General features: G+C 42.1%; 4 protein-coding genes and 1 long non-coding RNA gene across 12 annotated transcripts; 4 read left to right on the top strand and 1 right to left on the bottom strand.

Moving 5' to 3' along the window:
• Positions 1-31,861: 31,861 nt before the first annotated feature.
• smpd4 (sphingomyelin phosphodiesterase 4) lies at positions 31,862-76,866 on the top strand. 6 transcript variants are annotated; one of them, XM_088005919.1, is made up of 20 exons: positions 31,862-32,009; positions 32,297-32,356; positions 32,692-32,778; positions 37,510-37,646; positions 37,710-37,785; positions 41,199-41,307; positions 41,448-41,500; positions 44,250-44,401; positions 44,733-44,865; positions 46,010-46,075; positions 47,776-47,865; positions 50,295-50,443; positions 53,459-53,549; positions 54,431-54,528; positions 54,596-54,759; positions 58,747-58,952; positions 59,027-59,257; positions 59,332-59,463; positions 75,601-75,729; positions 76,100-76,866. In XM_088005919.1, exons 2-20 carry the CDS (start codon positions 32,318-32,320, stop codon positions 76,418-76,420), a joined length of 2,463 nt encoding a protein of 820 aa, XP_087862045.1. In that variant the 5' UTR covers positions 31,862-32,009; positions 32,297-32,317; the 3' UTR covers positions 76,421-76,866. The 6 variants fall into 6 exon arrangements, with proteins under 6 accessions (XP_087862045.1, XP_087862043.1, XP_087862044.1 ...); XM_088005917.1 differs by having other exon boundaries at positions 47,776-47,913; XM_088005918.1 differs by having other exon boundaries at positions 46,010-46,081.
• Positions 59,470-75,334, top strand: LOC148159830 (uncharacterized). 3 transcript variants are annotated; one of them, XR_015762925.1, is made up of 6 exons: positions 59,470-66,223; positions 69,828-69,897; positions 70,289-70,360; positions 73,153-73,224; positions 74,386-74,447; positions 75,081-75,334. It is a non-coding gene; the product is annotated as an uncharacterized LOC148159830 (long non-coding RNA). The 3 variants fall into 3 exon arrangements; XR_015762924.1 differs by having other exon boundaries at positions 73,153-74,447; XR_015762923.1 differs by having other exon boundaries at positions 73,153-75,334.
• Positions 76,867-78,827: 1,961 nt separating the features above from the next.
• On the top strand, positions 78,828-95,429 carry ergic3 (ERGIC and golgi 3). Its single transcript, XM_014977838.2, has 13 exons — positions 78,828-79,033; positions 82,200-82,270; positions 83,712-83,799; positions 83,867-83,986; positions 85,186-85,282; positions 85,383-85,548; positions 86,721-86,778; positions 89,788-89,819; positions 89,935-90,031; positions 93,252-93,316; positions 93,399-93,535; positions 93,758-93,813; positions 93,885-95,429. Exons 1-13 carry the CDS (start codon positions 78,946-78,948, stop codon positions 93,962-93,964), a joined length of 1,155 nt encoding a protein of 384 aa, XP_014833324.1. The 5' UTR covers positions 78,828-78,945; the 3' UTR covers positions 93,965-95,429.
• romo1 (reactive oxygen species modulator 1) lies at positions 90,174-92,671 on the bottom strand. Its single transcript, XM_014977840.2, has 3 exons — positions 92,514-92,671; positions 90,801-90,931; positions 90,174-90,393 (listed from the first exon to the last, which is right to left on the bottom strand). The coding sequence occupies exons 2-3, from the start codon at positions 90,929-90,931 to the stop codon at positions 90,285-90,287; spliced, it is 240 nt and encodes a 79-aa protein (XP_014833326.1). The 5' UTR covers positions 92,514-92,671; the 3' UTR covers positions 90,174-90,284.
• Positions 95,430-138,127: 42,698 nt separating the features above from the next.
• On the top strand, positions 138,128-142,080 carry mych (myelocytomatosis oncogene homolog). Its single transcript, XM_014970806.2, has 3 exons — positions 138,128-138,367; positions 139,137-139,683; positions 140,920-142,080. Exons 2-3 carry the CDS (start codon positions 139,152-139,154, stop codon positions 141,441-141,443), a joined length of 1,056 nt encoding a protein of 351 aa, XP_014826292.1. The 5' UTR covers positions 138,128-138,367; positions 139,137-139,151; the 3' UTR covers positions 141,444-142,080.
• Positions 142,081-144,179: the final 2,099 nt, after the last annotated feature.

Raw genomic sequence — 144,179 nt, 5'->3', positions numbered from 1 at the left:
CTCCGTGCCTAAACCTAAAACAAACCTAATTTATTTTTATTATGGACCGTTTTCCAGTTTTTTTGGGAAGCCTTACCTTCCAGTATTCTCCCTCAACCTAACCTCTCAGGATTTCAGTCACAGCTAAACTTGTTAGAAAAGGCCCTTAAAGTACAGTTTGCTTCGTGACCTTTGACCTCGCTCCACCTAACCCCAATCTGATTAGGGACCCCTAAACAACAACCTCGATGCTCCTTGCCTTTCCCCATTCATTTTGAGCGGTGCGCTTTTTCAGATCAATGGGAGTCTATGGGAGCGACGGCGGGGGAACGTGCCACGCCGGTCAGAATTCCCGGGCATCTGGCACCCCACCCGCAGACTCTCTGTGCCGAGTTTCGCCCGCCTGAGGCTCACCGTTTCGGAGCTATTTCGAGTGCTCAAATGAGCAACTGGGTTTTCTTCCTATATCCTGCTCTGAGCGGTTAGGGAAGAGGCTCCAGCTAGGGAAGAGGCTCCTGCTTTCTCCTATTCCCTGATTTGGCCTGAAATGCAGCGACCGACTCCATCTAGTGGCGGAAAAATTGAAGTGCGCATAACCACTTCTCACCTTTCCCCTCACCAGAAATGATCCCGTGCCACCAAATGTCACCCGATGCTCGACCGGCGCCATCCGGAGGAGGAATAAATGAACTGCACAAAGACTTTCACCTGACATTTAACTGATGGGTAATTTTACTCCTTTTTTAAAATGATAATTATCTTCTCCCCTTTGAACGGCCTTCTCCCCGTTTCTTTAACTTAAATCTTGCTCTCCGTGCCTAAACCTAAAACAAACCTAATTTATTTTTATTATGGACCATTTCACTGTTTTTTTTTGGAAGCCTTACCGTCCAATATTTTCCCTCAACCTAACCTCTCAGGATTTCAGTCAAAGCTAGGGGGGAGGCTCGATTTTTTTTTCCCTATTCCCTGATTTGGCACAGCCCTAACGCCACGGATCCCTAACGCCTAACCCCACGGATCCCTAACGCCTAACCCGTTTCCGACTGATCCTCCGTCGGCCCACGCAGGCTAAACCCTGAGTCGGGCGAAGAAGCCGTCGCGGCACACGCGTCCGGAACCCGTGCGAACCCCACCGCAGACCTGGCTTCGGCATCCGTAGCACGTTCGCTTCACGAGTTATTCTCATTTTGACTGATCTGACTTGGCTGTAGCCCTCTATCCTAGTGTCTTGTGAGTTAGGAAAGACGCTGAAGCTTTCCTATTCCCTGATTTGGCACATGTGATGGCAGTTACTGACTCCATCTAGTGGACGGAAAATTGAAGTGCGCATAACCACTTCTCACCTCACCAGAACTGATCCAGCACAACCAAATGTCACCCGATCCTCCACCGGCGCCATCCGGAGGAGGAATAAATGAACTGCACAAAGACTTTCACCTGACATTGAATTGATGGGTAATTTTACTCCTTTTTTAAAACGATAATTATCTTCTCCCCTTTAAACGGCCTTCTCCCCGTTTCTTTAACTTAAATCTTGCTCTCCGTGCCTAAACCTAAAACAAACCTAATTTATTTTTATTATGGACCGTTTTCCAGTTTTTTTGGGAAGCCTTACCTTCCAGTATTCTCCCTCAACCTAACCTCTCAGGATTTCAGTCAAAGCTAGGGGGGAGGCTCGATTTTTTTTTCCCTATTCCCTGATTTGGCACAGCCCTAACGCCACGGATCCCTAACGCCTAACCCCACGGATCCCTAACGCCTAACCCGTTTCCGACTGATCCTCCGTCGGCCCACGCAGGCTAAACCCTGAGTCGGGCGAAGAAGCCGTCGCGGCACACGCGTCCGGAACCCGTGCGAACCCCACCGCAGACCTGGCTTCGGCATCCGTAGCACGTTCGCTTCACGAGTTATTCTCATTTTGACTGATCTGACTTGGCTGTAGCCCTCTATCCTAGTGTCTTGTGAGTTAGGAAAGACGCTGAAGCTTTCCTATTCCCTGATTTGGCACATGTGATGGCAGTTACTGACTCCATCTAGTGGACGGAAAATTGAAGTGCGCATAACCACTTCTCACCTCACCAGAACTGATCCAGCACAACCAAATGTCACCCGATCCTCCACCGGCGCCATCCGGAGGAGGAATAAATGAACTGCACAAAGACTTTCACCTGACATTGAATTGATGGGTAATTTTACTCCTTTTTTAAAACGATAATTATCTTCTCCCCTTTAAACGGCCTTCTCCCCGTTTCTTTAACTTAAATCTTGCTCTCCGTGCCTAAACCTAAAACAAACCTAATTTATTTTTATTATGGACCGTTTTCCAGTTTTTTTGGGAAGCCTTACCTTCCAGTATTCTCCCTCAACCTAACCTCTCAGGATTTCAGTCACAGCTAAACTTGTTAGAAAAGGCCCTTAAAGTACAGTTTGCTTCGTGACCTTTGACCTCGCTCCACCTAACCCCAATCTGATTAGGGACCCCTAAACAACAACCTCGATGCTCCTTGCCTTTCCCCATTCATTTTGAGCGGTGCGCTTTTTCAGATCAATGGGAGTCTATGGGAGCGACGGCGGGGGAACGTGCCACGCCGGTCAGAATTCCCGGGCATCTGGCACCCCACCCGCAGACTCTCTGTGCCGAGTTTCGCCCGCCTGAGGCTCACCGTTTCGGAGCTATTTCGAGTGCTCAAATGAGCAACTGGGTTTTCTTCCTATATCCTGCTCTGAGCGGTTAGGGAAGAGGCTCCAGCTAGGGAAGAGGCTCCTGCTTTCTCCTATTCCCTGATTTGGCCTGAAATGCAGCGACCGACTCCATCTAGTGGCGGAAAAATTGAAGTGCGCATAACCACTTCTCACCTCACCAGAAATGATCCCGTGCCACCAAATGTCACCCGATGCTCGACCGGCGCCATCCGGAGGAGGAATAAATGAACTGCACAAAGACTTTCACCTGACATTTAACTGATCGGTAATTTTACTCCTTTTTTAAAATGATAATTATCTTCTCCCCTTTGAACGGCCTTCTCCCCGTTTCTTTAACTTAAATCTTGCTCTCCGTGCCTAAACCTAAAACAAACCTAATTTATTTTTATTATGGACCGTTTCACTGTTTTTTTTTGGAAGCCTTACCGTCCAATATTTTCCCTCAACCTAACCTCTCAGGATTTCAGTCAAAGCTAGGGGGGAGGCTCGATTTTTTTTTCCCTATTCCCTGATTTGGCACAGCCCTAACGCCACGGATCCCTAACGCCTAACCCCACGGATCCCTAACGCCTAACCCGTTTCCGACTGATCCTCCGTCGGCCCACGCAGGCTAAACCCTGAGTCGGGCGAAGAAGCCGTCGCGGCACACGCGTCCGGAACCCGTGCGAACCCCACCGCAGACCTGGCTTCGGCATCCGTAGCACGTTCGCTTCACGAGTTATTCTCATTTTGACTGATCTGACTTGGCTGTAGTCCTCTATCCTAGTGTCTTGTGAGTTAGGAAAGACGCTGAAGCTTTCCTATTCCCTGATTTGGCCTGAAATGCAGCGACCGACTCCATCTAGTGGCGGAAAAATTGAAGTGCGCATAACCGCTTCTCACCTCACCAGAAATGATCCCGTGCCACCAAATGTCACCCGATGCTCGACCGGCGCCATCCGGAGGAGGAATAAATGAACTGCACAAAGACTTTCACCTGACATTTAACTGATGGGTAATTTTACTCCTTTTTTAAAATGATAATTATCTTCTCCCCTTTGAACGGCCTTCTCCCCGTTTCTTTAACTTAAATCTTGCTCTCCGTGCCTAAACCTAAAACAAACCTAATTTATTTTTATTATGGACCGTTTCACTGTTTTTTTTTGGAAGCCTTACCGTCCAATATTTTCCCTCAACCTAACCTCTCAGGATTTCAGTCAAAGCTAGGGGGGAGGCTCGATTTTTTTTTCCCTATTCCCTGATTTGGCACAGCCCTAACGCCACGGATCCCTAACGCCTAACCCCACGGATCCCTAACGCCTAACCCGTTTCCGACTGATCCTCCGTCGGCCCACGCAGGCTAAACCCTGAGTCGGGCGAAGAAGCCGTCGCGGCACACGCGTCCGGAACCCGTGCGAACCCCACCGCAGACCTGGCTTCGGCATCCGTAGCACGTTCGCTTCACGAGTTATTCTCATTTTGACTGATCTGACTTGGCTGTAGCCCTCTATCCTAACCCTAGTGTCTTGTGAGTTAGGAAAGACGCTGAAGCTTTCCTATTCCCCGATTTGGCACATGTGATGGCAGTTACTGACTCCATCTAGTGGACGGAAAATTGAAGTGCGCATAACCACTTCTCACCTCACCAGAACTGATCCAGCACAACCAAATGTCACCCGATCCTCCACCGGCGCCATCCGGAGGAGGAATAAATGAACTGCACAAAGACTTTCACCTGACATTGAATTGATGGGTAATTTTACTCCTTTTTTAAAACGATAATTATCTTCTCCCCTTTAAACGGCCTTCTCCCCGTTTCTTTAACTTAAATCTTGCTCTCCGTGCCTAAACCTAAAACAAACCTAATTTATTTTTATTATGGACCGTTTTCCAGTTTTTTTGGGAAGCCTTACCTTCCAGTATTCTCCCTCAACCTAACCTCTCAGGATTTCAGTCACAGCTAAACTTGTTAGAAAAGGCCCTTAAAGTACAGTTTGCTTCGTGACCTTTGACCTCGCTCCACCTAACCCCAATCTGATTAGGGACCCCTAAACAACAACCTCGATGCTCCTTGCCTTTCCCCATTCATTTTGAGCGGTGCGCTTTTTCAGATCAATGGGAGTCTATGGGAGCGACGGCGGGGGAACGTGCCACGCCGGTCAGAATTCCCGGGCATCTGGCACCCCACCCGCAGACTCTCTGTGCCGAGTTTCGCCCGCCTGAGGCTCACCGTTTCGGAGCTATTTCGAGTGCTCAAATGAGCAACTGGGTTTTCTTCCTATATCCTGCTCTGAGCGGTTAGGGAAGAGGCTCCAGCTAGGGAAGAGGCTCCTGCTTTCTCCTATTCCCTGATTTGGCCTGAAATGCAGCGACCGACTCCATCTAGTGGCGGAAAAATTGAAGTGCGCATAACCACTTCTCACCTCACCAGAAATGATCCCGTGCCACCAAATGTCACCCGATGCTCGACCGGCGCCATCCGGAGGAGGAATAAATGAACTGCACAAAGACTTTCACCTGACATTTAACTGATCGGTAATTTTACTCCTTTTTTAAAATGATAATTATCTTCTCCCCTTTGAACGGCCTTCTCCCCGTTTCTTTAACTTAAATCTTGCTCTCCGTGCCTAAACCTAAAACAAACCTAATTTATTTTTATTATGGACCGTTTCACTGTTTTTTTTTGGAAGCCTTACCGTCCAATATTTTCCCTCAACCTAACCTCTCAGGATTTCAGTCAAAGCTAGGGGGGAGGCTCGATTTTTTTTTCCCTATTCCCTGATTTGGCACAGCCCTAACGCCACGGATCCCTAACGCCTAACCCCACGGATCCCTAACGCCTAACCCGTTTCCGACTGATCCTCCGTCGGCCCACGCAGGCTAAACCCTGAGTCGGGCGAAGAAGCCGTCGCGGCACACGCGTCCGGAACCCGTGCGAACCCCACCGCAGACCTGGCTTCGGCATCCGTAGCACGTTCGCTTCACGAGTTATTCTCATTTTGACTGATCTGACTTGGCTGTAGTCCTCTATCCTAGTGTCTTGTGAGTTAGGAAAGACGCTGAAGCTTTCCTATTCCCTGATTTGGCCTGAAATGCAGCGACCGACTCCATCTAGTGGCGGAAAAATTGAAGTGCGCATAACCGCTTCTCACCTCACCAGAAATGATCCCGTGCCACCAAATGTCACCCGATGCTCGACCGGCGCCATCCGGAGGAGGAATAAATGAACTGCACAAAGACTTTCACCTGACATTTAACTGATGGGTAATTTTACTCCTTTTTTAAAATGATAATTATCTTCTCCCCTTTGAACGGCCTTCTCCCCGTTTCTTTAACTTAAATCTTGCTCTCCGTGCCTAAACCTAAAACAAACCTAATTTATTTTTATTATGGACCGTTTCACTGTTTTTTTTTGGAAGCCTTACCGTCCAATATTTTCCCTCAACCTAACCTCTCAGGATTTCAGTCAAAGCTAGGGGGGAGGCTCGATTTTTTTTTCCCTATTCCCTGATTTGGCACAGCCCTAACGCCACGGATCCCTAACGCCTAACCCCACGGATCCCTAACGCCTAACCCGTTTCCGACTGATCCTCCGTCGGCCCACGCAGGCTAAACCCTGAGTCGGGCGAAGAAGCCGTCGCGGCACACGCGTCCGGAACCCGTGCGAACCCCACCGCAGACCTGGCTTCGGCATCCGTAGCACGTTCGCTTCACGAGTTATTCTCATTTTGACTGATCTGACTTGGCTGTAGCCCTCTATCCTAGTGTCTTGTGAGTTAGGAAAGACGCTGAAGCTTTCCTATTCCCCGATTTGGCACATGTGATGGCAGTTACTGACTCCATCTAGTGGACGGAAAATTGAAGTGCGCATAACCACTTCTCACCTCACCAGAACTGATCCAGCACAACCAAATGTCACCCGATCCTCCACCGGCGCCATCCGGAGGAGGAATAAATGAACTGCACAAAGACTTTCACCTGACATTGAATTGATGGGTAATTTTACTCCTTTTTTAAAACGATAATTATCTTCTCCCCTTTAAACGGCCTTCTCCCCGTTTCTTTAACTTAAATCTTGCTCTCCGTGCCTAAACCTAAAACAAACCTAATTTATTTTTATTATGGACCGTTTTCCAGTTTTTTTGGGAAGCCTTACCTTCCAGTATTCTCCCTCAACCTAACCTCTCAGGATTTCAGTCACAGCTAAACTTGTTAGAAAAGGCCCTTAAAGTACAGTTTGCTTCGTGACCTTTGACCTCGCTCCACCTAACCCCAATCTGATTAGGGACCCCTAAACAACAACCTCGATGCTCCTTGCCTTTCCCCATTCATTTTGAGCGGTGCGCTTTTTCAGATCAATGGGAGTCTATGGGAGCGACGGCGGGGGAACGTGCCACGCCGGTCAGAATTCCCGGGCATCTGGCACCCCACCCGCAGACTCTCTGTGCCGAGTTTCGCCCGCCTGAGGCTCACCGTTTCGGAGCTATTTCGAGTGCTCAAATGAGCAACTGGGTTTTCTTCCTATATCCTGCTCTGAGCGGTTAGGGAAGAGGCTCCAGCTAGGGAAGAGGCTCCTGCTTTCTCCTATTCCCTGATTTGGCCTGAAATGCAGCGACCGACTCCATCTAGTGGCGGAAAAATTGAAGTGCGCATAACCACTTCTCACCTCACCAGAAATGATCCCGTGCCACCAAATGTCACCCGATGCTCGACCGGCGCCATCCGGAGGAGGAATAAATGAACTGCACAAAGACTTTCACCTGACATTTAACTGATCGGTAATTTTACTCCTTTTTTAAAATGATAATTATCTTCTCCCCTTTGAACGGCCTTCTCCCCGTTTCTTTAACTTAAATCTTGCTCTCCGTGCCTAAACCTAAAACAAACCTAATTTATTTTTATTATGGACCGTTTCACTGTTTTTTTTTGGAAGCCTTACCGTCCAATATTTTCCCTCAACCTAACCTCTCAGGATTTCAGTCAAAGCTAGGGGGGAGGCTCGATTTTTTTTTCCCTATTCCCTGATTTGGCACAGCCCTAACGCCACGGATCCCTAACGCCTAACCCCACGGATCCCTAACGCCTAACCCGTTTCCGACTGATCCTCCGTCGGCCCACGCAGGCTAAACCCTGAGTCGGGCGAAGAAGCCGTCGCGGCACACGCGTCCGGAACCCGTGCGAACCCCACCGCAGACCTGGCTTCGGCATCCGTAGCACGTTCGCTTCACGAGTTATTCTCATTTTGACTGATCTGACTTGGCTGTAGTCCTCTATCCTAGTGTCTTGTGAGTTAGGAAAGACGCTGAAGCTTTCCTATTCCCTGATTTGGCCTGAAATGCAGCGACCGACTCCATCTAGTGGCGGAAAAATTGAAGTGCGCATAACCGCTTCTCACCTCACCAGAAATGATCCCGTGCCACCAAATGTCACCCGATGCTCGACCGGCGCCATCCGGAGGAGGAATAAATGAACTGCACAAAGACTTTCACCTGACATTTAACTGATGGGTAATTTTACTCCTTTTTTAAAATGATAATTATCTTCTCCCCTTTGAACGGCCTTCTCCCCGTTTCTTTAACTTAAATCTTGCTCTCCGTGCCTAAACCTAAAACAAACCTAATTTATTTTTATTATGGACCGTTTCACTGTTTTTTTTTGGAAGCCTTACCGTCCAATATTTTCCCTCAACCTAACCTCTCAGGATTTCAGTCAAAGCTAGGGGGGAGGCTCGATTTTTTTTTCCCTATTCCCTGATTTGGCACAGCCCTAACGCCACGGATCCCTAACGCCTAACCCCACGGATCCCTAACGCCTAACCCGTTTCCGACTGATCCTCCGTCGGCCCACGCAGGCTAAACCCTGAGTCGGGCGAAGAAGCCGTCGCGGCACACGCGTCCGGAACCCGTGCGAACCCCACCGCAGACCTGGCTTCGGCATCCGTAGCACGTTCGCTTCACGAGTTATTCTCATTTTGACTGATCTGACTTGGCTGTAGCCCTCTATCCTAGTGTCTTGTGAGTTAGGAAAGACGCTGAAGCTTTCCTATTCCCCGATTTGGCACATGTGATGGCAGTTACTGACTCCATCTAGTGGACGGAAAATTGAAGTGCGCATAACCACTTCTCACCTCACCAGAACTGATCCAGCACAACCAAATGTCACCCGATCCTCCACCGGCGCCATCCGGAGGAGGAATAAATGAACTGCACAAAGACTTTCACCTGACATTGAATTGATGGGTAATTTTACTCCTTTTTTAAAACGATAATTATCTTCTCCCCTTTAAACGGCCTTCTCCCCGTTTCTTTAACTTAAATCTTGCTCTCCGTGCCTAAACCTAAAACAAACCTAATTTATTTTTATTATGGACCGTTTTCCAGTTTTTTTGGGAAGCCTTACCTTCCAGTATTCTCCCTCAACCTAACCTCTCAGGATTTCAGTCACAGCTAAACTTGTTAGAAAAGGCCCTTAAAGTACAGTTTGCTTCGTGACCTTTGACCTCGCTCCACCTAACCCCAATCTGATTAGGGACCCCTAAACAACAACCTCGATGCTCCTTGCCTTTCCCCATTCATTTTGAGCGGTGCGCTTTTTCAGATCAATGGGAGTCTATGGGAGCGACGGCGGGGGAACGTGCCACGCCGGTCAGAATTCCCGGGCATCTGGCACCCCACCCGCAGACTCTCTGTGCCGAGTTTCGCCCGCCTGAGGCTCACCGTTTCGGAGCTATTTCGAGTGCTCAAATGAGCAACTGGGTTTTCTTCCTATATCCTGCTCTGAGCGGTTAGGGAAGAGGCTCCTGCTTTCTCATATTCCCTGATTTGGCCTGAAATGCAGCGACCGACTCCATCTAGTGGCGGAAAAATTGAAGTGCGCATAACCACTTCTCACCTCACCAGAAATGATCCCGTGCCACAGAAAAGGCCATTAAAGTACAGTTTGCTTCGTCACCTTTGACCTTCGGCTCCCTCGTGGCGGGTCTATAGATAGCTTCCCCGAGCACAAGCACAAAAGTCACCACACGAAGCACAAGTCCCCTTCCGCCGAATGGCTGAACCATTCCAGCAAATGGCTGAACCCCTTACCCGGGATCGGAGCACCGAACCCGGGCAGAGGCTCAGCCGTTCGGCGGGAGCCCTGGGAGGGGCCCCTCCACCCTCTGTATGTCCTCACTGCTAATATCAGTCCATGAATACTTTTCTTTTCTAAACGGTGGAAAACATTCACAAATACTAACGTCCGGACTCTACCTACACCCCTCCCTCCCTCCCTCCCTCCCCCCCCCCAAAAAAAAACAATGTAGGTAGGAGGTGGAGGAGGCCGTTTGGCAGCACCAGCTCGTGATGCCGGATGTATGACATCCGGCAGCACCCCCTTCGGCTCCCTCGTGGCGGGCCTACAGCTCCTCGACCGAAGGAGCTGACATATCTTAGCATATGTTTTTGTTCTAAAAACATATGCTAAGATAAAAAAACAGTTCATCATCAAGAAAAAGAACAGTAGAATCTTTCCCCCAGTAGCAAATCACCCACAGCCACTACAGCTAAAGCGCTCCCCTTTTATTCCCGGGACACTCCCCTACCTAACCCCCTCGAATTTGCCCCTCCTACCCGCCCGTGACCTCTGGAGCTTGACCTTTCGGCCTGCAGACCCGCGACATCCGGCAGCACACCCTTCGGCTCCCTCGTGGCGGCCCTATAGCTCCTTAACCAAAGGCTTCCGGATGGCAAAAGCGCTCCCCTTTTATTCCCGGGACCCTCCCCGACCGGCCCAAACGCCAACCGCCCCACACCTGAGCTCCAAAACATTTTTTTGGCCACCGTAACACTTGCAGACATAGGGCAGCACCACCCCATGATGACTTATGGCTGCAACCACCCACCCCACAGGGTGACGGATCGACCCCCGAACCCCTCCGAGCGCCCGGTCAAAGGGCCGACGGAAAAAAGTCAAGGCAGAGTTAAAAACAAAACAAAAAGTTCAGCTAGAAGAACTCGTACACAATTCCTGTGAAACTGACAGCTGGACTGGAAGCCCTGTTGTACCCTGCCCCCGTCACACACTCGCAGACATAGGGCAGCACCACCCCATGCCGACTTATGGCGAACCGCATCGCCGGATCCACACAAAGCACAAGCACAAAGTAGTTAGCCACCACCAAGCACAACTCCCCCCCCCTTCCGCCGAATGGCTGAACCGTTCCAGCAAATGACTGGAACCCTCTACCCGGGATCGGAGCACCGAACCCGGGCAGAGGCACAGACGCTCTGCGGGAGCCCTGGACGTCTCCTTATGGCTCGTGCCTCTGGTGAGGCAGCCATCCGGGAGCACCACCCCATGATTCCGTATGTCAAGAGGCCCTCCATAACACACAACCAGCCTCAAACGTTTTCTTGGTGCTAAATGCTAACAGCAGAAATTCTCTGTTGATCATATATTCAGACTTCATTCTTTAAAATATAGATGTTTAGTAGTTTCAATTTTAATGGAATAAACATATAATTATCATACTAAAAGCTACGGAAGCACGTGTCATACGTGCTTCCGTGTGACACTCGCAGACATCCGGCAGCACACCCTTCGGCTCCCTCGTGGCGGCCCTATAGCTCCTCGACCAAAGGCTTCCGGATGGCAAAAGCGCTCCCCTTTTATTCCCGGGAACCTCCCCCACCGGCCCAAACGCCACCCGCCCCGGACCTGAGCTCCGACAGATTTTTTCAGGGCCCAACACACTAGCAGACATAGGGCAGCACCACCCCATGCCGACTTATGGCGACCCGGTTCTACAGTACCGGGCCGCTCCAGGCGCCGCCGGACCCCGGGCTTTTGTAACCGGGATCCCGCCCGACCTCCGCTCCGAACCCCGCGTCGCTGGGACCTCCGGGGACCCCGATCCCGACCCTGCGATCCTTCGGGGTTCCCCATAAGTTCTCGACACAGCTCTCTTCAGGGTAACGCTTCCCGCGGGGTCCCTGCCCGAGGGGAACCGTCGCCCGACCGGCTAAAGTCATTCCTCAGGGCAAAGGTGACCCCCCCCCAGATCGCTTCCGACCCCCCCACACCTCCATCCCGCCTTTGGAAACGCTTTCCCCATTCGCCTGACTCCACATGTCCGGAATGAGCCCAAACGGCATCACCCCCGAACTCAGAGAAACCCTCTCCACCGTCGAACACCTGGACACTTCCAAAACCAACCCTCTATGTGCACATAGATCTGTTAATTCTGCTCAAAATGAGCAGAACGTCTCTCAACATGTCTGGATGAAACGGGGCGTTTAAAATGTCTTCATGATACTGATCTCTCCATAGAGAGAATTAAATTAAATCTTAAACACTAGGGAACTGTTAGAACAAAACAACAAGAATCAACCTTAAATATGGAAAAAAAAATTAGAGACTCTAAATCCAAACTTCACTCATGACTCCAACGAGACCTTTCTATCTTAGGATGAATAAACTTATGAAAATAGAAAGTTTATCAAGCTTAATTTATTCAACTCGTGCTCTCCCAAAATGAAAGACGGTTCAAACAGGTTCAAAGCACGCCAAGAAATGAGTTCAACGGAAGTGTAATTCCACTTTGACATGTTATGAAATGTAAAAAAAGTTAATTCAGCTGTTTTAAAAGTAGCTGCACATACAATGTAATAATTTATTACAATGATTATCTTATTTATAATAGATACAAATATATAATGACATATTAATATATAATATATTTATCATTATTACAATAATAAATTTTATAATAATTTGATGCAGCTGCTGATTATGATCAACGCCTAATTGCCAGCTGCAGAAGATTTGCATAGGGAGGAATGTCAGGTTAAAAGGAAGATCTTTTTTTCTTTATTTTAAAAATGTAAAATGTGGCTCAGGTAGTCTTGTAGTTAGTTTCTGCGTTGTACAATTTGCTCTGACTTTTTGAACACAGCATCTGAAACCACAAGAAGATCCTGTAGTTTAGTGGTTTTCATTCGCACACGCCACCCTGGGATTTGAACCCCGAGCATCACGTGGTAGCCATCCATTGCAAGTGGGGAAACTTAAACCACTCGACCATTGGAGCCATGGACGTTTTTTGCATTATAGCTGGCAGTAAAACAGTGGGATGGTGGATGGTGGAGATCCTGCTGCGGGATGGCTGCAGTGGGCTAGCTAGCCTTGCTAGCTCTTTTATACGTGTGAAAAAAAGAATTGGCTCCAGCAGTGGCGCGATTAGTCTTCTGATATACAGCAACGCAATGACCAACCAGTTGCCGGTGAACTGCTCCAACCACCTGCTGAAGCAGAGGTTGCGGTTGTGCTTTTGTCCTACACATGGATCCTGTAATTTAGCGGTTTGCATCGCCCATGCCGCCTTGGGGTTTGAACCCCTACAATCATGTGGTAGCCATACATTGCAAGTGGGGAACCTTAAACCACTCGACTACCTGAGCCATGGATGTTTTTTATGTTTTAGCTGGCAGTAGGACGGTTCTGCTTGCATCCGTGCTTCCAAAGGAGCGAAAAGAAATCACCAGACCTGCGCGCTTACAAAAAAAGGGAAAAATAACAACAAAGCATAAAAACACACTCTAAAATATATAAAAAAAAACTATTTACAAAAATAACAAAATTAACTATTTACAAAAACAAAAATAAATCATAAAGATTCTTTAACAAAAACATAGTTATTTACAAACAAGACTAAAAAACACACTATTTACAAGAAAAGAAAAAAGAATTACAAAAAAGGGAAAAATAAAAACAAAGCATAAAAACACACTCATATATATATATATATATATATATATATATAAACTATTTAGAAAAATAACAAAATGAACTATTTACAAAATAATAAATTGAAATCAAACACAGGCAGCTCCTCATCTGAGTCACTGCTGCTTCTCAGATCCTCATGTCTCCAGGGTTGTAGGAGTAATACTCTACATTTAAGTGCAGACCTTATTATCGGGGATACTTCGTTGTTGGTGGTGTTGCTGTCGTTATTGCAGACGCTGCTGTTGCTGATGCTGTTGTTGCTGATGCTCTCCAACGGTGAAGGCACTTCCTGAGGCTGTGCAGGATCTGTAGATGGGTTAATAACGCACTGTACCCGTGCCGTGCCCTTAAATGTACCCGGGTACATTTAAGGGCACGGCACTTTAAATTGTATTCCATCTACTTCGATTGATGGAAGTAGATCAATGGCGTACTTCGACAGAACGCCAAGCTGTTCTGTTGGAAGTAGCAGCAGCGTACTCACCTCCTCACCCTGTCCGGCAGCTTTCCTATTCCCTGAGGTTAGTGGTGACTACGTCTGAGAACGGACCTTTGAATCTGAGGTCGGAGGGAGGGTCGAGGATTAGGACCTGGTCCAACTTGGACATTTTAGTTGAGGGGGGATGCACTTAGTTGTCGGTATGGTGACACATGTAAAAAATAACATTTATTTCGTTTGCCGTTAAAGCACAGTGGGCTTCGTGACCTTTGACCTCTCGCCGGCCCCGTCGGAGCTATTTCGAGTGCTCAAATGAGCAACTGGGTTTTCTTCCTATATCCTGCTCTGAGCGGTTAGGGAAGAGGCTCCAGCTTTCTCCTATTCCCTGGTTTGGCCTGAAATGCGGCGACCGACTCCATCTAGTGGCGGAAAAAAAAAACAATGTAGGTAGGAGGTGGAGGAAGCCATATGGAAGCACCACCTCGTGCTTCCGAGTGTCCGGAGGAGGGTTCGGTTTCACTCAATTACAGCTTGGGTTGTCAATCACGTGGCTCCTTTAGCTTGGTGGAACAGCGAAAAGCGTCACTTCATTCGCCAGGTAGCGATTTATTGCACGTGTCTCCTGCAGTCTGGCGATTTGGTTGGGAATCGCGCGTGGCTCCTTTAGCTTGGTGGAACAGCAAAGAGCGTGACCTCATTCGCCAGGCAGCCATTTATTCCACGTGTCTCCTGCAGTCTGGCGATTTAGTTTCTTGGTTCCCGGAAATGAGGAAGAAGAAGCAGGAGAAGGAAAAGGACGAGGAAGAGGAGGAGGAAGAGAAGCTACTGACGAGGCTAAATTGTCGATCTCTGAATTACTTGCTACGAGGTGCCGACGGCTACGTCGGGAAAAAGGTTACCCGCGTGGCTCGAGTGCTCTCGTGGTTCAAGGTGGCCCGCTTACAGTGGATGGCGGCCACGTGTTTGTCCCCCGACGGACATCAGAGTCCAACGTCTGGCCTCGTACCGCAAGGAAGCGGCGTTGGTACTGCTGCTGCTCTTGGCACGTACTGCCAAACGGCACCGCGGGTACTTCTTCTTCAGCCTCAACCTGTTGCTCCGAGCGGAGCGCAATTCGCCCCACGACTGTTCGGGGATCCCGGTGGGTGGATTGCAGCCGCGTGGTTGGGGTTCGAATGCCAGGGTGGAATCGGCCAACCGCTCAAAGCACTCCGCCAAGCTACAGGATCCAGTTCGTGGTCGTGTACTGCGCTGAGGAGCTCCAGCTCCCGCTTCAGCTGGTGCCGGATGCGAGTAGCCCGTAATTGTTCGGGGACTCCGGCCTCGAGCGTGGCCGCCGCAAGACTGATTGAGCCAACGCCGCCGGAGCCGCTTTTCACGTTTGAAGACGAGCGGAACAAAGGGGAAACCTGAGACCGTCCGTATCCGCCGCTTGTGCCGCCTTGTTTTCTCCTTCTCCCTCTCCCTTTTCCCGAACCGCCAAACTGCAGGATCCGCGCACCGAGCGGCTGCGTCAAGCGAAGGGTGCCGTTGGCACGTCTTCCCTCCTGTTGGGGTCGAGAGGGAAAGCTCACGCTCTGCTTCAGACTCACGCTCTGCTTCGGGCGATGCGACCACAAGACTAACCGAGCCCCCACGCACGGGCGAAACCGCACGCACACACCCCCAACCACCCAACCCCCCCCCCCCGGGAAGCTGAAGCTAAACGTGCGTCTCCGTAGCTCGCTCCGCTTTCTCCTTCTTCACCTCTCTTTTCCCCCGACCGCTAAAGTGCAGGATCCACCGAGTCACTGCGGCGAAGCGAAGGGCGCCGTTCCCACTGCCGTTTCTGTTCTGTACCAGAAAAAGCCACGCGCGGATAATTCCTCGTCCAGGAACTGACCCGTAGCTCAGGCTCAGCTTCAGGGGACGTGACCGCAAGACTAACCGAGTCCACCCTTTTCCCGAACTGCTAAAGTACAGGATGCAGCGAGTGCCTGCCAGACGCAAAGGGCACCCCCCCCCCGGCAAGGCAGCCGTTTGGGAGCACCACCCCATGATTCCCTATGTCCGGACCGGTTGTGCACCGCCGCGAAAAGCACCACCGCCCACGGGTACTTCTTCTTCATCTGTAAGGCTGGGACCTGCCCTCGGGACGGTACGGGACGGGGGGGGCACCGAACCCGGGCAGAGGCTCGGCCATCCGGTGGGACCCCTGGACGCCTCGTTACGGCCCGTTCCTCTGGTCATAAGCCCTGTGCGCAAAAATAACCCTCTTAAAAGTGGTTGAAATCTTGAACAGACTGCTGGAACCACCACTTTTTAAATCTGGAAGCAAATCTTGACTTTCTCTGCTGGCTTAATCAACGATAAGACAGGAATTGCACTGATGAAAGATTATTTAATGAAAAACAGCAAGTTTGAACAAAAATAACAAGAAAGAAAAAAATACAAAAACAAGTGAAAAATCAAAATAAAGCAGAAAGCCATATAGCCGTTTATATAAAATATATATAAAATTGAACTATTTACAAAAATAATAAATTGTAATCAAAAACAGCAAGTTTGAACAAAAATAACAAGAAAAAAATACAAAAACAAGTGAAAAATCAAAATAAAGCAGAAAGCCATATAGCCGTTTATATAAAATATATATAAAATTGAACTATTTACAAAAATAATAAATTGTAATCAAAAACAGCAAGTTTGAACAAAAATAACAAGAAAAAAATACAAAAACAAGTGAAAAATCAAAATAAAGCAGAAAGCCATATAGCCGTTTATTTAAAATATATAAAAATTGAACTATTTACAAAAATAATAAATTGAAATCAAACACAGGCAGCTCCTCATCTGAGTCACTGCTGCTTCTCAGATCCTCATGTCTCCAGGGTTGTAGGAGTAATACTCTACATTTAAGTGCAGACCTTATTATCGGGGATACTTCGTTGTTGGTGGGGTTGCTGTCGTTATTGCAGACGCTGCTGTTGCTGATGCTGTTGTTGTTGATGCTCTCCAACGGTGAAGGCACTTCCTGAGGCTGTGCAGGATCTGTAGATGGGTTAATAACGGAATATCTGATCTTAAATCTTGATTATTTCTGCCGGTGTCAGCCAAGGAACACAAAGAGTGGAATTGCAATAAATAATAATAAAAGATTCTTTAGGGGGGGAACACATTTATCCAAACACAAGACCAACACACTAACTATTTACAAGGGGGAAAAAAAAACTTACAAAAACAAGGGAAATATAAAAACACACTCTAACATATATAAATAACTATTTACAAAAATAACAAAAGGGAACTATTTACAAAAACAAAAATAAAGCATCAAGATTATTTAACAAAAAGATAGTTATTTACAAAAAACACTAAAAAACAAACTATTTACAAGAAAGGAAACCTACAAAAAAAAGGGAAAAATAAAAACAAAGCATAAAAACACACTCTAAAATATATATATAAAAAAAACTATTTACAAAAATAACAAAATTAACTATTTACAAAAACAAAAAATTAAGTATTGGGGAAAAAAACCCACATAGCAATAAAAAAAAATAACTATTTACAAAAGACAGCTGAGGAGGGGGCTCAGCTCTGCCCCCTCCTCAGACTAATTAATAAATTATTTAATAATTCCCGGGACAGCCCGCTGTGCCGGTTGTCCCGGACATACATTAAGAAAATGCCTACATTTTTTAGCATCCTCCTTTGGGTGGCAGACGCGTACCCTCTGGTCCGGAGGTACGCCGGGTAGCTGGAGGACAAAAGTTAAATGTTGTCATTTGCACTTTAAATTGTATTCCATCTACTTCGATTGATGGAACTAGATCAATGGCGTACTTCGACAGAACGCCAAGCTGTTCTGTTGGAAGTAGCAGCGGCGTACACACCTCCTCACCCTGTCCGGCAGCTTTCCTATTCCCTGAGGTTAGTGGTGACTACGTCAGAGAACGGACCTTTCAATCTGAGGTCGGAGGGAGGGTCGAGGATTAGGACCTGGTCCAACTTGGACATTTTAGTTGAGGGGGGATGCACTTAGTTGTCGGTATGGTGACACATGTAAAAAATAACATTTATTTCGTTTGCCATTAAAGCACAGTGGGCTTCGTGACCTTTGACCTCTCGCCGGCCCCGTCGGAGCTGTTTCGAGTGCTCAAATGAGCAACTGGGTTTTCTTCCTATATCCCCTGCTCTGAGCGGTTAGGGAAGAGGCTCCAGCTGGCCTGAAATGCAGCGACCGACTCCATCTAGTGGCGGAAAAATTGAAGTGCGCATAACCGCTTCTCACCTCACCAGAAATGATCCCGTGCCACCAAATGTCACCCGATGCTCGACCGGCGCCATCCGGAGGAGGAATAAATGAACTGCACAAAGACTTTCACCTGACATTTAACTGATGGGTAATTTTACTCCTTTTTTAAAATGATAATTATCTTCTCCCCTTTGAACGGCCTTCTCCCCGTTTCTTTAACTTAAATCTTGCTCTCCGTGCCTAAACCTAAAACAAACCTAATTTATTTTTATTATGGACCGTTTCACTGTTTTTTTTTGGAAGCCTTACCGTCCAATATTTTCCCTCAACCTAACCTCTCAGGATTTCAGTCAAAGCTAGGGGGGAGGCTCGATTTTTTTTTCCCTATTCCCTGATTTGGCACAGCCCTAACGCCACGGATCCCTAACGCCTAACCCCACGGATCCCTAACGCCTAACCCGTTTCCGACTGATCCTCCGTCGGCCCACGCAGGCTAAACCCTGAGTCGGGCGAAGAAGCCGTCGCGGCACACGCGTCCGGAACCCGTGCGAACCCCACCGCAGACCTGGCTTCGGCATCCGTAGCACGTTCGCTTCACGAGTTATTCTCATTTTGACTGATCTGACTTGGCTGTAGTCCTCTATCCTAGTGTCTTGTGAGTTAGGAAAGACGCTGAAGCTTTCCTATTCCCTGATTTGGCCTGAAATGCAGCGACCGACTCCATCTAGTGGCGGAAAAATTGAAGTGCGCATAACCGCTTCTCACCTCACCAGAAATGATCCCGTGCCACCAAATGTCACCCGATGCTCGACCGGCGCCATCCGGAGGAGGAATAAATGAACTGCACAAAGACTTTCACCTGACATTTAACTGATCGGTAATTTTACTCCTTTTTTAAAATGATAATTATCTTCTCCCCTTTGAACGGCCTTCTCCCCGTTTCTTTAACTTAAATCTTGCTCTCCGTGCCTAAACCTAAAACAAACCTAATTTATTTTTATTATGGACCGTTTCACTGTTTTTTTTTGGAAGCCTTACCGTCCAATATTTTCCCTCAACCTAACCTCTCAGGATTTCAGTCAAAGCTAGGGGGGAGGCTCGATTTTTTTTTCCCTATTCCCTGATTTGGCACAGCCCTAACGCCACGGATCCCTAACGCCTAACCCGTTTCCGACTGATCCTCCGTCGGCCCACGCAGGCTAAACCCTGAGTCGGGCGAAGAAGCCGTCGCGGCACACGCGTCCGGAACCCGTGCGAACCCCACCGCAGACCTGGCTTCGGCATCCGTAGCACGTTCGCTTCACGAGTTATTCTCATTTTGACTGATCTGACTTGGCTGTAGCCCTCTATCCTAGTGTCTTGTGAGTTAGGAAAGACGCTGAAGCTTTCCTATTCCCTGATTTGGCACATGTGATGGCAGTTACCGACTCCATCTAGTGGACGGAAAATTGAAGTGCGCATAACCACTTCTCACCTCACCAGAACTGATCCAGCACAACCAAATGTCACCCGATCCTCCACCGGCGCCATCCGGAGGAGGAATAAATGAACTGCACAAAGACTTTCACCTGACATTGAATTGATGGGTAATTTTACTCCTTTTTTAAAACGATAATTATCTTCTCCCCTTTAAACGGCCTTCTCCCCGTTTCTTTAACTTAAATCTTGCTCTCCGTGCCTAAACCTAAAACAAACCTAATTTATTTTTATTATGGACCGTTTTCCAGTTTTTTTGGGAAGCCTTACCTTCCAGTATTCTCCCTCAACCTAACCTCTCAGGATTTCAGTCACAGCTAAACTTGTTAGAAAAGGCCCTTAAAGTACAGTTTGCTTCGTGACCTTTGACCTCGCTCCACCTAACCCCAATCTGATTAGGGACCCCTAAACAACAACCTCGATGCTCCTTGCCTTTCCCCATTCATTTTGAGCGGTGCGCTTTTTCAGATCAATGGGAGTCTATGGGAGCGACGGCGGGGGAACGTGCCACGCCGGTCAGAATTCCCGGGCATCTGGCACCCCACCCGCAGACTCTCTGTGCCGAGTTTCGCCCGCCTGAGGCTCACCGTTTCGGAGCTATTTCGAGTGCTCAAATGAGCAACTGGGTTTTCTTCCTATATCCTGCTCTGAGCGGTTAGGGAAGAGGCTCCAGCTAGGGAAGAGGCTCCTGCTTTCTCCTATTCCCTGATTTGGCCTGAAATGCAGCGACCGACTCCATCTAGTGGCGGAAAAATTGAAGTGCGCATAACCGCTTCTCACCTCACCAGAAATGATCCCGTGCCACCAAATGTCACCCGATGCTCGACCGGCGCCATCCGGAGGAGGAATAAATGAACTGCACAAAGACTTTCACCTGACATTTAACTGATGGGTAATTTTACTCCTTTTTTAAAATGATAATTATCTTCTCCCCTTTGAACGGCCTTCTCCCCGTTTCTTTAACTTAAATCTTGCTCTCCGTGCCTAAACCTAAAACAAACCTAATTTATTTTTATTATGGACCGTTTCACTGTTTTTTTTGGAAGCCTTACCGTCCAATATTTTCCCTCAACCTAACCTCTCAGGATTTCAGTCAAAGCTAGGGGGGAGGCTCGATTTTTTTTCCCTATTCCCTGATTTGGCACAGCCCTAACGCCACGGATCCCTAACGCCTAACCCCACGGATCCCTAACGCCTAACCCGTTTCCGACTGATCCTCCGTCGGCCCACGCAGGCTAAACCCTGAGTCGGGCGAAGAAGCCGTCGCGGCACACGCGTCCGGAACCCGTGCGAACCCCACCGCAGACCTGGCTTCGGCATCCGTAGCACGTTCGCTTCACGAGTTATTCTCATTTTGACTGATCTGACTTGGCTGTAGCCCTCTATCCTAGTGTCTTGTGAGTTAGGAAAGACGCTGAAGCTTTCCTATTCCCTGATTTGGCACATGTGATGGCAGTTACCGACTCCATCTAGTGGACGGAAAATTGAAGTGCGCATAACCACTTCTCACCTCACCAGAACTGATCCAGCACAACCAAATGTCACCCGATCCTCCACCGGCGCCATCCGGAGGAGGAATAAATGAACTGCACAAAGACTTTCACCTGACATTGAATTGATGGGTAATTTTACTCCTTTTTTAAAACGATAATTATCTTCTCCCCTTTAAACGGCCTTCTCCCCGTTTCTTTAACTTAAATCTTGCTCTCCGTGCCTAAACCTAAAACAAACCTAATTTATTTTTATTATGGACCGTTTTCCAGTTTTTTTGGGAAGCCTTACCTTCCAGTATTCTCCCTCAACCTAACCTCTCAGGATTTCAGTCACAGCTAAACTTGTTAGAAAAGGCCCTTAAAGTACAGTTTGCTTCGTGACCTTTGACCTCGCTCCACCTAACCCCAATCTGATTAGGGACCCCTAAACAACAACCTCGATGCTCCTTGCCTTTCCCCATTCATTTTGAGCGGTGCGCTTTTTCAGATCAATGGGAGTCTATGGGAGCGACGGCGGGGGAACGTGCCACGCCGGTCAGAATTCCCGGGCATCTGGCACCCCACCCGCAGACTCTCTGTGCCGAGTTTCGCCCGCCTGAGGCTCACCGTTTCGGAGCTATTTCGAGTGCTCAAATGAGCAACTGGGTTTTCTTCCTATATCCTGCTCTGAGCGGTTAGGGAAGAGGCTCCAGCTAGGGAAGAGGCTCCTGCTTTCTCCTATTCCCTGATTTGGCCTGAAATGCAGCGACCGACTCCATCTAGTGGCGGAAAAATTGAAGTGCGCATAACCACTTCTCACCTTTCCCCTCACCAGAAATGATCCCGTGCCACCAAATGTCACCCGATGCTCGACCGGCGCCATCCGGAGGAGGAATAAATGAACTGCACAAAGACTTTCACCTGACATTTAACTGATGGGTAATTTTACTCCTTTTTTAAAATGATAATTATCTTCTCCCCTTTGAACGGCCTTCTCCCCGTTTCTTTAACTTAAATCTTGCTCTCCGTGCCTAAACCTAAAACAAACCTAATTTATTTTTATTATGGACCGTTTCACTGTTTTTTTTTGGAAGCCTTACCGTCCAATATTTTCCCTCAACCTAACCTCTCAGGATTTCAGTCAAAGCTAGGGGGGAGGCTCGATTTTTTTTTCCCTATTCCCTGATTTGGCACAGCCCTAACGCCACGGATCCCTAACGCCTAACCCCACGGATCCCTAACGCCTAACCCGTTTCCGACTGATCCTCCGTCGGCCCACGCAGGCTAAACCCTGAGTCGGGCGAAGAAGCCGTCGCGGCACACGCGTCCGGAACCCGTGCGAACCCCACCGCAGACCTGGCTTCGGCATCCGTAGCACGTTCGCTTCACGAGTTATTCTCATTTTGACTGATCTGACTTGGCTGTAGCCCTCTATCCTTACCCTAACCCTAACCCTACCCCTACCCTACCCTAACCCTAACCCTAACCCTAACCCTAACCCTAACCCTAACCCTAACCCTAACCCTAACCCTAACCCTAACCCTAAAAACCCCTAAGTTCTAAAAACCCCTAAGTTCTAAAAACCCCTAAGTTCTAAAAACCCCTAAGTTCTAAAAACCCCTAAGTTCTAAAAACCCCTAAGTTCTAAAAACCCCTAAGTTCTAAAAACCCCTAAGTTCTAAAAACCCCTAAGTTCTAAAAACCCCTAAGTTCTAAAAACCCCTAAGTTCTAAAAACCCCTAAGTTCTAAAAACCCCTAAGTTCTAAAAACCCCTAAGTTCTAAAAACCCCTAAGTTCTAAAAACCCCTAAGTTCTAAAAACCCCTAAGTTCTAAAAACCCCTAAGTTCTAAAAACCCCTAAGTTCTAAAAACCCCTAAGTTCTAAAAACCCCTAAGTTCTAAAAACCCCTAAGTTCTAAAAACCCCTAAGTTCTAAAAACCCCTAAGTTCTAAAAACCCCTAAGTTCTAAAAACCCCTAAGTTCTAAAAACCCCTAAGTTCTAAAAACCCCTAAGTTCTAAAAACCCCTAAGTTCTAAAAACCCCTAAGTTCTAAAAACCCCTAAGTTCTAAAAACCCCTAAGTTAGGTTTTCCCCAGTTGGACTATTCCTTAAAAATAGTGAAATACATTCATATCATTATTTTTGCATTCACATATTTCAATGTTGTCAATGATAATGTGAAAATTCAGTCTTAGTGTGAAGATTTAGGGTAGATTAAGATTTAAGATTTACATGACACAAAAAGTTCACTGATCCTCCATTTCCCCATGTCTTAAAGCCATTAGCTGACATTTTATCAAATTAAAGGGATGAAGTACAAATTTATGTGGAACTTGTTCTCCTGACTTCACATCTACAGTTTGTGAGATGATTTTACTGCCATATGTTAGTAGTATAGTAAAACAAACTACAGGTTACAGCAAACATTGCTGATGACTGACCCCAAAGTTCACATGAAAGCATCTGATCTGAACTACATTCTGGTAAAAAGATTACATTTTATTTAACTTTTTTTAGTTATGTAAAAAACTACACTGCTCAAAAAAATAAAGGGAACACTCAAATAACACATCCTAGATCTGAATGAATGAAATATTCTCATTGAATACTTTGTTCTGTACAAAGTTGAATGTGCTGACAACAAAATCACACAAAAATCATGAATGGAAATGAAAATTTATTAACCAATGGAAGCCTGGATTTGGAGCCACACACAAAATTAAAGTGAAATGTTCCCTTTATATTTTTAGCAGTATAGCAAGTTTTTGATGGAACATCTTACAAAATTTAACTACATTTTAATAATCATTTACTATGCTTCTTAAATTTATTTACCAATATGTGGATAAGTACTTAGTTAAATTTTGTTGAAGATGGAGATATTACACATTTTTACTACCTGTTGCTTGTTATCTCATCTACCAAGGTAAGTTAATGTCATGTGTAAAATTGAAACCATAAAGAAAACAGTCACTATTCAACTTAAAAATCATTAAGAATTTTACTTTAAAAAATTAAGTGCATTAAATAACAGCTCAACATAATCAGAAACCAAAGCCAAAAAATATAATGAGCAAAATACAAAAATCTGAAGATCCACCTTTAGAAACCACTGCATGGTAGTTAAGAGTGTTCCACCCCAGTGATCTGACTAGCTGTTTGCTAAATAACTTTATAAAGGTGTGTTTCTACTTTTTGGTGCATTCTAATCCAGTTTAGAGGTGGTCTGAAAAAGCCCGTAATGACGTGCTGCTGTTTGCACACCAGAGACCATGCAGGTGTTACCAAGGCCAAGGACGAATTCATTGCCATCTAATCCTCCCTGCATTTTCCCAAGGCGGGAAGAATAGACCTGTTCATTTTCATAAAGAAACATTTTACTGAATAAAATATTACCAAAGTATATCAGCTATCCAAGTTTTTCATTTGAAATTGCCTAAAACTGGTACCTGAACCAAAAAGTGCTCTCCTGACTGCTGAAATGCCCCAGTGCATCAATAAGCAGATTTTGATTATAAAAATTAGCACATGGTTAATAGAATATTTTCAAACTTTTATAAGACAGATATGAGCAGTTTCAATAACAAAACACCTGTTACACTATTTTCTGATTAGTTTTCTACTTTGGTTATAATGAACATGTTTAGAGGAATATATAAAATACTCTTAATGTGATCTACTAAAAAGTTAATGATCAAATTAATTTTAATGAAATTGGGATGATTATAAGTGTTCTGCTGATTAAGTTATACATTGATTAACCCTCTTACAACAAACCTGTTGGGACCGACAGGATTCGGCTTGTGTTCTTCCCATTACTGTAATTTCTGAACAGTTCAACATATCAAAAAAAAATTCCAGAAGTGCAGAAAAGCTTAGACATTGCCCTTTCAGGGCATATATGATACATTATAATAGCAACCCGGGAAAGTTTGATATAAGCTTGACCAATCAAATGAAAGATTCTCAGTTGTGTCATTTGTCACCCAACCTACTCTGTACCATAATTCCTGAATGGTTGGTTGCATTCATAAATTAGAAAGTTCATAAAATAAGCTTTCCAACGGTGTATCACGTGCATGTTGCAGCAGATAGAGTAAATATTTCCATTACGGAATTTCGTATTGTATCAATGGAGTAGCAGTGCAAGAGAGAAAACGGCAGAGGACGAGTTGAAATGAGGCATAAAATTATGGAAATTTCTAAAAGAAAATCCACCAGACTTCCCAGAAGGCTGATATCTGAAGGCAGTGAACATGAGACATAACCAGTGAACCAGGTTGTGTAAAATATTTGTACAAGCTAATGTTAGTCATATGAAAGCTACAGTTATTGGCTAACTGTTAGCTCCATCTTGATTCCTGCATAATTTGTGCAATAACTATTTATGTTGAAAATAAAATCAACATAAAAAACAAAAATAATGTCCTATGTAATTTTTTAACTTAAAGTGATTTTGGCAAAAAGAAAAAAAAATTCTGCCAAAAGATTAATTGTGAGAAAAATAAATCAGCCTAGTGAGGAATTGATTACCTGTCCAGTGAGCTGTCTAGTGTGTCCCCTGCCTCTTGCTCTTGACCACTGGAGATGGGTACCAGCACCCTCTCAACCTGAAGTATTACAGATAAAGTATGGATGGATCCAGAGTGGGATTCTGTCTGCAGCTGGAGAGAAACTGCTTTAGAGCCTACCACAAGAAATGAAAACGCCTGACATAATTTGATTTTAAAAAAACGGGCATAAAAACTTGTACATTGGAGGCCAGGCTTCAGTTTTCTCTGCATTTATGTAATATAGTTGAAAATTTAAATTGTTCATCTTAAATTGTTTGCCCCCGTCATCAGAAAGTTTTTGTTCAGTAATAAACTTGAAAATTTAAATTCTGATTTTTTTCTCTTTAAACTCTTCAATTTTTCAATAGACAGAAATGTTTAATACTGAAAGCTGAGGAGCAAAAACTCAGACTCATTGCACATTTTGAGAATTTTACAGCCATAAAAAAGGGATTTTACTTTTTAGGGACCCATGTCTTCCCATACCTGTTAATAGTACTTTGAATGGGCCACATTGCTGAAAGAGTCAACTACTGTGCATCATTATGTTTCTGAACTCAGAAATAATGCTAATGTGAACAGAAACTAAAGGTTTTGGATTTCATTAATTGTGAGAATGTTTCTGAAAATTAAACTGAGTGCCCTCATATGTGGACAATTTTTCTCAACTACATCATGTAAAACAAATTTTATATTTGGGCTGATTGGGACCTAGTGATTGCAAAAATCAATGGCTTTAATAATAAAGGAGCTCAGGTCTTAGGAGGTTAAGGCTGTTTAGCAGACCTTTAAGCTGAAGATTTCCTGAAATTAACATTCATTCCTTTTGCAGTTAGAAAGAGTGGAGCTGTAAGATTGAAGACAAAATACCAGTTGGTGTGCATGTTGTATGTGTGAGGCTATTCCTCATAGAAGACTGGACTGCATTTAAGACTCCTGAGTCCTAGAGTCACCTTTCCCACGTGCTGTTCCTATAGGCGGAACCTGGGAAGGCTGATACATACCACGCCCCTGGTTTCAAAAACACGCTATCCGTTAACACCGCAAGGTGGAACTAGCATGCCCAGGAAGCAGAAGCGTTCTCCGTTGATTCTCTTTTGGTCTGGGTTGAGTGCTGACGATCTGCTTGGTGGGGACCTAACTCACCTTTGTCAAGCTAGCTAACATGAACTGTGCACCAGCAGATTTTCACCATGTTGTTACTGCTCCCTATGCCACAGTGCCACCTAGAGGAATAAACAAATGCAGCCATAGCAAAGTGTCACCACCCAGTCAACCTTCCAAGGAAGGAGAACCTGGACCAGCCACACCAAGCTGCTGGCTTCCACATACCTGCTGGGATTCATCACCCCTGCATGAGTAAAGAGTCATTCTAGTGCCATCATACACCGCAAGACCTCTAGAATGATCAGTATTATGTGAGCCAAAGAGGGTACATGACCACATTAACTTACCCAAAACTGCCACCATGGGATGCATCTTCTATGATCAGCAGGCAGCAGTTCAACTAAATGCATCCCATTCTGAGTCATGGTGCCGATTTTCTACATGTTTCCAAGTTCATTCTAAGTCATCCAGTTCCACAGTTGAGCTCATTCTGATCACAACAGTATATGGTTTGTTAAGGTTTGCAGCAAAAACAGTTGAACTATGATCTACAATTTGAAGCCCCACCATGCAATGCATTATGGGAAATGCTGAAATGCTGACATACATTTTAAAGCCCATTTCTGATGTTCAGAATGGCATTTAGAAACATTTTTGGCACACAGCAGAAGCTCAGAGATGAGATTTGAATCTGAGCTGTGATTTCTGTCTTAAAAACTGAGTTTGAAGACAAATGAAATCAAATAAAACATGATTAAAAGAGTAGACACTTAAAACCAAAGTCCAGTCTTCAGAGCAACAAATCTTTCATCCAACAGAGGATCAGAGATGGCATTTTAAAAGTGAAGTGTGATTTATTTCCAAAACAGAGTTCAAAAAGAAATAAAAATTGAATAAAATCTGGCTAAGTTGAAGTAAGAGGCAATTGAAGTTAGGTTAAACCCCAGCCCTATAGGAAATTCCTAGCCAGACTGAGTAGGCAGAAAAATGAATTGGAGTCTTTAGCTCAGACCACCAAACATGGTGGGCACCTGCAGAGGGTTGGAGGGAGCATAGAAAACCAAGTCTGGTCAAAAGAGCACTTATAATTTTGGAGATGCTTTGAATGAGCAATTCTTTAAATGAATGGAGGTCAATGGCAGGTGTGTCAAGGGAAGGAGCCACACTGACCAAACTTGGAGGGTATGTAAGGCCCCTTCCACATAGTTTCTGTGCCAAGATTGTCCCCCCTACAATTTTTTATTTATTTTGTTTGCTCTAGTGTGCAAATGGGTTTCATCCTATATCCCTAATCCTCCACTAGATGGCTGCATAGGACTGTCATTGAAAATGAAACTCTCCAAAGAAGCCCAACCCAGATCAAAACCTAATGAAATGAAAGAGACCGACAAATATTAATAATTTAAAAATGCCATTTATTGTATAACAAATTACAAATTTTATTATATTACAACACTGTGCATGACATTAAGTATAAAAAGATATCAATGTATATATATTAAATAATGTTATTGTAATACACTGTAAGGCCAATCACAGCCCATCTATTTGTAGAAGTATTTTTAATTTCTGTTTTCATGTATTTGTATATATTTTCAAAGTGTATCGCTCCATGTTAGCAGGGGGAGTGCCTTAAAACCCTTTCACTCACCCCTCCGCCCTCTCTCTCCTCCAGCATGCACATGGCACGCCTTCAAGGATGCATCTGTCTTTTTCTGTTTGTTTATAATCTTGATTGAGACACAAAATACATAATATTAGAAAAACAGGATAGAGATGGCAACAAACATTGAGGCAGTAAATCAGCCTAGTATTACATAAGTACATTAAAGAGAACATAAAGTGCAAATTTTAATAGCTTTAGGGTAGTATGGTATTTAATTTAATTTTTGGTAAAGTATTTAGGGTAGTATTTAGTATTGGTGAAATTTCCAAGAGTTTTGATATATTATTTGACCTCATTACCAAAAATGGAAAGAAGTGTTTTTTATTAGTGTAACAGCGTTTATGCATATGTATATAATAAGATTAACTAGAAAATTCCTGAAGAAATTTAAAGCTCATTGCTTTGGACCTAGCATTTTAGCCACAGCTCACACAGCTAGATTTGCCCCTGGAAGTATCAGAAGCTGTCATGCTTGACATGGGCGCATGCGTGACACAGAGCGCAATAAAAGAAATGCTTGCCAGGCCCATCACCATAGTGCTATAGCTAACAAGGTTCTCCACTACACTACAATTGCTGAACCTCATGCACAGTGAAATTCAGTCCGAGACTGATGACTATAAGCTTCGCACATGTGGTTCTCACGGACGGTCCAAAATAAAAACATGAAGACAGTGGGTAATGGTTTATTTAAAAAAAAAATCAATCTTCATACTAAGGATTTTAATTCACACTCAAAATTTCAGAGAAATAATAATTTTATGTAAGCAAAATATGAATAGTAACAGGAAATATGTATTCTTCCCACAATGCATTGGGAGACCTCTCTCTGCCCCTGTTAGTGAGACCATAGACCAGTGGTTCTTAACCTTTTTTGAGGTACCGAACCCACCAGTTTCATATGCGCATTCACTGAACCCTTCTGTAGTGATAAATAGAAGGTGATGCCCACTCCCCCCTCCCCCCAAATTCAAGAAATAGGGGTGACCCAACTAGAGTCTAGTTGGGTCACCCCATGATCACTAAGTCTTCTTAAAAGGTAGAGTCTCTGAGAACAGTTCTTCAAAATATAGTCAGTGTTTTCAGCAAAGCCGAGCTGACTGTCCAGGAACGAGCCAAATTTGCCACAGTTTCAACAGGTTGGCCATCGAGAGAAACTGGAACCACTTTAAGGTTTTGTTTAGATCATTTAATTAGCTCTACATTCTTAAGAGAATGAAAAATTTATAATAAATAATAAAGACTTTTCGGTATTCTGATTTAGTAATGTAATTATATTAGTTGTGTTACCACCCCCACGCCACTAGAGGCAGTACCAACCCCGAAAAGATGCGACTAAGGAGCAGATTTAGAAGTACTCCGAAAACTACAGAATTTGGTAAAAACGGTCAGTTTTGCTGAAGTAATTAAAGACACAAGTTCAAATTCATGCTGAGAGTGGAGCTCCGTCAATCAGTGCTCCTCCGCAGCTCTGATTGGCTCAGCAATGTAACGTGATCCTCTGCAGCAAGTGATGGCAAAGCGGGGCGTCATCACGACTTTACACAGGTGTGTCTTTACCTCCGCGGCAGAGGCTCCGCAGAACCACTAAGACAGACTCATCGAACCCCTGGGGTTCGATCGAACCCAGGTTAAGAACCACTGCCATAAACATAATATAAGAGTAGACCCCGCATTGGCTGCTCCGGCGCAGGAAATACGGCGGCCATCTTGGAGCGGTCGTCCCTCCTACTTTGCTCAACCAAAACAGCAGAAGATGCCTCAGCACTGAGGGATATTGTTGCTCGGATCGATGACTATTGATGTGAGGGCTCCACAGACAACATTTCACAAGTAAGATGGACATATTATTGTGTATATATTGTGATTATAATATTACTTTACTGTATTTATGTCCACCGGCGAGATACCAGCTAATATTAGCTACAGTGCTTGGTGTAATACGGGTTCAGCCCCGCTATGAAGGCTAACTGAGATTCTGTTAATCTAAAAAAATTAATTATTCTCTAACATTGACTTAGATTATCTGACACAAGGGCCTATATTAGAAATGAAACAATATAACACATATTATAAAACTTATATTATGTGTTATAACATTCACCAGCAAAGTTTACACAGGTGGTAAAGACTATTATTTATATTCTTTCACTCTGTCAAAGTAAGATACATCCTAAATCTTCCGTTTTTGTTTTGAAAGTTTCCTAAAGACACGATGTGAGGAAGAAGAGGGAGAAATCTATAAAGAGAGACGGATTCACTGCAGGATGAATCTCACCGGATTTTGGACTCAATATCAGCTGCTGAATCTCTGAAGCTGGAACTCGTTGGCTGAAAACACACACACACACACACACACACACACACACACACATATATATATATATATATATCTGTATACATACACATACATATAAACATCCAATATATATTATTCATTATTAATCATTATTTATTTGTGTTTGTATATTTATATAAATATGTATTGATATTACTAAATAATTTATTAAATAAATTATGAATGGCTGTGTGCTTTGTAATATGCTCTTCATACATCGATATCAGAATATTCCATTCCTATTCTATTGTTATAGCCACTAAGCATATTAAATATGCTGAACTATGTATTAAAAACATACTTAAATAATACAATTGTTTATAAATGTAGCTTTGATAGATGTTTGAATATGGTTTCCAGTAGCAAAAAAGTGTGTTATGATCGATTAAATGCGCTGATACGTCATTGTGCTGCTAAACACATAACGCTGAGTGGAGTGGTGGACCGCTCCAAGATGGCCGCCCTAAATCTCGTCAGCGACAATAGAGAGCGGTCCATGAGGGTCTATCCTTATATTATGTCTATGCTTTTCATGTCTGACGGTGTTGACAAAAACTAGGGACAAATTTCAACAGAGTTGGGAAATATCTAAAAATTATTTTTAATTCAATTTATCGATACTTTTATAATTATTTATATGACTACTTATATTTAATTGTCATAATATATAATTTTAGTATTTCTTTAATTGTTTTAAACTATTATAATGTGTTGAGTTCAGCTCCGGGACAAGGGATTTTACAGGCATCATCCACCAACTACAATGTTTAAAATAAAATAAAAAAAATTCAGCAAATACAAGAAAAATATACATTGTTGTGCTCACATGACCCAGGTTAGTTTAGTCTGATATTTTAAAAAATTATATTTTGTGTATATTTTATTCAAATTTGGTGCTTTATCCATAGGACCTGTTTTGTCCCTATTCTCAAGAATCACTGGTATACATACATGTGTTTACGAGTGTGTATGGGTGTGAATTTGCACGCTCATACAAACAAACCATTGAGGTGTCATATTAAATTCCCTCTGAATATCATTGATGACCACATTCCAGTCCGGTAGGTGGCGGTAAATGCATCTTAAGTAGGTTGCTATCCCCCTATAAAATACAAAAGAAGAAGAATGTCATTCTCTGTACTTCCAGCAGATGGCGGGAGCGGCCTACAGCATGTAATCGGCTCCTGTGAGCTTAACGGAGAAGAAGGCTACCCGCTTCTGGTGAACTTATGGAAACGCGGTTCGTGTAAAGCCCACTCGAACTTTAATTTTTTCCTGTGGACAGAGGTGAGGAAGACGCCATTAACAGATTGAATTATTCCAGGTAGTTTCCGGTGTTTCATAATGAACTTCCGTCCAGCTTATAGCAGCTGTTGTCAGTTTAAACGGCTGTAGCTAACCACCGTTAGCTGACTCAGGGTGTTCGGCCTCCCCCTCTCTGCAGTTCAATAGTTTATAACTCCTCCTTGTTTCCAGAGCGGTTTGCTTTCTGACAGAACCGATTAAAATAGTTAACGAAAATGTTTCTGATCAGTTAGCATCAGGATAAAAACTTGCCTGTGTTTGTTTTGCAGCTCCAGGTGGAGCTGAGGAACATGAGCAGCCCAAGCTTACAGCAGCCCAGCTTCCTGCTGGTGAGTCGCATCTAACATCAGCAAACCGCTATTGAATTTGATCATAAGTTTCAGCTGCTGAACATCTCCATGATGACCTAACACTCTGTTACTGTCTCTGATTCCCAGCAAAGCAGTCATTAATCAGCAGCAAAAATAACGGGGACCTTGTGATAGTTTAGTGGAAGGAAGAACTGTGGTGAAATAAGATGCTGGGATAACCTCTGCCTTGAGATTGTCAACAAATGTCCTTTTAAGAGTTTTTGGGTGATTCACAAGGACTCCTATATTCTTATTCTTTAAATAGTTGTGCTAATTTTCTTCCTGTTTTTATGTTTGTTACCGTGTTGTTTCAGGCAAACCTCAAAGCAGACGCCACCACCAAACCTCTGATTCAGCGATGCCAGGACCTGCTGAAGATCATAGACGAGTATCCCGCTAAGGTACTTCAATGTGTTTACTTAGAGATGCACAAAATATCAACATCACCCCGATACATGAAACTGGGCCGATTTTAGCAACCAATGTTTCTTTCCATCTTATTGATTACTATATCTGAAGGTAATGTGATGATAATAGTGATGCACCAAAGGATTGTGGATGTTTATCAGTAACAGCAATATTAATTTAAATATTGACCCAAATTTTCATATTGGTACACACTAATTTTATTTGATAAACCAACCTGAAATATTTTACAGTTATAAAACGAATTTCTGGCGTTCTTCATTTTAGTTTAGATTTTTTTACAAGTGAGAATCTGACAAGTGTGGAAGTCTCTTTAAACTCTCGGATGGGTTAAAAAACAATTTCCTTAATCGGTGCCAATTTCCTTAATTTTATGAAATCGGTGATCGGCCGATACTTGCTGATCTCATCTTGTTGAACACAGGTCTAAAAATCAAACAACTTCTTCTTCTGCTCTGCAGTGACAGGTTAGACCATTAGCCCCGCCCACCAGGTAATGTCTGCACATTTGCAGTTGACTATTGCTGGGTTTCAGATGACATAGTACCAGGGGTGAAAGTAGTTTTAAATTCTTGGGGGTACTATGACAAAAAAAAAAACAACCAACAAACCTATATATAAAAATCCCTTCTCACCCTCTGCGGGTGGTCTCTCTCTCTCTCTCTCTCTCTCTCTCTCTCTCTCTCTCTCTCTCTCTCTATCATCCTCTGAGCTCGGGTCCTCTACCAGAGGCCTGGGAGCTTCAGGTTCTCCTCCAGTATCTTGGCTGTGCCTAGAACTGCACATTTCTGGACTGAGATGTCTGATGTTGTTCCTGGGATCTGTTTGAGCCACTGCTCCAGTTTGGGGGTGACTGCCCCGAGGGCCCCGATGACCACAGGCACCACTGTGGTCTTCACCTTCCAGGCCTTCTCCAGTTCCTCTCTGAGGCCCTGGTATTTCTCCAGTTTCTCCTTTTTCCTGATGTTGTGGTCACTTGGTATTGCTACATCCACCACAACGGCTTTCCTCTGTTCTTTATCCACCACCACAATGTCCGGTTGGTTCTCCATTACCATCTTGTCTGTCTGGATCTGGAAGTCCCACAGGATCTTAGCTCGGTCATTCTCCACCACCTTTGGGGGTGTTCCCCACTTTGATCTCGGGGCTTCCAGTCCATATTCTGCACAGATGTTCCTGTACACTATGCCCGCCACTTGGTTATGTCGTTCCATGTACGCTTTCCCTGCCAGCATCTGGCACCCTGCTGTTATGTGCTGGACTGTCTCAGGGGCCTCCTTGCACAACCTACACCTTGGGTCTTGCCTGGTGTGGTAGATCTGAGCCTCTATTGCTCTGGTGTTTAGGGCCTGTTCCTGGGCGGCCAGGATGAGGGCCTCTGTGCTGTCCTTGAGTCCAGCTTTCTCCAGCCATTGGTAGGATTTCCTGATATCAGCCACTTCAGTTATTTGTCGGTGGTACATCCCATGTAGGGGCTTGTCTTCCCATGATGGTTCCTCCAGCACCTCGTCCTCTGTTCCCCATTGCCTGAGACATTCGCTGAGCACATCGTCCGTTGAGGCTTTGTCCTTGATGTATTTATGGATCTTGGATGTTTCATCCTGGACAGTGGCTCTCACACTCACTAGTCCTCTGCCTCATTCCTTACGGCTTGTGTACAGTCTCAGGGTGCTGGATTTGGGGTGGAACCCTCCATGCATGGTTAGTAGCTTCCGAGTCTTAACGTCCGTGGCCTTCATCTCTTCCATTGGCCAGCTAATTATTCCGGCAGGGTATCTGATTACTGGTAAGGCATAGCTGTTTATTGCACGGATCTTGTTCTTGCCATTGAGCTGGCTTCTCAGGACTTGCCTTATTCGTTGGAGGTATTTGGCTGTGGCTCCTTTCCTTGTGACCTCATCGATGTTGCCATTTGCTTGTGGTATTCCCAGGTACTTGTAGCTGTGCTCTATGTCTGCTATCGTTCCCTCTGGGAGTGAGACCCCTTCTGTGCGGACGACCTTCCCTCTCTTTGTAACCATCCGGACACACTTCTCTAGTCCGAATGACATCCCAATGTCAGTGCTGTAGATCCTGGTGGTGTGGATCAGTGAGTCGATGTCTCGCTCGCTCTTGGCGTACAGCTTGATGTCATCCATGTAGAGGAGGTGACTGATTGTGGCCCCGTTCTTGAGTCGGTATCCGTAGCCAGTCTTGTTGATGATTTGGCTGAGGGGGTTCAGGCCTATGCAGAACAGCAGTGGGGACAGAGCATCTCCTTGGTATATGCCACATTTGATGGACACTTGTGCAAGTGGTTTGCAGTTGGCTTCAAGGGTGGTTTTCCACAGCCCCATCGTGTTTGCAATGAAGGCTCTTAGAGTCCTATTGATGTACATCTCTAAGCATTCAATGATCCAGGTATGTGGCACTGAGTCATAGGCTTTCTTGTAATCAATCCAAGCGGTGCACAGGTTGGTGTGTCGGGTTTTGCAGTCTCGGGCGACTGTGTGGTCTACAAGGAGTTGGTGTTTGGCTCCTCTGCTATTTATGCCGATGCCCTTCTGTGCCGTGCTCATGTATTTATCCATGTGCCCGCTTATCTTAGCTGCTATGATGCCTGACATGAGCTTCCATGTTGTAGAGAGACAGGTTATCGGCCGATAGTTGGATGGGACTGAACCCTTTGATGGATCCTTCTGGATCAGGATTGTGCGCCCTTCAGTTAACCATTCAGGGTGAGTCCCATTTTGTAGCAGCTGGTTCAGTTGTGTTTTAGATTGTTCTTGAAAAACTAATCAGCCACGGCTGATTAGTGGGAGAACTCATGGCTGCACAGTGAACCCATTGATTCTTTACAGCCGCTCCTCTCTTGCAGGTTCTGCGAACCCCCGCTAAATCTTTTAGGGGTACGCAGTACCCGACTGTACCCTCCTACTTTCACCCCTGCATAGTACCGACGTCAGGCATTGCAGTTGAGGGTCAGGAAGTAAATCTGTTGATCCAGCTTCAAACTGTCTAAAGTCTGAGTCCTTTACAGTTGTTACCATTAGAAAAGAGGAAAGATAAACATTGTTTTCGTGTTTTGAAGGTAGTTGGTCACAAGGCAGTTGACTTTAAAAAACTTACTGAAAAAAGAGGAGAAAAGTGGATCAACGATCTACAGCTAAGAGCAGGAGGTGCGGAAACTAACAACGGCAGAATTTGCAGCCACTTTCTAACAGGAAACAGTCGCATCGTTTAAATTGTATTTTCAGATGTTTTATTGGACAGTTACTTAGAAAGACAAGCGTTCATATGCAAGGTCATAGTGAGTATTTCCCCACACTCTCTCTCTCAGCCACCAACCATGTTTTTAATGGGGTTTCTGTAGATCGGAGCGAATAGTTGATCTACATTGGACCTGAATCCAGCAGCGACTCAACATTAATGTTCAAATCCAGCATGAATTTGGGTTTACAGAAGCTAAATAAATTATTTACCAGGAGATTCAAGCTCATAAAATAACAAGTTAGTTCGTTGTTAGCGATAGCATTACTATCATAAAATTACTTAAATAGCACAACTCACTACTCACCCAGCAGAAACAAGTCAACTTTTGATCCTAAATGAGACCCAACCTGAAACTAAATGATTGGTTCTTCAGGCTTTTTAAAACTTTCTTCTGGCTCATCATAAAATATGAGCTCTGCAGCTCCAGGTAGTTAGTGATGTGGATCGACTCAATGTGGGTAAACCCTCAAGATTATAAGAGAAATCTTTTTTTTACCGAGATAATACGGATCATATCCCAAATATACGAGTATTTTCAAGATACCTCATCATTACCAGCCCATTTAGGGCGTTAGCAACTCGCAGTGATCCATTTCGCTGTGGTTTGAACCAGAGGAATCCACTTTCTGAACCCCATCTTAATTTTGTGCGTCATCTGGGTCTGAAACCTACCAATAGTCATTCCACTGTTGTCAACTCAGCAACTTTCTTGCTGTATTTCGCAACATTTCAGATAAAAAAGATCTGTAGAGGCCAAAATCAGAATTGCCAGCTCAAGCTTTTCAAAGATCTGGAATTATAACAGAAAGATTAGATGGAAAAATGTTGAGCATCTTGTGAAGTTATACTTTGATGTTGGATTTACAAATAAGGAAATAATCTTTTAACACATTAGGATTAAATTATCATTTGCGGGAGTTTGAAACGATTGAGCAAACAAATTTTTCAAGGAAAGAACCAGTTGGACTGAGCTGCTCATGTCATTTGTTGATAACTCAAGAAGCTCTTTTCTAATTAAAATTAGAGTTTTAAGATGTTCCAGTAAAATTTCCCCTTTATTATGGTAATATTAAGACTATTTTCTATTGATTAAAGAAAACTTCTCTTGTCCTGATACTTTGTCGTAAAACTCACAGAATGAATGAATGAATGAAATAAAATGAATGAATGAAATAAAATCCACTTTTAGGAAGTATTTTATTTGTAATTTCTTTTTTAGAAAATAAAGCAAGAAAAAAATTAATAAATTTCATTTTTAAGCCATGTCATCCTAATGCAGCATTTTAATAACAACTGAAGGTGACATAATTGTTTGATTGGGCTATAAAATGGACCAAACCTAACCCCCCTTTAAACAGGCTGCCAGAGAGCACAGCTGGATTTTGAATCATATTTACTTCGTTCCAAACGTCTCAGTTCCTGCGTGTGTGAAGTAATTTTGGGATGTTTTGCAGGAGCTGCACCTGATCTTCCCCTGGCTGGTGGAGAACGTGTTTGGAAGTCTGGACGGCGTCATCTCCGGCTGGAACCTGCGCCTGGTGCACTCGCGCAGCAACGAGTTCAACCTGGTTCTGGACTTCCTGAGTCCAAGGTAGAACCGGTTCTGACGTCCTTTCAGAATAAAACAAGGGTTTCTCACTCCTCTGTGTTTCAGTGGCCCGATGATGAAGCTGGTGTACAAACTTCAGGCAGAAGAATACAAATACGAAGTTCCTGTCAACTATCTCCCGGTACGACAGAGTTTTCATCAAATTGCTGATGGTGGAAGAGTTGGAGTTTTTTCTTATTTCAGGCTGAAACACCGAAATCTAGGCTGTAAAATAAAATCAAACTAGAGCCGATTTCCATTTTAATCAAATTGTTTCTTTTCCAAAAAAGACAATTTTCTCAAGAAGTCACTTTTATTTCTATCATCCCTCCTGTGAGTTTGACACTGGAGTAAAAGGGCCTACAATAATTTTTATTTAATTACAAGACTGTAGTCATAGTATTAGCAGAATAACTTTACATTCTTACCAGAAAAAATGTCTTAAGATTAAGAGAAAAAAATCTTTGATAGTTACGATCCGACACTCAGCCCGTGTGGATCAAAGTTGTTTCCTCAATTATTTCAAAGTTCTGCTACTGATAATTTCATTTAGGTTTTAAAAAATGTATTCATTCATCAATAAGTTGCCCATACTTCAAAACACCACAACAATTTAAACAACTTGACTGAAAAGGTGCAGGCAGCAGGACAAGGCTCATATTTATACCACATCAAATTAAACTAAATTACCACTTAACAAATAAATACAATACACAAAAAACCAAAACCTAATTCTTCTTGTATATAAATCACTAAACAGAAACATAAAAGGAAAGAAAACAACACAATTTGAAGTTAATTACCCTAATAATCATCAAATATTACCAGTTTCTTCAAAATCTGTAATGAATTACATTCTCATAAGTGAAAGCTTTCATCGTTCCATAATTTAATTCCAACGACAGCAAAATATATTTGTATCTAATTTTTTAGCTTGTTTTGTAAATTCACAAATGTGTCTTAAATTATATCATCATGGCAGCGGCCATCTTGTTCTCTGCTACGCTGAGAGCAAGATGCTAATGTGCTAAAAGTATTTGCATATTATTTGTAAAACTTATAGCAAAGTATCACTAGGCCTGTCACAGTAACAAGTTTTCCTAGATGATTAATTATTCCAGTAATTATTGCGATAAATGATGATATTCTTATTTTGAAATAATTTTCAAGCCGTATATTGATGATGGCATAACATTTACCTTCTCAAAGACCAATAAATTTAAAACACAAAAACCATAAAAATAAAGTGGAAATAAAAATTACAAAATTGTTAATATTTAAAATATTAATCATAAGAATAGAAATTGAGAAAAGTCTAAGTATAAATTCACTAGATGATCAACTTTCTTCACTTTTAATTTTTTATTTTTGTTACTATTATTTTCCTAATGTTACAATTTTATGTTCTCATTATTTTGACTGTTTTGTTATATGACTGTATTATTACTAGGGATGTGCCGATCAGGTTTTTTCCTGCCGATACCGATACCGATCACCCATGAGGGCCGATACACCGATACCGATCACCGATACCAATCACATAATTATTTTTTTTTTTTTTTAATCATAGCCACTACCGGTTACATTATGTGGAAAAAGGAACCATGAATTCACCTTAATTTAGACAAAAACTTGTTTTTAATAACTTTTTCCAAGAAAAAAACAAAACGGGCATTATGCAAATTGTACTGCTATAGTAATACCATCTTTAACAGACTGATAACATATGAAGGCTCTGAAGAGGCTAAATAATGCAGAGCCAAATTAAAACCTCTCAACATTGCCAAGAAGTTCAAGTATAAAACTTAACATTCAAAGGCAAAAACAGGTTCCATTACAATAAACAATCCAGAATTACTGAATGAAAACTTCCTGTTAGCATGGCGGCTAGCTGGTTACTGCTAGCTCTGATTGGCTGTTTCTGGCTGAGCAGAGTAATTATGCAGATCAGGGAGGAGATTCAGAGATTATCTGTCTCATGTTAGGACAGCAAAGTTTTAATACGTGTGTAAAATGTATTTTTTAAGTTAGATGCTGCAGCTTTAAGCAGGTTCGGTGTGAGAGTCACCACCAGGTGGAGCAGAAGCGAAGCTCCGTCTGTCAGATATTACTACCTGTAGCGTAGCAGCGGTTCAACAGGAGAGCAGAACCAGAGTCTGACATCGCAGCTCGAAGACTTAAATAATTTTGCGGGTTATTTGTTTAGCTTTCTGACCGTCATGCTAATCCGGGTGAGTGTTTGTAGCTGTGCGCTGCTTTACCTGCTGTCTGATCCTCCGTATGTCTGATTTACTGCAGTGAGCCTCGATGTAGCCAAACTCCGTCATTGATTTTATGCCATATTAGCTTCGTTGTGTTGATGCATTTTGACCTGCTTCAATTTTCCGCCGCAACACGCAAACTTCCCCTTTCACTCAGTGCGTTATAGTTCCACATCGCTTAGGATTTGTTGCTGCGTTTGTGCAGAGTGAAGGAAAGAGGAGACCAGCTGCACAGGCAGGCTGGAAATGAGATGCAGGTGATCGGCAACAAGAGCCAATGATCGCCGATCACCGATCATGCACTTTTTTACGAAAATCGGCCCGATTATGATCGGTGACCGATCGATTGGCACACTCTAATTATTACAATATTATAACTTTATTATAATGAAAAAAAATGCACTTACCAAACAAAATGGCCGCCCTGGCGATGACGACACTCTGAACTATGGAAACAGAAGGAAAAACTTTCCATATTTTCCAAAAGACAAAACTTCAAAAACCTGAAATTTGTTTGATAAAATTGATTTATTGCCATGCCAGAATCAGTGCAGCATTTTCCCAAATGTTTTTCTTTATACACACAATGTTTTAATTTAGATTAGCATAATGTGGTTTATAAACACAGGGGCGCCTGCAGGATATTATCGGACGCTACGCGCAAAACTATCATCACGCCTGATCCACATGAACACAGACACATCCTCAATGCGCATAAACGAGACAAACCTAACCCTAATTGATGCACACGGACACCATGCGCATGGTGGATCAAACCGCAGGTCTGATACAAATATTACTATAAAAATAACATATAAATTCTAAAAATAATGTTACACTAAATAATAAAGACAGGAAAGCAAAGCCGACCCGTTTGTGGAGGAGGAAGCTGGTTTATGTGAGACTTCCAGAGGTGGATGTGTGGCAACGTTTCCTTCATCTCTTCTCTTTCTGACAAGAGAAGGAGAATCTCTTTACTTTATGCAGTGTAGATATTCAGCAAAAAGATCTTAACAGTTAAATCCGATAAACTGGATTTAACTGTTCAGCTCTCCCAGTCTAGCGTGACTCTGAAGCGTGGAAGATGTCGCGTTCTGCCAATGGAGAATCGATGGGTGTCCCATCAGCGGGTCAGTTCAAAAACAACAACAACTCGTTAATATCTTTTTTTAATACTCTGATTAAAATCTCAAGGTGCACATAGTGTTCACTGCCGTACAGCTGCAGGCGCGCCTGTATGCAAACATGCTGTGGTTGATATGAGCATAATGTTTTTGGTAATGTGTGTGTTCAGGGTCCAGTGAAGGCCTGCATCCAGGAGGGCGTTCTGCCCGACTGTCCTCTGTTCCACAACAAGCTGCAGTTCCCGCTGCCGGGCGTCCTGACGCTGAACGTCGCTCTCAGTATCCTTACAGGAGCTGCTGAGGGTTTCCTGCTCATCCTCACATTAACTTCAGTTTTCAAACTCTTGCTATTGTTCTTAGTGATCATCAGAGAGGAAATTACTTCCTGGAAAATTAATTTATTCCTCAACTCTCTGCAGATCCTTTTGAGTTCTTCATGTTTAATTTGGCCTACTGCCTCATCGCTCCCAGGGTGAGTTTACATCACTGCGCTGATGAACTCGGAGCTTTTATCCTGTTTCAGACGTTTGATTTCATTTAAAACTGAATAACATCTAAATCCATGTAGTCATTAGCGCTGCAAGTAATGATCATTTTATTAATTGATTAATGTATGAAGACATGCAGTAAAAGGTCATCATCCGGGTCAGGTGAGGCGTCTTTATGTGCTTAACTGCTGCGCCACCGCAGCAACCAGGAGCTTTTCTCAAGTTGAAGGGTTTTTATTTGCTACAAATGATGAAAAGTTAACTAAAAGAATTATGATGTTGACTTTGTGGAAACAAAATGTGTATTTTTTAATTTAAAACCAAATTACATTGTTTGAATCTTCTAATGTATTCCTAATCTAGTATAAAATAAGGGTGTGTGGTTAAATGAAAAATTTGCAGAATATGTTTAATTGATTAATGGATAGAATAACCGACTACTAAAATAATCGTTAGTTGTAGACCAAATAGAGACAATCTGTTATAGAGATTGTGTAAAAAGATCTTCTAAATTTTACGCTAACATTATTTGACGTCTCTTCCTGATGCTGGGGGTGAAATCTGTTATGGGCAGACAGTGGGTTACTGGTGGTGGCAGCATCATGCTTTGGAGTTATTTTTCTTCATCTGGGATCTTGGTGTATTGGAGGGAGTCGCAGTTGATGTTGGCTGAAACCCTGCAGGTTTCTGACTGGAGATGAACAGAGCGAGGAGCTTTTCTCCGTCCTAAGCCAGAATAGTTACGTTTTATAATCAACCAATCAATCATGTTTATCTGTGTAGCGCATTTCAGAAACAAGGCAACTCAAGATTCTTTCCTTCTAGGCCAGTCGCGATAAACAATAAATTAATTAATCGACCTCATTTTAATTATCGGCTTTATCGTCTCTTCCTGCCTTTTTTTTCTTTCTGTTGATGACACTGAATGAAAAAGGGCTCAGCTCCGGTCTCTCCACTGACCCTCCCTTCCTCATTTCCTTAGTGTAATGTCCAGCTCGCACCACACGAGTTGTCGGTCTATTTTCAAAACCTGAGACACATCAGCCAGAAATCCTGAGTATAACGGTTCAATCGGGTTCGTCGTGGCGTGTGGCCACCTGGGCACAAAATAATGGCTACAAGTTCAGTTAACTAATTTTAAAATCGGGCATTAATCAATGCTTTACTAGAATCTACCTGTGACGCATGTGGCTAGAGTCAGCTAAAGTCCTGACTGAATGAAAATCATTATAACCTATTTATGTCACGTTAACGAAGAACAGCTGAAAACTTACCGGGTTCATCAACTGCGATAGCAATTTGGCTCCAACTCCTCTCCTTGTCATTTATATATTTGCACAAAATGCAAATATAGAAATTAATATTTGAATGTGGAAACATTCAAATATTAATGTTTCCACATATCTCCAATGTCCGCTGGACTTCCTGTCACGCTGTGTCAGCTGTTTGGGATTCCCCTCATAATTTCCCCTCCGAAAGCAGGAGGAGAATCCTGCTTTCTGATTGGCTACCTGTCACATTCAGTGTTAAGCTCCGGGGAAAAACCCGATTTAGATCAGAGCTGCCACGATGATCTACATCACACTGCAGGATGATCGGTTACGAAATCAGCAGCCAATCTTAGATTGGCCAACAATCTAAGATTGTCGTAATTGGAAAATAGGGGCAAAAAATCATGTAGTATGAACCCTAGCATCAGGTAGTCGGATGTGCCCGTCTTCTCTATTTAAATCTAGTGATTACTGAGGGCAGTATAGTATACAGACTTCATAATCTGCACTCTTTTGGTTGAATGCAGTATTTATTTTCACTTTGGCTTTATGTTGTTTAGTTTTTATTCAAGTACGTTTTTTTGTTAATGGAGACTGAGAATCCATTTTATTTTTGTTTTTCTTTGTTTTGTTAATTTAGTTTATCAGTTCCAGTGTTGTGTTCTTTAGAAAATAAAGTGTATATATCTATGGCAGGAAATCGCAGGCATTAGTCATTTCCATTAAACCAGTGTCAACTGGTCTTGAAACAATATTATCGTTTATCGCAATAATTTTTTTAGACAATTAATTGCTCAGCAAAATTTGTTATCGTGACAGGCCTACTTCCATTATAAAAACACAAAAATATAAAGTCATTGCACATCAGATTATTGATCATTGTTTAATTTGCTATGGTTCAAAGCAGCTCTAACCAGCTGGGTTTAGGCTTGAAGGCGCTCAGTGTTTCAGCTGTTTTTCAGTTTTCTGGAAATTTGTTCTGGAACCTGAATGTTGCTTCTCCCTGTTTGGTTCAGAACCAGAACCAGCAGGTTGATCCAGCAGCAGCAGATCTTTAATCTATTCACTGATTTACAAACTACCAGCAGTTTAAAGTCTCAGTGAAGGGATGTAGAACCGGGTGGCATAGATCTGGGTGATGTAGAACTAGATGGTGTAGAACTAGATGGTGTAGGACCGGTTGGTGTAGAACTAGATGGCGTAGAACCGGGTGGCGTAGAACCGGGTGGCGTAGATCTGGGTGATGTAGAACTAGATGGTGTAGAACCAGGTGGTGTAGAACCGGGCGGCGTAGAACCGGGTGGTGTCTCTACCCTCCTGGTTCTAGTCAGATCTCCAGCTGCAGCTTCTGGTCTGTCAGTCTGACCTGCTGCAGGAATCAAACCACTAAATCCTGGATGAGTTTCTCTGGATTATTTATTGATTTCCAATATAATCGATTGTCTTGGTGTTGTGATTCCAGAACTGCCTTCAGCCGCAGCTCTGCAGCTCCACAGACAGCGCATACTTCGTGCTGGTCGACCTGTACCTCAAGTACTTCCTGCCCATCGAAGGAAATGTTCCTGCGTCTCCGTTCACCGACTCCAGAGGTTCTGTCGCGGCTCCGTCACCACGGTAACTGTTAAACAGTTTTTAACACCTGAGTTCATTTATAGAGTAATCTTAGAAACAACAGGTGTTAAACTGAACACGTCAGGGAGGAGAATTAATGGTAATGATGACAGTTTCCCGAAGAGGAAAATGTACGAACTGGTAAAGAAGGAATAAATAAAGTAAATGAAGTGATGAATTCTATGATGATGATTATGTGGGAGGCCACTTATGTTGGGTTTATTTCATATTCTGGCTAAAGGAAAAATCTCAGCAGCTCTACATCCAGTAACGGTGAACAAAAGCTGATGGATTCTTGATAAGTACTTTAAATATTTGGTAAATTTTCTCTCAGAGCTTCCAGTGTGTCGTTTGCGGGTTACGGCGTCCACAGCCCGAGCCTCCTGAAGCACCACATCTTCCACCAGCCGTCGGTGAACGCAGACCCTGCAGCGCAGGAGATCTGGAGGTCCGAGACGCTGCTGCAGGTGAGAATCGATTCTGCTGGTCCGAGATGCTGCGTCCGCACACGGGTCTCACGCTCTTCCTCCGCGCCCTGAATATTTCAGAGATCAACTAATCTGTTGATTATTATGATGATTATTTGATAAATCAGACAAAAAAATCACATTCTGCAGATTTTTTCTTTAAGCCTTTAATAAACAATATTAGAATACATTAAGAGTTGCACATAAACATAAATAAATTCTTCTTTTAAATAAGGAAACAAACATTTTATGGTCTAAAAGTCAATATCATCAATTTTTTTGTGAACTTTTGATCATTTGTAGCAAACAATGAAACATCCAACATGAGAAAAGCTCAGGTTTTCTGCTGAACATCAGTGTAGAAATGGTTATTGATTAACTGATTAATATCTGGTAGCGAAGGTGTTAAACGTGTATTTTGTTCAGAATGTGAACCAGGTGGTGCTGAGGGTAGAAAAGATTTAGAGGCAAAGGGTTTCTTCTCCAATAATTGATTAGTCATGATTAATCGTTTCAGCCAAAGTTCACAGATGAAGAGACTTTAATGTTTCCTCAAATTAAACACTCAGTGAGGACGAAAACATGGTTGGAAAACATTTTTCAGAAATCATTATTCATCAGCGATTTTGGCATTAATAAACTTAATTCAGCTCCAGTATTCACATTCGATTGTGATTCCTGACCAGAATTGATTCTCTGATGTAAACCGGCTGCAGAAAGTGAACCAAGCCTAACTTTTCTCACCACATTTAACTGCATTACAGTAATACAACTGTTCAGTTATTAAGCAGACACCTGTTAGAATAACAAGCAGTTGTTCTAGACTTTATGATTTTGTCTGAAAATTTATGAATCTTTCGGATCTAAAGTCTCTTCAAGCTAAAAGCTTTCATGCTGGAAAAATTAAAATCTCCAGAATTCTGCTGCATTCAAATGTTCTGTCCTGACAGAAACTACTGCTGAAACTTTGTGGCAGTGAAAGAAAACATTTTATTTTCTGCTAAACTTTATGCTCACAAACAACCCAGTGTGGCTTCAGCAGTCCTCCAGAAAGAGAGGCAGGATGGAGCAACCGGGACCGATCTGAGGTCGGATCAGTTTCTGGATGATTTTCCCTCTAAAGTTCTGCGTTTTGTGTCTTCAGATGTTTGTAGAGATCTGGCTCCATCATTACTCCCTGGACTTGTACCAGAAGCTGCAGTCTCCTCAGGTAAAGGTAAGGCGCTTTCCCTCGCCTCCCTGCATCCTGCACTGCAACGCTGCATACTGGCCGTCGATTGGCTGATTCTGACCTGCTGATGTTAAAATAATTCAACTAAAAAGCTGCAGAGAAGATCCTGCCTGTCCTCTGCGTTCACACCCTGAGCCGGACCGGGTCGGATTGGGTCTTCGGGCCGGCGCAGCAGAAACCTCTGCTTCAGATCATTTAGCGGTTTAAAGCTGCAGCTACTGCGGTCAGGAGTTGGGCATGTTCCTGTCGCTTGTCTTCCTCTGCATGCTGCATGCTGCATGGCACCTGAAATCCAGGAAGGAACTTCAGCCTGAAGTCGGTTCTGATCCAGGCGGCCTCAGCTGAACCAATCACTACAAAACTGAACTCATCAAATTGCTGAGTGGAGAAAAGAGCAGGACAGACGATAAAGAATCTGAAAACACAGGGTTTCTGCTGGTTCTGGAGGTTTTCCTGCTTGGCTGCACCGATGGATCGCTTCGGCTGATCTTATCCACCACGAAGGTCTGAAATCAGCCACTGCCTCCGGTTACATTTTGCAGTAAAGATAAAAATCCTTCTTTTCCTGTGAATCTGTTCAGACTTGATGCTGGAGTTCCTCTCAACAACACGCATGGCGACCTGGACGGGAATCAATCCCCACCGTCACGTTTCCTCTCGGAGCAGAAACTGGCTGCTGGTTTCCAGTTTAAAAATGAAGCCAAATAAACATTTTAATGGCGACTCTGCTGCTCTGAAAGTTCGGCTGCTGCTCTGCTGCAGCTCTGTTTCGTATTTCAGAGGAAATTATCTGTTACTGCTCCGTTCAGAGGAAACTTCATCTGCTTGGAGCGGCTGGAAGGTTCTGGACCATTTTCACTGTTCACCCAACCCAGAACCTTCCAGCTGGAGTCGGATGCTGAAGTTGCACTGCAAAAACACAAAATGTGACCAAGTATTTTAGTTTTTAGCACAAATGTTTTATTACACATGAAATACAACAAAACTAAGTTACAATACGTTTTCAGCAAGATGTAAGAACTTGTTAAGTCAAAAACTCTGATATTCATGGAAACGTTCTGGTTCCACTGGCAGATTATTTCACTGGTAAAGACATTTTTCCAAGTTACAAGTGAAATAATCTGCTAGTGGAACTAGAATGTTTTAAAATTGATATTTAGAAATTATTTGCTGAAAACAAGCTGTACTGAGATATTTGCACTAGAAACTAGACCAAAAATATTTGGTCAGATTTTGTTTTTGCACAGTGAAGCTGGTTTTATTCTGATTGGAGGATTTTCTATAAAAACTGGAAGCAGATGACCTTCAGGAGCTGTGAAGGTCGTCTGTCCGTCTCCATCACAGGGAAGACGGAGGTCCAGTGCCGGTCCTCAGGCTGGAATCCGACTGGTCGGGTTGTGTAGGACCGGTCCGGATCGCGGTGCCACCTGTAGGACTGGAGCGGGTTCTGGTAGAACCGGATCTGGACTCTTCTGTTTTTTCTCCTTTAACAGACGAATCGTTTTGTTCCTACAGTCAATATTTTCTTCTTTTTGTCTCCTGTTGTGTTTTTTCCTCCTGAATATTTTCGGCCAAATGTTTCTTTGTGGTTGCTCTCCTTCTGGTGCCCCCCCTCCCCTTCTGTCCCCCCCCCCCGTGTCCCCCCCCCCCCTGTCCCCCACCCTCCTTCGGGTGAACAGCTGGCGCTGCTGCAGTACCGCCTCAGTATGTCCAGCATGCCGTGCCAACCCCTCGCCCCTCCTGGCTCTGGGACCCTCCACACCTACCAAGTACTTTTACCTTTTCACTCAGCAGCGCCCCCCTGGGGCCTCCTGGAGGTAAAGCTTCGGTCCAGGATCCTTCTCTGGTTAGCATGTGTTAGCTGCTGCTGCTGCATGAGGGGAAGCGGCTCGCAGCCCGCCACGCTTTAATGCCGACGCATAGCTTCTGCCGATGGCAGGGCCGAAACGATTAATCTGATTCATCAATTAGTGAAGTAATCATCAACTAATTTAGGGACTGATTAATCTTTAAACTGGAGTAAACAGACTCTAAACAAGGCCATTTGACAAAAGAAAACAATCAGAGCAGAAATTAAACCAAAACTGGTCATAAAAATGTAAACGTCTGTTCTAGAACTGCTCTAGTTCAGTTTTAGCTGGGTCACATTCTGAAAAATAATCTCCTGTTAACCACGTCTTGCTATCCAAAAAGGTGATTAACAGGTAATCAATAAGTAGTCTCCAGATCAGCTTTACGCTGTGAAGGATTTTTAGCTGCACCGTTCCATAAAGACCTGCTGCTGTTGCATTTTAAGTTGCTCCTATTAATGATAGCTGGAAATGTATTTAATATATTCAAGCTATTTTGACTTGTCAGTTTTAATTGTTTCCAAATTGTATATTATCAAATGGCGATAAAATAGTTATTCCATATAATTGCCTCAAAATGTGACCATATGAATAATAATCTGCAGCAACTGATGCAATGAGAGCAAAAATCCAACAAGCTTTTTTTTTTTTTTTTGTGCATTTTGCAGTGTCACATTAGGAAAAGTTGATGAAAATGGAAGACAGTTTCCTTAATTTTACAGAAAGGTTTTATGCTGTGGGTTTTGGCTTTTCTAAAAGAGTCGATGCACCAAGGATGGAAAGATGCTCTGACTTGGCGAACGCCGCCATCTACTGGACGGTCTGAGCCTTACCACGAGCAGCAAACTGGGAGATGTCAAAGTTCAAATCTCCAACTCATGTCATTGGTCCAACCTACACTTCCTGCTTCTTCCAGCCATGCGTAGGGTCAACATTTGATGACATCACGCTGTGCGTAGCCTGGGTGGTTGACTCCAAATCAGCAGATGGAAACACACATAATTTGCATTTTCTTCGATGTTTTAAAAGTTTGCTTGAAATTCGCATGGCAAGGAGTCAGAAATGTAGCTAAAGATTCTTCAGAAAATCAGCTCTGTTTATCTGAAAATATTTGAATTTTTAAAACAATCACATCATGCTTCCGTTTCCTGAAACTTCAGTAAAAATGCAGATTTTGGGTCCAAGTTCAGGCCATGCGTATTTCAAAGAACCCGGTCAACATTGGCCGGGTTCTTCATCAACCATAAAGATCAGAATTAATCAAATTTACACAAAAATGTCAGAATTTGCAGAGAAATGTAAAGATGGCACCATAAAAACCAATTCAGACAGTTTAGCTGCAAACAAAATCTATTTGGGGTTTAGTTACTCTTTAATGACATCAATATGTCTTTATGTTTTTGTGATACTGTAGACGAAAAAACACAAAATCTTACAAAGTACTTTCTGTCTCGTTTCTGGTGCAAATATGTTAGTTTACTTAAAATAAGGCAAAATAACTCACAGGTAACTTCAGCAAGATGTAGGAGCTTATTTTAAGTCAGTAATTATTTCACCAAAAAGTTCTAGTACAACTGACAAATAATTTCACTGGTAAAATTTGTTTCCCATGTTACAAGCAAAATAATCTAGTGGAACTAGAACGTTTTGGTGAAGGAATTACTAACTTTTAACAGGCTCCTATATTTTGCTGAAAAGTTACCTGTAAGTTAGTTTTGCCTTATTTTGACATGTATGCTGCATAAATGAGACTAAAATACTTGGTAAGGTTTTGTGTTTTTGCAGTGCAGTGAGTATGAGCGAGCCTTTATCTCGCCGTCCGGTCCAACTTCATGGTTTGTGCAGAGAAGGATCCTCGACAGCAGGCGCAGTCCTGCAGCAGAGCTTTGGATCTTTGGGCGCATTGCTTGCATTGATGCATGGCCGTTTCTCTGACTTCCTGCTGTCACTGTAAAGCGCATGTAATGCCAGTAACAACAACCATCTTTGCATGAGTTCATGTGTTTGTAATTGGCTGCAGATGGGATGGCTGATTGCTGCGGAAGATCCAGTGTTGCATCATGCTGCTGTAGCAGGAAGTGAGGTCACACTGCTCATCCTGTTGGACTTTGATTAAATTAAAACAACACCATCGACAGATTCTTAGAATACATCTGAAACAAACATCAGAAACCAAATAAAAACTAAATGTTCTGTTATTAAAACACGTTCTGATCCAGAGTCGGAGAGTCTTGAGGGTTTGAGGCATGTGGCCTCACTTTAGGGCGGGGCCTGCTGTGATTGGCTGCTTTGTGGAGCTGGTGGAGATGATTGGTGGTGTGGATCGCTGTGACTGGCTGTGTTTCCAGGAGCCCTTCAATCCGTCAGAGGAGCACGTGTTGGTGGTGCGCCTGCTGGTGAAACATCTGCACGCCTTCTCCAGCAGCCTGAAGCCGGAGCCGCCGCCCTCGCCAGCCCACTCCCCCCCCCACACCAGCCCGCTGGAGGAGTTCAAGAGGTCAGCAGCTTTAAAAGTCCCTGGTAGCCATGTTTACTCAGGGTGCAAACTTAAAGTCAGAATATCTCCTAAATTCATGCATCTAAAATAGTGTTTCTCAACGGGGCGGTATCGTTGAACTGTGCTACGAATGAAGTGGCACAGTTCAGTCGTTTTCTAAACCAATGTTCATCTCAAAATATAACTTGATTGAAAAAAATAAACCTTCTGTGTTAAAGCAATTTCCATCTAAAAGTCCCATTTACATTATTGTGCACTGATGAGGATGCACATGCTGAATCAGTTCTCTCCATAATGAGACAATTTAATATCAGTCAGATGGGAGGCCTAGGGGGCGTTCAGAGGACAGCAGGGGGCGCTGGGATTCCTCTGGGGGGCGTTTGGTCGAAGGTAAACTTTACACCTTATATGCAGAACAATACCAGTTTAGACTTTGAGCAACTTGGTAAAACTGTATTGTGTAACATTAAATCATGCCTGGCTGCAACTGTATCGATGGCAGCTCTTCTTCTGTTCAGTGTTTGTAGCTTCTTGGCGCAGGTCCGCTCCTGCTACTGGTAGCTTCACCGCATCAGTTCAGCGTTACAGCCTGTGATTCACTTGTCTGGTGTCTGATTTTGAAATATTTTATGTTTTATTGAGGATTTCTTTACACCTGTTTTGACAGTGCTGTGATCATGTAAAAGCAATGCATTAAAAAGTGTTTTAATGTTCGTCTGGATGCTGCACTCTTCCATGGGAGGACAACAGAAAATTGCTCTTATAAACATGTTACGATACCCTCACTGTGTATCCCTCAGAAAAACGAGCCCATTTAAATAAAGACATCCCTCCATGGCTGATACCACGATAGGGAGCATTACTTTTATAGAGTTAACATCGGTTCTGTAAGTGATCTGGTATGAAACGGCGCCACAGCACTTTTGAATGTCAATCATCAGAATACTGGGATTTTTTCTGTTATTTTAAAAAGCTTATGTCGGTCTGCTTTTTTCCGTCGATACGCTTCCTGACCGCTCCGCACCTTATGGGGAAAAAAAAAACGACGCGCACATCGCGCAAAACTCTGAAACAGGAGAAGCGGGACATAAAACGGAGCGACGAACTAGATGTGAATTCTGGCATAAAAACAGAGAATCCGACGCTGAACAGGGAAAAATCAACACATGATGTGAAACATGACGATTAGGAGGCGCAGCAGGTGATGAGTGAAGATTAATGATGGTGAGCGAAAATAAAAGATAAAATAAATCTAACAGGAAAGAAACGAAAGTGGACATAGCAATAAACCAAGAGAGGATAATATTAATCAAAGGAAACTAAATGGAAATGAATGAAGAACAAAATGCAAGAATAAACTAAGAAACTAAAGTAAATACAGAGGAATAAACTGGTATGGCAAGACCTTTAGAGCAATAAGTAATACAGAGACTGTATGGCAAGAATAAACAGACACTATTTCCAGATAAAAGGTTAAATAATATAGTTGAAGTGCCATGGGTTTGTTGAGACCACATCTAGTACTGAGAATAAATATATCTTACAGACCATAGCAGCAAATAACTGATCACTTATTTATGTTTTAATTAGATTTTATATATGTATTTCTTCAATATTATTTTTCTTGTCAGTGTTAATGTCATGAGGCTGATGACTCCATGACACTTTCAGTTTGACTCATTAGGATTTGATGAAGAACCAGATTTGTTCTTTGTAATTTCTGTCCAGTAAAACTATTAAACTATAATCAATAGACAGGTCTATATAAAGATATGATCCATGTTTCTGGCTCATATTTGTATGGCATTAAAAGGAACTTTAGTTTTTCCACTGAAAGCTCTGGTTTGCACAGTAAATGCCATGTGGGTGAAGTTTTATGGCTGATACTCTGATGTCCCATTCTCCTGAAGGCAGCACAGAGCTGCACCACCAGAAGAGAAGAAGAGCTGTGATTAACGTAGTTACAGTTCTATCCATGTTTTAATGCTGCAGAGCTCAGCCGGTTTGCAAATAGATCAAAGTTTGAACTGGCATGTTTATCACTTCCAGCTCTTCTTGGAGTCAATAAAGAGCTCGCTACTGCTGGTGTTTAGTCAGATTTAATGAACTCTTCTTATAACTTTGTGTCTCTGACACAACACCACCGTCGAACTAAAAATACAACATAAATGTAAATGAGACGGTGTCACGAATACAATGACATAAATAAATGATACAAGACATATAAACATACCTCGCTGGCTGACTGTTCTTTTGAGGTAGAAATGAGCAAAAAAAAGAATTCTTAAACTTAAATTAGTTTCAACAACTAATTAATATCTTGCCTTCATAGCATGTTCTTCTTTCCTTTTTGTCCCAGCGAACATTCTGGATTTATACTTCCAACTTTAGCTTTTCAAAATAAAAGTCACAATAACAAAAAATGTGCCTAATACAAAATAAAACATACAAACTAAAACTATGGCAGTAAAAATGTTGAAAATCTTTTATCTGCTCATTTTCAGAATCAGAAGAATTTTATTGTCATTGTCAGAAAGACAAAAAAATGGCAGTTTCAATTACAACCATCCATTACTCAACAACATGAGGGGGGGATAGTTGGCTGAGGCCTCGCGGCCCGACAGGCGCCGCCCTGTGCAATATTTATCAACTAACATCAGAAAATGGCAAAGAACAAGAATATATTTTCCACTCTGATTGGCTGCTGTTAGGCCTACCGATTTCATTGCATTTTTCATAAACACCTGTGAAAATAATTTCTATTGCCATGGCTTTTTTGTTCTCTGGGAAATTATTTTTGACGATAAAAACAGAAACAAGCATAAATATCAAATGAGATAATATAATCTGACTTGAAACTATTGTTTTCATCTCCCAAGTGTTTTGCTGGAAAACTTTGAAAACCTCCTGAGAATTGTTTGAATTTTGTTGTGTGAAAAGTGAACGAATAATTTGGCGAAATATTGAGATGCATGTTTGATGCGTGTTTCTGTGTGTTTTGCTGCGCTGCTGCAGGGTGGTGGTGCAGCGCTTCGTGCAGCAGAAGCTCTACCTGTTCCTGCAGCATTGCTTCGGACACTGGCCGCTGGACGCCTCCTTCAGAGCTGTATGTTACCTTAGGATGAACCGCAGCGTTTAGTTTATTACTAACAATATAACATGAAATTACCAACCAACAATTGAAATCCAGTTAGGCTGAAATTAAAATATGTTTATTCGTTCACTGAAGGTCTGAGATTAATTTAGTACAGGAAAAAGCTCAAAGAACTAGAAAATTGAGAAAAAAGTCAATATTTTCAGTATTTTTTTCACTCATTTCAGTGAAACTCGTAAATTATATTGATTTAAAAATCCTTGAGTGAGATATTCCGTTTTTATTTCCTGCATTCTGACGATTCAGAGAATAAAACCCCAAAATTCAGCATCTCATAAAATAACACCACATTAGTACTTTATTTTAAATGAAAATGTTCTGATAACTAACTGGGCTCATCCATGTGGCGCAGCACAGGGGACAGCTCATCTTCCTCTTGACAATACTCCATAGATTCTCTCCGGGGTTCTGGCCCGCCCCGTTCCTGGGGTCACCATGGTGATTGAAGCAGCTCTTGGATCAGTACCCAGTCCCGTTGGAAAAAGAAACCAACTTCTAGATGTTTCCAGCTCATAGCTGTTGGCGTGAAAAACTCTAAATGTTCTGCTAGACGGCTGGTGGTGCTGGTGAACCTTTTCCTTCCACTAAACTTTCCATGACTACGTTAGAGTAATATTCTAATCTTCTGAGAAACTGAATCTATTTTTCAGAGGGTTTTTATTCTCTGAACAAAAGTCATTGAAATGAGAGGAAATAAAGACCTGAAGTCAGTAATGGGTTTGTTTTTTCAATGAGACTAAAACTGCTTCACTTTTTCTCAATATTTTAATGTTTAATGATTTCTTGTCGTATTTCACTGAGGTAGAAATGTAATGACGATAAATCTCGTTCAGGTGTTGGAGACGTGGCTCAGTTACATTCAGCCTTGGAGATACACAGGAGAGAAGCCCAATGCCCAACCCGACCAGAACAGAACCGTGCCGGACAAATGGTGAGTGGACCCACCTGGCATTTCTGGTTGGCGCCGGTTCTGTTTGCTGACCAGACCTCTGCCGCAGGGAGCCGTTTGTCCATGAGAACCTGCTGCTCTATACCAAGCTGTTCCAGGGCTTCCTGAACCGGGCCACGCGGACCGACCTGGTCAACGCCAAGAACGCCCTGATGGTGTTCCGGGCTGCCAAGGTTCTGGCCCAGCCCAACCTGGCAGACATGATCCAGAGAGGTGAGGCCCAATGTAGTGCAGTGAGTCTGATCGGGGCGCATACATCTATAACTAGAATTTAAATCTCAGTCGCTCTCTGCTCTCACTCAGCCTGATCTCGGCTCAACCGACCGGCAGCTGATTGGTCGCTGTCTTCCAGTCAGATTATTCCTGGGAAATACTGCCATGAAAGCACCAAATACTGCAGCAAACGTCCAAAATTAGGAGCAAAGCAGGAGAATAAAATACACACGTGAATTTTGTCGCCGTGAGTTAAGCAATACAGATAATAGTTTTTAATATTACTGTAAAGTTTTGGAGAGCAAGATGAACTCTGAAGATTTTTTCTCATCTTTAAGCTATTTCTACAAACTGGATTCCAAAAAAGTTGGGACACTAAACAAATTGTGAATAAAAACTGAATGCAATGATGTGGAGGTGCCAACATCTACTATTTTATTCACAATAGAACACAAATCACAGATCAAAAGTTTAAACTGAGAATGTATCATTTTAAGGGAAAATGTTTCAAAATTTCATGACATCAACAAATCCCAAAAGTTGGACACGGCCATTTTTACCACTCTGTGGCATCTCCCCTTCTTCTTACAACACTCAGACGTCTGGGGACAGAGGAGACCAGTTTCTCGAGTTTAGAAATAGGAATGCTCTGCATTCATGTCTGATACAGGCCTCTAACTGTTCAATCGTCTTGGGCCTCTTTGTGGCACCTTCCTCTTTATGATGCACCAAATGTTCTCTATAGGTGAAGATCTGGACTGCAGGCCATGTCAGTACCCGGATCCTTCTCCTACCATGATATTGTGATTGCTGCAGAATGTGGTCTGGCATTATGTTGAAGAATGCAGGGTCTTCCCTGGAAGAGACGTCTAGATGGGAGCACATGTTCTAGAACCTGAACATAGCTCTCTGCTTTAATGGGGCCTTTCCAGACATGCAAGCTGCCCAGGCCACCAGCTCTCATGCAACCCCAGACCATCAGTGATGCAGCTTCTGAACGTTGATAACAACTTGGGTTATCCTTGTCCTCTCTGGTCCGGATGACATGGCGTCCCAGTGTTCATAAAGAACTTCAAATCGTGACTCATCTGACCACAGAACAGTCGTCCATTTTGCCTCGCTCCATTTTAAATGACTCCTGGCCCAGTGCAAACGGCTGAGCTTGTGGAGCTTAGAAATGGCTTCCTCTTTGCACTGCAGAGTTTCAGCTGGCAGCGGCGGATGGCACGGTGGATTGTGTTCACTGGCGATGCTTTCTGGGAGTATTCCTGAGCCCAGGCTGTTATTTCCTTGACATTCCTGTTTGAGGTGCAGTGATGTTTAAGGGCCCGGAGATCACGAGCATCCAGTAGTTTTACAGCCTTGACCCTTACGCACAGCGATTGTTCCAGATTCTCTGAATCTTTTGATGATGTTATGCACAGTTGATGATAACTTTGCTATTTTACGCTGGGTAACACCATTCTGGTATTGCTGCACTATCTTTCTGCGCAACAGTGGTGGAATCGGTGATCCTCTCACCATCTTGGCTTCAGAGACACTGACACTGTAAGAAGCTCATTTTATACCTGATCATGTTGTCAATTGACCTAATTAGTGTTAAATGGTCTTCCAGCTGTTTGTTACTTTTTCCAGCCACTTATTGCTACTTGTCCCAACTTTTTTGGGATTTATAGACAATGTGAAATTTTGAATCAACATATTTTTCCTTTAAAATGTTACATTTACGCAGATTAAACTTTTGATCTGCCATCTATGTTCTATTACGAATAAAATAGTGCATTTGGCATCTCCACATCATTGCATTCAGTTTTATTCACAATTTATTTAGTGTCCCAACTTTTTTGGAATCCGGTTTGTATATTCTTGGATTTTATCCAATCGTCTCCTGGTATTTTTTAACAAAGAAACATGTTTCTCTATTGAATTTTAATATTTTTCACATTGTTTCAGATTGTAAGGGTTATGCTGTATTCAAGAGTCTGTGTAATTTACATTGTCGGCACGTCTGTCGGTGTCGAATTCAAAAGGAAAACTTTTTCCGTCAAAGTTTGGTTTTTGTTCAGGTGAGGCGCAGCGCTCCGAATCTCATTATGACGTCACAGTTCCGATCCTGTTAGCTGGTTCCTCCAGGTTCACAGACATCCTTACACACACGGCTACAAGCACAAACTTCCTGAATGCACCGCCTTCGCGGGCATGTTGTCTCCAGATGTTGCTTATATGTGTCAAGGTTTCCTGATGCTGATATTTAACTAATCTAATGAAAATGGCAGCGCCTCCTCTCTCTTTTGGGTTAGGGTTATTGTCATTTTGTTGTGATTCTGTGCAAAAATAAAATAAAGCACTCCGATTCTTAAGAAATGCAGAATTAGCCAACCCAAGCATGTTTGCATTTCTTAACTAAATATTCTTTCAGTGAATTAAAAATTCAAGTGATTATTTTATTCTTCTGCTTTGCTCCTAATTCTGGACGTTTGCTGCAGATTTACCAAGCGAGCGTTTGAGATTTAAATTCTAAATATTGTGTGTTAACATAGATGTATGCGCCCAGATCAGCCTCACTGCGCTCCACCATAGACCACCATAAACTTGCGCCTGTCACGATAAACGATAAATGAATGAATCGCACGACAAATGAAAATTATCGACCTCGTTTTAATTTGTCGGCTTTATCGTCTCTTCCTGCCCTTTTCTCTTTCTGTTGATGACACTGAATGAAAACGGGCTCAACTCGGTCCTCTCCACTGACTCCCCTCCTCGTTTCCTAAATGCTCAGCTCACATTACATGATCTTAGAACTGTCGGCCGACCGTCGGCCCGTTTTCAAAACCTGAGAGACGCACTAGCCGACGACAAACCGTAAGTATAACGGGTTCGATTGGGTTCAACCGGGTTCAATCGTGCTGTATGTCCAGCCACACAGCAAGAGCTACACCACACGAACCGATTTCTCTCACCGACATTCAGATTTCAGACAGAAGATCCCGTAAAAACCAACTATATCACACGCGAATTTAAAGTAAACGAACGCGGCTGAATGCATAGCCTTATCATTATTACCTGTTTATGTCACGTTAACGATGAACAGCTGAGAAGTTACTGGGTTCATCAGCTGCAGTAGCAAGTTCACTCCAACCCTGTCCTGGTCATTTCTGTGGGTATTCCTCATGAAATGTTGAATAAACATTAATGTTGTTTCCACATATCATCTCCATGTCTGCTGGACTCTGGCTGCTGTGTCAGCTGTTTGGGATTCCCCTCCATGTTTCCCCTTCAGAAAGGCGAGGGGAATCCGCGCTTTCTGATTGGCTGCCTGTCACATTCAGCAGGCTGCCTTCTCGCTCCCAGTCGGGGAAAACCCACAGGCTGCAGCGATAAACTGGCCAAGACAATCCAGCATGTTGAATATGCCTGATTTAGATCGGAGCGGTTCTACCGACTGGACCCGACCAGTCGGAACACAGTACAGGAGGATCGTTGGACCTTCTGACATTGTCCTGAGGGGAAAATCGGGGCAAAGTAGTGTGAACTGGGCTACAGGTCGGAGTGAACTATTGGATCAGGTGGTCGATGTGCCCATATTCTCCATGTAAATCTAATGATTATTGAAGGATGAATATAGTAGACAGACTTCATAATCTGGGCTCTTTTGGTTGAATGTAGTTTTTACTTCCACTTTGGTTTTATGTTTAGTTTTTATTCAAGTGCTTTTTTTGTTAACAGAGACTGAGAGTCCATTTTGTTTTTGGTTGTTTATTTAGCTTACCAGTTCCAGTGTTTAGTTTTCTTTTGAAAATAAAGTGCATCTATTTTTGGCAGGACATCTCCTGCATTATTATGTCATTACTATAACATCAGTTTAAAATGGTCTTCAAACAATATTATCGTTTATCGCAATAATTTTTGAGACAATCGCTCAGCAAAATGTGTTATTGTGACAGGCCTAATCAGGCATCTCTTTGTGTTTCTGCTTTTCCTCTCCAGGTGAGCAGCTGTTTCTGGAACCGGAGCAAGTCCTGCCCCACCGGCAGCCCCGCGGGTACCTGACGCCGGGCCAGGGGGGCAGCTACCTGTCACCACGGCAACGGATGGTGACTGACACGGCGTTCAAAGTGAAGAGCCACGTGTATTCCCTGGAAGGACAGGACTGCCAGTACAAGCAGATGTTTGGCTCCGAGGTCCGAGGAGCGGTGAGTTACCGGCAGCTCCACTTCAGTCTGTTTGGTCTGGCACGTCGCGAACCGTGTCACCGCTCGCCCTGCAGGTCATGAGGTTGATCCAGATCATCGCGCAGGCCCGCCACACGGCCAAGCGGATCTCGGATCAGTCCAGCGAGGCGGCGGCTGGCGGCTCCTTCCTGTCCTGGTTTGGACTCGCCTCCTCTGACCTCAGCAACGCGTTTCCCGGCGCCGAGCCCGAGGACAGCGGCGAGTACCTGAAGAAGACCCACGAGTTCCTGGACCGGGCCCTGGAGAACCTGTGTCATATCTTTAAGGTCCGGTGCAGTTGCCAATCCCTCAGTAGAACCGGGTCGCAGCAGCGCCTCATGTCTCTGTCTATGCATTGCAGCTGAACCATAACCAGCTTGCCCAACTTGTTGCCAACCTGGGCGCCGCGCAGGACGACGGGCGCGCAAACAAGCTGCCGGACTGCGTCCAGGGCGAGAATGGGCCGGTTCTGACGGACCTGGGCCGGAGGCAGGTTGGTGACCGACCCGGCAACAAGAGGCTGGAAGCCAAAGTTTGGTTCATGCTGTAAAAAATAATTTATTAATGTTGGAGGTTCTTTAGTTTGAACTGGGGAACCATCCAGAACCAGAACCCGGGTCAGTCGGCTGTTTACCCTGAACAATAAATGGGCTCCTTGCATGTCAGCTTCCGCGTTCGGGGAAAAGCGGCTCGGTCGTTTCCGGTCTATTGAAAATGGCATTTTACACCAGGTGCTGCAGGGTTTGGCTGAGGTAACAATTAATGATGTACAAAGATCCGAAGCCCCAACAAGTCAGCTGGAGAAAGGTTTTAAGATGTTCGCCTCGTTATACATTCACGGACACGAAGGTGAGTTTTACTTTAGGGTTAACTTTGTGGCGAACATTAACGTTAGCTTATGCTAGTAGGCAATATTCTCAGACATTTTTCTTGTAAAAATGTGATATTTAAGTATCTAAACACTTTTAATCCATTCTAACGGACAATGTATTTATCTTATTTTCAAGTATATTATGTGTGTTTATTGTCGTTAGTGTCACAGACTAACGGGGTTCGGTTCCGGTTCGGGCTTTTTACTTCCGAAGCCTGACGAAGCTCAACAAGCCTCATAGCTTAACAGTAGCGCAGCTCTGGTGTCAGAGATCTGGTTCAGCTGTTCAGGTTCAAAGTTGCTGCTTTTAGAAAAATATGACCGTGTTGCTTCATGTCTCCGTGTTATTTCGTTTTATTTGCATGTTTCTTGTTCAGAGCTCAGATAGGACGGTGTTTACAGCAGGATGTACAGGCGGATCAGTTGCTCGGCTGTCTGGCTCTGGTTCTCATAAACTCTTTCAGGCCGAATACAGAAGTGACTCCATGGACGTAACTCAGGAGGCCCCTTTATTCACCATCCGTCTCCTCCGGTAGTTTTAAGAAGCTGATCCGGAGTGAAGGCTGCAATGTTTGCTGTGCAGCGTTAGCTTTAACTGATAGCGACGAATATTTACAAGCCACCATCTTCTTATTTTATTATCGCTCTGCAGTCCATGAAAACTTACAAAGCTCATTATATAAAGAAGACATATAGAAGTCTTTTATAGCTACAGCTGAATTATCCCTTAAATAATTTAGCTACTAATGGAAAAACAAACATTTGTGGCTTTGTTTTTGATACAGTAAGGACAATTTTTCCAAATGTGTTGTCAGGACCATTTTCTCCTGCTGGTGCTGTTAAAAAAAGAATAAGTTATGAATTGAGTTTATGTTTAGGGATAAGCTATAGAAAATAATGAAAGATTAGAATGTTCTTATTGTCATTATACAGAAGCACAACATTTTAACTTCAGGACAGCCTTCCAAAGAAAGACAAACAGCATAAGACATGGGAAGACGGGTTCCTGAGGCTGCAGCCGTCATGGGAGGCGGTGAAAAAAGTCGCATCTCACATTTGGTCCAAAAAAATGAACAAAAAGCAACATTTAGACAAAGGAGGGGCAGCAAAGGCAGTTTACAGCCGACGGGACGGACACACAGAACCGGCCCTTCCAGAACATTTAATCATCAAATCAATCAAGTTTATCTGCACAGCACATTTCAGCAACAAGGCAATTCAAGGTTCTTTACATCATAAAAACAAAAATGCAAAGCCATAGAAACATAGTCGGCGTTAGCCGACGTTTCACATCTGAGTGTTGATCAATAATTATGTTTCTAAGCAGCTGGCTTTTTGGTCCAGATTTAAAGGAGCTCTGTTTTATGACCTTAATGTGGAACAAAATGAGTTTGACCCCTTCAACAAAACATAAAAACGGCTAAATCGTCTTGACTCTCTTATGTCAGCTCAGACACTCATTTGATTTACTTTCAGTAGTTTGAAACAATGTCAGGTTTTACAGATTAATTCTGGTCTGGCAGGCATGATGCTGCCATGACTAAATCAGGGTGAAGTGAGCGTAAATAACTTTACTGATGTCAGCAATGATGGCTGGCGTCCCGCGCTGTGAATCCTGGGAGATGCAGTTTGTCCCTGTAGTACAGGGGGGTCCAGAGTGGGTCCTGGGGGCCCGGCATCCTGCATGTTTTATTCTCTCCCTGGTTTTACACACCTGCATCAAATGATGGCCCATCAGAGGCCTAAGCAGAACCCTGACCTGATAGGAGGTTGTTATTACCACCATGCAGGATGCCGGGCCCCCAGGACCCACTTTGGACCCCCCTGCTGTAGTAGAATGGAAGTCCGGCCAGCTTTAACATCCCTGTGTGTGTGTGTGTGTGTGTGTGCGTTGGTATATGTGGTTTAGCAGGACATTTCGTCAGAATACACGCAACACTAGCAGGACATTTTGAATTAACGGGACAGGGGCGGTGTCCTGCTAATTTTGACAAAAATCTAAAAGCGTAGAAAGGTTTCTATTGGTCCAATAACCCCAAAAATGCAAAAAAAACGAGATGTCCGTTTAATACACATAAACCAGATTTTGTGTGTAATTTGTGTATCGCCACAGTGTCCCCGGTGGCAACTCTGTGTAATAGCAGGACCTTATGAATATTCACACAAGCTCTTGTTCTGATTGGTTGTCTGCCGGAAGGTCCCGCTAATTACTACAGTGTCTTTCTAATTCACGTCGCTGTTTACACACATGAATTGTGTGTAAATTGCCAACTCTTACACTGGGGATGAGTTGGAAATATGATTACTCTGTGCTATAAGACTGAATATTTTATAAAGGTTAGTTGGATGCCTAAACCCAACCTTTTGTCCAACCTTACATTGGACAAAAGGTGTATGTGGCACCTAAAAATATACAGAAATTAATATATATTTTTGATCAAATATTTTTTATTTAAAATATTATGAATAATACGTGTGTGGAATAAGTGTGTGGATTAAAATAAATATAAACCATAAGAGAGCCATTTTTTTCACCAAACTACTGCTAACAGTTTGTTGATTCTGGTCTGCTCTGCATCCTCAGAACCAGAACCAAGCATTTTGAAGCAGAACTTAGCTTCAGTGCACCATAAATCTTGAATAAACTTACAGAAAACTGCAAAACAGCTGAATTCCTTTAAATCAAGGCAACACCCCCCCACCTACACCCCCAAAAAAACAACAATTTACAGTTGTTTCTAAATCTTAATCATTGGTACATGTATCAATATAATTAATGTATATGATTTTAATTTTGATTTTACTTTGAATTTAATTTCTATGTTTTTCTTTTTTTACGGTAAATGTATGTTAATTTTATCACTTTTTAGTCCTTTGATGTAAAGCACTTTGAACTGCCTTGCAGCTGAAATGTGCTATACAAATAAAATTGACTTGACAGCAGTTTTCAGATCTTGCCAAAGATTCTCCACTGAGTTTATGTCTAGACTTTGACTTTGCCATTCTAACACAGAAATATGTTTTTATTTATACCATTCCATTGTAGATCTGGCTTTATGTTTAGGGTAATTGTCCTGCTGGAAGGTGAACCTCTGCCCCAGCCTCAAGTCTTTTGCAGACTCCAGGTTCAGGAGTGTTCAGGTTTTCTTCCAAGATTTCCCTGTATTTGGCTCAATCCATCTTACAATCAACTCTAACAATCTTCCCTGTCCCTGAAGAAAAGAAGCACCCTCAGAGCATGATGCTGCCACCACCATTTTTGTCAGTGGGGAAGGTGTGTTCAGAGTTATGTGCAGTGTTTGTTCTCCACTACAAATAGTGCTCTGCATTTTTCCCAGAAAGTTAAATTTTGGTCTTGTCTTATCGTTTTTGCTGTATCCCAATATGGCTTCTGGCAAACTGCAAATGGGACTTCTTATAGTTTTCTTTATACAATGGCTTTTCTATTGCCACTCTTCCATAAAACCACATTTTTGCAGAGCATGACTAATAGTTATACTATACTGCATTTCAGAAATATCTCTGCATTTCATCCAGAGCCACCATGAACCTCTTGGCTGTATCTCTGATCAGTGCTCTTCTTGTTCAGCCTGTAAGTTTAGGTGGATGGCCTTTTCTTGGTAGGTTCACAGCTGTGTGATTTGCTCTTTCCATTTCCAGATGATTCGTGGAACAGTACTCTGTGAGATGGCCTAAGCCTGCTTTAAGCTTCTCCACAACTTTATCCCTGACCTGTCTGGTGTGTTCCGTGGACTTCATGATGCTGTTTGTTCCCCAATATTCTCTTAGCCAACTTTTGAGGCAGTCATAGAGGAGTTGAATTTTTTTACCATTTGCAGTCATCAGGCAACTTCTGAAGGCAATTGGCTGCATTCAGGGAAAGGGGGCTGAACACTTTTGCACACCGCACTTTTTAGCTTTTATTTGTAAAAACTGTTATGAATCATGTTTAGTTTTGTTTCTACTTCACAAGTATATACCACTTTGTGTTTGTCTTTCCCATAAAATTCTGTGAAAATATATTTCCAGTTGTGACAAAACTGGAAATTCAAGTTCAAGGGCTATGGATACTTTAGAAAGCCACTGTACAAATAGTAAGGCAAGTCCAATGACAGAACCACAACCGCCACAACCAAGTACCCAGTATAGTGTGAAGAAACATCTGAAGGGAATATAACCTTGAACACACCTCGTTAAAATGGGAAATGCCACACAAAGTGGTAGAAAACGAACAAGCTAAGATCCTGTGGGCCTTCCATATACAGGAAGACAAAATGGGAAAAGCAAACCAACTGAACATGGTGATCATTGAGCAGCAGAGCAAAGCAGTTGTTATGATGTAGCTATCCTGAATGAACAGAAGGTACAGAAAAAAACTAGAGAAATACCAAAGGCTAAAAAACCCCATCATCCTCCTAGAACTTGAGTGGTTGACTTATTTTGGGCTGTCTAGTCCACAATACTAAATTTTGCTCTAGATGGGGTCTGGTGTCCACATGTTAGGCCATTATTTTATGACTTGGTGGTGGTGGAAGATTATAACACATTACAGGTTAGACTCAAGATGTTCAGTGTTTCTTTTGTTGTGTAAGTTTACAAAAGTTAGCAACTGCATATATTTACCATGGTGCTAAACATGGTGATTTAAAATGAATAAGTATTTTTCTGAGAAAAATGTTGTCCACATATCATGTAAAACAATAATTCTTTGTTTTTGGAATCATTAGGTCCCAATCAGCCCATAGATGAATTAATAATGCACTCCATGTGAGAGTTTGGGTCTTAGGAGATTACAAAAAATGTGGAAGGTGAAAGCAACAGTAGTGCTTGTGGTCACTGAAACCCTTGGGGTAATGACCCCTAAACTGGAAGACTGGCTCAAACAAATACCTGGAGATAGATCAGACCTCTTGATACAGAGAAGCACACCTTTGGGAACTGCTAATATACTGTGAAGACCAAGGATCAATGAAGTATTTTTGAATTTGAAAGAAGGGATAACCAGTCATGGAGTAATACAGAATTAGAAATATAAAAATAAAAATCGTTTATTTAAAAAATATTTAAAGTGCCAAAAATATCATGATTATTTATGTTACTGTTAAGACAAAAATTTAAAGATTGATATTTTGTCGTTATCTCAATGTCTCTACTCTGCATACATGCAGATTGTCTAGGTAGTCTAAATTGTCTATTGGCAGGTACATCAGCCAATCTTTTTCTGCAGGTGTTGTGTCTGCCATTAGACAACAGTTTTTGTTTTTATGATATAAAGTGTTTTGAACTGCCCTGCTGCTGAAATGTGCTATACAAATAAACATGATTAATTGATTGAACAGAAATGATTAAAGGAAGTGACAACATTGCTGGTGGGAGATACCATCTAACTGTTGCCTCTTAATTAAAGAAAAATGTATGATAAACTATTTAACTTTGAAATATTGAATGAAAGTTACAAAATATTACTCAAAATTTTCTTGTTCCTGAAAAAAATCAGACCTTGTGTGCTTCAGAAACAAAATGGAATAATCCTTTTGTTGTACCCCTCCTCCTCTGTCAACGTGGTACAATCCGTCAAGTCCAGGTGCAAGCCATTAGTATTAATTGAACTTGTTTCATTTGTTTTGCGTGGAGAAAGAGGTAAGACTCATACAGAATCTCTTAAGACATTTAAGTACATATAGTTTTGAAATTTTGCTGAATGTTGTAGGTTACTTGATGCTTGGATACACCAAAGCATTTGATTTGCAGCATTTTAGCTAGTAATTACCAACCATGTTAGTCAGTGTACCAGAGTTTAAAGGGAAGGTGGCTCACTCCAGAATTAGATAAAACTGTATTTGGTCATTTTCTGTATATCAGTGAGTGATATTATTTCACAGGCACAAATGATCCTAGGTAATAATCATTAGTATTAAGATAATGTTTTAATATTTGAAGATTTTGAGAATCTGTCAATAGAAAGTCAATTATGTAGTACTGTGTACTTCAGTACATTTTCACATACAATAACATCAAATCATATTGTGTACAGCAGGGGTGTCAAACTCAAGGTCTTAAGGGCTGGTGTCCAGCAACTTTTAGATGTGTTTCTGATGCCACATGGCTGGATAAAATGGGGTGGTCATCAACTTGATTGCACTGAGAAGCTAATTCAGTCATATACTTAAGGTGTTTTAAACCAGACAAACATCTAAAAGTTGCAGTACCCTGGCCCTCGAGGCCTGGAGTTTGACACCCCTGGTGTACAGTATCATGTTGTATTCTCTGATCTTTGCAGGAGATGTCAACAACAAGGTCTCAGAGAGCAAACATGATTCCAGTTATTGCTCCTTAGGTGAAGATGAAGGATTTGATGTAAAATACCTCAATTCATTTAAAGGTGAGTTGTGACTATATTATGCACAGGATTCCAGAGTTTATTAAATGATCATTTTTTTTCTTTTGTTTTACTTTTTCACTTTTAAACTATTTTTATACTGCACATTATTAGCATAGATCATGATCGATGATCATTATAATCAGAACATCTTTCTTATTCCGAAGGAGACAAGCAACTGCTCAAAATACAATAGAAGCGTATGTATATAAAATTTAAAAAAAAAAATTCCCTTCTCACCCTCTCTTTCATCCTCTGAGCTTGGGTCCTCTACCAGAGGCCTGGGAGCTTGAGGGTTCTGCGCAGTATCTTGGCTGTGCCTAGAACTGCAGATTTCTGGACTGAGATGTCTGATGTTGTTCCTGGGATCTGTTTTAGCCACTGCTCCAGTTTGGGGGTGACTGCCCCGAGGGCCCCGATGACCACTGGCACCACTGTGGTCTTCACCTTCCAGGTCTTTTCCAGTTCCTCTCTGAGGCCCTGGTATTTCTCCAGTTTCTCATGCTCCTTTTTCCTGATGTTGTAGTCACTTGGTATTGCTACATCCACCACAACGGCTTTCCTCTGTTCTTTATCCACCGCTACAATGTCCGGTTGGTTCGCCATTACCATCTTGTCTGTCTGGATCTGGAAGTCCCACAGGATCTTAGCTCGGTCATTCTCCACCACCTTTGGGGGTGTTCCACACTTCGATCTCGGGGCTTCCAGTCTGAACAGATGTTTCTGTACACTATGCCCGCCACTTGGTTATGTCGTTCCATGTATGCTTTCCCTGCCAGCATCTTGCACCCTGCTGTTATGTGCTGGACTGTCTCAGAGGCCTCCTTGCACAACCTACACCTTGGGTCTTGTCTGGTGTGGTAGATCTGAGCCTCTATTGCCCTGGTGTTTAGGGCCTGTTCCTGGGCAGCCAGGATGAGGGCCTCTGTGCTGTCCTTGAGTCCAGCTTTTTCCAGCCATTGGTAGGATTTCCTGATATCAGCCACTTCAGTTATTTGTCGGTGGTACATCCCATGTAGGGGCCTGTCCTCCCATGATGGTTCCTCCAGCACCTCGTCCTCTGTTCCCCATTGCCTGAGACATTCGCTGAGCACATCGTCCGTTGAGGCTTTTTCCCTGATGTATTTATGGATCTTGGATGTTTCATCCTGGACAGTGGTTCTCACACTCACTAGTCCTCTGCCTCCTTCCTTACGGCTTGTGTACAGTCTCAGGGTGCTGGATTTGGGGTGGAACCCTCCATGCATGGTTAGTAGCTTCCAAGTCTTAACATCTGTGGCCTTCATCTCTTCCATTGGCCAGCTAATTATTCCGGCAGGGTATCTGATTACTGGTAAGGCACATATATCCATATATATATCCATATATCCATGAAAACATGGATATATATATATATATATATATCCTTCTCATCGTCCGTGGGTGGTCTCTTTCATCCTCTGAGCTTGGGTCCTCTACCAGAGACCTGGGAGCTTGAGGGTTCTGCGCAGTATCTTGGCTGTGCCTAGAACTGGACATTTCTGGACTGAGCTGTCTGATGTTGTTCCTGGGATCTGTTTTAGCCACTGCTCCAGTTTGGGGGTGACTGCCCCGAGGGCCCCGATGACCACAGGCACCACTGTGGTCTTCACCTTCCAGGTCTTTTCCAGTTCCTCTCTGAGGCCCTGGTATTTCTCCAGTTTCTCATGCTCCTTTTTCCTGATGTTGTAGTCACTTGGTATTGCTACATCCACCACAACAACTTTCCTCTGTTCTTTATCCACCACCACAATGTCCGGTTGGTTCTCCATTACCATCTTGTCTATCTGGTTCTGGAAGTCCCGCAAGATCTTAGCTCGGTCATTCTCCACCACCTTTGGGGGTGTTCCCCACTTCGATCTTGGGCCTTCCAGTCCATATTCTGCACAGATGTTTCTGTACACTATGCTCGCCACTTGGTTATGTCGTTACATGTATGCTTTCCCTGCCAGCATCTTGCACCCTGCTGTTATGTCCTGGACTGTCTCAGGGGCCTCCTTGCACAACCTACACCTTGGGTCTTGTCTGGTGTGGTAGATCTGAGCCTCTATTGCTCTGGTGTTTAGGGCCTGTTCCTGGGCAGCCAGGATGAGGGCCTCTGTGCTGTCCTTGAGTCCAGCTTTTTCCAGCCATTGGTAGGATTTCCTGATATCAGCCACTTCAGTTATTTGTCGGTGGTACATCCCATGTAGCGGCTTGTCCTCCCATGATGGTACCTCTAGCACCTCGTCCTCTGTTCCCCATTGCCTGAGACATTCGCTGAGCACATCGTCTGTTGAGGCTTTGTCCTTGATGTATTTATGGATCTTGGATGTTTCATCCTGGACAGTGGCTCTCACACTTGCTAGTCCTCTGCCTCCTTCCTTACGGCTTGTGTACAGTCTCAGGGTGCTGGATTTGGGGTGGAACCCTCCATGCATGGTTAGTAGCTTCCAAGTCTTAATATCCGTGGCCTTTATCTCTTCCATTGGCCAGCTAATTATTCCAGCAGGGTATCTGATTACTGGTAAGGCATAGGTGTTTATTGCATGGATCTTGTTCTTGCCATTGAGCTGGCTTCTCAGGACTTGCCTTATTCATTGGAGGTATTTGACTGTGGCTCCTTTCCTTGTGACCTCATCGAGGTTGCCATTTGCTTGTGGTATTCCCAGGTACTTGTAACTGTCCTCAACAAATATATGGAGGACTGAGTTTTGAAATTACAAGTACAAAATAATGAGTTGCATTCAGTTGACAAAAAATGTTTAAGTAACCACAGAAAGACATCCAATTAGATCAATTAACTGATTTAGAAAAATGTTAATTTCAATTGCTACTATTTGATATATCTGCATTGTTTAAAGTTTATCCTACTTGTTATGTGTACCTACAGGTTGGGGTGTGTTCAAAAAGCAGATTTCCTTATTGAGTACAGAGAAGTCATAAGTAGAAAGGAACAAGAAAACCGACTGAAAGTTTACCATGATACACTCGAGGTTCTTATGTTTGATTTCAACTTCAATGGACAAAAGCTTTGGTATGCGACTGTTTCAAGGTTGTTGTGTTTTTATTTTACATCTAAATACAGTGATGTAAACATTTTCAGCTTCATCAGTAAAAGTAGTTTTAGTTGGTAGAGGAATATCCTTCTGACATGCAAACACCAAATATGCAAAATCCTTTCCCTTGCATGGTATAATTATTCTTATTTTCATACTTAATATTTTAGTGTTGATGTTGCCAGAGAGGATGGATGATTGGGGAGGCTGGTAAATGATCAGATGAACCCAAACAGCAAAATGAAAGTTAAAAGAGTGGATGGAAGACCTCATCTGTTTATTTGCACTCAAATATATTGGTCCAGGGGAAGAAATCACTTATAATTATGGTGATTTTGACTGGCCATGGAGAAGAAAGGTGCTTATAAGTGTGAAAATACTATCAAAAATCATTCAAGTAGCACTGAAGACATATTTGAAGGATATGTCAAGTTGTAGTACAGGGTTTCATTATAGTTGAAAACAAGAAGTGGACAAGCACATACAGTAGGTGGACTTCATTTTTCTATTGAGAAGTATGGACTCATTCAGTGTACATCCCTTCATTTCAGATTTCCAAAGATGAACTGTCAGGTTGGTGATGTGGACGCATGCGGATCCTGTTCAACCAACCCTCCAGAGGTAATTTTGGTCTCCAATGACCAACTTACTCTCTAAAATAAAGTAATTGAAATGATATTAAGTATTGTTCAAACACACATGTGTTGTGTAATATTAGATATGTTAGCTGCATAAAAAGGGAGGACTGCGTTTTGAAATTACAAGTATAGAAGAATGAAAATTACATTTAGAAGCGCACATACACACAGGTCCTGTGTAATACTCAAAATGTAAGGTGCAGGAATAAGGAGGACTGAGTTTTGAAATTACAAGTACAGAAGAATGAAAGTTACATTGAGAAGCACGCATACACACAGGTTCTGTGTAATACTCAAAATGTAAGGTGCAGGAATAGGGAGGACTGTTTTCTATATTGGGAACAAACATTTAGTGAGTGTTCTTTACATTTCAGATTTCCAAAGATGAACTGTGTCAGGCTGGTGACATGGATGCATGTGGATTCTGTTCAACCAACCCTCCTGAGGTAATTTTGGTCTCCAATGACCAACTTATTCTCTAAATTAAAGTAATTGAAATGACATTACGTAGAGTACAAACACATAGGTGTTGTGTAGTACTAGATTTGTTGGTTGCATAAAAAGGGAGGACTGAGTTTTCAAATTACAAGTATAGAAGAATGAAAATTACATTTAGAAGTGCACATTTTGGTCTCCAACGACCAACTTTTTCTCTAAAATAAAGTAATTGAAATGATATGAAGTACTGTTCAAACACACATGTGTTGTATAATCCTACATATGTTGGCTGCATAAAAGTGGAGGACTGGCTTTTGAAATTACAAGTATAGAAGACTGAAAGTTACATTGAGAAGCGCACATACACACAGGTCCTGTGTAATACTCAAAATGTAAGGTGCAGGAATAAGGAGGACTGAGTTTTGAAATTACAAGTACAGAAGAATGAAAGTTACATTGAGAAGCACGCATACACACAGGTTCTGTGTAATACTCAAAATGTAAGGTGCAGGAATAAGGAGGACTGAGTTTTGAAATTACAAGTACAGAAGAATGAAAGTTACATTGAGAAGCACGCATACACACAGGTCCTGTGTAATACTCAAAATGTAAGGTGCAGGAATAGGGAGGACTGAGTTTTGAAATTACAAGTACAGCAGAATGAAAGTTACATTGAAAAGCATGCATACACACAGGTCCTGTGTAATACTCAAAATGTAAGGTGCAGGAATAGGGAGGACTGAGTTTTGAAATTACAAGTACAGCAGAATGAAAGTTACATTGAAAAGCATGCATACACACAGGTCCTGTGTAATACTCAAAATGTAATGTGCAGGAATAGGGAGGACTTAGTTTTGAAATTACAAGTACAGAAGAATGAAAGTTACATTGAGAAGCACGCATACACACAGGTCCTGTGTAATACTCAATATGTAAGCTGCAGGAATAGGGAGGACTGCTTTCTACATTGGGAACAAACTCACATTTAGTGAGTGTTCTTTACATTTCAGATTTCAACCAACCCTCCAGAGGTAATTTTGGTCTCCAACGACCAACTTATTTTCTAAGATAAAGTCTTTGAAATTATATTGAGTACCAGTGGTCCCCAACCTTTTTATCACCGCGGACCGGTCAAGACTTGGCAATTTTTCTGAGGCTCGGGTTCTTTTTTTACCCTTAATTTCCCCTTACAGCAATCTTAGAACGTTGCTCACGATAATTGTAACTGTTCATCCTGCCATCTGTGGCATGATCGCATCCAGTCGTTGGAACATTGGGACTGCTCTGATCTAAAATCAGGCATATTCTAGCAACTTGTAGGGTTTTTACTTGATTGGGAGCTAGAACTCAACCTGTTGAACTTGACAGGTAGCCAATCAGAAAGCGCGGTGACGTAGCTCATGGAGGGGAATCCCAAAGAGCTGAGCAGACATGCACAAATGAGTCCGGTGGACATCGAAGATATGTGGAAATGGCATGAATGTTTATTCAGCATTTCGTACAAAGAATATCCATAGAAATGATGAGGAGTGGAGTTGGAGCAAAATTGCTACCACAGTTGATAAACCCGGTAACTTTTCAGCTATCCATTAAATTAATGTGACATTATTTTGTACTAAAGCCTGCTCACATGGCAAGATTTGCTCCTGTTATGTGGCTGGACACACGAACCTGTTGTACTTTTATCAGCTCTGTGGTCACAGAAGTTTGGAAAATCGTCTGAATCCTAAAATCATGCCGTGTGAACCAGACTTAAGACTTACAAGCTCTATTTCTCTCGTCTCGATAACTGCCATAATGCTCTCAGACTCTGGTCGCTCTGGCAACGTTCACACATCCCTTCAAAATAAGATTTGAATATGCCACAAAAACGAACATTTATTTTCATGAAAATTTTAACTCACAACTATAAATTAATGGGAGTCCTGAGCTTGTTTCTCTGCAATGAGATGATCCCACCTGGGAAACGATGACACCCAATGCAGAGGGTGCTTGGTGTGTAATGGCAAAGCAGTTTGAAGCTTCATTGCCTCATTAGTAAGCCAGTGCATATTATGCAGAGTGGGCTTGGAACATGGGAGTCACCTACAGGTTCAGGATAAATCCACTCTCCTGTCTGTGGTCTTTCTCCGCTTTTCCAAAGAAACTTTCCAAAGACATCGCTTTCTTACTCATTGTGGGCTCAATGTTGCCGCACAAGACGTAACCGAGAGAATCCAGTTAAAGGGTTTTCAAAATAATGGATCCTCCAGACTCAGACAATACGTAACATGTAAATATTTTTCTTGTGCGACCCAGTACCAATTGGTCCACAGACTCGTACTACTCCGCGGTCCTGTGGTTGGGGATGACTGTTAAGTACGGTTCAAACACACAGGTCTTGTGTAATACTTGATATGTAAGCCACATAAAAAGGGAGGACTGAGTTTTGAAATTACATGTACAAAAGAATGAAAGTTACATTTAGAAGCGCTCATACACACAGGTCCTGTGTAATACTCAAAATGTAAGGGGAAGGAATAAGGAGGACTACGTTTTGAAATTACAAGTACAGAAGAATGAAAGTTGCATAAAGAAGCGCTCATACACACAGGTCCTGTGTAATACTCAAAATGTAAGGGGAAGGAATAAGGAGGACTACGTTTTGAAATTACAAGTACAGAAGAATGAAAGTTGCATAAAGAAGCGCTCATACACACAGGTCCTGTGTAATACTCAAAATGTAATGGGCAGGAATAGGGAGGACTGTTTTCTAAATTGGGAACAAACTCATATTCAGTAAGTGTTCTTTACATTTCAGATTTCCAAAGATGAACCGTGTCAGGTTGGTGACGTGAATTCATGCGGATCCTGTTCAACCAACCCTCATGAGGTAATTTTGGTCTCCAACGACCAACTTATTTTCTAAAATAGAGTTTTTGATATGATATTAAGTACTGTTCAAACACACAAGTCTTGTGTAACACTTGATATGTAAGCTGCATAAAAGGGGGGAACTGAGGTTTGAAATTACACATATAAAAGAATGAAAGCTACATTTAGAAGCGCACATACACACAGGTCCTGTGTAATACTCAAAATGTAAGGTGCAGGAATAAGGAGGACTGAGTTTTGAAATTACTAGTACAGAAGAATGAAAGGTACATTGAGAAGCATGCATACAAAAAGGTCTTGTGTAATGCTCATCAGGTATGTTGCAGAAATTTCAAAAACTGAGTTTTGAAATTACAGGTAGAAAAGAATGAAAATTACTTTTAGAAGCGCACATACACACAAGTCCTGTGTAATACTCAAAATGTAAGGTGCAGGAATAAGGAGGACTGAGTTTTGAAATTACTAGTACAGAAGAATGAAAGGTACATTGAGAAGCATGCATACAAAAAGGTCTTGTGTAATGCTCATCAGGTATGTTGCAGAAATTTCAAAAACTGAGTTTTGAAATTACAGGTAGAAAAGAATGAAAATTACTTTTAGAAGCGCACATACACACAAGTCCTGTGTAATACTCAAAATGTAAGGTGCAGGAATAAGGAGGACTGAGTTTTGAAATTACTAGTACAGAAGAATGAAAGGTACATTGAGAAGCATGCATACAAAAAGGTCTTGTGTAATGCTCATCAGGTATGTTGCAGAAATTTCAAAAACTGAGTTTTGAAATTACAGGTAGAAAAGAATGAAAATTACTTTTAGAAGCGCACATACACACAAGTCCTGTGTAATACTCAAAATGTAAGGTGCAGGAATAGGGAGGACTGAGTATTGAAATTACAAGTAAAGAAGAATGAAAGTCACATTTAGGAGGGCACATACACACAGGTCTTTTGTAATGCTCATCATGTAAGTTGCAGAAATTTGGAAAACTGAGTTTTGACATTACTAGTAGAAAAGATAGAAAATTACACTTAGAAACGCACATACACACAGGTCCTGTGTAATACTCAAAATGTAAGGTGCAGAAATAGGGAGGACTGTTTTCTACATTTTCAACAAACTCACATTTATTGAGTGTTCTTTACATTTCAAATTTCCAAAGATGAACTGTGTCAGGTTGGTGACATGGATGTATGCGGATCCTGTTCAACCAACCCTCCTGAGGTAATTTTGCTCTCCAACAACCAACTTAGATTCTTATATAAAGTCACTAAAATAATATGAAGTACTCTTCAAACACACAGGTCTTGTATAATACTTATCATGTAAGATGTAGAAATGTGGAAGACTGAGTTTTGAAATTAGAGGTAGAAAAGAATGAAAGTTAAATTTAGATGCACACAGACACATGGATCCTGTGTAATACTCAACTTGACAGGTTCATACATTAGGTAGACATTGTTTATTTTATTTTTTTTTAGAAACAATCATTCAGTATTCATATACTGATATAAATTTGTTATCAAAGAATTACTGATTACACTTTAAAAATTAGGTATCTTCATGTTATTAAAGGTAAGTTTAAACAGTAATGATTTCTTAGTTAATGTCAAGTTGTCATAACAAAGACATTTTGAATAATGTCAACTTTGTATTAAAAGTGTCATAATTTACCGAATGACGCTTTATGACAACAGTCATAAATATTCATGAAGGCTTATTCATGTTCATGACATGTGTTGTCATGTTTATGACAGTGTCATGACAGTCTTATTCACCCCCCTTCAAATAAAGTGTTACCGAAATATTCTTGCTGAAATGCTTTCAATGTATACAAAATATGTTTTTAATCAACAGGTCTGTCCAGAACAAAGTTCAAGTGAGGTGACATCATCAGAAGAGGAGTATGTTCCTGATTCCCTAGATGATTCAGACATCTCATGGGATGACAGATGCACTGCACAGAAATATGGACCAGTTATAGTCCATATTTCCATGTTTGGACTTCTTAATGCACATAAATTGTATGTTTTTTGTATGTGTATGCTGTGGTCCTGATAAATAAAATTGGCCCTGATAATTACTGTTGGTGTCATGGGCGGAGCCAAGCACCTCATTATCTTTTGTCCTTTTAATACAGCATTGCATCAGGTTCTCATATTTTGAGTTCTGATGTGTGTATCTAAATTTTTAAGTGAGATCTATGTTGTGTAGCTCAAACAAGATTTTTGACAACTTACTACGTCTTTCTAGCATAAGTGGAAAGGGGTGTCCGTTTAATGTTGCAAAAAACTGGTTTGAAAAAATTGTCCTGCTAATACATATAAACCCGTATAGGTGTGTGTGTGTGTGTGTGTGTGTGCGTGCGTGCGCGCAGATCATAAATGGCCTGCGTCGCTTTGAGGTTCAGTACCAGGGCGATCCGGAGCTGCAGCCAATCAGGAGCTACGAGAGCGCCCTGCTGGTCCGGCTGCTCTACAGGGCATCATCTCTGCTGAACAACATGGTGAGTCCAGTCCGGGTTTTTGGAGAATTTATGGTCGTAGCAGAACTCTGAATCAACGGGGTCCAATAGGAGGAAAGATCCTCGTGGATCTTAACAAAGATGTTTTTTTCTCATTAAAACAACTTTTTCCTCTTAACTTTAAAACAAATTTCCAGTAAAATTTTATTCTTCCAATGTTATGATTATATTCCCGTAATTAAACTGAACTTTTCATAGCTTTGGTACTCCGTCGTGCAGAAGGGCTGATTGAAATTGAAGCGTTTTTATAAAAATATTTTTCTTCTTTGTAATTTAATTTTTGGAAAGGTTTTATTTTTAGGCCACAGTGAGAATAAATTCCCCTTCTGCTCAGTGATTGTTCCTCTCTCAGCTCCAGGCCCACATGGGTGCTCTCTGCTCGCGCTCAGACTTCCTAGGTCGGCTCGGCCGGCGCTACCTGACCGACCCGGACTCCTGCGTGCGGCTGCAGCGCAGTCCAATGTCCCGGCGTGCGCTGGAGCGCCGCCAGCAACCGCGGCTCAGCCTGCGGCCGCTGGCCAGCTACCGGACGCTATTGCTGCTGCTGCTGTTCTACGTGCTGGGGGCGCTGCTGTCACTCGGGCCCCTCTGCAGTACAGCCCTGCTCCTGATAGGGGCGCTGCTGTATGGCGTCCTGATGACGCTGTGTGCTGAAAAACTGAAAACGCAATAAAACGGCAACTAGCTGAGCTTCTGACTTGGTTTAACGCTCTATTGCGTTAGTGTTAGCATGAGCTCTGGGATTTTTCTGATGTAAATACTTTTTTATTTTGTCCTTTGAGCATCTGGAAACAGATGCAGGCCAAAAGTTTTGAAGTGAATAAAGTATTTTTCTCAGTGAAAACTGCGTCTGTGTGATAATGGTTGGGGTAATTATGGTATTTATTTTAAAGGAGATCTATTCTGCAAATGTAACCCACCAGGAAGGTTACTTCAAATCGCATTGATAGTTAGTAGATTGCAGGTAAGTTACTTCAATGACTAATACCATTACCACAAACTTGTAAGGAATGTTGGGCCTGATCAGATTCCGAATTTGTGGGAGCAACAGAGGAAAACACAGTGTCTGAGGAAAGAGTAGAATTTAATATGGAACCACGTTCACAAAAAAAAGAAAAATATATTTTAATCTTTTCAATGCATTTGTCAAATGTTCATCCAAAGTTTCACTGTTGGTGACCAACATCTACTGGTTCCCTTGGGGGTCTTTGTGGCACTGAACTGGAACATCTTAAAATATAGGATGCTAATATCAATTAGATTAAGACCGATCGTTTCAAGTTGGATATCAGTGATTCTTGAGAATAGGGACAAAATGGGTTTTAACTTTCCCATATTTTTTAAAATTATTTCTCAACCTTATGTATGCAAATATGACAAATAATGTTTAGGAAATGTAAAGATGTTAACGTGCTCGTTCCCAGTTGCAATTTTTTTTTTTTTAAATTACATTTTTAACGGACCTGACGCAGAACTTTGTCATCACCATCTGACAAAAATAAATATAAAAGGATTTTTAAAATACCCCATTAGTGATATTTTTACTCATTTTACAGACAAATGCTTCTCAAGAAACAAAAGAAATATTATTTAAAACAAAAACAACAAAAAGTCCATCTGTCGGAGTTGACACAGAACTGAAGGTGGTGACAAACTGAAAAACTTGATACATGTGAAGTAATGCAATTTATGTAAAATACATTAAAATGAATTAATTACACATTTAAGTGAGATTTGACAACAATTTCACTGAAAGAGTCACAAAAACTGATGGAGTTGACAAAAAGTATTTAGTATTTCTTTAATTGTTTTAAACTGTTATAATGTATTGAGTTCAGCTCCTGTACAAGGGATTTTACAGGCATCATCCACCTACTACAATGTTTAAAATAAAAAAAATATTCAGCAAACACAAGAAAAATATACATTGTTGTGCTCACATGGACCAGGTTAGTTTAGTCAGATATTTGAAAAAAATATATATTTTGTGTATATTTTATTCAAATTTGGTGCTTTATCCATAGGACCTGTTTTGTCCCTATTCTCAAGAATCACTGATATTTGATATTCGCGCTCCGCGGAGTAACCGGCGTTTAGCTCAATGCTGATCCGATTTATGAACGCTACTGTCGGCCAGCGGTTCTCCACCGCTCCCGGCCGAGGCGCTCGAAGGTTCACTTAGGGACTGTCAACAAATTACCTAACCAAACACTCAATCAAATGTTAATAAATGCCTTGAATTGTGACTAACTGTCACTGCTAATTCATGCTTTAATGTGAGACACAATATCCTCTATTAAATTTTAAAGTCATATACAATATTTTAATATTTTAAATAATTTTAATATTAAATAACTCGGTTCGCAGCCGAGTTTGAAGCGGCCGGGATGAGGTTCAGTGCCTCCAAATCCGAGGCCATGGTCTTGAGCCGGAAAAGGGTAATGAACAATTTTTAAATTAAAATCACAAACATTCTAAGGATTTTTTTACTTTTGCCTATAAGCTACGGTGCAATATTTTAATGAAACCGATTTTAAAAATAGGAAATGGATGTGTAAGTTATTGTAGATCCAAAACCTAAAAAAAGGTTTAGCATGTTTTGTCTTTATTAAATGCAAGGCATCAAGTCTGCAAATTATTTTTGTTTTTTTAATTAGGTTTGGGTTTATCAAGGACAATGCAATCTATATTTACAATAAATACTTTGGCCGCACTTCGGACTCTCTGGTGTAAAAAAGCCTGATCCTCAGTATCTAATATTCAATGATTTGCCCCTCCCCATTTACCACTTTAGAGGTTAAAATTTTGTACATTTTTCACCTCCCATTTTGTCATACAAAAAAAGGTTACCAGAGGTTTGTCAACGCAAAATTGCACACAAAGGAAAAATACTCTTCCATGTAAAAATGAAAAACATGTTTGTTTTTATTTGTTCGTTTTGTTTTGTTTTGTTTTGTTTTTTGTTTCGTTTTGTTGTTTTCTTTTTATTGAATAATTCTCGACATTTATACTGTCAAAGGTCCTGATGTTGAATAAAGTTTAACAGAAAGAACAGAAGAAGAAATTGACGCGGCTGCCGCTGATTGGCCAAACGGTGTGTCACGTGGTCCGGAAGTGAAGGGTTCCGATGTGTTGCTGGAGTGCAGGAGGGTTCCGATAAGATTCTGCGGTGTTCGGCTGGATTTCCTGGTGGAGAAAATGGACACATTAAACAAACTGAAGCAGTTTGACGCTTATCCTAAAACTCTGGAGGATTTCCGGGTGAAGACGTGGGGAGGAGCGACCGGTAGGAGGCGAACCGATCCGAACCTCGGGGCTAACGGCTGCCGCTGGTGCAGACAGCAGGGGAAACATTCGTTATTTCTGTATATCAGATCATATTCTACTCATTACAGCTTAATTAGCCTATTGTAGCTACCTGTCTTTAATGAGGAAACCTGAACTCTTGTACTTTCTGGGAGTTTATTTCACAGAACTACTAAAATCTCAATGGCACTAAGGCAGTTGTTGACACAATAGGTTTATTTGTGTATATTTTCTTTTTAATGATTGAGCCTGTAGTTAGTGGACCTGTTATATATGATCAGGTAGAATAGACTATAGCCTCGGTATTCTTATTTCCCACATCAAACAGCATGTAGACATCCGTTACCTTTTTAAAACATCAAGCTTTTCTTTTAAAACTCAATGGTTCAGTTAAAAGACGTAGAGAAATTAGCCTTTATGATCACAATATAACAGATGTTTAAAAGCAATAACATTTCATTAAAATTACAAGAAATGTTTATGAAACGGCTACATGTTAATGAATTGCCTTCAGTGATTCGCAGTTTTTATTTAAATGCGCTAAATGAAGTTCACTGTCATTTTTTTACTAATTCTGCAGCTTCGAGTCAAAGACACCGAGTGCATAAAAATTCACTAAATCTTTGTACTTTCTTTTTATACTTTTTTAGACAGAAATGGAGAGAAAAACACATTTAGGGTTGAAAATATCCTTTATATACTCCTCATGTAATCACAATCTGGGATTTCTCAGAATAAACAAACAAATGTGTTTGGTTGCATTAATTAAATATCCCGTTTTAAAAATTATATTAATCTCTAAGGATGATGAGAATTTTATTGAAACAAATGATTCAACAATATTTAGGGAGGAGTGTCTTTAAAAAATACAAGAGATAAAAACTGGTTATAATAAATAACCCTATTAGAACAAATGAACAAATAAATAATGTATAGAAATGCATTTATTCCAATTTTATTTAAAAATTATTGCATAAATATTTTGGGGAATATTTATTGGAAAATAAATGGCAACTTTATTTATCACACCTTTCATAAACATGGACATTCAACATTCTTCACAGGAAAATATAGCAACAAAGAAAACTACATGAAAAACTAGAAATATCTCCATCCGTCCGTCCATCTTCCTCTGCCGGGGTCGGGTCGCGGGGTCAGCAGCCTCAGTAGGAGGCCCAGACTTCCCTTCCAGCCTCCTGGTCCAGCTCCTCCAGGGGAATCCCAAGGCATTCCCAGCAGAGGAACATCGTCCCTCCAGGTGTCCTGGGTCTTCCTCTCCTCCCGGTGGGACCTGAACTCCTCACCAGGGAGGCGTCCATCCTGACCAGATGGCCGAGCCTCAACTGGCTCCTCTCGACGTGGAGGAGCAGCAGCTCTACTCTGAGTCCCTCCTGGATGACCGAGCTTCTCTCTCTAAGGGAGAGCCCAGCCACCCTGCAGAGGAAACCCGTTTCGGTCGCTTGTATCCGGGATCTCGTTCTTTCAGTCATGACCCAAAGCTCATGACCATAGATGAGGGTAGGAACGTAGATCGACCGGTAAATCGAGAGCTTCGCTTTTTGAATCAGCTCTCTCTTCACCACGACGGACCGGTCCAGCGCCCGCTTCACGGCAGACGCTGCACCAATCCGCCTGTCGATCTCCTGATCCATTTTTCCCTCATTCGTGAACCCAGAGATTAGGGCTGTTGTAAACAGATATTTTAGTAATCGAGTAGTCTATCGATTATTCTTACGATTAATCGAGTAATCGGATAAAAAAGATAAAATATTTTTATTACATAACAGCAGAGTTACTGTTGCATATCAATATCAGTCCAATTTTTCACATTTGAGCTTCCCTAACAAGAACTTTTATGTAGTTTAGAAAATTAACTTGTCACAATAACAGCTGACTTTCTAAGTTACCCTGAAGCAAAGTTATAAAATCTGAAATTATATTCAATATAATAATAAAGAGGCAGGCTCACAAATAGCATGTCTATTTGTGAGAAATGTCTTTTCTCCAGCTTTCTGTTAATTATTCATCTTCAGTCAGTTTAACAGATGAACTCTCACATCGCCCAGACATTTATAGTTTTGTGTTCATGTTAGCGACCGGATTTGACTCCTTAGTTCGTCACTCACAGAAACTCGTCTACCAGGCCTGTAACGTCACGATGCTCTTCGCCACCCATTGGTTGCGACCAGGACAATATGAAATTTATTTTCCGGTATTTTAAAGCCGCCCGCCGTGATCGGTCTATCCGCTCACCGTGTAAATAATCCCGGCATCGCTCCCGTCATTTTAAGGATGTTTATTGTTTCCCAAAACGATGAAAACCCGGCATCATCATCAATCAATAAAATCCTCCCAGGCAGAACTTGAAAGTTGGACTTTATGCCGCTAACACTTAGCTTTCGTTAACAACTCAGGCGGAACTGAGAGCTCTGTGCAGCGCAAGTAATAACCCGGCCGGAACACGGCGCGCTAAATAATAAAACATAATTTAACGAGGCTTCCAGGCAGGTAAATTTTCCTCGAGAAATTTTTATAATTGAGGTACTCGAATCACTTAGTTGCATCGAGGAATCGTCTCAGCCCTACCAGAGATACTTGAACTCCCCCCACCCCTCTGAAGGCCTTTTCCGGCTCAAGACCATGGCCTCGGATTTGGAGGCACCAAGTCCCATCCCGGCCGCTTCACACTCGGCTGCGAACCGCTCCAGCTGCAGATCACGACCTGATCAAGCCAACAGGACCACATCATCTGCAAACAGCAGAGATGCGATCCTAAGGCCACCAACACGGATCCCCTCAACACCTCGGCTGGTCTACAAATATCTTAGACAAGTCGTTTTAAACATCAAATGAAATGATTATTGAAATTCATGTTTAAAATACAGGATATGATTAAAGTGACCTTTGACCTTTCAGGGAAAGCTATAGTAATGTTTCTGGAACTTCTCAGGTTTTCGGACAGATGTAAACCGGTTACCAAATGCGACTGGGTTCAGTGGTTTTTACCAAATTTAAATTATAAATTTAAATTTGGTAAATACTACCACAGTATGAATTTTTAAAATTTGTAAAATAAGATGCATTAATTCACATTATGTTGCCTGCCAGCACCTATGAAATCAGATGTTTCCGCCTTGTCTCTGCAGTGACCATCATCAGCGGCGTCATCATGTTCGTTCTGTTCGTCTCTGAGCTGCAGTACTACCTGACCAAAGAGGTGAGCTCCTGAAGCCGACCGTCAGATTAACCCGGTCCTCGGTCCGGTTCGGTTCGCCCGCTGACCGTACCGATGCTGTTGGGTTTATCGGGATGGGAAACTGCAGCATTTCATCAGGAAGTCTGTTAATCGATCAGGTTTTGTTCCTGCAGAGATTTGCTGCTTCCACCTGTTATCAGAGGATTTACAGATTTTTATCTCATGTTCAATAGAAAAATAAAACTAAAGTTTTCACCAGAACTTTCTAAAAATGAAACATTGGGTCTTTTTCACCAGGGAAGCTGAGTTGAAACCAACTGAAACTGAGTTTAGGGAGCAGCAGCAGTGAACTTTAGCCTCCAGGTGTGTTTCCTGCCGGGCCGGTTGGGTCGGATGAACTCAGGTTTCTTGGAAGGAAATAACTCAGGGTTTAGTTGCGGTTTTGGGCTGAAAAGTATTTTTCCTTCTTATGGATTTCTGAAGTTTTGCTGCTTATGTCCAACTTGAATATGTCAGATGATCAAAACAGTTTTGATATGAGCCAGAGGAGCGGAGTCGATCCACTGATCTGCTTCAGGATCAAATGTGACCTTGGTTTAAGACTCCAACAGCTGGAGATTTCCCTCCAGGGTTTTCCTCCCTGGTTTGGACCGTTTTGTTGGTTGCATGAAGTAAACGAAGCAACACATCTGGTAAAACGTTTGGTCAGTTTTGTTTTTGTCTCTCTACCAGAAAATGAATTGGACCAGAGGATTCTTACTGATACTCATCTACCAACCCTGAACAGGAGGATCTAGTTTATCTACTTTGGGTCGACATTATTTATTCATCAGTCTATTGATTATTTTGACAATTAATCAGATAAAAAAAACTGGAAATATATTAGAAATGCACCAAAGTATGCAAATAAACAAATAATTAAATTCTTTTTAAAATATTGTCTAAAAGTTGATGGCATTTCTTTAATAATTTGCAGCAAATTATGCAGATAAAATCGTTCAACATGAGAAAAGCTCAGGCTGAACGTCAGAGTAGAGCTGATCAGGAGATTATTATTGATTAACTGATTAATAACTGGATGCAAAATGTTCTTAGTAGATTAATTTTTTAAGATTTGACCAGGTGAAGAACAGATTAGTCATTAAAGAAGGTTGCTTTTATCTTGAAAGCAAAATGTTTGTTTTGTTCAGCTAACAATAAATTAGTTTACGATTAGTCCCATCATTTCAGCCCGGCTTTCGTTTGCCCTGTTTTTTCATTAGAAATAAACTCAAAGCATTTCTATTAAAGTTGTTTACATGAATGAAAACCCGCAGAGTCGCGGTGAAAGCCGTCTCTGTGCCCGTCTGCTGACAGGACAAACGAAGGGAAAGTTGTTTTTCTGCTGCGTTTCTTTTGCTCAGTGTTTGTTGTGGGACCGTTTAGTGTTTAGGGGAAGTGAACGCTTCGTGTCGTCCTTCAGGTCCACCCGGAGCTCTACGTCGACACGTCGCGAGGAGACAAACTCAAGATCAACATCGACATCATTTTCCCTCACATGCCCTGCGCCTGTAAGTGCTGCTGTTTCTCTGCTGTCTGCGGCTGATGGCGGCCGCCGCTCACCACCGTGTTTGTCAGATCTCAGTATCGACGCCATGGACGTGGCCGGAGAGCAGCAGCTGGACGTCGAACACAACCTGTTCAAGCAGCGGCTGGATAAAGAGCTGAAACCCGTCACCACCGAGGCAGAAAAACACGGTACGCTTCATTCCAAACACAAACCAGTTTGAGTCATTTGCTGGACAAACTGGAGAGAAACTGTTGCAGCAACCTCAGACGGCGGCGCCGAAATGGTTGGCAATCTGAATTGATGTTTGCCTTATGTAATAATTAATCATTTCCTATTAATAAAATGAAAATTCTTTAGTTTAATCAGGCACCAACTCGGTTTTTTGTGAAGGAATGAATTCAGCAGAAGAAATGTTTCACACAAGAAATAACTTGTGTTTTTTAACCATTTTCAAATAATATAATGATAAATACATAATAATTCAAGTTCATCGTTTCAAAGATCAGTAAACTTTACTTTTGTAAAGAACAATTAACACTGTAACTGGAAGATATTTTAAAAAGTCCAAAATAAACAAAATGACCAAAAACAATAAATAAAAACAGAAATAAAAAACACACACAATCGAAACCTTAAAATAAATGAAGTCAAAAATATTAATCATCAGAATGGAAATTATGGAGCTCATTTTTATTTTTCATGCAATTGATTTATTGTGACAGGATCAGGTGGTTCCTCTTAGCCTTTATCATTAGCTTCTGCTAAATGTCAGGCTGTAGCAAGTTAACATTAACAGAACTAATGTCTATGATTAGTGCTTCAGGGTTAGCACAGCTAACTTCAGGGTTAGCACAGCTAACTTTTAGCTGAAGTGTTTATCCTGTAAAATCCCAGAAGCTGCAGCACTAAAATCAGGTGATCACACTGCAAAAACACAAAATCTTACCAAGTATATTTGGTTTAGTTTCTGCTGCAAATATCTCATTACGTTTGAAAAAAGACAAAACTAACTCACAAGTAACTTTTCAGCAAGATAATGGAGCTTATTGGAAGAAAGTAATTCCTTAATATTGATGAAAAGAACTTGTTCCACTTCTGGATTATTTCATTTTCAACATAACATTTTTCCCATGCAAAACTGAAAAAATCCATGAGTAGAACTAGAACTTTTCAGTAATATTATGAAATTATTACTGAAAATAAGCTGCTATGTCTGCTGAAAAGTCACTTGTGAGTTAGTTGTCTTATTTAAATTTGTTGATATTTGCACCAAAAACCAGACAAAAATACTTTGTAAGATTTTGTCCTTCTGCAGTGAACTTACTGGATAAGAGACTGCATGAAGCTAACGTCGTTTTATAGTCACAGATGGTTCTGTGTTGTTCAGAACTGGGTCAGGCTGAAGACGGGGAGGCGTTCGACCCGAGCACTCTGGACCCGAACCGATGTGAAAGCTGTTACGGCGCCGAGACCGAAGACCTGAAGTAAGAAACGCCGCTGCTGCCGGCCACTGTGCCTGCTGCGATTACTGCTGCTAACTCTGTGCGTGTGTGTGCATCTGCACGTGTGTGTGTGCGCGTGCAGGTGCTGCAACACCTGTGACGACGTGCGCGAGGCGTACCGGCGCCGCGGCTGGGCCTTTAAGAGCGCCGACACCATCGAGCAGTGCAAACGCGAAGGCTTCACACAGAAGATGATGGAGCAGAAGAACGAGGGCTGCCAGGTCTACGGCTTCCTGGAGGTCAACAAGGTCAGACCTTCACGCCTTGCCAGTGGCGGGCAGCTACTGTAATCTGATTACTTTCTTCAAGTAAGAAATTGCAATTGCAAAAAAGTAATCAGATTACCTTTACTTCCGCACAAGCAAACTTTGTTACGAAACCCAGATTTTGTTAGGCTCTCATCACATATCATGTGCGTCGTCATGGTAACGGGCAGGTGTTACCATTGGACAGGTATTTTTGAGCACAGTATTCTCGTCACCGTGGCATCCATGTCACAAGAAACGGTTTAATTTGATGAAACTTTATGCGATGGAATATGCAGAGAGGAAGTGATCTGTGTCCAGATCTCCCTGAAAGATAAAAACCGTTTGTGTTCTGGAAGAGGGAGATGGCGATTTCATTCAGCGTTTCTGCTGCTTCGACTCGGCGGCCATGTTTCCTCCGACTGGCATGACAGTTTTAAGCTGCAAAATTGCAAATTAGGGTTGTTTCCATTTCCTGGTTTAGAGCGAATCAACGCAAATGTAATTTTGCCAGATGTTGCTAGCTAGCATGGCTGCAACAAACAGGGAGTAGCAGCTGCTTGCTAGCATGGTGTAGGAACGGCTCTTCCCTCTCAGCTGAAGGTTTGGAGTTTGAAATGTTTCAGTTTGGTCACTCTGGTAAGGATGGGAAAGTTTAGCTACATCTGAACTTTTCCTTCTTTTCTGGGTTGTTGTTTCCAGGAAAAGCCAAACTTTTTGGCAGAATTGAGACTTTGTATCAGATTTTGTGGTTTCCATCAACCGTTTCTGAAGCAATACTTCAAAATGTGCATAAAAAATGTTGATGGAAACAAAGGATTCCAGGACCTTTAGAGAAAACCGGCCCACAGCATCACGGATCCTCCGCCGTGTCTACCAGCTGTGGTTTCTCCTCAGCACGCTGAGCTCTGCCCACCTATAGATGGCGCTGCTGCTGCTGCTATCTTTGCTTCATAACAGAAAGTCTTGGATTTCAAATTAAAAGCTTCTAGAAACGCTGATCTGCTTTATTTTGATTGTTGAAAGTGCCAATAATTGTCCTACTGTTGATTTAAGGCTTTTAAGCATGATCAGCATTCACATGTCTGAGTCTACATATATTTTCTATTCATAGTTATTATTATTTTCTCATTTGGAATAAAATTGATCCCGAGTCGTTTCACTCTTTGTTTCAGGTGGCAGGAAATTTCCACTTTGCACCAGGAAAGAGTTTCCAGCAGTCGCATGTTCACGGTGAGAACGTTTCATCTAACTGAGCAAAGCCTTTAAACACCCTTTGTTCTGTTTTACTCCGATTTATAGATGCGTATAAAAATCATTGAGTTCAACAGTTTAATTCAGCTGGAATCTAATTTCTGTTCCTCAAAGCAAAATGAAGAAAATATAAACTGTATAAGATGTTTTTTATTACCTCCATCAGAATAAAGGGTGTTTGTTTTCAAACCTCTGGCAGATTCTCATGTTCATCCATCTGTGTCTTTGTTCCACCCTGAACAACCTCGCGCCCCCTGCTGGTGGTGGCGAGTCTCTACATGTCGCATGAACATCTCCTTCCCAGCTCCTGCAGACTAGCGGCAGCAGCAATTATCAAACGTCTGCTGAGCTCATCATACGAACTATTAAAAATGGCTGCAAACAGCATAATGATGTGCTGAAAGAGCAGGAGCCTCTTAAAGAGACAGAGGCCCATTTTTCTGACTGAACTAGCGCCAGTCATTTCAAAGTCCTGCTGATGATTGGATTCTAAAGTGTTAAATATTAAATATAATCTGTAAATCTTACATCATAGCATAACTCCAGATGAAGCTTTGCTGCTTCATCCCTCATTTAAATTTGTTGAGTTTTTATGTAAAAGTTCTTATAAAGATATGACTTTATTCTCTCATTATTTTGACTTTATTGCCAACTGTATTCTTGCTATGCTATGAATTTTTTCTCATGATTAAAAATAAAAATCGCAGCCTGGCTCTAATATTTGTAAAGCTGACCTGAATTTAAATCAAGATGGCCGCCCTGGGCGATGACACCTCGCTGAACTATGGAAACCCAGAGAGGGAAAAAAAATCCAAAGCAAAAATTAAATATTTAAAATTGATTTATTGATTGATGTTAACCGTTTGGCTGGAAGATGCATAAAACCTTCTAATCACTGCAAAAACAAAATCTTGTATTTCTGGTCTAGTTTCTCCAGCAAATATCTTATTTCAATGTCAAATTTATTTATATAGAAATTTTAAAAACAGGTTTAAAACTGCACTAAAGTGCTGTACAAAATTATTTCAGGTGTAATTAAATATTTGCTTCAGGAACTAAATTACTTCAGATTTTGTGGTTTTGCAGTGAAAGCTTCCCAAACTGTGGTGTTGCTGCCTTTTAACACGTGTATGAATAATTTTGACCAGCTGTGAATTTTTGACTAAACTTTTAGTTTAAACTGATCCAGAATCAGTGAGAGCTTAACTCCCATGATGCTTCAGCCTGACTGACCCGTCCAGGCCACCGTAGTTCTGTCTGCGTAACAAACTGAAGCTCTACTGCTTCACCCTCTGGGATTAATAAAGTATATCATTCACTCATTCACTCACTGTTTTAGCTGATTCTTCCTCTGTGGCATCAAATCAGGGCAGGAAATTAAAACGAACCCAAATGTTCAATCATCCACAATGGGTGATTTGAACTGGGATTGGATGGTTGGGCTGTAAACCTGCGGCGATTTTAGTTTCCTGTGCTGAAAGCCAGTCCATGCGACTCTGATTCATTTGTCTCATCGATATTTAAAGTGTCGGCAGCAGAAACGAGAGACGAGAATCAACCCAGAACCAGAACCTCGTTAAGACCCAAACACATCCTGTCCTGGAAAGATGTCTGCTGTGGGTCGGGCTGCACACTAGTTCTAGTTTAGCCCAAAAATAACATTATTTTTTCTTTACATTCTTCATAATTCACAGCTTATCGGTTGATTTTGCTCAGTTTGGTTTCGATTTCAACCTGATTTTGAGGTAAATTGTCTGAAAACTCTTACTTTGGAAAGGTGTGCAGCTCCACCTTCAGTTGTCACGTTTCATGTCTGTTGCACTGTCCCAGTGACTCTTCTCTCTTCTTTCTGCAGTGCACGCTGTGGAAAGTAAGTCCATCTTCCTTTATGCCACAGTGAATGCATGCAGCGTGTTCAGGAAGACTTTTCCCTGTTTCTGCTTTAAGCGCACTCAGTGCTGAATCAATTGAAAATGTAAAAAAATAATCTAGGTATTAATCTAAAAGTGCATGATTATCAGATCCATTTAGACTTACAACCAGTTTCTGAATGTGATGCGATTAAATTTTTACTTGATAACTAGTGAACGCTGCAGTTCTTACCCATGAGTCTGACGTTTCCTAACTGAAAAGTAACTTTAACGGAATTATGTCAGATATAAATTTATATCTGTCAAACATTAGAAACCTGATTGGTCCCGATTGGCTTAGAGAAACTCCGATTCAAGGCCGCAAGGTGAATGAATTCATGTTCATAATTCACCAAACCATTCTGAACTAGATTCAGTCCCAAACTGAACAAGTTCTTCTATTCAGTGTTTTCTTAGAAAATTCTCAGGAAAGCTTCTCCTGTTTTCCTCCTTTAGTTTTCAGAGGCAGAATGAGTCGAAAGTTACGACGTAAAAAAAGGAGGAAGATTTTAAACATGTCGGCAGCAGAACTGCAAAGCTGCTGTTCTTTAATAAAACCCTAATGGTTGAAATCACGCTGACATCAGTTACAAGCGTCCGGACGCCCCTCGCCCCACGGCGCTGTTTTTCCAAACTTTTTAATCGATTGGTTTTGGATCTTGGAAGGAAAACGGAGGGATTCAAACGGTCATTTCTGCTTTTCAGCTGAAATGAAAACCAAGAAGATTCTTTTGGACCCGATGCGTTTACAGACCAGAGAAAGTGGAAGTTTTCAGGTTCGATACAACAATTAAGAAGTATTTAAGTAGAAAACTGGTTAATTGGTGCATTTTTTGTGGTTTCAGTGTCATTTAAAATGGGTCGGTTTATCAGATGGTACTTTTACTTTGTGAAGGCCATGATGCTGAACCTGTTGCCATGGTAACCACTTTGACGAAAGGCGATTGGTGTTTTTTCCCCCTCAGTTCAGCTGTTTTTTATCCTGAATGATCCTGATTTGGTCATTTATGGTTTTATTAATGCAAGTCTGAATGTTTCTGGATTATTTTAAATAACAAGTTTGTGTTTTTGTTTGCAGTTCATGACCTGCAGAGTTTTGGTTTAGACAACGTAAGTTTCCACGTTTCTCTGGATATATAAATTTAAAATGTTTCATTTACTCGTAACAGAGGCTTAAAGACATCAGTTCAATTATGAAGCTGCTTCTTCTTCTGTGGTTCTGCAGATCAACATGACCCACCTGATAAAGCACCTGTCGTTTGGTAAAGATTACCCCGGCATCGTAAATCCGCTGGATGGAACCGACGTCTCGGCGCCACAAGGTATCGTCCCGCTTCCTTTGCTGCCAAACTGCTCATTTTAAAAGCTTCTGATCCATTTTAAAGTTTAATTCCATTTATTGAACAAAATTAAAGCATTCCACATTAATGGAGCAAAACATGGAGGATAAAAACAGGACTGTCATGTGATGAACCAGAACCTTTATTGATAACTAGACAGCGGGTTTGGACCATGTGGTTTTCTGAGTCCCAAGGCTGTACAGTCCGAGGGAGGAAGAGGAGGCAGTGGTCTTCCTCAGCAACGGATTCCCATCCCGATGGCCATGAAGGTGCCAAACGTCCCACCGCTTTGCATCATGGTCTTCCCAATGCCGCCCATCAGCTCCCGGCCCCGCATCCCGATCCTGCAAACAGAAACTGTTTTGAGCCCCGATTTCACCAACGGCTAAAACGTTAGCGCAGCCGTCCTGCAAGGCAAACCTCAGGATTATTCCCAGACAAAGGTTGAGGAAGTCAGAAAGTTATAGGATGAAGCTTCAAAAACTTTCTCATGTTTAAACAGTTAATTTTACTATATTTTACACTTATAAAATATGTAAATAATAATAAACCAGCTTGGGGATTTTTTCCCCCCAAGATATTAGTCATGAAAAACAAAAATATGTTGAGTTTTAAACCTGAATGGGCACCAATGCTGAATGAAAACAGCTAAGAGAGAAGTGGACTTTAACTGGGACACTTCCTTTTTCCAGCTGAATTTACTTTTAATAAATAAATGATTTTCTGTTTGGGTTTATTGGTCCAAACTCACCTGAGACAGGAGAAAGTCCCAAACATGGCACCTGCAGCCATTCCCACGGCAAAGCCCATCATGAAGCCCATCTTGACCCGGTCAAAGCAGCTGGGCTGGGTCTGGCCGTACGGACCGACAGCGACCGGCATCTGCAAGCGCAACAACAGCTCGTTTTAATCTGAGGTTCAGTGAGATTAAAATCCGCTGCATAGAACGAAGGAAACCTAACGGATGAGCACACTGACTGAAAATTAGACTCTTTCTAAATGTGGGATCATTTCATCTTCATTTTTAAACTTCAAAGCCAAAATCTCTGACCAGTTTGGATAACAGATATAGCTGCACTTTTTACAGCACCAACAACAAAAAGGTCTGAATCATAGATGCAGCAAGAGGGTTTTTTTGGGATGAAAATTCAAGATGCTTTAACTGAGTTTAAAGTCCAGTATTGACCCAGTGAGGCTCATTTTCTGATCCATGCAGGTCCTTGAACTTTCCTTTAGGTTGAACTGAATCAGTTTGTTTCTCTGCAGTAAAATCTTTCTCTCCCCAGTTTAATCTTTCCTATTGACGCCGTTGTTAAAATGGTACTGAAGAGAAAAAAACCAACACAGAACATATTGGGCTGATTTCCATCTGCTGTAATTAATCACCTTTAATTACTGTTAAAATACTGTGAAATTATTACACAATAATTACCTTCCATTGGAAGTAAAAGATGAGGCAGCGGAATGAAATATCAGTTGCCAAATTTTAGACTAAAGACTACAAAAGCAAATTATGTAAAATATCTTTTAAGCATTTTATGGCAATAATTAAAAAGGTTTTGAAATCTCTCATGACTTTGACTGAAATTTAAATTGAGGGTTAGAAATTAGCTCTTAATTCTGTTCCAACTTTTAATGTACACGCCACAAACAATCTGCATCATTTAGTTAAATTATTGTTGTTCCAGTGAAATCCATCTGGAAGTGCTGTCTCTCAGGTACCTGAAATTACTGTAGCTTTCCAAGTGTAGGCCTATCATGATAAATGTTGCTAAAAGATAAATTGTCCAAGAAATTGAGATAAACAACATTGTTTTGAAACAATTTTGATATAAGGGAATAATGCAATTATTCTTAGAAATAAACGTCCATAAATCTAAAACGGCCAATGTTTAGCTTAATACTAACAGAAACAAATTGTCTGTGAAACCAGTAAGGTAATGGACTGAACTTACGTAGCACTTTATCCAATCATTTTGACCACTCAAAGCGCTTTACACTAGAATCACATTCACAAACACATTAATACACAGATCGGTAGGCAGTTTGGGGTTGAGTGCCCAGGGACATGTGGCAGGAGGAAGCTGGAATCGAACCTACAACCTTCCGATCACAAGACGACTACTCTACCCACACAGCCACTCTTAATAAAGTGTTTTTATTAAGTCGGTTTCTGTTTCTGCTCCAGTAAATGACCGCTGCAGTTTGTTGACTTTAACCAGAGACTTATTTACACTGTTAGCACCTAACTGCTAACACATTAGCTTCTGTGGGGCATCACCGCTAAAGTCCGCGGATTAGAAGTGAGTGTTTATTTTTTCATCCCCTAGCCCCACCGCAGGTTGTTGTGCTAGCTTCCCATGCTAACGTCACCTGTGGCCTCCGTAGGTGAGGCGTTCACCTTCAGACCGACTTTTTTTTTTTACCAACAAACACCGGAAAACGGGACCGTAGGCCATTTTACCTTCAGTTACTCTGCTGTGATAAATTCGCTGCTTTGCTTTTCTGCTTAAAATTTCTCTTGCTGTTGAGCGCAGCTGCGATTAAATGTCTTTCTAGCAGCAGACCTCCATAACCGGAAACAGGAAAAGGACAGAAATAAAGGCGGAACAGACAGCGCCCCCTGCGGCTCAGTTTATGATTGCTTATTTTCTATCATTTCTTTTGTTCATGTTCAAGAAGAAACCACCTTAATAACTGGGTTGTCATTACAATAACGTACTTTAAATTTTCATATTTTAACTTTGGTTTTAGCGTTAATAACATAAAAACAGTTTCTCTATATTTGGTAATTTCAAAAATTCTTAATACATTTTAAAGGTTTTCCTTTATTTTCCTCAATATTTTCTCTTTTTTTTAATCTAATAGCACTGTGAAATAAAATGAAGCATAAATGGATCCAGTAGAGGAATTGCTTTGTTTACACCAAAGAAATGTATGAAGTAAGACATTATTTGCTGACACTTCTCTCTGATCATGTATGTTTTTGTATTTGCCACTTGTCTTCTGAAGAACGAGTAATGCAGAGTTGGGAAAATAAGCAGCCAGTTTCTGAACTGACCTCTAAAGTTGCTCTAAACTTTGTTGAGGATCATGATGGGGATCCAGCCAGTCAGAAGCAGATTATTGAACTGATTTGGGTTTTTCAGTTTTAAAATCTGTTGACAGTCAAGTTTAATTTGCCGACTGTTCGTCTCCACAGCATCGATGATGTACCAGTATTTTGTGAAAATTGTTCCAACCATCTACGTAAAAACAGACGGAGAGGTGAGTTAAACAGCTTTGTGTTTATTGTATTTCTTGTGGACTCTTTTCCACATGTTTTCTGTGAATTTGTTTTTACCTCCAGGTGGTCAAAACGAATCAGTTTTCCGTCACCAGGCACGAGAAAGTCGCCAACGGTTTAATAGGAGATCAGGGTCTGCCGGGCGTCTTTGTTCTCTACGAACTTTCACCCATGATGGTCAAATTCACAGAAAAACACAGGTGAGGTCATGGCAGACGGCCAGTTTCTAAAAACCAGAACGGGGTCGACTGTTGAAATGTCCTGTTTGTCACAGAAATAATTTTTGTCATGTTTTAACACTTTGAAACCACCTGTTTCAAAAATAATAGTAACAATCCACTTTTTCAGCTCAACTGTTAGATGAAACTCAGACTTGCTGTAAATAATAACTCCTTCAGTATAAATGTTAACCGTTTTCTCAGGTCGCTGACTCACTTCCTGACGGGCGTGTGCGCCATCATCGGCGGCGTGTTCACAGGTCAGTCTCTCCTTCGTTCTCATGCTAACTGAGCAGCAGAGAAGCTCACCGCATTCTCCCGACTCTTCCAGTGGCCGGTCTCATCGACTCGCTCATCTACCACTCGGCGCGCGCCATCCAGAAGAAGATAGAGCTGGGCAAGGCGTCCTAACGATGGCGCCCCCCAGTGGCCGCACAGACCGAGATGCTGAGCACCCAGAGGACAGAAACGGGCGGCGAGGCGGGGGGAGAAACTCACCTCTTCTCCATGAACTAGACCTGAAACAAACCGAGAGAGAAATCCAGAGCAGAAGAGCTGTTTGGATTTTCCTATCTGCCGTTCGGAGACGGACGGGCCGCGGCGGCGGAGCGATGGGAGGACACCGCCACCAGGAGCAAGAAGCCGCTCCATCGCTACGCTCAGCGTTTGGTAGGAGACCGAGGAGCAGCAGAGACCTTAGTTCACCCCGACGGACATTTTTAAGCTCAGATAATTTATTCCAGCTTCTCTGACTCGCATCGTTCAGACTGTGGAGCGACTTTTTACTCCATATCTGAAAACAAAGTGAATCCTACCAACCCACCACAGCCGCTCAGTGTTCAGAGGAAACCCAGGAGAGATCTTCCTGCAGAACCGCCAGGTATTAAGAAGGAGAACAAGAAACTGCTCATTTGCTCATTAAACTACTAAAACAGCTGCTGCTTGTCACTCCTTGCAAAAGCACTACAGCTAAGGTGGTTCTGCACTGCAAAAACATCAAATCTAACCAAGTATTTCTGGTCTACAGTCAAGTGCAAATATCTTCACTTGAAATAAAACAAAATTAACTTTACAAGTAACTTTTGGGCAAGGTAAAGGAGCTTATCTTAGGTAAATAATTCATTAATATTAATTTAAAAATATCAATATGAAGGGTAGGGTTAGTTCCACTGACAGATTATTTGACTTGAAACAAAACATTTTTCTCAAGTTATAAATGAAATAATCTGCCGGGAGATCTAGGACTTTTTGTTAGTTTTGTCTTATTTCAAGTGAATTAAAAACTAAACCGAAAAAAATAATTTAGTGTTTAGCAGTGCAGAACCTCCTTTGATTTTCAACAAGAAGAAATCGGATTAGTCGCTGGAGCTGCTTGGATGCTGGTTGGATGCTGGTTGTCCAGGTAAGCATCCGTCCGTATCCAAAGGAAAGGTTCTGCAGCTTCCTGTGGGTCAGACGCCGGGTCAGATCCGGTGCCGTCTGTAGTGGGAGGTTCTGATCCGTTGGACCAGCTGATCATTACAGCTGGTTTCACATGATGTTTCTGCAGGTTGATGGTTAGAACCTGGATCAGAACTCTGAGCCTGGGTTCAGGCCAGTTTAACCTTAGAGGTTGTGATGTTTTATAAAAGCAGACGTGCACTGAATCATCGCTTTGTTCTGTATTTTCCTGATGATGTGTTAGAACCGGACCGGTTCCGGTCCAGTATTCCCTCTGTCGCTGTCCCCGTCCTCTCGGATCCAGACAATGGTTCAGTTGTCGACGGTTTGCTGCTGCACCTTTAGATCAGGGTTGTGTGTGAGAGAAAGATGTATTTATATATCGAATGTCCACAAATTGTTTTTAAAGTGACAAAATAAATGTTGAATTAAAGCAGCTTCAGCTTCGCCTAATACTTAGATTGACTCTTAGTCTGTTTTCCTCCTGATGGTCCGGTCGACCCGGTTCTACTGGAACCAGAACTCCATCATCTGCTCCACCTCCAGCTGCTGTGGTTCTGAGTCAAACCAACCTGTTCCCCTCCTGGCCTGTGGGGGCGCTGCACCAAGAACCACTGAAGGAAACGACCAAAAACCTCTGAAGACTCTGAGAGCAACTTCCTTCTTCACCAGATGGAAACAAGATGGAGGATTTTAGCGGTTGGAGGATTTCTCTTTAGGCTAAAGACCAGGAGCCATTTCTGCTGCTAGCGCTAGGCTAGCACGTTAGCTTTGGTTGGATTTACCCAGAATGCCCTGCGCTGTAGGGCATCCCACAGCATCCTTCCTGCTTTCTTCGGTCCGATTGGTGTTCACATTCTGAACCAGAGTTCACTTCATCTGAACCCAGACTGAGGTTTGGAGGATCAGAGATCTGAGGTCGATTAGGGTTCACACCTCACCAACCCGACCGGACCGGACTTTGATTAGATAAATGGACTAGTGCAAATATCTTGGTAGATTTAAAATAAGACAAAACTAACACTAGCAACTTTTCCCCAAGCTGTAGTTTGTTTTGTCAGTAATTCCTCAATATCGATAAAAAGTTTTTGCTCCACTGAGATTTTTTTCATTAATAAAAAACATGTTTTTCATGTTATAAATAAAATAAGCTACCTGTGAAACTAGTACTTTGTTTCAGAGAAATCACCATGGTTACTGCGTCAGTAAAGGAACTGAAATGCGTTTCAATGAGAAGCGGCCGCTAGATGGCGACATCAGTCCAGGAGTTGCTGCTGCTGTCTGACTCGCCAAGGAGCAACATGGCGGTCTGAATGAAACGGCAGCTGCTGTGGAAACTTCCTGTCTGGGTGAGAGTCAGAACCACTTAACGCTGACTGGACCAGGTCAGAATCGGGCCTGCTTGACCGGCACAGTTCAGGGAAAGTACTGGCAAACTGGAAACAAAATTAAATGGTTCTTGGGTGAAACCGGGCTTGCTTGACCGGCTCAGAACCGATAGCGAGGAAGGAACGAGTTTCCCTGGAAAGAAGAACGTTTCGTGTTGTCATCAGGGCCGGCCCCAGCCTCCATGGGGCCCAAGCCTCCATGGGGTCCTAAGCCTCCATGGGGCCATAAGCCTCCATGGGGCCCTAAGCCTCCATGGGGCCCTAAGCCTCCATGGGGCCCCAGCCTCCATGGGGCCCAAAGCCAAATGTGGTCTTGGGGGCCTCTAGTTCTGCTAACAGTGTGGACCGGCTGCAGTCAGCAGTCTGATCATCAGGTCTTTCACACACCTGCTATAAACTGATTGCATCTCTGGCTGTTTACATTATATACATGTATAATATAGGACACATTTATTGGCCAACTGGTTTATCAACCAGTCGATTTCTGGGCGCTGATTTCCTTAATTTTGGGGGATCGTAATCGGCCGATACTTGCATGTGAAGCTGATCTTTATCAGCAAAGGTTATAACTCAGCCTCTGTCCTCTTCTGCTCTGCAGTGAGAGGTTTGACTGACAGACCAACAGGTCTGAACCTTTACAGTTAATATTCACCCACTGTGGAAACTCAGTGACTTTCTTGCTATATTTAGCAACATTTCAGACAAAAAAATTCATATCAGCCAAAACCAAAATCAGCAGCTCAGGCTTTTTAAAGATGGGTAACCAGGGATCGGCCAGAAAACTGCAGTCGGTGCAGCTCTACACACATTCATGACCTTCTCTGATTAAACTCATTTATCTAAAGCGTAACTCCAACAGCTAAAAATGTCATTTATACCAGGTGAGTCTTTCTCCCCTGAGTATCTGGACCGGTACCGGTACTGGACTGATTCTGAGCCTTCAGATGATTTTAACAGAAGTTTCACATAACTTAGAAGTTTATGTAAAAATAATGTTTGTTTTAGCCACAAAATGCTTCTGCTCAGCAGCAAACAGCAAATCCCAGCTACAGCACAGAGCAGCTCATCCATGTAGCCTGACGTAGCAACATTTAGCTAGACAATGTCAGACAGTCAGAAGTTTTAATTGTTGTTATCAAACTCAGCGTTTTGAACCCAAATGTTTGGCTGTTGAACTGGACCGGTCCAGGTCGCTATCAGGCTAATTTCTGTTAGCAGCTTTACTAATCTTTACATCACCAAGGTTCATTAAAACAAACCTTTATCTGGGCTTTTTTCTGTTCTTCCTCCTTCTTCTCTCCCTCCCTGAAGGATGAGTCCTTTTCTGAGACATTGTTTTGCTGACTTTGCTTCTGACCAGAGCTTTGGACGTTTGGATCCTCGTTGCAGCTCATGGTACCGGCGAGGCTGCGGTACCTACCGCGGCCACCAGGGGGCCCCAAGAGCAATTTAGTTTTTCTTTTTATTCATAAAATAATTTCTACAAACATGATCAAATATATATTATTGTAAAAACAAATCACTTCATGGTGAAATTGTGTGTTTTTGATATTATAATGACAGAAATTATTACTAAAAAAAAAAAAAAAAAACAGCTCCACTGAGGGGCCCCTTAGTGGCCCTGGGGCCATTTGCAGCTGCTTAGTTTGCTTATGTCTTGGGCCGGCCCTGGTTATCAGTGAAGCGATCTGAACTTTCATCAATATTAAGGAATTATGGACTTAAAGCTCTGAGCTTTGTCTTATTTCAACTGGACTAAGATATTTTGCACCACGAAGCCATTTTATGTTTTGGCTCTTTAATGATAACAGATTTTAAAACAAAAAAGTTTGTTGGGGAGGCTAAACTAAAAAAAAAGAAATAAGTCACAATACACTAAAGATTTTAGGGCTACCTGCAACTAAATTATTTTAATTATGGATTAATCTATTGATTATTGTGACAATTAATCGGATAAAACAAAATTGCACATTCCTTTGATCATTCATCAAACGATGAATCTGCAGATAAAAATCCTTCAACATGCTGAGTCAGAGTAGAGCTGATCTGGAGATTATTACTAATTAACTGATTAATAACTGGAGGTGATTAATAGATTACTTTGCAAAATGTGAACCAGACGAAGGTAAAACTGAACCAGAGATCAGAGATTCACAGATTAAGAACGTTTTTATGTAAATGTGAAATGTTTATATTTTTGTTCAGTTTTGTCTGAATTTCTGCTCTGTATTGATCTTTATTCTCCAATTAATGATTAATTCAATAATCAATTAATCATTTCAACCCTACTTTATTTGAGCCTCTTTTCCATCAGTGTTTCCATTACATTTGAAATGAACCCAAAGCAAGTTCTAACAGTTGTATATCTATAGATACACATATCTCAAGTGGAGCATCACCTTGAATGCTGTAACGCTCCACCTGTGAAGTAAATCTGTTGAATTATGTTCTACTTTCATGTGTTAATGTGAGACAGTTTTGAGTTTTTGTGGATACTAAATTATTTGACGATTATTTCTATAATCGATTAATCACGATTAATCGATTCCGCCCGATGTTTTGCCTGAACTTTGTCCTAGTTTGTAGTTTTAATGTGATCATTTTTAAAGTGTGAATCTTTTTATTAATTACAGTAAAGGAAGTGATCATAAATCGTTAGAAGCTCCTCTGATCCAAACTCACATGTGATCCCTCATCTCGCTCTGACTGTGACCCCTGACCCCCCCCAGCGTGTCGCCCGCGGTGACCTTTGCCCTGCTGGCCGTTACCTGCCATGTTAGCCGTCTGGTTCTGATTTGGTGTTTGCTCGCAGTGAGTCACAGATTCAGACTGGAGCCCGTCAGCCGCCTCTCAGCGGTTCACAGGAACGTTATCAGGAACATTTTCCGGCTGGCCGAGGTCAGATGGAGGTCAGAGGACTTTCTGTCTGCAAAGTGATGAAGAACGGAGAAGCTTCATCACTTCTGCCTATCTGGTGGTGTCAGCTGCAGGAGGATGAACTTTATTCTCGCTGCTCCTGAGGTGGATTTGCAATTTTTTTTAAATTCAATTTTAAAATTTTCTTTAGTATAAAAATGCTTTGTTAAAATCAGAGATCTAATAAATCATTGGAGGCTTCCAGCCACTCAGTCACAGGATATGAAAATTATCAGTATTTCAGTTTATTCCTACGATATCTGCCTTGAATTCCAACAAAGAATGATAATAAAACACTATGTTGCAAAAACAAAAACTCACCAATTATTTTTTAGTTTATAGTGCAAATATCGCACTTGAAATAAAAAAAATAAATAAACTAACCTACAAGTAATGTTTCAGAAAGATCAGGAGCCTATTTTCAGTAAATAATGATTGAATTTTGTTAAAAAGTACTAAATTATTTAACTGCCAACATGACATTTTCCCCCATTCGCACTAGAAACAGAATTATTTGCTTTATGCTGAGTCCTGTTTAGATGCTTTTCTGCTGCATCATGTCTGAGTCCAGCAGCTGGATTCTCATCAGCATCACTAATCTGAGCCGGAAACATTCATCTGATTCCTGAATCACCCTGAAAACATGGAAATGTTGCAGAATTTTCCTTGGAAATTCTTGCGATTAGAACAGGAAGCGTCGCTTTTATTATGAAGCTGATATGTTTTTATGATCTTTCAACCTAAATCATCTCTAAATAATTATTTTTCAACATTCTCCAGAGGAGAATCATGATTTGTTTTGAAGGATTTCACCATCCCGGAATGACAGTATTTCCACCAGAAGCAGACTGGTTTACTGGAAATGTCCGAATAGATAAGATGAGATGTTTCTGCTCCGTTTGGCTCCCTCTGGGATTTTTCTGTAGGAGTGATCATCTGTCGCCATTCCTATCTTCACTCACAGGAAAGTGAGTTTTAGCAACTCTGCAGATTACGCCTCCAGTAACAGAGATGTGACATTCCCAGCATTCCCAAACTGTCACAGATAATCCTGACTAAAGCTTTTTCTTTTTCTCCTTTTCTAAAATCTGTTTTTACTTCTGCCTCTGATAATAAACACTTTAAAACCCTGAAAAATTACTTTAGAAATGCAGCACTTCCTCCTTCTCCCCCCAAAGCCAGACGTGGATTTAAAATCAAAAGCTCTAAAAGTTGACAGAAAATATGACGGCAAATTATATTGTTGAGAAAGTGCAACTAATGAGGCGTCAGATTTTAGTGGTTGGAGGATTTCTCTTTAGGCTAAAGACCAGGAGCCATTTCTGCTGCTAGTGCTAGGCTAGCATGTTAGCTTTGGTTGGATTTACCCAGAATGCCCTGCGCTGCAGTCCACTTCCTGCTTTTGGAGTGGTCTCCAGTCCGCTTCGCGTTCACATTCAAACTGAACCAGAGTTCACTTCAACCGAACCCAGACTGAGGTTTGGAGGACCAGAGGTCAGAGGTCAGTTAGCATTCACTCCAACCGGACGGCAGACGGACCGGAGTCGGGTTAAGGTGGACCGGAGTTGAACTGTCAGGAAACACAGGTAGAGAGATAAATTAACGTGTTCAGTTCGTTGCTAACTGTTAGCTGTTGGTTTTGTTCACAGGAAGTCCGGTTCAGATGATGTCCTAGTTCCACTTTCCCTCCACAAACTCAGAAATTTGGACTTTCACAGAACCTGAAGAGACTAAACTGTGTTCATAGTTTCTCCCTGTGGACCAGAGCAGGTCAAAGGTCAAGGAGCGCATGCCCTCCCTCTCTGTCAGCTGTGTGTGTGTGTGTGTGTGTGTGTGTGTGGAGTAAACCGCCCCTCTGATCTGATCACTTCCTGTTTCTGGGTTTTGACGCCGTCAGATCCAGCTGCTGCTCTAACAGCTGCAGATGTTAGCTTTGGGATTTAAGCACACACACACACACACACACACACACACACACACACACACACACACACACACACACAATTTCTTTAGCAGAATCTCAAATGATGTTCAGATTTTTATACATTCAGAGAACAGTTTTGCATTGTTCATGGATCAATGTGTGGAATAAATGGACGTTATTTAAACACAAATATTGATGAATTCTTACTTCATTTATTATCCCTGACTTCAGCGTTCCTCTGGAATAAAAACCCATTTCCAGATTTTTAGGCTCTAATGATCAATATAATAATAATGATATATTATGGTCAGTATAAATGCTTCCTTTGACATTTTTGCCATTATTTGGTAAATTTGCAGTTTGATTTATTGTAAAATATGCTGAAGTTTTTGTTTCTGCTCTCCGTGCGGTTCTGATGGACTCCGGGTTCTTCTGCTTTCTTTCTGGGTCCAGTCCAGGTTTTGCTCTGCTGACTAACTGATGACTTCCTCTGTTCAGACGCTTCTAGACGCCTGATTGTGACTCGGTTTTGTCTGATGGTTTATTTTAAGCTGAGAAGAAAGGAAAATATTGGACATGAGTTGAAAACGACTCACCATGGTGTCAGAAACGATCCACAGTGACTCAGTCTGCGGTTCTTTGTTCTCTGCAGACGGGATTTGTTCCACCAAAACTTATATAAGTTGTAGTCGACCACAGCTCTGGTTTGTCATGCAGTCGTTCTCCTTTTTCTGCTGCACTTTGGTTGAAATAGTTAGAAACTGACGTCCAGCCGGCAGCAGTTGGAGATGAGATCTTGTCATAAATAATTTCCATGGTTTTGTTTTTTGAAGCTTTTAGATGAAACACCTGAATCATTTGGTTTGTCTGAACAGCTGCAGAACAAACGCCTTTTAATCGACTTCATTGCAGGAGAAATTCATTAATCGTAATCAACTGAAAACTATTAAATGCAAACAAAATGCAACATTTTCTATTCAAAAACCATTTTACTTTAAATGATCAAATACTTACCAATCAGAATTGGTTCCAGAATCGCACAACTGTAAAACGAATCTCTACGAATCTTTACGGGTTTTTACGAGTCTTTGGGAGGATTTCTGCCCACTTGTCACTGGCGCCCTCTACAGGCTCCAGCCGGTAACTGCAGGCTGAGATATTTCCAGATGAGGAAGTGAGAATCGCGTCTGCGTTTCCTTCTGCTCTCTGTTAGCGCAGCTTCCTCTCCAAGGTCAGACTCAGGTTCTTCATTCTGGGTTCTGGAAATATCCGGTCCGATCCAACCGAAGGTTCGGTCTGGACTGGTGTTCTGGTGTTCAGCCCCTTATTGTTCTAAACCGTCGTGACAAAGGAGTTTGTTTCTGGTTTTCAGTTAATGTTTATTTTTACTTTTCTGATTGTTTTTGTTTCAAATATTCAGCTGTAGTTAAAAATCCAGCAATAATCAGTCAGCCATGTTGATTGTTGAGGAAATGAATTTGTTTTAAAGTAACAAATGACGTTGTGGTTCAATAACAGGACGGGTCAGTGACCATATTTTATACTAAAGCTAAAAATATCTGAATATTTCAAAGATCTGTCAACCATTTTTGGCAATAATTAAAAATATTTTGAAATAAGTTCTCATGACTCTTCAAGCCTCTGCAGCTTTCAGTACAAACCACACGCAATCTTTGCTTCATTTAAGTTCATTTATTGAACAAATGTAGCTGAACAATAAACTGTCCCAGAAATGAGTGTGATAAACACTTCTGCTCATTTTGAGTCCATTTTCAGCTAATATGATCTTAACGCGTCACTGGAACTGAAAGATAATTTAATATCCAAAAGGACAAAACAAAGGAAGAAAAAACAACAAATGAAACTGAAATAAAAACCAGAACAACAGATTCACAGACGGGGAAAGAAACTAAATTGACAATTTTCAAACTTTTGTAACCAGAAAGTGCAAACTAACAAAAACACAATTTGAAAAACTCAAAGATGTTTTAGTTGCATTAGAGGTCAAGGTTCACCTTCCAGGAAGTCAACCAACCCAAACTGCAGCCTGAAATCTAAGCAGTTAGAATGGTCTAGTCAAAGTCCAGACCAAAATCAAACTGAGAATCTAAGGCACAACATAAAAAATGAACGTTCACAGATGTTGTCCATTTGATCCCAGAAGAATGAGCCAAAAACGTCCGTCTGCAGAAAAAATCCCAGAAATGAAAATAGAAACCAAAACTTTGGACTTTTATTTCTTTCAGTTAATACAATCATGAAACATGACTGTACATATCAGGCACGTGCAGAGGGGGGGGCTGGGGGTGCTTGAGCACCTGCCCTCTTTGCTCCTTGCCCCAAAGTGCCCTTTTGGTCAATTTTTTTTTTTTTTTTTTTTTGCATTATTATTTTCAAAGCCCTCTTCTGACACATAATAACATGTACTAAAATTATTTTATTTTATTTTATTTTTTTTGTACAACATAATAAGCCTTCCGGTCACCTTGTTACCTTTGACCTTTTGCCCGTGACGCATGACGCAGTTGCCTCTCGCACAGTGAGATAAGGCGGCTAACTGGAGCTCAGCATAGCGAACGATCCAGATTACAGAACAGTTTTTGGTGAATTATATATATTTAAAAAAACGTTTTTGGTGAATAAAGTGGAGCAGACCTGCTGCTTGTCAGATGATGGAAAACGTTGAAGTCTCGTTTCTGCTTCAGCGGTTTAAGCAGAGAGGTAATGAAATACAACAGACACCGACAGGCCTCTAGTCTGGTTTACTCTGAAGAACTACTGAGGGGAGGAGACAGCCAGGTGAGGAGAAACTGTTCTTATCCATCATTCAGTATTTTTATCATACAGACTGCTGTTGTTGTGCCATTAGCTAGCTGCTAGCTACGACTTTGCTAGCAAAGCTATATAACTGAAAAGCTTCTTCCCTGTGTACGAGGCACATCGCCCGTCCAAAACTTATCATCTCCATAATGGATAAATGTCCGATCTTCTAATTTCCTTTGCTGCATAATGTACATCGCATTTATTCTGGCGTTAGATAAACATAGCACTTAAATAATAGTCCAACAAGGATATTCATTTAGAATTAAAAATAACTCACCCTGAATTATCATGATAGATATAATGTGTGTCATTAATGAAGGGGAAAAAACTCAACCCAGACTTTAAGTTTAGGGTCTGGTTCGGAGAGTTTGTAGTTAAAATTTTCCCCAATTATTCAATGGGAAAAAATAAACTAACCTCAGTTAAGTAAAATAAAATTGTAATCAAAACTTTTGGAATTGTAATGATTTCTTTTTTAAAAAACAAATTGTTTTGTTTAAAAAACTTTTTTAAAATTAAATAACTAATTTTTGTCTTGTGAACTTAAGAAGTTATTTGCCAAACATAAACTTTTATTTGCACACATCAGAAATCTTGTTGTGATTTTGGGTCCTGCCCATGACGTCATGTGAGAATCACAAGCAAAACTTAGAATAGCAAGAAAAGATTTCTGACATGCACAAATAAGTTTGTTTTGCAAAAAAAATTCACTTCATGAGACAAATGTGTGATTTAAGTGTTTAAAAAAAGTTTTAAGCAAAACTCAGTAGGCTTTTCCCATAGTGACATGCATTAACAATTCAATTTTTGCTTTTCTTTTTTTCTGCAGTTCCACCTTAAAGTTTGATGCAGCTCTGCTTTCCTGAATGGACCATCTTCATCTCCACTGCAGCAACCAGGCAGCTCTGTTTATAGATTACAGTCACTAAAAGGTTGCATTGTGCCCTTGTTTATATTTTTAATAGTGTAATTCTGTAAAGACAAAATATGTAAATCGGAGCTAAACCACCAGTTCTGATTTACATATCTTGCTGAATTGTGGGTTTGAATATTGCAATACTTTCCTATAACAAAATAGACCTGCAGAAAGAAATTACTAATAAAATATCTTACATATGTATAGTTGTATGCTCTGTATAGAGATTTACCTTAGCTTTGATTGTATATTTCACAATTTTGTAATTTATCATTGTTTATTAAACTCTGAAAGCTGAGAGGCTTTGTCAATATTCTGTCCTAGAATGCGGTTAGATGTGCCCTTTTTTCTTTTTTGAGCACCTGCCCTTTTTGTGGTCTCTGCACGGCCCTGGTACATATCAACAATCATGTATTAATTTCCTTACACTTCGTAATTATGCTTTTGCATAAAATCCCCCCAGAAGTTGTTGAACTTTGTGAAGTTCTGCTTCTTAGTTTCCACCCAGGAACAAAAGGCCCCATTTTTGGGTCCTGCAGCATTTCTGCTAACAAGATCAATCAATAACCAATATAGGCAAACAGCGAACCCTCGTTTCTCTCAAGGGTTCCGAAAAAAACCACGATAAGCGAAATCCGTGAAGTAATTGCCTTTATTTTTTTACAGTTATTACACAGCATAAATAAATACTCTACATTGAAACCAAAGAACAAAACCTGTTTTCAGATCAGCGGATGTTCATCCATCGGGCCTTAATGTGATCCGGAGTGTCAGTAAAGCGTCTCCTCCAAGCTGCCCAGAGATTCACAGCTGGATCTACGGCAGAGCGACGGATCTGAGCCTCCGGTCCGGTTCTGCTGCCTCTGGCCAGTTTTTTCCAGCTGGCATTCAAAGTTTTCAGCTCATCTCCTGAATGGCCAAGCTTATATTTAAATACCGTGACGTCATTGGCACTCAGGTAGAGAAGGAGCTCGGACTGTTTAGCCCAGAGGTTCCCAAACTGTGGGGCGCGCCCCCTAGGGGGGGCGCCATGTCATTGCAGTGGGGCGCGGGAAGCCGTCTGGATGAAAACAAAACAAAACATGAACACTGTATGCGCTGGGTTTTTACCTTAGAATGGCCAACTCTGTTATTCCTGTCAATTTGATTCAGTAGAGGCTTCCACACTTCCCATATCTGTGTCCTCTGTCACTTTTATCAGCAGTTAAAACTGTTTAATCCGTTGTTAACATGTGGTAACCTGTTTTTCCGAGCCGCGTTTAAACGCAACATGAGCGCTAGTGAAGGAGACCTGCTGCTGCTGGGCGGAGCTACGTAGGTTTGTGTTAGAATCACGGCAGCAAACCAGCAAAACGCAAAGAACTTTTCACAGTTTTTCCCTCCAAACTAACCGACTGAGTTGAGTAAAGCTGCTGGATGCAGGTAATGTTAGCTAAAAGATGACTAGCTAATGTTAGCTAAAAGATGACTAGCTAACATCTATACAGAACTAGCTAACAAGTACCTTGTAGGCTACCGGTGTCTATTTTCAGCTACGTACATTCATTTTGCCCCCAAAAAAGTCGATGCCCCCCCCCGTCACACACGTCGTTTCAACCAGACAGCCATTTGTAATCCATAGTGGGGGGGCAGAAGAAAAAGTTTGGGAACCAATCAGGACGCAGAACACAATGCACTGTGAAGAAAACGGCACAAAAAATCCGCGAAGCAGCGACGATGACTGTACTGCATATCCATGTAACGGGCAAAAGCTCATCTAAATTATATTTTCTACCTCAACACCCAGCGGCAACAATAATCAGCTTTAAGGAAAAAACAAAACAAAACTAGAGGCTACTTAGGCTGCACAGTGGCGCAGTTGGCAGCACGAAGGTTGTGGGTTCGATTCCTGGCCCGGGGTCTTTCTGCATGGTGGGTTCCTCCGGCTTCCTCCAAAACCATGACTGTCAGGTGTTGGTTTCTCCAAATTTTCCCAGGTGTGTGTGTGGTTGTGTGTCCTGTGACAGACTGGTGACCAGGTGACCCCGCCTCTCGCCCACAGCAGCAGCACCTCCTGACCCCACAAGAGACAAAGGTGTTAGAAAACGGATGGAGGCCAATTAGACTCACAGCTGTAAACTCGGTCCCACCCACACAAACTACCAACCAGATTAAAACCCAGGCTGTTTCCAACAATACCAGAATCAACATGCTATGTGCAAAGACAAAAAAAATCATAGCTAATTTCACGAAGCTAAAAACATGAATCCAGTCCGACCTTTGCTGTGTCACCGTTTGACTAAATGTTTAGGTCCTCGCGCACAGCTGGAGCTTTCCGGTCATTTATGCAAATACATTTTCGCTCGTTTGTGATTGGTAATGATGTTGCTATGGTATTTTGTTATCCCCTGATTCTATTGGCTGTTAGATGTGCCAATCACCCAAATCAACCAATGGGCTGCAGAAAATCTGCCTGTAGGTTTGGTTGTGTGCTCAATGCTTTATAACCAGAGCATTGTAGTGCTTCACTCTAATACTGTTTCAAAAACCACTGTTATTAATTGGAAAGAATATTTATAGGGAGATATAAGTTGGGAGTAAAAAATAAAAAAGAGAGAGAAATTTGTAATTGCACGCATGGTGTTGAACACAAAATGTCCAAAAATGGCACATTTGGAATGTTAGCCTGGAATTTGATCAACTAATTCCTTTCCAAAATGTCTGTGCTTCATTTTCTGGAATGAAATTTGGTCCAGTAAGTGGTCAGAACCTGTACTGTGAACTGCTAGAGCTTCTGGGTTTCAACTGCATGCTTTTAAGGAAAAGCCACATTACATAATGTATTCCATTAGAATTTATTATTTTTATTTTTTCACTGTGTGCCACATGTATTTGCTCTTACTCAGTAATACAAATGTTGATTTTTAGACCTTTATTCTGATACCTGAACCTGTCAAATACACTTCAGTTCCTGACATACATGGAAATCTTTTTTCCTCTCTGGACATTTCGGTTTCCATGTGAGCAGCATCTCAAAGTTACTGACAAAAGTAACATAAAAGAAATGAGAGACGTGAAGTCGTGACGTCTGGAATCTGATTAGACTAAACTCTGTGGAACACAGCAGGAAAGTTAAAACATTAAAACAGCAGAAGAGACGGTGGAGTTTGTCTTCCCCTTTAAATCCCTGCAGCCATTTTTTCACCTCGGCACGCTTTGCTCCACGTGCCGTGTGTGCCGTGTGCTGCCACGTCAGCCTGGCTCTGCAGAAATTTGTGTCTGTGTTGGTTTAAAGGGCTGCGGCAGCTGCAGGGCGCGTGTTTCTGCAGCTGGACGCTCTCTGCAGACAGAAATGATGAAGCAGATCAGTTAGGGTTCACCCAAACAGACTGACGGCGCGTTTAGCTGCTGGTTTCTGTTACAAATGTACGTAAAAGGTGGTCAATATTCCACAAAAATGGAAAAAACGTAATGCAGTGTTTCCATTAAATAAGAAACACGATTAAAATCCCTCGTCATTAAAAACCTGCTGCTTCCTGACGCCTTCTTCTTCGTGGGTTTCGCCCAAGGGCGTAGGTTCGGTCTAAGTTTTGGTGGGGACCTTGACACCCCCCCACCCCCCCCGGCAGCACAGTGAAATGCCCAAGAGCACCGAACATTTTTGAGAAGGGGGGGGAAACCACATTGGCTTAATAACCCCCTCCCCCCAACCATAACCATATCATACATCTTGTGTATACAACCAGATACAGTCATACTCAGCAGATCAGTTCAAGAACACTTTACTTTTTCCTTTACAAAATTCAGCAAACGTTACAAGTAAGATCAAAAGAAATATCCTCTGGATGCAGCAAACACAATTGCAGATAAGAAGAAATCAATAATAAAATAAAATAATATATTGCACTAACAAAAAAAATAAACATGAATAAAATTCTCTGTATTATTGCAATGTTTGTTGCATGCTCAACATGTCTGTCTTTATCAACTGGCAAAATGTGTTATTTAAATGCACCAAACACATGCCTCCGTCTGTCATTTACAGACACAAACTGCTGCCCAATTTGCTTGATATCAATGAGGTCCAGTGCTGTTTGATGCACATGGCATACACTGATGTTGTTAAGGCGCTGCTGGGTCATTGTCGACCTCAGCCAGTTTTTCAGCCTTTTCAAAGCACTGTAGCTTCTTTCAGCTTCCGCTGAGGCCACAGGGATCACCAATAACAGCTTAACAAGCGTCTCCACCTCATTGAATAGGCCACGAACTTCCCTGGGCATCTCTCTCAGTATCTCTGCTGCTTCTGCACTTGATTTTAGTGGATGTGAGAACTAACACCTCACCTGGAGCCCTGAAGCTCCAGCCACCTCTCCATCGTTCTGCTCTGCCCCTTGCTCTGCTGTCTGAGCATCCTATGTGAAAAAATATTACATAATTAACAGACCTATTCTACCTCACATTCAGTGCTGACCTTACTAAACACCGGACTTTACAACAAATGCGTTGCGTGATAGATATCTAACTTATGGGTCCACTCACTGTACTTACAGCCGACGTAGCGAAATAACTTCTAATGTCTGTCCTTTTCTTTTTTGGTGGCGACATGGTCTCGGAGACTCAGAAGGAGACGCGTGTGCCCAGCTAGCCGCCGCCTTTTGCAGCTAATCAAAGAACGTCCGACGAATCAACTGACTCCCCCTCCCCCCCATCCCCCCGACAGCAACTGACTCCCCCTCCCCCCACACCCCCCACAGCACCGTTCCGACACGGTCTCGGAGGTTCATAATAAATGTCAAACTAAGAAGCTTCCGTTCCGCGCACCGCCTGTTGCTGCTAATCAAAGATCGTAGATCCACGTTCTTTGAGCCAATATGGCAAAAATTGGTCGGGACTTTTTCATATCCCGTGAATATTGGTCGGGACATGTCCCTACCGTCCCTACCCAAACCTACGCCCATGGTTTCGCCTGCAGCGACATCAGGCTGTTGATCATGTGACTCGTGTGATTTGAAAAAAGTGTTTTTGTTGCCATTTTGTGAAATAAACTAATTTAATCTCAGAGCCCAAATTTTTTAGTGAAAGATTATTTTTTTCCAAATTGCAGTGTTTCCACTGAGCAAATTTATTTTCAAGATATCAAATCACTCAGTTTGAATACAAAGGCAGTAACCCGTGTCTTGGCGTATTTAAAGAGTCTAAAAGTGAGAAAAAGAAGCAGATTTAATAGTGGTTGAATAGTGTGTGTGAACTGGGATCAATGGTGTGGAGCTCGCAGCATTTACTGTCAGGACGAGGTCCAGCATCATCGCCTCTTTGTTTTGATTGATATTTGATTCAAATATCGGCTTTCTTCTTTTTGAGGCGTTTTTGTTTTACAGAATTATTTCCTCTACCCAACTGGAAAAACTTTGTTCTTTCTCTTTTTCTACTTTTGGACAGTCACTATGAAGTATTACCATAGCAACAAGATTTTGTTTTTGAAGCCAGGAGCAGCTGATTAGCATCTCAGCAGCTCAAATAATATGTGAACTTTGACCCCAAATCTCAGATGAGCTGAACAGGAAGTTTCCAATTGCAACATCTTTCTACGATTTACAGATTAGCTTCTTCCTGCCCACAGCATCACCATCCGAAGCGACTTTGATGAGTTTCCACAACATTTTGTTTCCCTTTGAGATTAATAAAGTATTTCTGATCAGGTGAATATCTGGGAATCACAATCCAGTGACTCTGAGAGGAATCAGAAAGTCGGTCATGCATCAGTTTCACTTTCAGTTCATCCGGTACACCCAGCCAAAACTCTAATTAAATCATGTAAAGGTGGAAGCTTCTCGTGAGTCCAAAATCTCTGTGGAAGGACGACCTTTACACAGTTCTTTGTACCTTATCAATCCTGTCTTTACTGCATCAGGGGGAAAGACTAACAGAACAGAGCCGACATATTCTGGTCTTCCAGGTCAGAAACCCAGAAGTTCCTCCTGTCGGCTCTCCAGGAGGATGGCGAGGCATTCCCAGATCTCCAGACACTTCTGGGAATCCTCAGGGCCCCATCCCAGGAACCTCAAAGGGGATCAGATTTACGGCCGCAGAGCGGAAAGAGCTTCATCTCTCTGAACGTCGCTGCTAACAAAGGTCTGATTTCAAACAGTTCTATAGAAAATCATAAGCTGAAGAACAAAGTAGTTTAAGGTTACACTGCAAAAAACAAGAAGCTCGACAAAAATACTTAGAAAATACTTACTAAGTATTTTTCATCTAGTCAGGGGCGCTGCCAGAAATCATGGGCCCCCTGACAAATAATTAGATTGGGCCCCCTGACCAGCTGCTGTTACAATTTTTGAGTCTATTTGACCCACAAAAAGCGTCACAATTTTAAAGGCTTCATCTGCCTTGCTTTCTGTGGTTCAATGCTGATACTAGCACAATATTTACTGCTCATGAATTGAACATCCAACAGTCCACATCCAGTATGCAGGTAGGTTGCTTAACTTTTTTCTATTAGTTTTAGATACTGAAATGTCTCCCCATGAGCAACAGCCAAAAGCAACGTGCAAAATACACATAAAGCAATCCAGACTTCTAAAAATACCATGTAGTTGCGTTTTATTCAGGCTGCAGTACATAACTTTAATAAAAAAATGTTTTCTCCATATTTGTTAAAGCTGTCACCATGTTGTAGCAGTTTGTTATGAGACAGATAATCTGTGGAAACAATCAATCTCCTCCATCTGCTTCCTGAATTACTATTACTGGTAAAAGTAATGAATGGTTCTGACCAAAACAACCAATCAGAACCAGTAGGATGCTGTTAGCGCTGTCAATCATCCTCATTCACTCACTGCTAAATGTGCTAATGGTGGAGAAACAACTTATCATTTCAAGAAACCGTTTATCTGCCGCCATTGTAGCTATGCTAACTAAACTGAGCATTCAGTTTGAATCTGCACAGCTCTGTGCTATGCTAGCTGCAGCACGGCACAAATCGAGGGGGAGGAAGGATGAGCAGCACCACATGAGATGGTGATTAACAGCACTAAAACTCTCCTGCCACTGACTGGTTGTTTCTAGCACTGGGAGAAAGCAGAGGAAATAGATTTTTCACAGATTACCTCTCATACCAAACTGTCACAACATAATGACAGTTTTAACAAATATTGTGAAAAAAATAAATATATAAAAGTTACTGCAGCTTTAATTTCACTCGGGAGAGGACGGGTCAGGAGGGACGTGGGTTAGAGCTGCTGCTGACTGACTCATATGTTAAGTGGTAAAAGGTACAAGGGACAAGTTCAATATATGAATATGTTGGTAATTTCTTTCCTTAATTCATTAAATGCTAGTGAAATGGAGGCAAACAGTAGTCTGCAGCTAAGCTAATTATGCTAAGTGGTTGATAATCTCACAGTCTACTCACCTCTCTTGGAGAAAAACTGGGTTACAAATTACACTCTTGCCTTTTTCTCTCTCTCCCTCTATTTTCTGAAAACCTGATTTTATAACTTTTCTTAGCAGCAGAGTATCTGCCACCATCGTTCGTGTTTCCTACTGGTTGCTGCTGACAGCGTCACTCTGAAGCTCCAACAGGAACGAACCATTTAACGCAGATGGGGGCAGGCACGTGCAGAGGGGGGGGCTGGGGGTGCTTGAGCACCTGCCCTCTTTGCTCCTTGCCCCAAAGTGCCCTTTTGGTCAATTTTTTTTTTTTTTTTGCATTATTATTTTCAAAGCCCTCTTCTGACACATAATAACATGTACTAAAATTATTTTATTTTATTTTTTTTGTACAACATAATAAGCCTTCCGGTCACCTTGTTACCTTTGACCTTTTGCCCGTGACGCATGACGCAGTTGCCTCTCGCACAGTGAGATAAGGCGGCTAACTGGAGCAGGGCCGTGCAGAGACCACAAAAAGGGCAGGTGCTCAAAAAAGAAAAAAGGGCACATCTAACCGCATTCTAGGACAGAATATTGACAAAGCCTCTCAGCTTTCAGAGTTTAATAAACAATGATAAATTACAAAATTGTGAAATATACAATCAAAGCTAAGGTAAATCTCTATACAGAGCATACAACTATACATATGTAAGATATTTTATTAGTAATTTCTTTCTGCAGGTCTATTTTGTTATAGGAAAGTTTTGCAATATTCAAACCCACAATTCAGCAAGATATGTAAATCAGAACTGGTGGTTTAGCTCCGATTTACATATTTTGTCTTTACAGAATTACACTATTAAAAATATAAACAAGGGCACAATGCAACCTTTTAGTGACTGTAATCTATAAACAGAGCTGCCTGGTTGCTGCAGTGGAGATGAAGATGGTCCATTCAGGAAAGCAGAGCTGCATCAAACTTTAAGGTGGAACTGCAGAAAAAAAGAAAAGCAAAAATTGAATTGTTAATGCATGTCACTATGGGAAAAGCCTACTGAGTTTTGCTTAAAACTTTTTTTAAACACTTAAATCACACATTTGTCTCATGAAGTGAATTTTTTTTGCAAAACAAACTTATTTGTGCATGTCAGAAATCTTTTCTTGCTATTCTAAGTTTTGCTTGTGATTCTCACATGACGTCATGGGCAGGACCCAAAATCACAACAAGATTTCTGATGTGTGCAAATAAAAGTTTATGTTTGGCAAATAACTTCTTAAGTTCACAAGACAAAAATTAGTTATTTAATTTTAAAAAAGTTTTTTAAACAAAAGAATTTGTTTTTTAAAAAAGAAATCATTACAATTCCAAAAGTTTTGATTACAATTTTATTTTACTTAACTGAGGTTAGTTTATTTTTTCCCATTGAATAATTGGGGAAAATTTTAACTACAAACTCTCCGAACCAGACCCTAAACTTAAAGTCTGGGTTGAGTTTTTTCCCCTTCATTAATGACACACATTATATCTATCATGATAATTCAGGGTGAGTTATTTTTAATTCTAAATGAATATCCTTGTTGGACTATTATTTAAGTGCTATGTTTATCTAACGCCAGAATAAATGCGATGTACATTATGCAGCAAAGGAAATTAGAAGATCGGACATTTATCCATTATGGAGATGATAAGTTTTGGACGGGCGATGTGCCTCGTACACAGGGAAGAAGCTTTTGTTATCTAGCTTTGCTAGCAGAGTCGCTAGCTAGCAGCTAGCTAATAGCACAACAACAGCAGCCTAATGTCTGTATGATAAAAATACTGAATCGATAGATCAGAACAGTTTCTCCTCACCTGGCTGTCTCCTCCCCTCAGTAGTTCTTCAGAGTAAACCAGACTAGAGGCCTGTCAGTGTCTGTTGTATTTCATTACCTCTCTGCTTAAACCGCTGAAGCAGAAACGAGACTTCAACGTTTTCCGTCATCTGACAAGTAGCAGGTCTGCTCCACTTTATTCACCAAAAACGTTTTTTTAAATATATATAATTCACCAAAAACTGTTCTGTAATCTGGATCGTTCGCTATGCTGAGCTCCAGTTAGCCGCCTTATCTCACTGTGCGAGAGGCAACTGCGTCATGCGTCACGGGCAAAAGGTCAAAGGTAACAAGGTGACCGGAAGGCTTATTATGTTGTACAAAAAAAAATAAAATAAAATAAAATAATTTTAGTACATGTTATTATGTGTCAGAAGAGGGCTTTGAAAATAATAATGCAAAAAAAAAAAAAAAAAAATTGACCAAAAGGGCACTTTGGGGCAAGGAGCAAAGAGGGCAGGTGCTCAAGCACCCCCAGCCCCCCCCCCGCACGTGCCTGAACTGGAGCTCAGCATAGCGAACGTTCCAGATTACAGAACAGTTTTTGGTGAATTATATATATTAAAAAAACGTTTTTGGTGAATAAAGTGGAGCAGACCTGCTGCTTGTCAGATGACGGAAAACGTTGAAGTCTCGTTTCTGCTTCAGCGGTTTAAGCAGAGAGGTAATGAGATACAACAGACACCGACAGGCCTCTAGTCTGGTTTACTCTGAAGAACTACTGAGGGGAGGAGACAGCCAGGTGAGGAGAAACTGTTCTTATCCATCATTCAGTATTTTTATCATACAGACTGTTGTTGTTGTGCCATTAGCTAGCTGCTAGCTACGACTTTGCTAGCAAAGCTAGATAACTGAAAAGCTTCTTCCCTGTGTACGAGGCACATCGCCCGTCCAAAACTTATCATCTCCATAATGGATAAATGTCCGATCTTCTAATTTCCTTTGCTGCATAATGTACATCGCATTTATTCTGGCGTTAGATAAACATAGCACTTAAATAATAGTCCAACAAGGATATTCATTTAGAATTAAAAATAACTCACCCTGAATTACCATGATAGATATTACGGAGCCCCCCAGGGGACATGGGGAATTTTTTTTCTTTTGCGTTCCCTCGCAAAAGGTTTTGCGTTCCCTCGCAATAATCTACTGATCAGTTCATGCGGCATAATTGATACTATAAGCCTTTTTTACGGTGGAAGCCGTACTTTCTGCTTTAATACAAGCTTATAAGGTTTTTCCATGGACTATTGAGTTATTATCGCGGGGTAATAAATCATCTGATTGTGTCTCTATTGTGTTCGTGTCTGAATGGTTTAAAGGGCTGCTTTCTGTGCCGTTCCATCTGAGCTTTAACAGACATAAACATGCAGTAAATTAATCGATTTTCAATCAGTTTTTTGCACCAAACCGTAATAATAATAAACACGTTTTATTATTATAAAACACAGCAAACTAATGGTGGTAGAGGGCCGCACTGGATTAACTCGGGGAATCTCATCTGTCCGTGTATCAATCAACTCCTAACCTCTTCTTTGTTCTGTCACAATTATCGATTTTTTAAATTTTTATTATGCTCCAAACTTTGCGAGGACTGACCCCCCAGCTCACCCGCTGCCTCACACACAGCCAGCAGCGTCACCTTCCCATTCATACTTCATGACAGTCACTCCCACATCGACACGCCCACCACCAGGTGTCAAAGCCGCTGCTCCTGTCATATCAATAATTACTTATTTCATTCATATTGCTCTTATAGAGCCTCAGTGAAAACGTGTTTATTATTATTAACGCTTTGGTGCAAAAAACTGATTGAAAATCGATTAATTTACTGCATGTTTATGTCTGTTAAAGCTCAGATGGAACGGCACAGAAAGCAGCGCTTTAAACCATTCAGACACGAACACAATAGAGACACAATCAGATGATTTATTACCCCGCGATAATAACTCAATAGTCCATGGAAAAACCTTATAAGCTTGTATTAAAGCAGAAAGTACGGCTTCCACCGTAAAAAAGGCTTACAGTATCAATTATGCCGCATGAACTGATCAGTAGATTATTGCGAGGGAACGCAAAAGTTTTGCGAGGGAACGCAAAAGAAAAAAAATTCCCCATGTCCCCTGGGGGGCTCCGTAGGTTCGGAGAGTTTGTAGTTAAATTTTTCCCCAATTATTCAATGGGAAAAAATAAACTAACCTCAGTTAAGTAAAATAAAATTGTAATCAAAACTTTTGGAATTGTAATGATTCCTTTTTTAAAAAACAAATTCTTTTGTTTAAAAAACTTTTTTAAAATTAAATAACTAATTTTTGTCTTGTGAACTTAAGAAGTTATTTGCCAAACATAAACTTTTATTTGCACACATCAGAAATCTTGTTGTGATTTTGGGTCCTGCCCATGACGTCATGTGAGAATCACAAGCAAAACTTAGAATAGCAAGAAAAGATTTCTGACATGCACAAATAAGTTTGTTTTGCAAAAAAAATTCACTTCATGAGACAAATGTGTGATTTAAGTGTTTAAAAAAAGTTTTAAGCAAAACTCAGTAGGCTTTTCCCATAGTGACATGCATTTTTTGTGGTCTCTGCACGGCCCTGGATGGGGGGGTTCAGGGCAAAAACAGATTTGTGTTTTTTGGTCTGGGAGGGGCAACATTACATTTTTACTGCTAAAAACAATCTTTGAAAATACAATATGATTAATTTTGTAATTGACAGGGCCCCAGTTTGTTTTTTTTATTTCTATGAGCAAAACATAAATAAGTAAATTGTAGAGGGGCCCCCCGCTGATCAGGGCCCCTAGAATTGTCATCACTTTTCCCCCTATACTGCGCCCCTGGGTCTAGTTTCTAGTGAAAATATCTTAGTACATCTGAAATAAGACAAAATTAACTTACAATAAGATGTAGGAGTTTGTTTTAAATCAATAATATTTTTGGATAAATGCCAGTTCCACTGGCAGATTATTTCTTATAAGTTATTTCTGATACTAGTGCCAGTGGAACCAGTACTTAGATATATACCAGACATCTTATTATTACATCTGGTATTATAAATATGAACTTTGGCATGTATTGGTAAGACTTTGTTTTTGCAGAGTAAAAGAGTCGCAGGTCAGAGATCAACCAAAGAAAATCAGGATTGAAATCAAAGAAAATGTGAGGAAGTCTGAAGAATGTGGCCTTAATAAATACCAAGAGGCTGTAGTTCTGTTCACACAGCAGAGATTCCTCCAGTTTTCCTTTCTGAGGTTTCTGTGGAAGTGGGAGTGGATTTCTAGAGAGCGGTGCGACGTTAGCAAGGCACCGAACCCCCATGATCCTCATTTCTTCTATTCTGGATTCGTAACTGCAGCCAACACATTCCCGCATCAAATAGAGTCAGTGTGTGATTTCAGCGCCGGCCCAGATCGTTTCCCTGCTGATGACACTGTGACGCATCACTGTAACCGGAAACACCAGAGGTGCAGGAGCCTCAGAAGACCGACCAATCGGAGCCACCGCTGGAAACCGACCAATCGGAGCCACCGCTGGAAACCGACCAATCGGAGCCACCGCTGGAAACCGACCAATCGGAGCCACCGCTGGAAACCGACCAATCGGAGCCACCGTAGTCAATGAAAGCTGCTGGCGCCAGAATAGCAGGTCAGAGGTCACGGAGTGGAGCTCTCAATATGTTTCGGTTTAACAGGTTTGTTTCCTGATTCATCATCTCCAGAAATCACACTTTGTTTGAGTCGTTTTCCTTTAGCGTACAGAAATATGCAGAATTATGCCCGACTCTTTAGTTACGGTAAACAAAGATCAAAATAAACCTGAATAAAAGAAAATGAAGGAATGAAAGGAATCCCAAAGTTTTATCTTTCCTCAAGACGAGGCAGATGAAACCGAAATGTTTTCCATCCATCAGTTGGCAAAATGTTTGAAATGCCTCGCACTGTAAAAACACAAGTATTTTTGTCTGTTTTTAGTTGAAATATTTTATTATACTGGAAATAAGACAAAAGTAACTGTTGAGTAACTACATAAATAATAATTCTTTAGTATTGATAAAAATAATTTTGCTTCTAACAAAACATTTTTCCCTTTTGAAGTGAAATAATGTCCCAGTGGAACAGGAATCTCACCAATATTAAGGAATTATTGACTTATAGGAAACTTCTGCATGTTGCTGAACTAGTAGATTAGTTTAGTCTCATTTTAAGTATAATTACATATTTGCACTGGAGCCTAGATAAAAAAAACTTGGCAATATTTTGTTTTGCTGTGTAAAAATGTACAGCACTGTAAAAATATTCCTAAAAGTATTTTTTTTTCCAAAAAAGTTACTCAGGAAAATGTAACTGAGTAAATGTACTCTAGTTTCCTCCTCTGATGAGGTGGTTTTAGTCTGATGCTAACAGCAGGGTGTGAATACTTTTAGTAAACGATTAACTCAGTGACTCTGCAGCCAAATGACCTTCTGGCTCTGCAAACACTTCGTCACTGAAGAGGGAACCGAATTGTTCGCCTGCCAGCTGTCCTGCATGCCAGCTGCTGCCTCTGATTCCCAGAAGACGAACCGGTGAACCTGAAAAAGGAGGAGGAGCAGCAGGGAGCAGCGGGTTCGTCAGGTTCTTGGGTCGAGTCCCAGCAGAGGAATGTGTGAGGCTGCAGAGCCGCCAAATAAGGACTGGAGAGACTCCAACATTTCCAGAGACTGAGCTGCTGCTGGAGGTGTGTGTGTCTGTGTGTGTGTGTGTGTGTGTGTGTGTGTGTGTGTGTGTGTGTGTGTGTGTGTATGTGTGTGTGTGTAAGCACTATTATGTTGTCACAAATGTAAACTTTTCATCAGCAGCACATCATGACCATGAGAACTTTGAGCTTTAACTTTTTCCTGTATGTCTTATAAATTCACTACATTTGACTTTTGACCTCCAAGAACTGCTTTTCAAAATCTTCTACTAACATTTGACTTTCTAAGTCTGTTTCTATCCTAGTGGTCCGGTTGACCCGGTTCTACTGGAACCAGAACATTTGCTCCACCTCCAGCTGCTGTGGCTCTGAGTCCAACCAACCTGTTCCCCTCCTGGCCTGTGGGGGCGCTGCACCAAGAGCCACTGAAGGAAACGACAAAAACCTCTGAAGACACTGAGAGCAACTTCCTTCTTCACCAGATGGAAACAAGATGGAGGCGTCAGATTTTAGTGTTGGTGTCATGATGTGCAGCGTTCATGGTGAGGCAGACGCAGGAACCCAGGTTAAAGTGATGAAAGATGATTAAATGAAAATAATAAAGTTCCACAAAAGTCCTAAACACAGGCAGCACAGTAGAGCAGGCAATCAGGTTAACAAACTGGTAGCTCTGGCAAACGAGGAACGTCAGACAGATAGAAAAGGAGCCGACAAGAGACCAAGACAACAGGTGGACACAGGGAGGATAATCAGGGAACAAGACACACCTGGAAACAATTAAGGGGAAGGAGACAGGACAACACAAAGACTCACAGGGAACAGACTAAGAATAACAGAGATAGCAAAACACGAGCAAAACCCCCAATCCTGACAGTTGGAGGATTTCTCTTTAGTCTTTGGCTGCTAGTGCTAGGCTAGCATGTTAGCTTTGGTTGGATTTACCCAGAATGCCCTGCGCTGCAGTCCACTTCCTGCTTTTGGAGCAGTCTCTGGTCCTCTTGGCATTCACATCCAAGCCAACCAGAGTTCACTTCAACCGAACCCAGACTGAGGTTTGGAGGACCAGAGGTCAGAGGTCGCTTAGCATTCACACCTCGCTAACCAGACCAGACTTTAACTAGACAGACGGACCAGAGTTTTGTTAAACCAGGCTGAATTGGCCTGGTGGGAATGAATCCTTACTTTGTCCACATCAGTGCAGCTTAAAGACTTGTCGCCGTTTCCAGCCGCCTTTGAGGCGTTAAGACAGAAAACGAAATGTGAGAGAGGAGGAAGTCATGGGCCGGGATTTGAACCTGTGATGGCTGTGCCAAAGACTCATGCTGCCACATGAGTCACGCTTTGCTCCTACACCCAAACCTAAAGACTGTTGTTGTTTTCTGAGGTGTTTGTGATGATTCAGCTATAAATCTGAGACCAGCAGAAGCATCATGTCTGTCCCATCGTAGCCTTGACGCTTCGGTTAACGAACTGATGCTGCGTGCAGCAAAACAGATGCTTGACATCCTGCTGTAGACACATGCGAAGGAACACCGTTGACTTCTGCTTTCTTTCCTCTCCTGGTGTCTTTGTCCGATGGAGAATGAAATATTGAGAGAGAATCTTGGCTTTACTCGCTGAAGGCAAGAGCTTGCTGTGTTTGAACCACAAAATTCAGAGGCGTTTCACTGTAGCTGAGCTCTGATGAGTTGCAGTTTGGTGACCTGCTGACCTCTTCGCTCCAACACCAATAAAACATAAAAATGGTGGCAAATTCACAACACAGAAAACAGGGTTAAAACAGTCAAATGGATCAATAAAATCGAAAATAAAAGTGATCATTCATGCCTCTCCCTCAGGCAGGTCTTTCGATTTTTATTTTTGCGAATTCCTTTTGATTTATCCACAAAGTTTTCACTGCATCACAAAGCCGAGTCTCTGGGCCACGTCCGGTTCTGATTGGTTCATCCACCTGCAGGACTTCAGATATTCCAACTGCAGCGTCGGCTGCGTTGGACGAAGCTTCAGTCGCCCAGCATGAGATGTGCCGTGAGACTTCTAGACGTGCAGATCTAGACACCAGACCACATAGACCTGACCCTTAGATCGCGTTTGGTCTGAACGCAGCGTTCGTGGTTCCCATAAAAAGATTTATTAAGAATTCAGGTGAATGTAAATCGAACCGATTTAAACTTCATCTGCAAGCTCTGTAGAAGACAAACAGTTCCAGTTTATGAACCAAACTGACAAACCACACTGAACGAAAAGAGAAATACGTTTCTGCTAAATCCCAGATAAAAAACTGTTAGATTCAGTTTATTGTTACATCAGCAAAAAATGTTTTCTGTCTAAGAAAACCAGAGTTCTTGACTACAGCAATTCGCACATTGCGACAATAGACGATCAATATCACTGAGTTTGCAGCAACCTCTCCTGCTGCAGCAGCCTCTCCTGCTGCAGCAGCCTCTCCTGCTGCAGCAGCCTCTCCTAGTGACCGAGTGCCAGGCCACGATCAGTTGGACTGAGTAGCACTAGCAGCTAGCTTTGCAGCAATGCCGAGGAAAGGTTCTGACCTCAACTCAGTAGAAAATGTGTGGAAGTTGCTTCAGCGCCGGTTCTGTTCATCATCCCAACTCTAGCAGTTCTTCTGAAAGGACCAGTCAAATATCCAACCGGAACCAGTCCACAAGCTGGTAGATTGCTGCAGAAACTGTGATCAAAGTGTTTTTCTTGACATTTATCCAAATATTGGTTTGGATTCATTAGTTTATTTTGTAAGGACAGAATTAGACAAATTCTACCATAGAAAGTTCAACTAAATCATTCAAAAGCCCAAATTTATTATGGGTTATGATGGTTGGGATCACGTCGGCGCTGGGCGGGTTCTGCTGACCGGATCGGAACAAACGGCTCCAAACCACAGCAGACATGAAATCTCTGGCTTCCCGACGCTCCGTCTTGCTTTTGGCTTTTATTCTGAAGAGCTAAGAAGCTTCTGGACGAGCAGCAGTGAAACCGCCTCATCATGCGCCGTTCACATGTCTCATGTGACAAACCATAAAATATTTTCTTCTTTGTAGAAGTGAAGTAAAAATAGATCCACTCCTCCCAGTTTGTTCCCGGCGTTCCAAGAATCGTCCAGTTCCAGTTTCAGGAAGCAGCGGCTCCGAGCCGGAGCGTTTTCCCTCCACATGTTGTTCACATGAGGGCGGCTGATCTGAAGGAAAATCCATCCGTTCTTTGACATTTTTCAAAATAAGCTGGGGGGAAATCTGACCCCTTTACTCTGATGCCTTCTAATAAAAGCTGGCTTCTGAATCACATTGTCCATAGAAAGCTGAACTTTGTGTAAATTTGTCAGGACTCTGGGTTTTTGGTTTGGTTTTGCTCGTCATCTTATTCATCGTTATGTTTTAGGGTTAGAATCGTCTCCTTATCTTCAGTGTTTCTAGTTATTTCATCGTCCTGGTTCAGATATTCCTACATCTCTGAGTCTTTGTCCATCGTTCTTTAGTGATTCTAGTTAGGTTATTTCTTTGTTTAGTCCTTCTAGTTACTCTAGCTCTATGTTCATTGTTTCTGTTTAGGTTTTTTTATGTTTTCCCTCATGTCTTTTTCTCTTTTAGTTTCAGATATTTTTTTTTCTTTAGTTTATTTTCAGCCCCGAAAACTGATGGCGTAGAACCGGGCGGCGTAGAACCGGGCGGCATAGAACCGGGCGGCGTAGAACCAGGTGGTGTCTCTACCCTCCTGGTTCTAGTCAGATCTCCAGCTGCAGCTTCTGGTCTGTCAGTCTGACCTGCTGCAGGAATCAAACCACTAAATCCTGGATGAGTTTCTCTGGTCGGAGACTTTAGTCCTCTGGGCCTGAATGTCCTGCAGCTGCTGGAAGGACCACTGAGGAACCGGCTTCAGGTGGCTCTGAAGGCCCGTTGAGGCCCAAGGAGCCACCCTGCAGCTCCAGGTTCAGTTTTCTGGGTTTTAGTTGCAGACCAACAGCTTCATGATTTTGGTTTGCTTCTTCCTCCAAAATCTTTTGAAAGTTTTGAAGGTCACTCGCTCATAGCAGAGCTGAGCGACGCATGCAACACTCTCTTCAGACTTGCGACATGCCGGGTCCAGAACGTTCTCAACTTTCTATTATTAAGCGGAAAGAGGAAGAGGGAGCCGGGCAGTTGGGGGTTCTGAGGGCCTCTTCCTGTTCCTGTTCCTGTTGCTGTCATGAATGAGCTGGTTTCTCGTAGACAGAATAGGGAAGCAGAGGTCGCTCACATGCATGAATGAATGTTTGTTTCTCATAGGCTGGATGTAAAGTGAGGGGTGAAATTTCACCACAGAGGTGCAAAAATATGTAAAGACGTGGAGAGAAACTGCCTCGGTTTGCTGATGGTGGACTGGAAATGTCCTGCAGGTTTCAGATGAGTGTCGCAGGCCCAGGGATTTCTGCAACACAAAAACATTAAAACTTATCAGGTAGTTTGGTCTATAGTGCAAATATCTTATTACACATGAAATAAGACAAAGCTAACTTCTAAGTAACTTTACAGTAATATATAGGAGTTTTTTTAATGCCAGTAACTCTTGAATATTAAAGAATTTGTTTTACTGGCAGATAAAAATAAAAATAAAAATTTTCCCCATTAACTAGTACTTTTTTTAAATCAATATTAAGGAATTATTGACTTAAAACAAGTTCCTATATTTTGCTAAAAAGTTACTTTGAAGTTGGTTTTGTTTCATGCGATATTTGCACCATAGACAAAGAAATACTTGGTAATGTGTTTTTGCAGTGCAGTGGGTGGATTAGCTCTTTGGGGTCGAACTGACAAAGGGAAGTTTACAGTTTGAACTTGTAGGAGACATTTTAACACTTATGGCTGTATGTAAACATTTGACCAGGCACGTTGCAGTTAGAGCCAGGACCCTCATGTGATAATCAATTAATTACATGGATCTTAACAGCCACCTTATCGTGGTGGAGGGTTAGAGTGTCCCAGTGGTACTTCATGCCCCTGGTAGGGTCACCCAAGGCAGACAGGTTTGAGCGAAGCATGTTTCCGCTCCTCCATTGTTGATGCAGCTTTTCAGAGCTGTGGCCATGAGGTTGTTGGTGTTTGTCATGGCAGCAACCCTCGAACCCGTTGGTGGACACCTTCGGTGAGGGATGCTGTCAGGCTGAAGAAGGAGTCCCATCAGGCCTTTTTGGCCTGTGGGACTCCAGAAGCAGCCGATGGGTACCGGCGGGCGAAGCGGCACGCGGCTCGGGTGGCCGCTGAGGCAAAAACTCAGGCATGGGAGGAGTTTGGAGATGCCATGGAGAAAGACTTCCGCACAGCTTCGAGGTGATTCTGGTCCACCATCCGGCGTCTCAGGAGGGGGAAGCAGTGCAGCACCAACACTGTTTATAGTGGGGATGGTCTGCTGCTGACCTCGACTCGGGACGTTGTGGGCGGAATACTTCAAAGACCTCCTCAATCCCACCAATATGGCTTCCATTAACTGCTGTAAATCTTCCATCCGCTAACATTCACAATGAAGCAGCTTCTCTGGGTTCAATTCTGCTTCAAACAATCTGATTGGACGCTGGAAACGTCTGTTATTGTGTTCAAGTTGTGCTAAAAGCAGTTAGCCTATCAGCAAAGTTATGCTAGGCTAAAATAGCATCTCAACACTAACATGCAGAAGCTGATGCTAACGTTGGCGCCCACAGTCTACATTTGTGAAGAAGCTCCTTGAATGATCAGAGGAACTCAGGAAAGATAAACTTTGCTCTAGTCTGATGGCTGGTTAGTTATTTTATATTTTATTTAGGTTTTCACATGCTGCGCTTAACGCCATTAAAGGTTTGTATGCAAGCTGCCCCCTAGTGGCAGTTCTTCGGATTTAAAAAAATGATTTAAAGTCCAAAGTGAACATGGGGAGAAAGCTGAAGGGCATTTATGGGGAAAGGGTTTGTGAAACGTTTCTCTGCTTCCATGGAAGTTCTGTGTGTGTGTGTGTGTGTGTGTGTGTGTGTGTGTGTGTAGCAGCAGCAGATGGTGTGTATCTGTGAGTGGCTTCTTGCTGTTTCAGTGATTCAGTTCTGGTCCAGACGGGCTGATGGCTTGGTAGGGTTGAGCAGCGTCTGTCTCGCAGTGATTATCAGCACGGATTCCCTTATCTGTCCTGACACACAACTGATGCACACACACACGCACCTGATTTAAGCCGTTAAAACACAACGATCGCTCTCGCTGCTTAGCTGCTTCCTCATAGTGAAATATTGATCCTGCACTGCAAAAACTCAAAATATCTCAGCACACTTAAAAGAAGACAAATAACTTACAATTAACTTATTGGGCAACATATATTAGCTTGTCTTAAGCCAATAATTCCTTAATAGTTTTGGGGAGAAGTTTTAGTTCCACTGGCAGATTTTTACACTTGTGGGAATAAAAGTGTTTTTGTGGTGATCTGTGTTCTGTGTATTAGTTTCAAGTTTTTTTCTGAGTTTAGTCAGTTCTGTTCCCCTCTGAGTACTTGTGATGTCCTGTCCTCCCTGTTGATGGTTCCCAGCTGTGTCTTGTTCCCTGATTATCCTCCCTGTGTATTTAAACCCACCTGTTGTCTTTGTCTCTCGTCGGATCCTCGTCGTCTCACCAGTCCGTTCTGCCAGATTCTTGTGTTTTCTTCATTAAATCATCATCATCACCTTTATCCTGGGGTCTGCCTGTGTCCTCCCTCACCCCTCATGACAGTTTTTCAGTGAAATAATCTTCTTGGAAGAACTTTTAAACTCAGAATTATTGACTTAGAAAAAGCTAGAATATCTTGCAAATACAAATAACTTATAACAGTTACTTCTAAGTTAGTTTTGTATTATTTTAAGTGAACTAATAGAAACTCAACCAAAATAAAAAGTTTCCAGTGTTGAATGTAAAGTCTGTACATCCAGACTCATTTTTACTCATTCTTTGTAAAATACTTGAGCTGCGCCTCAATTTTCAAGTCACAGATTTCCTGAACTTTTAGGCTGTGAATGGCAGCATCAAAGCTCCAAAACGTTGCAATCAAACGGCTTAATTACAAGTTTTTCTTTATTTTCAATCCTAAAAATCAATCAAATTTATTTGTATAGCACATTTCAGCAGCAAGGCATTTCAAAGTGCTTTACATAATTAAAATAAAACAGCATGTGCCATTGAATAAACGGTGAGAAAGAGATTTTGAAAAAGATTAAAAAAGATAAAAACATTTAAACCCTAATTTAGCCATAAGCAACTTTAACCAGGTGGGTTTTAAGTTGAGATTTAAAGGCTCTCAGTGTTTCAGCTGTTTTACAGTTTTCTGGAAGTTTGTTCCAAATCTGTGGTGCATAGAAACTGAATGCTGCTTCTCCTCGTTTGGTTCTGGTTCTGGATGCAGAGCAGAACCAGAACCAGAAGATCTGAGGGGTCTAGACGTTGGTACAGCAATAACAGATCTTTAAGGTATTGTGGTGCTAAACCGTTCAGTGATTTATAAACTAACAGTATTTTAAAGTCTATCCTCTGAGCTACAGGGAGCCAGTGTAGGGACTTTAAAACTGGTGTTATGTCTCTATCTAACTGGTTTTAGTGAGAACAGCAGCAGCAGCAGCTTCTGGATCAGCTGCAGCTGGAGGATTGATTTATTAGTCAGACCTGTGAAGACGCTGTTGCAGGAATCAATGCGGCTGAAGATAAGCGCCTGGATGAGTTTCTCTAGATCTCACTGAGACATCAGTCCTCTAATCCTGGAGATGTTCTTCAGGTGATAGAAGGCCGACTTTGTGACTGTCTTAATGTGGCTCTGAAGGTTCAGGTCAGAGGTCATCACTACTCCCAGTGATGGACTCTGAAAAAGAGCAATAAAATAGTTTAAAAATGACAATAGATTTGTAGTAGATGTTATCAAATATTGTAAGTAGTTTCTTGAAAAGCTCTGGTGAAATTAGTGACTCTGAACCAGGTTGACTTCTCTGCTGCAGACGCACACACTGGAAAACCTGAAGTTGTTACATTTATCTCAGTCGACCACAACGCTTCTATTGAAGCTTGAAGAGAAGTTCATTGCAGATCCCAAAAAGCTGGTCAGAAGAAGAAAGAAAAGAAAATGTTTTTATGACAGTTTAAAATCTAGGAAGCCTTCTGGAAGAAGAAACATCACGGAGGAAAAGAAAAGTTGTGAATGAAGGGATGCTGACACCGTGAGAAAGGGGAACTGAAGAAGAAAATAAAACAGGAAGAAACGTTTTGTTCCCAGAGACTCGGCCTGCAGAGAAGAAACTGAAGCAGCTCCTCACATTTCATCAGGAGAGAGAGAGATCCTTCAATTGTTTCTGTTTTCAGTGATGAAAAGGATCTAAAACTGAAAAGTGTTGAATGTTTTTTCATCTGTCCGTCTATTGGGGTCAGGGGTCAGGTTTAGGTTTCTGATCATCCAGTAATATTTAAACTCCTCAGAGAGAAGAAACCAGAAATGTGTTCATCTGTAAAAATGTTGTTAGATTCATTGCAACATGCAGCTCTGGGGAAATGCAGCAGGATGAACTTCTACCAGTTCCTGGCAAAGCTGCAGCTGCTTAATGAGTCCCTGCAGCATGCTGAGGCACACACACACACACACACACACACACACACACACACACACACACACACACACACACACACACACACCACATGAAGGCTGTTTCCCAGAAGGAATGTGGCGCGGCCGCCCACCTCTCTTCCTGCCTCGTCTTCCAGCAGCTGATGGAGTCGCTTTGAATGCTGGGAGGAAAACTCCACCCAAACCACGTCAGGTCGCATCAGCTGCTGCAGCTGCAGGTCAGGCCAGACGGGCCTTTTACAAACATAACTGTTCCAAAGAAGATTCTCAGCCAAAGAACTTCCAGAACTTTGAGTTTTAATTTCTCAAAGGAGGTTTTACTGGCGCCCTGCATCGGAGGGGCCCTGCATCGGAGGGGCCCTGCATCGGAGGGACCCTGCATCGGAGGCGCCCTGCATCGGAGGGACCCTGCATCGGAGGGGCCCTGCATCGGAGGGGCCCTGCATCGGAGGGGCCCTGCATCGGAGGCGCCCTGCATCGGAGGGGCCCTGCTTCGGAGGGGCCCTGCATCGGAGGGGCCCTGCATCGGAGGGGCCCTGCATCGGAGGGGCCCTGCTTCGGAGGGGCCCTGCTTCGGAGGGGCCCTGCATCGGAGGCGCCCTGCATCGGAGGGGCCCTGCTTCGGAGGGGCCCTGCATCGGAGGGGCCCTGCTTCGGAGGGGCCCTGCATCGGAGGCGCCCTGCTTGTTTAAAGCCTCGTTTCTCTGCAGTCATTGTGTCTGCACTGAAAATATATTAATTCCCTTGAAATGATGAAAAACTGAATTACTAGAATCCTTTCAGCAGATTTAGCAGCTCAATTGAAGCCAATGATTCTTTAGTATTGAGAAAAAGTTTTGGTTTTTAGGGTAAAGCTTGGGGGTAAAACTGGGGGGTAAAACTGGGGGGTAAAGGTGGGGGGCAGTGTTGTGTTCAAGACCACCTAACCTGAGACCAAGACAAGACCAAGACTTTTAGGGTCCGAGACCGAGTCAAGACCAAGACCAGCGCCGTGCTACATGACACAATAAAATGTAAAATATGATCAAAATTGCTTCTCAAAATAATCTGAAAGATCCATATTCCCATAAAAACACATAGATATTAAATACTTAATACATTTTACCAATATTAAATATTCCATTTCTGTGCTACAAAGTGTGATGGTCTCGTGCCATCCCTAAAAACATAACACCCTGGGCATTTGCCCATATTGCTCATGTAAGAAACCACCACTGTTGCACCATTAAACATAGCAATTGAGGCAATGCCCTGACGGTAAATAATGCTCAACTATGAACACTGACCAAGGAGCAACAAGCAAGAAGTAACCAAACAGAAGGCGCTCATCGGGACTGTTTTCACTCTCTATCCCAGTACATGAAGCCAGGTAGTCTGACATCATGGCAGACATTACAGCTGCCACTTGGAACAAAAACAAAGAGCAATGTGCATGCTCTGCGTGCTCTTTCGTTCTTGTGTTTTAGTTATTTGTTAATTTAAATATCAACGTACATAATTAAATAATGATGCAGTGTACACAGAGCATTACTAGAACAAAGAACGGGTGTTCTGTCAGATCAGATAGTCGTACGCTTAGCTCAGACATGCATACGCTGTCATTACCATATGATTTTATTTAATCAGCAACATAGAATCATGACGTAGATCATCATACACTTGGTTAACAGTTGTATGGCATCCAGCTGCAGCCAGACCTGCTTTAAACACATTTCAAACCACAACAACGCATGGATATCTATCTAGTTATCATATTATGTCATATTATAAACAATTTAAAGACTTATTTTCGTCATAACTTGTTGCGTATGCTGAACTGACAAATCCACTGACGGTCGGACTTCTTAATGCGCATGCGCAGGCATGGTACTCACTGCATGTTTGCTATCCTGACAGCGTATGGTAATCTGATAGAACAACGGCTCTCCGTGAGTGACACTCCAGTCCTATCTAATAAGTAAAGAGCCGTGGAGAAGAATCGACTGTTTCTGAATGTCACATCACTATATTGCAGACTTTTGGACACAGCGTTGTCCCATATATACGACAAGTCAGTCAACACCTCCGCACAATAATTCAGGCAGTGAGTGATTTTTTTTTAATCACAAATGTTTATATGTCTCTGTACAGCTAGCTTTGCTAACATCACGTTAACGGAGCTTACCTTCTTTGAGCTACTTTTCTAAGTGACGAAAAAAGTTAGACGCTGTTCCCACCGTCTGTGAAAGCGAAGCGATGTTGAGTTAGCTCTGGCCATCGGATTTCTACGGTGGCCGACAGGTGCAAATGCGCAGCAAAAGAGAAAACATGCAAACAAAAGAAAAGACACCCCCCCGAATCAAATGCAGCAAACAAAAAAGAAAACACCCCCGAATTAAATGCAGCAAACAAAGTGTTGAAAACGGAAGTGCTCCAGACCACTATGGGGAGTCTAACAAAAAATAGCTGTGTCCGAATTCAGGCTCTGCATCCTTTCAAGGGCCCTGAGAAACTGATCCTTCGAAGCATAGACATAATAAAAGAGTACACCCTCCCCCCCACGATTGGCTGCTCCGGCGCAAATACACTTTGCTTTGCTCAACCAAAACAGCAGAAGATGCCTTCAGCACTGCGGAATATTGTTGATCGGATCGACGGACTACTGACGTGAGGGCTCGACAGACTTTTCGCAAGTAAGATGGACATATTACTGTGTATTTTTGTGATTAGAATATTACTATACTGTATTTATGTCCACTGGCGAAATACCAGCTAATGCTAGCTATAGTGCTTGGTGTTCAGCCCCCGCTCTGACAGCTAACCGAGATTCCGTAAATCTTAAAATGTTTCAGTCATTCTCCAACATTTAGATTATCTGATACAAGAGCCTACTATAGAAATGAAACAATATTATAAAAATCATAACATTCACCAGCAAAGTTTACACAGATGACAATGGCTATTATTTAATTATTTAACTCAGTCAACGTAAGATAACTCGAAAATGTCCCGTTTTTGTTTTGAAGGTTTCCTACGACGTGAGGAAGAAGGGAGAGACAGATTCACTGCACAGCACGGATGAATCTCGTATCGGATTTTGGACCCAATCTCAGCTGCTGAATCACTCTTAAACCAGAACTCGTAGGCTGGAAAACATTATATATATATATATATATATATATATATATATATATATATATATATATATATATATATATATATATATATATATATATATATATATGTGTGTGTGTGTGTGTGTGTGTGTGCGTGCATAATCATGCATAGCCTAATGTATATTATTCAGTATTAATGATTATTTATTTATGTTTGTATACTTATATAAGTATGTATTGATAAGACGAGAGCGGTTCATTAGGCGTCTGTCCTTTTATTATGTCTATGTGAGAAACGGCCCGATCTACAGAAGACGGGTCCTTCGAAGGCCACGAATATGGACGACCAGAAGAGAGAAGCTGTAGCCTCCGGCTAGCTGCCTAGCCTCCATCTCGGCGTTATGTTGCTTAGCAACCGTGACAACGTGAAGCACAGAGCAGCGAAGGAAAAAAAACGGACTCAGTTGTTTTTTACTCTTTATTTCTGTATTATTCTTCACCTTTTGTAATAAAGGTTGTTCTATAGTAAAAAGAAAATCTGTCTGATTCTAAAATGTTTAATGTATACAAGGGATATTATTCATTTTCAAATACTCTCCAGATCTCAGGTAGTAAGACATTACAGTTAAATAAACTATGTTTGAAGGCTTAACTTTAATCAGTCAAACCCATTTGCTCAGGAATAAATTAAATACTTTATTAATATCTACATGGAGCGCCCGGCCAGCTGATAGCTTGCGAGTGAAGCTGGCTGTTAATGCAGCGGGAGAAGACATCTCCGAAAACGTCGGAGCAATATTGGAAGTAGGTGATTTATTAATGAACCGAGCAGATATTTCAGATCTACACATCTACATTCTCGCCTAAAAACATTGTAAAAAATAATTTTGTGTAATTTTAAGTGTAATACAGCAAAAATTATTTTGTCGCCATTGCTGCTTTTCTGAACACCCGCTTTAAAGGATGCAGAGCCTGAATTCGGACACAGCTATTTTTTGTTAGACTCCCCCTAGTGGTCTGGAGCACTTCCGTTTTCAACACTTTTTGTTTGCTGCATTTCATTCGGGGGTGTTTTCTAATTCGGGGGTGTTTTCTTTTTTGTTTGCTGCATTTAATTCGGGGGTGTTTTCTAATTCGGGGGTGTTTTCTTTTTTGTTTGCTGCATTTGATTCGGGGGTGTGTCTTTTCTTTTGTTTGCATGTTTTCTCTTTTGCTGCGCATTTGCACCTGTCGGCCACCGTAGATTTCTTATGATTTATGCAGCACTATTATATTACTGACGATTAGACAGACATTTTCTGCCGCCGAGAGGAAACCACTGCGCATGTCCTGGAGCGCCGCGCGCGAGTGAAAGGTGGGGGGTAAAGCTGGGGGGTCTTTATTTACTGTTGAGTCATTTATTGTTTTATTTTCTGCACTAGGTAAAGTAATTTTATTTATATAACACATTTTTAATAGTAAGGCAATTCAAAGTGCTTTACATGTGTGACAGTATGTCCTGTGGCCTTTGAACGCACCACACAAGTGCCTGAATTTAATTGGTTGTGGCGCTGGCTGCCTGTATATAAAGGACCCTCCCTCACCTGGTTGACATCATGTTGTTTTCCTTCCGGTTCAGACCTCGGTGTTTGTTGGTGCTGCACGCTAGGTAAGGCAGGTGAAGTGCTGGAGTTTGGATGCTTTTAGATTCCATTTCTAACATTTATTTTGATAGCCGCTGCTGTTTGCCCGCTGTTCTGGTTGTCCCCGACCGACGGTCCGCCTGTCAACTGGATAACCTGTCGGCTGCCTACCTGTCGTCCTGTTTGCTGGCTTCATGCCCGCCGTCCTGGTCGGCGTAAAGCTGGCTCCTATCCCTCGTCCAGTGTGGCTGATTTGGGCTGATTGGTGATCAGCTCGGACTATCTTTCTACTGCCGCTCTGAGTGGCGTCTGCTACAGCGGATCGGTTTCTCCCCGGACAGACTCTTAATTTGGACTATTGCTGCTGATTGTGGGCTGAACTGCATAATTGTATTGTTTGTAATTTGAATGTCTCTCCTTTATATTTTTTTGACAGGAACGGCCAGCTCGTGGTGGTGGTGGACTTTCCGGGTGGTGGTACTGCTTCTGGTTTGGTGCACGATTTTCTTTTGTTTTGCCTTGTTTCGTTTGCTGTGTTTCTTTTAGGACACTACCCCGAATTGCACTCCCATCCCTGAGTTGTGCTAACACTGACTTTTAATGTGTGAGTGGTTTTAGACTAGTATTTTTGATTTGTGAAATAAATAAAATTGTTACATTGTGAGATTGTCTCAAGCCTCATCTGTAGCGGGTCTGTGTGCCTTAAAGGTAACTTTTTAGTGGAGTTGTTGCAACCAATTAAAATAGTGTTTTTAAACTTAAGTTCCCAATTATCACACTGCTCCTGCCACAGATGAATTAAATACAAACAAAATGACCAAAAGAAAAAGTAAAAGAAGGAAAAAAAATCTAATGTTGATCTAAAGTGATACTGCTGTTCACATAAGCTTTTTTTTTTTTTAAATAAAAAAACATGTTTCTGTTCTGGAAGTAGTTTTTCTGGATCCTAGGTTCGTTCTAATTCTGGGTTGCAACAATAAGAGTTTCTAGTAATCTATAAAATGTGACATTGGTCTAAATAGTGAGTGGTCTAAATAGTGAGTACTCCACAATTTCTGAAAATACTGATCAACTAGAATAATCTAATCTGTGTAGCATAACCTGCGTTCTCCCAGCACTCTGCAGCATCCCCTGGTTGTGATATCTATATCTGTTTCTGTTCCTGTTTAGTAAAATATTTTATTTTCTACATTCCAAACATGTCCACATTAACTTACTAATTGCCTTAAAGTTGATTTTTGTGGATGTTTCTTAATTTGGACTCGGTGTAATGTCGTGTTTTTGTTTTAAATAAATTGACTTTTGACTCGACTGGAACAAGAAGATTTTCAGCTTTGGGAGAAATTCAGTGAAATGATGCTGAAACCCAGAATTAAGCAGCCAAATATCCACAGATTTATGATGCGAGTCCAGCTCAATGTGAACCGCAGGAATAACTTGTAGCGAATTCAGAGGCGCGTTGTGGAGCGGTGAGAATGATTTATCTCTGTGAACGAACAATTATATGGGGTGTTTCCGTCTCAACAGAAACGAAATGGAAGAGCTACTAAAGCCACATTAGCAGCATTGAATTAAATCTCCTGTTTGTTGCGCATCTCTGCGTAGTGCAGCAGATTTAACTCATCATGCAGGGCCGGTCCAAGGCTGTATGAGGCCTGGAGCAGAATCTGACTTAGGGGCCCCTTTTGTTGCTAAAATCATCAGCACCTCTAACAGCTTCTGTGTTAGATTTAGTGAAAAATGGGAGAAGGGAGTAGTTTAATTGGTCAACCTAAAAAGCAATAAGTTATAACCACAGTTTACTAAATTGGATTTGTAAATTCAAAGACTAAACTCACAGCATCAGATTGTTGCTATGGTAACAAAACAATTAACTATGAATATTGTTCTTTGAAGTTTTACAAAGTAAACTTGCCAGCTCCTTAAAATCTTGTATTTAAATGTTAATTTAATTTGTGTATGCCTAAACAATTGAATCAAATTTAACAGCATTGATCATCTCAATAAACAAGTGTTACATTTATGTATCTGTGGTCTGTTTTAAAATATTTGTGTTTATGGGGCCCCTGAAGCTCTTAGGGGCCTGATGGAGCTGCTGACTTAATTTGGATTAAACAGAAGTGCAAATTTGTTGTTTTTAGACTAGTTGTGGGTTTAAATAGCATTTCACTGGAGATCTTTTCCTGTAACATATAATTACACAGTAATACTTTTACATTTCCTGTCAACTTAACATCTTTTAATACAAAACACGGTGGATCACGGTGGACCGCCTCGACGCCCCGACCACCCGGCTTAGCAAGTTTTCTGGGGGAAACCCTGGAATCATTAAGTCTGCCAGCAGGTTGAGCTCACAGTTCAGCGGCAGTACCGTGCTCTGCCTGTAGGTGGCGCTTTATCCCACTTATTTTCTGCTTCGTGACCGAACAGCCAGCTGCTGTCCGCGGAGACAGACTCTGGTTCTGAACGGGGTGGGAGTGTGTTCACCCTGCTGCCCAGCTGGTTGGTGTCCAGCTCTCATGAATCACAAAGGAGAAAACAGTCCGTTGGTTTCCGCGTGTGGATGACGTCACGGCTCTTTATGTTCAGATTTGTGACTGAATCATGAACAGTGAGAATTTGTTCACTGGAGTATCAGTGAATGTTCAGAGTATTTAACGCATGTGGCTCCACTTGCAGCATCCAGCTGACGTGAACAGAAGCTGATCTCACTCCCATTGGCTGATCCGCCTGTTATGTGACCCTCCGCTGCTCTGCTGGCTCAGTTTCCACACAGGAAGTGATCAGAGGAGAACATGGCCGACTCCCGTTAGTCATTAAAAACCCTGGAAATGTTTCAGTTTAAGGCCTTCAGATCTAATCCAGGCACACCTTCATAGAGACATGGACGTATATCATTCATAGCTATGGCTGCCATATTGGGAGTGGCATTATTTATGAAGACACATCCGCACACTGCAAAAAGACAAAATCTTGCAAAGCGATTTTGTCTAGTTTCCAGTGGAAATATCTTACTACACCTAAAAGAAGACAAAACTAATTTACAAGTTACTTTTCAGCAAGAAAGGAAATAATTCCAACTGGCAGATTTTTCAGTTATAATGAAACATTTTCCCACGTTATAAGTGAAATAATCTGCCAGTAGAACTAGAACATTTTTTTATTTGATCAAAATTAAGAAATTATTGACCTAAGATGTTTGGACTAGAAAGTAGACCAACAATACATGGTAAGATTTAGTGTTTTTGCAGTGCAGAGTCCTGCTTGAAAAGATTAAGTCAAGCTGTCTGAAACAGTCTCCTGTTTCAAACCAAATATGTAATAAATTATAAATACAAAATAAATTTCTTAAAGAGCAATCACATTCACTATATGAGCATAATATTTTCTGTATTATAATATAAATACAAATAAATTAATATTTAGCAAATAAGATATTTTGGTCAATCATCTACGCAGCTGAAGGGTTGCTGTCTCCAGCGGTCACTGGACAGGAGATGGGGACATTCTGGACATCTAGTCCATCACCAGGCAACACAGACACATGGGAGAGACAACCACAAACACACACATTAACACACACACAATACCTCTGAGTCAGAGAGCAGTTAGCAGTCAGGAAAACATGCAAACTTCATGACTTCACACACGTGGGATTCAAACCCACAGCCGCCTTCTTACAATGGAGAAGTTCTAACAAAAGATTGGTAAACATTATTCAGCATTAAAATATGGAATCTGAAAAATAAGACAAAGGGGTTTTACATCAACTCTTTAATATTTTGTTTTTCTTTTTAGGAAACAAGATGGCGAAAGACTGAATTAAACCTAAGGTAAGGTCATTTTATTTATATAGCACATTTTCAGCAAGAAGGCAATTCAAAGCGCTTTACATGAGTAAAAAGGAAATACAAACAAAATAACAAACCAAAGGAAAAGAGGAAAGGACACATTAGGGCAGATGGCAAATTTCAGACAAAACAAAGGGCAAAACAAAGACATGAGTGAAGGCGGTGACGTCAAAGGGGCATGAAGAAACGTTACTGAGCCCCTGGCAGAGTTTGATAGAGGTATTATCAAGGAATGTCCTTAGGAGCGTTCAGCTTCACAACTCCATGGAAACAGGAGGGGGTGAGGTGGGAAGGAGCGTTTAGATATCTTCAAGGAGATTAGAGATATGCAGCCCTTCCAAGGCCACACGGGGAAAGCCAATTCAGAAACAGAATGTCTTAGGTCGGGAAGATTATAAATCTTATAAATTTCAATCTTCCCTAAAGTCTCTCCGATACATCCCAGTTCACAATCATTCAAATTAGTTTGGTTGTTCCACTGAGCCGAAACTAGCAACTTCTCCAAGATCGATTCCAACTCGTTAGTGAGTTTTAGAGTCCTCGTCTCTGTCCATACCAACAGTCTGAGTGTTCGCTAGTTCGGCCAAGTCTGTCACAAATTTGTCAATAATCCAGGAATCCACAAGCTCCAAACAGCAGAAATCCTGTTATCATGAATAAATCCAGGGTGAATCCCGCCGGGTGTGTCCCCACAGGACAAGAGGCTCTCCTGTGCCCAGACTTTTCGTAGAGAAAATTTGATCAATTGCATTGAGAGATCGGTTGACCAGATCCATAATTTATAGATTTGGAGGATGTGCAAAGAAAAGCTCCAAAAATATAGAAAAAGAGAAAAAGACAGGACAAAAACAGGGCAGGAATGGGCAGGGAGGGAGCAGAGGGAAAAAGCGTTCGCCTTCATCGAGAGCAAGAGAGAGAGAAAAAAAAAACCTAGTCGCTTGGCATATTTTTCTGAAATTTACGGAGCCCTCTTGGGGACATGGGGAATTATTTTTCTTTTGCGTTCCTTTGAAAAGACTTTTGCGTTCTCTCGCAATAATGTCCTGATCAGTTCATGCAGCATAACTGAATACTGTAAGCTTTTGTTACGGGGCCATCATACTCTCTGCTTTAATATTAAGGCCTTTGTGAGGTTTTTCTATATATGTTATTATCTTGTTGTGAAATATCTGAAGTTTTATATCTTTTTCTTAAGGATAGAAATGCACCACGGCCCTATGATATAAACATAAACTTTCTATAAGTAGGAAAGAAATAAAAATAATTCACACTTGGACTATTTCTGGGTTATTGTCAGGGTAATGAGTCATCTGACAGTTTTGATTGTGTCTTTTTTGTGTTGGTTTGAATGGTTTAAAGGGCCGTTTTCATGTACAGTTCCATCTCAACCTTTATCGATTTATTCACTGCATTTAAAGATGCAGTGAATAAATCGGCTCTCAATCAGTTTTTTGCACTAAAGACTACAAAATAGACCAGCAAAAATTGCAGTAAACTTATTGCTAGGGAATGCAAAAGAAAATTTTTCCCATGTGCCCCAGAGGGCTCTGTAGAAATTAACTGGAATGGCTTAATTTGTATTTTGCTAGTATTTTTCTTTTTCATCTTTATGATTGCCATTACTAGTTTTAAAATCATTATAAAATATATCACATGTAATTAAAGGTAAACTTTTCAGTCTTGTTTATTATAAAAACCCAGTTTAGAATAAAGTTTGTTCTGCTTTCCTAGGAGAATTTGCCTCTCTCAATATGGCGGCGGCTCTTCCGTACAGGTTCTGATGGTCGCACGCAGGATGGACTGTAAGTTAGCTAGCCGCTTTTTCACAGCTTCGCCCCACGTGTTCAGTTTTTGCCGCCACGACTTTCTCAGAAACCGAGTGACCCATATATCCCTCCGCGGTAGTTCCACTGCACGGCCGTTTTAACGCACTTCGCGCTAAATATCGGCTTCTGCGCCTGGACTTTATCCGCAAAGGGCGCCGCTGCGGTTATTTAGGCGGCACTTTGGTTCACCACTAGCAGCTTTTTTGCTGTTTTGTGAGTTTTCGCGGGTTTTTCATTCGTGGCGGAAGGATACCGCAGGGGCGGTACATATAGCCGTTTTCGAGCCACACCCACAGTGTTGTGCTGCTGCAGCGTAGGAGGAGACGTGGGCTCTCTGTGGGACACGCAGGACCGGACACTCGCGGACTTCCACACAATGCTGCCGTGTTCCAACTTTCATTTTACACGCAGAAAGTTTCATTTAAGCAGAAACATTTAAGAGCACGACCACTCCGCGTGGATTTTATTGGATAATTTCAATTTCCCCCGTTTTCTTCATTGAGAATTCCTGCTTTTAACTGCGGACGGTAAGACTCTGCATGCGTCTTTAATACAGTTTCTGTAAGTTTTAAAGCACGCTGCACGCCGTGCATGTGACCCGTGGGCTGCGTGGCTGCAGCTCCCGGACGGTGAAAGCCGGTATCACGTGTGGCTCCGCAGAGGCACGTCAGCGTTTAAATGCCCCGCTCCTGATGTGCGTTGGGCTTCATTCACAAAGACTCTTTAAAGGAAAACTAATATTTACATGACTCTACTTGACGTCAAGACAACCAGTTATTTTTATTATTTTTTTCTAAGAAAAAGTTGCAGAAAATAGTTTTTATATTTTTGCTCAGCAATAAAAACTGAAGTTGAGCAAAAACATTATTTTTGTTGTAATTTTAGGATAAAAAAAGGAGTTAGGGTTAACGGGGTTAACCGGGCAGCGTTAACGGCCCACGCTGCTGCTTTGTTCCCCACTGGTTCCGACCCAGCGGGAAGCCCACTCCCCGCTCAGGACCAGTAGAACTGGTTTGGGTCCGCTGGGTTCCGTCTCACAGAACCGGAACCGTTAGTCTCTTGTTTTTTGTTTTTGGTTTTGTTGGTTTAAAGTTTCGGGGAAAAAAAACAAAGTTTTTGCCCCAACTGTTCTGTGACGTCATGGTGTGTAGAGAGGGGGGGCGCTGGGAGTAAAGGGGCGTGGCCAGCGTGATGTAAACAGGTATAAGAAGCGCAGATGGTCCTGGGGGGGTTTCAGTAGGAGACAGCAGCGGAACTTTAACTAGGCCGGCTCTATTTTCTGGATTTTCTTCTCAGGCTTCGAGACTCAACATGTTGACCAGTTTGTCTCAGGAATGGCTGAGCAAGGAGCCGTTCATGTTCGAGGACATGCAGAGCCTGATGGACTACACCACCACGCCGCCGTACTACCCCCCCACGCCGCCACGCTCCCCCCCCCTGAAGCCGGGCCAGGCCAAGCAGCTGTCCAAGGAGGACCAGCTCAGCTTCATGTCCGACATCCTGCTGGAGGACCAGGACCTGCTCAACTGGAACTGCGACCTGTTTGGCTCCACCGAGCGCGACGGCGACCTCCGGACGCCCCCGGACGAGGCGGCCGACGACCCCCTGTGGCTCTGCATTTCGGAGAAGTTGGATGAGAAGCTGTTGGTGCTGGGCTCCAGCCCGCTGCTGTCCGACATCGACACCAACATCTTCGAGGACCTGGTGGGCTCCACGCTGGACTGCCTGGACACGCTGGCCGCCGCACCGGAGCAGCGCCATGCGCCGGAGCAGGTCGCCTCAGAAGTCACGTCAGACTACGGCTCGGCCGGCGGAGAGACCTCCGCGTCCTCCAGCGACTCTGGTGAGTCCGGCCGACTTCCTGTCTGACCTGGCTGCGAGCTGCACACGTTACACTGCAAAAACACAAAATACAACCAAGGATTTCTGTCTGCACTGAAAAAACACACACCGTCTCACCAAGGACTTCAGTCTAGTTTATAAAGCTTCGCCTGAAATAAACTAACCTTAAAGTAACTTTTCTGCAAGACACAAGAGCTTCTTTTGTGTCAGTTATTCTTGAATAATGATTAAAATATTTTTTTCACTCTGGAGAAATTTACCCCAAGTTATAAGTGTAAAAATCTGGTAGTGGATCTAGAAGTTACTTGTCATTAACTTTAAATGACAAAACAAAGATATATTTGGACAAAAAACGAAACAAAAATACTTTAAGTTTTTGTTTCTACAGAAATCATTAGCAGCTGAAAGGAGGCTGGTTGCTCACTGCAGCAGGTTAAAATAATTTTTGATTCGGTGGTTCTGCCCGACTTTAAAACTTATTAAAGGAGGATGACTCTATTGCATATCAAAATGAAATCTAGCTGCTCTTCATAAATGAGTATCTCAGCCACTGCACTTGTTATAACATGCCTAACCCATAGGGGGCAGCGCAAAGCTGAACCTGGTCAGCCAATCAGATTGCTTCAAAACAACCATGACTTCCTGTTGGGAATTGAACAATGGCCCAGAAGGTCAATTAATTAAACTATTTTAGTAATCGATTAATTAACTGGAGCATACAGACTCAATAAAGACAAATTGAATTTATTCTATTCTAAATTGCTGGAAAAATGTTTTCAGAAAACCAATTGAGCCAAAACTACACAAGGTAAACATTTTGCATTTAATATAAAAAACTAACTGGTGTAAATCTGATTTAGTCAAAACTCAGAGGCAGTTTTGGCTTCACCTGGTTCAAATTCAAAGCAACGCTACTGCCTTATTGTATTTAGGAAATAAAATGTTTTTATTTAAAAAAGGAACTTATTTATTTGCATCTTTATGTGCATCTCAAATATTGCATAAAAAGTCTTATTTTTTAAGATTGTCAAAATAATCTGTAGTTGTAAAGTTCAACAACAAGCCGTCTGGTGACGTAAATCCTGCTGCATTATCTCCATAAACAAGATTTTGTTTTTTAATCTCCACTTTGACCAGTTTTTATCTTTTGTTGTTTTTCTGAAACTTTTTTTGTGAATGAAATGTTAGCTAACGGCGGTTGGCGCTAACGTTTGTCCTCTGCTCCGTTTCCCCACAGAAGAAGAAATCGATGTGGAGTCGCTGGAGTCCGTGGGCTCGTCCAGCCCGTCGCCCGCCGAGCCGGCCGTCCGCCGCCTGAACCCAGAGGAGGAGCAGCGCGCCATCCAGCTGCAGCACAACTACGCCGCGCCGTGCCCCGCGTCGCCTCCGCCGTCTGCTCACAAGCGTTGGCGATGCGCCGACGGCTCGTCGCGGCCGCATCACGCCACCCGCAGCTCCGCCTCGCCCCCTTCCTCCTCTTCTTCCAGAAGCTCGTCGGAGGACGAGGAGGAACGGCGGCGGACTCACAATGTCATGGAGCGGCAGCGGCGCAACGAGCTGAAGAACTGCTTCCTGCGCCTGCGGGACAAGGTGCCGGAGCTGTCGCACAACGACAAGGCGTCCAAGGTGGTGATCCTGAAGAAGGCGCGGGACTGCATCTACGGCCTGGAGGCTGAGAGCCTGCGGCTGCGGGCGCGCAAGGACCGGCTGCGTGCCAAGCAGGAGGAGCTGAAGGCCCGGCTGGAGCAGCTGCGCAGATAATGCAACGGCCGGGGGGAGAAGGGGGGGGGGACTGCAGCGTCGCAGACTGAGATGCACACAGACAGAACCGTCTCTGCTGTCGTTTTCCTCTTTTCCCCCTCCGGACGCCGAACTGGAGCTCGGTCTTCCCAGTGAAACTTGAATGTTTCAGGATGTCTTGCGGATCCTTCAGTCGGGCCGGTTCCAGGAGAAACCCAGTGGCTGAAGAATCAAACTCAACATTTGTGTTAAAGCGACGAACCGGACAGCCAGGTTCCCCTTTCTGATGGAAAAGACGTTTTTTATGCAGAGGTCTTCCTCATCAGGTTTTATTTGCTTCAGCAGGTTCTAGTTGGTTCGTCCTGAAGATCCAGTTAATTTAAAACTAGTTGCCTTCTTTGTGTCATGAACTGTTAAGTTAAAAGGGATGTTCAGCTGCAGCAGCGGGTGTTAACCAGAAGGCAGGGATTTTAGTTTTGTTCCTCTACAAGAACGTTCACACACCTACCTCCACCTGGCTGCAGTTAGGCCTTTCCTTTTATTGTACATATTTGTAAAAGTTTTTTATTGAAAATAAATTATTTTGGTAGTTTGTTTTGAATATTTGGAGACAAAGCACCTTCCATATGAAAATAAAATGAAATATCAAATTTGGAAACTTTGTGTTTTTTGGTTTTTGACTTGCTGAATGTGTGTATGTATATATAGTTCCCAGTCTTTCTGCCATTGTTCCTTCTGGGAACACAAGCCGTAAGGAAGGAGGCAGAGGACTAGTGAGTGTGAGAGCCACTGTCCAGGATGAAACATCTAAGATCCATAAATACATCAAGGACAAAGCCTCAACGGACGATGTGCTCAGCGAATGTCTCAGGCAATGGGGAACAGAGGACGAGGTGCTGGAGGAACCATCATGGGAAGACAAGCCCCTACATGGGATGTACCACCGACAAATAACTGAAGTGGCTGATATCAGGAAATCCTACCAATGGCTGGAGAAAGCTGGACTCAAGGACAGCACAGAGGCCCTCATCCTGGCCGCCCAGGAACAGGCCCTAAATACCAGAGCAATAGAGGCTCAGATCTACCACACCAGACAAGATCCAAGGTGTAGGTTGTGCAAGGAGGCCTCTGAGACAGTCCAGCACATAACAGCAGGGTGCAAGATGCTGGCAGGGAAAGCGTACATGGAACGACATAACCAAGTGGCGAGCATAGTGTACAGGAACATCTGTGCAGAATATGGACTGGAAGCCCCGAGATCAAAGTGGGGAACACCCCCAAAGGTGGTGGAGAATGACCGAGCTAAGATCCTGTGGGACTTCCAGATCCAGACAGACAAGATGGTAATGGCGAACCAACCGGACATTGTGGTGGTGGATAAAGAACAGAGGAAAGCCGTTGTGGTGGATGTAGCAATACCAAGTGACCACAACATCAGGAAAAAGGAGAAACTGGAGAAATACCAGGGCCTCAGAGAGGAACTGGAGAAGGCCTGGAAGGTGAAGACCACAGTGGTGCCTGTGGTCATCGGGGCCCTCGGGGCAGTCACCCCCAAACTGGAGCAGTGGCTCAAACAGATCCCAGGAACAACATCAGACATCTCAGTCCAGAAATGTGCAGTTCTAGGCACAGCCAAGATACTGGAGGAGAACCTCAAGCTGCCAGGCCTCTGGTAGAGGACCCGAGCTCAGAGGATGAAAGAGAGAGAAAGAGAGAGAGAGAGAGAGAGACTGCAGAGGGTGAGAAGGGAATATTTTATATAATGATGATTTACAGCCCTTGAATTTCAGGATTTCAGCATCTGGTCATAAAGATTGTTTCCTATGGGTGTAAATAAATATCCTTTTCTTCCACATTGGAGAAGTTCAGGCGAACATCAACGCATTTGGAGTCAAAGGGTTAATATAAACATTCTAATGCTATACAGTAATGGGAAAAATTACAGAATACTGCATTTATCAAAATGGCACACTCCAAAGGAATGTGCAATTCAGTTGGATACCTTTTAAAAAATATTAGCTATTTGTAGTAACACACATTAGCTATAATCAGTGATGCATAGTTACTTTGAAAACTAACCGGGTTACTTATTACTCCTGGAAAAAGTAACTTAGATTACTGATTACTTGATTTGGAAAGTAACTAAATTACATTCAGAGTAGCTTTTTTTCGTTACTTTCAGCAGCTGCTGACAGTAACGCTCCGCCACCTGTGAAAATTACATTAAGCTTTGCCGATATTTAATTGCAAGTTATTTTATAATGGTAACATCAACAATGTGTTTCCACTTATAAGGTTAAACTGAAGGGGAGCTTGTTTGTGTAATGGTTACAACAGTACAAAAAAAACGTTAGTAATTTGTGTGTGTTTTTGTGTGTTTCTATTGTCTGGAAACTATAAGTAGGATTTTAGACCCCCCTGCTGCCCCAGCCTCCAGGTTCTGCGTTACGGCCCTGTTCGCTGTCGCAGTGCTCCTCCTGCGGCTCCGCCAGCTGCTGCACAGATTTGTGACACTTATCTTAATATTAATAATTATAATGGCGTTTAGTCGCGAAACTTTACGGACTCGTTCATTTATGGCTGTTTTTCACATTTACTGCGCCGTTTATATTTGTCTCCATGTCTGCAGTTTGTTGTAGCGCAACGCGAAGCTCGACGTCATTCACAGGTAATATTTAAACATGACATTAATAAAGACACAGCGGGACGGAACATCCGGGAAGTAATGGACAGAGAGAGCCTGACTACAACTAACTG

The sequence above is a fragment of the Poecilia mexicana genome, unplaced genomic scaffold (assembly GCF_051168715.1).
Source record: "Poecilia mexicana isolate PSO_F unplaced genomic scaffold, ASM5116871v1 scaffold_5, whole genome shotgun sequence".
Lineage (NCBI taxonomy): Eukaryota > Metazoa > Chordata > Actinopteri > Cyprinodontiformes > Poeciliidae > Poecilia > Poecilia mexicana.
This window is presented reverse-complemented; position numbering and strand designations above follow the sequence as displayed.

What these genes read in the sequence shown, in the direction of transcription:
- smpd4 (XM_088005916.1), top strand. Translation starts at nt 32,318, where the DNA reads ATGAGCAGCCCAAGCTTACAGCAGCCCAGCTTCCTGCTG. An exon ending in CTGGACTTCCTGAGTCCAAG is followed by an intron (nt 37,647 to 37,709) that starts GTAGAACCGGTT and finishes TCTGTGTTTCAG; the next exon opens with TGGCCCGATGATGAAGCTGG. An exon ending in TGCAGTCTCCTCAGGTAAAG is followed by an intron (nt 46,082 to 47,775) that starts GTAAGGCGCTTT and finishes TCGGGTGAACAG; the next exon opens with CTGGCGCTGCTGCAGTACCG.
- ergic3 (XM_014977838.2), top strand. Translation starts at nt 78,946, where the DNA reads ATGGACACATTAAACAAACTGAAGCAGTTTGACGCTTATCCTAAAACT. An exon ending in CACCGAGGCAGAAAAACACG is followed by an intron (nt 83,987 to 85,185) that starts GTACGCTTCATT and finishes TGTGTTGTTCAG; the next exon opens with AACTGGGTCAGGCTGAAGAC. An exon ending in GCTTCCTGGAGGTCAACAAG is followed by an intron (nt 85,549 to 86,720) that starts GTCAGACCTTCA and finishes TCTTTGTTTCAG; the next exon opens with GTGGCAGGAAATTTCCACTT.
- romo1 (XM_014977840.2), bottom strand. Translation starts at nt 90,931, where the DNA reads ATGCCGGTCGCTGTCGGTCCGTACGGCCAGACCCAGCCCAGCTGCTTT. An exon ending in GGGACTTTCTCCTGTCTCAG is followed by an intron (nt 90,394 to 90,800) that starts GTGAGTTTGGAC and finishes TTCTGTTTGCAG; the next exon opens with GATCGGGATGCGGGGCCGGG.
- mych (XM_014970806.2), top strand. Translation starts at nt 139,152, where the DNA reads ATGTTGACCAGTTTGTCTCAGGAATGGCTGAGCAAGGAGCCGTTCATG. An exon ending in CGCGTCCTCCAGCGACTCTG is followed by an intron (nt 139,684 to 140,919) that starts GTGAGTCCGGCC and finishes GTTTCCCCACAG; the next exon opens with AAGAAGAAATCGATGTGGAG.